At 41.2% G+C, this 143307-nt stretch overlaps 4 protein-coding genes and 1 long non-coding RNA gene across 9 annotated transcripts; 4 read left to right on the top strand and 1 right to left on the bottom strand.

The window, feature by feature from the left end:
• The first annotated feature begins 10738 nt into the window (after positions 1–10738).
• LOC125329598 (putative threonine dehydratase) lies at positions 10739–42958 on the top strand. 4 transcript variants are annotated; one of them, XM_048311770.1, is made up of 12 exons: positions 10739–10991; positions 15980–16006; positions 19224–19566; positions 22646–22762; positions 23654–23895; positions 28064–28229; positions 28679–28775; positions 29655–29730; positions 30424–30549; positions 31774–31941; positions 32254–32311; positions 40038–42958. In XM_048311770.1, exons 1-12 carry the CDS (start codon positions 10891–10893, stop codon positions 40134–40136), a joined length of 1620 nt encoding a protein of 539 aa, XP_048167727.1. In that variant the 5' UTR covers positions 10739–10890; the 3' UTR covers positions 40137–42958. The 4 variants fall into 4 exon arrangements, with proteins under 4 accessions (XP_048167727.1, XP_048167728.1, XP_048167725.1 ...); XM_048311768.1 differs by lacking the exon at positions 10739–10991 and adding an exon at positions 10998–11185; XM_048311771.1 differs by lacking the exon at positions 15980–16006.
• Positions 42959–44286: 1328 nt separating this feature from the next.
• LOC125329498 lies at positions 44287–65707 on the top strand. 2 transcript variants are annotated; one of them, XR_007205177.1, is made up of 4 exons: positions 44287–44388; positions 62436–62575; positions 63422–63533; positions 64288–65707. It is a non-coding gene; the product is annotated as an uncharacterized LOC125329498 (long non-coding RNA). The 2 variants fall into 2 exon arrangements; XR_007205176.1 differs by lacking the exon at positions 44287–44388 and having other exon boundaries at positions 60000–62575.
• Positions 46982–53834, bottom strand: TMEM254 (transmembrane protein 254). The gene is made up of 4 exons (XM_048311616.1): positions 53697–53834; positions 52045–52148; positions 50823–50882; positions 46982–48515 (listed from the first exon to the last, which is right to left on the bottom strand). The coding sequence occupies exons 1-4, from the start codon at positions 53796–53798 to the stop codon at positions 48395–48397; spliced, it is 387 nt and encodes a 128-aa protein (XP_048167573.1). The 5' UTR covers positions 53799–53834; the 3' UTR covers positions 46982–48394.
• Positions 65708–67473: 1766 nt separating the features above from the next.
• On the top strand, positions 67474–70263 carry LOC125329423 (paired box protein Pax-3-B-like). The gene is made up of 2 exons (XM_048311369.1): positions 67474–67890; positions 67980–70263. The coding sequence occupies exons 1-2, from the start codon at positions 67474–67476 to the stop codon at positions 68916–68918; spliced, it is 1356 nt and encodes a 451-aa protein (XP_048167326.1). The 3' UTR covers positions 68919–70263.
• Positions 70264–72738: 2475 nt separating this feature from the next.
• Positions 72739–96039, top strand: BMS1 (BMS1 ribosome biogenesis factor). The gene is made up of 23 exons (XM_048311546.1): positions 72739–72864; positions 73199–73441; positions 73839–74029; positions 74396–74475; positions 75906–76094; positions 76583–76725; positions 77983–78104; positions 78837–79033; positions 79755–79891; positions 80377–81209; positions 82019–82120; positions 83055–83212; positions 83736–83817; positions 84783–84859; positions 85918–86100; positions 87509–87697; positions 88959–89139; positions 89650–89708; positions 91795–91917; positions 92956–93103; positions 93984–94159; positions 94650–94811; positions 95513–96039. The coding sequence occupies exons 2-23, from the start codon at positions 73266–73268 to the stop codon at positions 95747–95749; spliced, it is 3945 nt and encodes a 1314-aa protein (XP_048167503.1). The 5' UTR covers positions 72739–72864; positions 73199–73265; the 3' UTR covers positions 95750–96039.
• Positions 96040–143307: the final 47268 nt, after the last annotated feature.

The raw sequence follows: 143307 nt of genomic DNA on the forward strand, positions 1-143307 counted from the left end.
GGAAGGGAGAAAGGAGGAAGGGGTGCTGGATGTTTCTTTCCCTGTGGAATTTCATCTGGTGCAGGCAAGGCAGGAGTGTTGGAAAACATGGTATCTTTACTTCTTGTGAGCTTATAGAGCTTTTACTATTATATGCTCTTTTTGAAGAGCGCAGAAACATCTTTCTTGGGCAGTTCAATGTGTGGCAGTGTTGTGGGAGGTGACAACTGTCTGTGGTGCTTTATGTTTGGACAGTATAATAGGATCACCTGAGGAGCCATCTGAGCTCTTCTCAGTTTGGCAGGCTTTTAAAATTGGTTGGGCTTGGTAACATCACATGCAAAAATAGTGCTACTCATGGTAGCCTGGCAACGTGTGGGATTTTTAGCAGGATCTTGGTTGAACATTGTTTGTCTAACAGGTTTCTGGGTGCTGACTGGATAAGCATCAGTCTTTGACCTCTCTAGGCTGGTGTTCAAAGACTTAAGGTATCTCCTTCCTGGTATCGTTCCTCACGTTCGTTTGAGTTATCTTTTTTCAAACTACTGCAAGAAAAATGTGAGAGGCCACGAAGGCATCCTGCTTAATCCTAAAGGCTGTTGTCAAGGATAGACAGTGTTTTAACCACTGAAAATAAACCCCTGCAAACTAGAACAGATTTCCTTGGTCTTTACCACCTCCCTAGCAGTCAAAAAATCAAGTTATTTGAATATCTGAAAATGATCCTGTAGAGATGCTATCTCAGAGTTCAAAGTAGAATCATCCTCAGTGACTTCCATAGCAGGTTAGGTTGTAAGCTCAGTTGAAAGGCAAAATAGCCTCAGTAACAGAGATTCTGTGACTGGAATTTAGCTCGTAATTTTGATGAGGCATAGAACAACCTCAGTGTTTATTAAGTCCTCAGGGCTGGTTTGAATAAGTTAACATTTTTATGAAATAAAAATTAAATGAACTATGAAAATTGGAGTGGCAGTGTTTTTCTGGGTGTTTTGGCTTGAATCACTATGTAGCATACTATAATTCTTACAAATTCTTGTTTTGACAATAAATTTGATTATGCCTGCTGAAAACGTACATAAATCTTAATTTTTTTATAAATGGGTCTTGAGAGAGGAACTGCAAAAGGTAACAGTGAGTTTACCTTCAGTTTTACCCTGTGTTTCAATATGAGATGCTGATGTGGTAGGCTGTGTTTTTTGAAGTGAGACATTATCTATGTGCTGTCTGTGCTTTGAAGAGAGGGAACTGGGGAGCAGAAGAAGAATATTTATGAATAGTTGGCTGCTGCTTTCTGAAAGTGTTTATCCTTTGCCTCTGTCCTTTTTTAAGCAGAATCACCCAATGCATTCTCTGTATTGCAAAGGGAGCCTGCATGGATGCCTTCTGCAAGCTCTCTCTTCCATCCTCTATGTCACACACTAAAAAGCAATGAACATCCATTGAAACAGTTTTCCCTTCAACACACTGGAAAAAAGATGGCAATTTCCATTCCAGACCACCTTTGCTGAGGCCATTCACCCCCTTTACAGCACATTTCCTTGAGCTTCCTTCTGAATTGCTCTCAGGCTCCTGGAACAATTCTGTCCCTCTAAGGCACTTGCTGCATATTTTTGCATACTGTGTTATGTTTGACTATAGTGAGGTGCTGGTCTGATAGCCATGGAGAACTAAACAAAATAGTGTGGGTTTTCTCTACTATTATCCTCCAGGGGTTGTTTCTGTAATCAGAGAGAAGTTTTTTCCACTGCAGGGAAATGCAGCCAGAAGGAATATTTCTGTCCAGTGGGATTCTACTTTTCAGTAGGACTACCTGTCCTGAGATTTTTGGTCATCCTGGTTAATTACCTCAGATTACATTTGTTATTTATAAATACTCAGAGGGAAGTTGCAAGAGAAGACAACTTAACTAGCAACAAAAGTACAAAAAATCTGGGGGTGTGACAATACCCATTAAATTGTAAAGTAGATTTTTCTGAAGATGGATGATTTGAGAGCAGAAGAAAGAATATGATGCAAACATATTTGTGTTCTGAAAAGTTAGTCAGTATCTGATTACCATCAGAGAAAGCATTCTTTAGCACATTCATCTTGGAAATGGCCATATATGAGAACACAATGAGATCATATGAATATAGGTTTGCACAAAATCCAGCTGTTGAGATGTTCCCAAGATACCGGTGGCCAAAAAAAGCATACCAGTGAACAGGGATGTGAATTTATGCCAGCAGGCAGTTTGGTGGAAGGGAGAGCAAACATAAGGATTAAGTCTATTTTGGGAGGTGCTTTTTTTTTGTTTGTTTTTGGTATGGTCTTTCTGTATCTCTTTCTTGGACTAGCTAAATGCTTGGCAAAAGCAATAAAAAACTGCAGAGTGCATAGGGAGAAGGAGCAGACTAAATAAAGGGTATGTGTCAGCAGAGGACATATGTGCCATGTGAAAAAAATCACATTGTTACTGGGCATGACATCCTGCAGCATGGGCTGACAAAGGATATAGCTGAGCAGACACTTGGAGAAAATAGGACTTTATGTGAGACACACAGAAAATTAAGTGGAGATTACTTCAGGAGACAAAAATATGGTAGAAAACCAATCCTTGTAGGGAGAGGATTACCCTGAAGAGAAGGAAATGAAAGAGTATAATATCCACCCTGGCTTTAACACTGGTGGATGACGAAATCTGTGCAAGATTTGTGTGGTCTGCCTACCTGCCCCTGGGAGAAGATTGGTCTCCATTAGAGATTGTGGAGTTACCTTAGGCTCTCATCACAGGCTTAACTTCTGTCAGCTGCTCATGACCAGAAGTTCTTGCTACTTGGAGGTTATTGAACACTTAATGTAAATTGAGACTTGTTTTGTGATCCATTTGGAAGAGGTCAATTATTTTCACTCTCGGAATTCATTCAGTTTCTGACTGCTGGCTTGGAACAGTTGTTGAACAGATACAGAAGCAGCATTTTATTACCTGGAGAGGCTGATTTGAGCAGAGCAAGTATGCAGCTTTTGGGCTGCTTCTCAGGGAAGGAGAATTTTGCTCTGCAACAGTACTTCTGTTTGGTGAACAGATGAAGGGCCTCTTGCAGTGATGATTTCATTAGAATGAAGTAGACATTGCCACTTAAAGCTTCTGATAGTAGTGATTTTTAGCACCACGTCCCTGGGAGTCTCCATGGAGCCTCCATGCCTCTGTTGGTCATGGGGCAGCTTCTGTCGGAGTTACAGGTTGTATGGCTGCAGCCTTCCATGAGTGAATACCTTCATGTTCTGTGCCAGTGCAGGCCCCTCTCTGGTCTGTTGTATATCAACTTGTAGTCGTGTTTATTATCTCGATTTGCAGGGGACATCAAAAAGCGTCAAGTTCTCCTGCTATTGTCATAAAAGCATACTCTTTGATGCAGTTAAAAACCCACGTCGCATGGTTCATAGTGTGAAGCACTGTGAGGATCAGCTCTGTCTCTGCCCTCCCTGGAGAAGTTAACAAGTGTATGTGTCATGGAGCAGACAGCTCTGATCCAGCCTTCTTCAAAACAATACATTTTGTGCTACGCCTAAAGCCAGCAGTGAGTCAGCTACAGGAATTGACTCTCTGGTGTCATCTTGGTGCCAGCACACTAGGCTGGATTCTGTTTGCCAGCATTAGGTAAGCATCTGATGGCTTCAGGCTGTTTTCAGTCTGTGGCTTCAGCTTCCTGAGCAATGATCTGCAAGGAAACTGAATCAGAAAGCTGAAGGAAAAGGTGGGTCATGTGGAATATTAGTGAATTATGTTGTTTGTTTTGTATTTTTAACTAGTTGTTACATCCTTTCATTTGACAGATTTCAGGCGTTCTATGAAGCCTGGCCTTGCCTCAGGAACCCTATGAAATATGATATGCAGTGTGCCCACCCATTTTAGTGAAAAGAAATCTTTGTCCTTAGAAAGAAGGATTAACTATATTCCCAGCTAAATTAGTAATTCAGGAATAGACTCTTGACTCCCAGTCTTGTGTTGCACATAGGGTGATCTGATATTTGCTATGTTTTCTATTGCAGAAGGTTGTGGCCCTTTGCTGTTGTAACTTTACGTCCACCCATTTGCGTCACATAAAAATGTGAAATAGATCTGTGAGTCTGTGGTGGATAATATTCAGGGAAAATAATACTCACGGGGGAAGCACTTGATTATTCCCAAATTAGAATTACTCAGCTAGTGTCTTTAGCAGATCGGTATTGCAAACCACACCAATTAAATGAGATAATTACTTGAAACTGAAGCCACAATTTAATTCCATGAAGGAGCTGCTAATAGCTGAGAAGCTATTAATGTGTTGAGCAGCACCTTGCTGAACACGAGTCATGACAAACAGCAGTACAGCAGAGGTCTGTTACTTAACACACAGCTGTGTACCTTTCTCCATTAGGGAATGCATCAGCCATGTATGTGAAGCCTGTGAATATAGGTAATATTTGCCATGTGCGTGGAGATACCTAACAAAACAGAGAAACAGCTGGAATTAAATCCCTTTTTTGTTTGCTAGTCAGCCTAGTCTCCTTTTCTCTTAATTACCACAAGGTCATGGAGACTTGCAAGGGGAAGAATGACTTGCCAAGAAGAGAGAGAAGCCAAGCTAATCACTCCACTGCCATTTCTCTGAAAATTTACAGTATGTGTATAATTTTAAAGCCAATGCAGTAAAAATCCCTGGTAAAATTCCTTTTAAAATACGTGTGTGAGTGAATATACAATACTGTAGCAGGATGATAGTAGTTCCTTTGTTATTACGGATCCCTTACATCTTTAGCTGCAATTTTTCTTCAAACATGCTTCCAATACATGTTTCCAGGCAGAGAGTGAACAAGAATGTGTATGAATTTTTTTCATCCTGCTGCCTTTGTAGTTAATCACATGATGGATCCTGTCCAACAAGATTCCCCCACAGTACAGCTAGTTATTACTGTATAGTACTGGCTTCTCACATCTTTAATTCCATCTGCAAAACTGCATTAAAAGACAACTTAAATACTTTCATAATGCCACTACTTAATAGGAGAATTTGTGGTAGTTGCCATAGGGAAATAGTGTAACCATAAGAAGGAAGAGAAGTGCCTAAGAAAAAATTTCTATTAAAAGTTGATCCAAGGCATGAAAACCTTGTGAGCATATGCACAAATGAACAGATTAGCACACTCTACAGACTCTGGAGGCAGGACATTTACTCCAATTGTTAGAAAACAGATGTGAACTCAACTATTGTCCTCCACCCCTTTTAAATTTTTTTTTTTTTTAATGAGTTCATTAAAGTGCAATCGGTTCCATATGTGTTTAGGAGGGAGGCTGATGGTGGCTACACTTGCTATTAGTTTGTTGTATCTGCATGCATAGTTTAGTTGGTGTTAAGGAGGAAAGAAGTAGGAGTGAGAATTATCACCTGAGGCAGCAATCATGTAGGAAATCACGATAGTATGGATGCTGTTTCCAATGTCAGATTTTAGGATATCCTTCCTTGCCTTAAGAGACCAATTGGCTCAGAGTAAGTTAAAAAATCTGTTATAATAGTTTGTCCAGATGCAGTAAAATGCTTTAGATTATCTGTCCCAACTGTTCTTTAATTCAGACCCACCACTGGAACTCTTTGTAAGAATAACAGAAATATTATGTCTTAATGCAGATATTAATCTATGTCATTCTGTATTTTTACTTCTGTAAGTGCTATCTGTTTTTATCCTCTTGAATACTACTTTTTGCCACCTACACAATAATGAAGGGATGACTTTCACATTGATGACTATCTAACATCTCTTTAACACTGAGCAAAGAGGAAATAGAATATCAGACGATAAAGAAGTCAAAGGGAAATGGAGAGCTCATTGCATGTGTTCGAGGAATAAGAAGCAGCAGAGGTGAGGACAGCAGTCAATTGATTCATCAGGATGCCACAAATATTTCTGAAGTAATCTCTTTGTCATTAAGAAAGTGAATTAGGAGAAGCTGATGGAGCAAAAGCCTATGGTTTGAATTTAGAAGAAATTATAGCAGTCCAGGGTGCACAGTATTCTGCTGGGATCACTGGGAGGGACTTAATTGCGCAGCTTTGATGGAATTTTTGGAAGAAGAGCGTGGGAGCAGGTGGAGACGAGGTGAGATGCGGGGAGCAGCCCAGCAGAAGGTCAGGGGAAGAGCTGTGGGGAGCGGGCAGCAAATACGTGTGAATGGCCCTGGCAGCTGGGGAGCTGCCTCACGGGTGTCACTGAGGTGACCTGTTTCTGGCCACCAGCTTACCCCAGGGGCCGCTTTGTCTCCTGCCCCATCTTTGGCTCAGGCGGCTTCTTCGTTTTCCTTCTCCTGCGATAGCGCTGGGCACAGCCCAGGTGAGCTGATCTCCAGCACAGCGTGAACTGCAACTGAGAGTTCAGTGTTTTAATTAGACACAGCGGGAGGGGAGGGAAGAGGATTTGGATCAGTGAGTGTCTCCAACGCAGTAACAGCCCCCGACTCTTACGTACTTGACCTTGAGCGTGCTTGGGCTGGTGGGGAAGCAGAGTTCAGTCCGTGCCGATGCTGAGGGGGCTGGCACCCCGGCAAAGCGTTGGTCTGCGTTCAGCAGACACCACCATCTGTTCTTCACTGCTGCTGGGTGTCTAAGCAGGGCCATGTCAAACATCTTCGAAGGCTATTAAAGTCTCTGAAGGCATCGTGAGTAGTTACCTATAGGCTGCGGCAAATCAGAATCCCTTTGAGAGTTAAGTCTGTTAAAAAACCCCAAAACTAATTGTGTTTCAGCTCACGTTCACGTGCAGTTTGAATGCCTGGTGTTCTCTGTTAGTGAGAAAAAATTATTGCAGTAGCACTTTGAAATTATATGGTGACACTGTGATATTCTAATGTGTCTGGAAGAGCAGAAGTGAAGCTGCTGATCACAGTTGCTGTTCTCTGCATAGACAGTCAAATGTGGCTTTTCAGTGATTCCCTGCACGGGCTTCAGCCGGTGCACTTCCACTCTGTGTGAACACACCCGCGTGACCAGTGCTTTAGACCCAGATGGACAAAACCCCTGGAGTCAGGGGTGATATAAGGGATCTCATGTTATTCAGAGATAACTGGATGCAGTTTTTGTTCATTAATATAATTTTGTGAGGTGGCTTAGAATAGACTGCTGGGAAAGCACTGGGTACTTTCATGCATCTGCAATGCTAATCCGCTGCCTCTGCATGTATTAGAAATATTATCCTACCACTTGCAACTGAGACAAGCAGGATGTTACAGCTAATATCCCAAATAGCAGCACAAAATATTTTGCTGGTTCTTATCAGTTATTTAGTGTCAGCAGAAGAGAATGTACTTTTTTTTTTTTTTTTTTTTTTTGTAACAGCAATGTACAAGCTTTGTGCTGGAGTTCCCAGTTTTTCCTCATCTGATGCTATTGGTTCAGCATCTTAGTATTAGACCTCTTATAGATACTATTTTGAGGAGATGATTTTTGGGCTCTAATGTAAACTTTTGCTCTTTGTCTTGAGAAATACCACATCCTTTCTGCAAAATGTTTACATTAAACATACAGTCTGTCCCACGTAAACAGATATAGTCTGTCCCATAACTTTAGACAAAGCACATCCAGGCTTCCCTGTTGCCTCTTGCTCCAGCAGACATGTTCTTTGAATTTATGCCTGCCCTTTCTTTCAGTCTCTGAAGTACAGCTTGAGGAAGCTAAATCTGTTTCCACTGATTTCAATCTACCTTCTCAGCCTTTTCTGAGCTCCCTAAAGATAACAAGTGGGAATGTAACATTTTACTGCCATGGGTCAGCTGCTCTCTGACAAATAGAAACAAAAATATAAACACATGTGAGCTGGAACTCTGATCTGCTCTATGAATATTGATTTATGAAGAATCTGAGATGGGAGTTAAATTAGTATCTTTAATAATAAGGAAACGGGAAGCTTTTTGGTGCCTATTCTTTTTTCTTTCTTTCTTTCTTTCTTTTTTTTTTTTTTTAGTTGCCAATTCCTTATGAGTTGTCTGTATTTCTTTATCCATACTGATTATCACAGTGGTTTACCACCATATTTGCATCAATATGTTGCATAATCCTCAATTATCATTTTGGTTTTCGGAGTTCCTATTCTCTGAGAAACTTATTGTTTTTCTTGGCTTAACTGCAGACTGTCTCCTCCCTCTTCTGCAAGTGATCAAATTCTGTAAAGAATTCTCTGCTTTGGACAGACTATCACTTCCCACCCATGCTGTTCTCACTGGGGTTGGAAATGTTATTCATTTTATTTAGTGTAGGGAAAAGCTTGGCTAACCCTTCAAAACAATCTTTCAAGTCCTGTAATTCAATAAAGTCCTTATTTACAATGGCCATAGCTATTTTTCTCAGTGCTGTCCAAACTGAGTTCTCTCTGGTTACAAGAGAATGAAGCATTGTTTTCCATTCTGACAGCAAAATGGTTCTATTTTATTTTTCAGTTCAGGAAAAGTGCAGCTTAACCTTGTTTAAAAGGTTTTCTAGAAAAAGGAGCAGTTGGTCCTCTCCACATTATGCTATTTTTAATGGGTTTTGCACCAGGGACTGAGAGAGGAAGGCTGGCAGTTGTATATGACCTGATGAGTATAAAACTGTTTTTCGGAGACTTGGATTTTCCAATTCTTTCCAGTCCTAATCACTGCTTTTTTTTTTTACACAAGTGAGTATTTAATTTCAGTTCTGCCTGTTGATTAAAGTGTGTGGTATATTTCTTTCTTTGGACTCAAAATTATCTAAGTACAAGATAATATTTTATTATGGTGTAGATAAAACCACTTCCCAAAAACTGCCGTTTCAGATGTACACAGTGCCTCTGACCAAGGCTGGTTTTACTGAGGTCTCAGTTAGCCTAAAGCTGTGCAGATATGAACGATGGTTTCCTTGCAGAAACACACAAAGAGTGAGTGGTGGCAGTATGGAAGTTGTAAATGAAACCTTTGGAAAGCTATGCAGCACTGAGGCATTGGCTTCCTTCCCTTAGGACCCACCAAAGAGCAGGAAGGAAGTCAGAAACTCTAGATTTGAAAAGAAATGTCATCTGGGGTGATCTGTAACTTACTGTCATCCTTGACAGTTTCATGGCAATTGTGTTAGATACAACTTGACACTACCAGCAATGCAATTTTATCTTACTTATCCCTTCCTTCCACCCATGTAAAAGAAAAAAATCAAAGCTGAAAGGTAGTTTTTCCTTCCTGTGGCAATTGTGGTGTTTCTTAAAGCACTGTGAACAGGTTTGGAAGTGGCAAGGGCTTTGAAAGAATGTTTGACAGGAGCCAAAATCTGCAGCAGAAATTTCCAAAGATCCTTCTTCTATTGTGGGCTGCTTGCTTGGGAGTGCTTTACAGGGATAGCAATTCAGTGCTTCATGTACTTTTGTCCTGCAACAGCTCAGCAAGTTTTTTTCCAGCTTCTTGACCAAATGGTCCCAGAAGTGCTTTTATTCATTCAGCATGGTCTGCAAGTGTCAATCACAGATCAGAGCCTTGTTTGTGAGGAACCAAATTCATGTCAAGACTTGAGCACATTGGTGTGGACTCTCAGACACCTGAAAGATTGATAAACTGCTGTTTTCATTGCTTCAAAGTTCCGTTTCCTGCCCACCCTTGCAGTTCAGATGTGTTGTGACCAAAGCAGTAACTCCACTTGCCTTCTCTCTGCGCTTCAAGCCACCAGTGAAGTTGGCCTGAATGTAACTCGGCAGCCGGTGCTGGCAGCAGCCAAGTGCATTTTGTCTCATCGCTCCTGGTAGCAGTGTGCTGCTGGGCTGTGGCCACTTGTAGCACATGGCACCACCACAGCCTGCACATCCACCACCTGGAAAGGGAAGAATAAAAGCGGTTTGTGCGTGAGAAACTGGAAAAAATGGCAAATCTGGAGCTTCATCAGTACTGATGAAGTCAAGAGAACATGGGCCTGCCTGCCACACCTGTGTAGGGAAGGCTCCACCAGCACAGCTCAGACTTTCCCAGAGGTCCCAGAAGACTATTTGATCATTTATTCTGACTCTCCCATATAAATCAGAATATAGTATTTCTCATTATATCCTTTGGGGAGAGTTAGGTCACAGCTTGGGTTAGATTTTATGATGTGTCTGTTCTCTGTCTTGGAGATTAGGATTTTGTATGCTTTCAGCAGAAAGCAGAGGGTACTGAGGGACCACTCATATGTGGAAATGGACACCTGGTCCATCTCAAAGCAGCCTGGAGACTGCACTCCATCAAGAATATATTATTTATATATATATATACCTACACACTTATATATTTATATATAGATATATAAACCCCTATATATAGAAAGATAAAACAGATATCTATCTATATAGATATAGCTCTCTGTTGTTACTGTCTTTCCTCTAGATGGTCTTTCTTTTTCTTTGTGATCTAGATACCTGTATTCTTCTGCTACAGGGACTTGTGCCAAGAGAAGATCTGAACGAATTGAGCTATCTCTTCTGTGCCTCAGTCATGAGGACCCATGTCCCTTGGTGCTGCCTTAAAGGACCCCTGCAGAGACTCAGCCACCCCAAACCTGGCGTCCCTTTCCTGCTGCTCTTCCTACCAGAGTCCTGCTGCTCAGTCATGGGCCCTGCAGCAGGTCAGGATCATGGTCCACAGCTAAGCAGTAAGTAACTAAAGCTTTCAGTGTCCTGCTAACAGGCGTCACCCAAGCATAATCCAGGCCCTGACTCAAATTGACAAGGACAGGTTGGGCTCTGAAATAATCTCTTTAAATAGCAGCAGCCATCTCTTTCAAAGGCACTTCCCCCCCAGCCAGTGCTGAGAGCTGCTTACAGCACACTGCCTGCTATTTCCCACCCAGGCAGTGCAGGGCTGACACTTCTCACAGGCAAGTGTGTCCCCTGCCAGCTGTCTCCCAGCTTTGCTTTGCACAAGGAATTACAATGAATTTTGCAGCACAGTTTATCTACTTCAAGGTGCTAAAAAACAGAAGTCCCCGGGACTGCTACAGGGAAGATGAAGACTACGACCCTTTCTGGCAAAGGTTGGAGAACATTGCTGTCTGACTTAGAGCTAGAGTGCTCCTTTGTCCCCCTCAGGGGTCATGGTCAGCCCTCGGGCTTCACCCAGGGCCAGGCCCACGGACATGATAATCCCTGGACCCCTTCTGCCTCCTTATGGTGTCGTAGTTGGAGTTTTGCTTCGCCTCGTTGTTTATTTAGTCGCTGTGCTGTATAGGTAATGCTTTCTTTTTCCTTTCCTTATTTTCTTAAAAAAATCAAACCAAACTAAGAAACCCCAGGAAATTGTTTGTAATTTTCCATAATCTCACAGGGTTCTGTGGATATGAGTTGCTCTTGGAGTTATCCACTAGAAGAAGTAGAGATTTGAATATTTTTAGCCTGTGGAGTTCAGCTTTTTTTATTTCTTCATGAATACAGTATCAGAAATAGCCCTAGACAGGCCAATGGACTGCTGAAAATTTATCTTGGTATAGTCCGTGTCAGATCCTGTTATTACAGTTCTGTGGTTGTCTTTGTTATGGTGCTTATGGTGATCTTAAATTCCTGTTTTCAGGCTTGGATCGTGCAGATGGAATTTAAGAGTCATCTAGTGCCCTTGTGTAGCATGAGCTGAGGCTGTGCACACACATGGAATGGTGGTGTTGTGCAACCCCATTCTTAACCTTTTCCATAGTTTGTTTCTCCCTCAGTTTTATTATCTGGACACCACTAACAAGATCATGCTCTGGTTTTGCCAGATGTGGTACAAACAAGGGCCAATTCTCATTTTCTGCTTCTTCTTGTTGCATATGTTGCTAACATTTAAAACATAAATTTTTTCAGTAGGCCTGATGCTGTTAATAAAGGGGAAGACAAGGTCCCAGCTCTGCACTGCAAAAAAGGGCTTGCCCAAAGTCACCCGTGATGTGACCTGTTATGCAGTGCACTGTGAATCTTTCAGCACAGGACCACTCTTTCCTCTAGTTTGAATTGTGCTATTTGTTCCTAATTACGAGTTAATCATGGAGATGTGTTAGCAGAAAACCTTTAGACTCAGAATACATTCAACTTAGGAAAAAGTTTAATTGCTTGAAGAGTTTTAGCTGCCAAACTGTGTGCAGTGTTGGATAGTGATCATTTGACATTCACAGCTGTGAATGTCTTGTAAGAACTTTTGAGAGGGATGTGTTTGCTTGAGGGACAGTTGGTTACCTCTTCTTCAACAGTTCCATGATGGGTGGCCTTGTGAATTCTTCTTGCTTACAGATTGCTTTTTTTCCAGTGTTACCTATTTAGCAGTTGCCACGCAGCTGCCACTGCCAGCAGTAAGCAATGACATGTGCATAGTGTGTAGAGAAGAATGGCAATAGATTATGACCACAGATGAAGGCAGATACAGTGCTAGGCTCAGGCACTGATAAATCTGACTTACTAAAAGTAAGGAGAGATTTTATCAGAGGTGATAAAACAGCTTGGTTGTTTCCTACATGAGCTTGAGCTTTCTTTGTGTGTGTTGCTGGTGCAGCATCACACAGGTTTGTCAGACCTGTATATGGTGAGCAGAGTTATAAAAGCCTGCTCAGTCTCAAGGCTTGGTTATTACGTACCTATCTGTGCTGGGTGGTCACAGTGCTTACACTTTTGTCATGCAGGCTGGTTACTAAGCCCTGATCTGTTTGTCCTTAAGACACTCTGATAAACAGTCCTGCGGAAGTCTTAGGCAAGTCACTGGATCTGTCTGCGTCCCAGTTTCTATCAGTAAAGTTGAGCTAATATTTGCTGAACACGTCTTTCTGTTTAGGGGAAGGTGGTGGTGATTCCTATGTGATTTAGGAACAATTACTTTGCATAGGGTTTAGGCATATAAATGCCAGACACGCATTTTATATTTCCATCCTGTGTGTGCCACTAGTTGGAGTGATACAGTCTCGAATGGGTGTTTCTAAGTACTAGTATTACACAAAATACTCATAATTCAAGACAGTCATATTTGAATGCAGTGTTGTCTTTGATGTGTTTTAAATGTATTGTCGAAGAGATCTAGTGTGTTCCTTCCCCGTGCCTGCAGGGGTTTACTTGTCACCCTGTAGTGGTGTGCAGGGCACTCAGACACTATACAGGGGAATTCCTGGCAGTGAAGATGACATCTGTTATGATGCTTCTTGACACTTTTATCTCAGCAAGCCTCTATTTTTCTACCATTTGTCTTTCATAAAGTCCCACTTGCACAAGTTGCTTAGATGCTTTAAAAAATTGCTACAATTGCAGTATTTGGGGATGGGTAAAAAGGTAGAAGAGGAGCTGAGATGGAACAGGAATGTTTAGGAGCTATTGGGAAAGGGGATTGCAACAAACGAGGAAAGTATCAGAGGGGTCTGGGAGGCTCAGGCATCGAGAAGGGTCAGAGGAGACAGCGCTGGGACATGGAATTAGAAGGATTAATGGAGCTGGAGAGGTTCTGGGTAAAAGGGATTTGGATGAGGGAAAGGGCCCTCTCTGTCATATCCTGAGACTGCCTCTTTCTCACTCCTGTAAGAGGAAATCCCAGCCTCAGTCACATTGCAGTCATAAGCCGAACACACTGCTACCTGCAGCAGGCTGCTCCCGCTGCTTTGCCCCCTGTGCATGATCCATCTCTGCTCAACACTTTGAGGAAAGAAGCAGAAGTGACTTTAAAGGGGTCACCTTTTGCTTTAATAAATATTCTGAACTTGCAGGCATCAGATCTGAACCCAGTTACCTGAAAGCAGATGACAAATGTGTCTAAAACTGTGTCTTAACAATGTCTCTTGGTCAGTGTATTCCAGGAAGGTCTTCAGGGAGCCTGAAGATCATGGCAGCATATAACGCAGGGTATAAGCTTAAGAAACATGAAAAAATGACAAAATTAAAAATCCACATGTAGAGAACATGTGCATATGAGTTTGAAGTGAAATTCAAGTTTAACATTTTGAGACTGCTTAGCCCAAGCTGGGCATTGGAGTTGGAACTTCTTGTCATGGCACAGTCTATAAGGATGCTAAAGTATTCTACAGAACTTGTATCATGCTACTGTTGTCCACAAAAATCAGATTCCTTACCTGGTGTGCAACAAGCCAATAATTACACAGTGAGAGAGCCATTCATTATACTTGAGACATGCACAAGTGTTCTGTGGATTCCACAAATCGAGCACACCAACTATCAATGCTTTTTACTATCTATATGTTTTAACAAACAAAGGAATCAGCTTTCATTTGCTATAAGTTCTCCTATTAATTAGTATTCTACCTTCTATTGGTTAATGATTCTCTTGTTTCTCATGCTAATTAGTCCTCAATGCTCAGTCTTTCTCTTCTTTTGGGTCAGTGGTTTCTTGTGTTGGTGGTCGGGATCTGCCCCTGCCAGAATCACCTTTTGCCCAGTCGGAGCTGATTTCAGCACAGCTGCTGAGTTGGCTTTGTTACTTTCTTCTTTATCTTGGGAATTCTGCAAAATATCCTTGGGGCCCATAAATTCTGCATTTTTTGTGTCCACTATCAGTGGAACATCCTTCTCCCCAGGCTTTGTTAACCACCTCCTCTGAGGTCTGAGTTCACTGAAGCATGTCACGCCCTAAACATTACCAAGGTAATTCTACTAACGAGTAATTTGCTTTTCTAGCACATGGACATCACTTAGAACTTGTTAGCTGCTATCTGTTCCATGGATTAAATCTCTGTTCTTGTTGATTGGTCTTGAAATATACAAAGATCAAGCATCAAAGAGCATCCTTTCTTAAGAAAATTTTTACATTTCCGCATTTTGCAACACTGTCAGTCCCTCTTAATAGTGAATGTGTATCACTGTGAATGCAGATAATAAAAGCTGCTGTAGAAATGACAAAGAAAGGCTGAGTTTTCAGTCTTATATTAAGATTAGTTTCCTTTTGTGATAATTGAATTTCCATCTGTGAAGCAGTACAGAGGAATGTATGTCCATAATTCCAACTTCATGTCTGCCTCAAAACATGTTGTTGTGACCCATTTTGAAAGTGTAAAAGCTGCCAAATGGGCCAACTGCTGACATTGGGTACATCTGAAATCAAAATGACAACACTGGCTCAGGCCAAAGAGCAATCCTCCACTGTTGTCCTCTCTCTAGTGGTGGCCAGTAACAGAGCCGAGAGAAAAATAAAAGCCACCTAAGATGCTTTCTCTCATATGCATTCATGGAGTTTGCCAAGTGCTCAGGGGCTTCCTGAACCACAGATTAATTCTTGAATGATATGGAAGTAGTGATCAACACACATTTAGTTGCACAATTTTTTTAGGAGCCCATTTACATAGTTGTTCTTCATAGAGTCCTCTGGCAATGAGTTCTGCAAGATAATTATTTTCTCTAAGAAGGGAAATTTAAAATTTTCTACCTGTTACTTTCATGTGATCTCCCCCTAACATTTATACTGGGCAGAGTGGTGACTAGTCTTTCACAATTTGCTATTCCCTGGACATCCGTGATTTTGCAGATTTTGCTCCTTCAGTTTTAGAAGCTGAGGCGATCCAGTGCTTCAGTTTAATCTGTTTAGTCTGTTTCATGGGTCCTGAGGGAGGCAGTCTGCACGTGCTTCACCTGATGGGGACGTGTAACTGTCCATCCTTGCAGGATAACTGCTTGGACACTCCTTTCTCTGTCTAATGAAGGCAGCAATTGTGGTCTTTAGGTATAGTTGCATTACTGCTTTTTATCTTCCCAAAATTATTTTTGCTGGTTTTATTATTTTCTTTGTTTGTTACTATTACTATTTTTGAAAATTTGTTTTACCTAGTGCTGTTTAACTTGATGAATATTATCAGTATGTTCAAAAAACCAAACTGGAAATAAAAAAAAATATTAATTCCAAGCTGGTGCTTTTTATTATTTTAGGAGTACATTTTGGTACACACTGTCTTTGCATTGACTTTGAGATTTTAAAGTATGTAAAGCTATCTACTTAAACAAATTATATTTTTTCCTGTGCCTTAATTATTTATGGAATGCCTGCATATGGATCTTCTCTCTTTTTTTCCAGTTATGCTGAGCAGCTGTTCTTGAAAAAGTAGGTTTATAAACTGTATTTTCATGTTTGCTTTTACTAATCACTTTAAAGGTAAAATGTTGTAATTTATAACCATGTAACAAAGCTTGCCAGCTGGGTATTTGTTTTATGTCTGGAAATAAACAGACCTTTCAATGAAAACTTTTGACAAACTCCAAAAAAGGAAAAGCTCCATTAGAAAGGAACACTGTTTTATAATGCTGGGGTTTGTATTTATATTGGCTCAGATCTTCATCTGGTGGACATGATTGCTGGAGTAGGGGCTATATTTTGTTACTGTGCTTGAGAAGTCACATGCTGTGTTTTTGTGAGTACTTGCATGCTTTGCTGCCTGTTTTGGCTGTTCCTGTAAAGGAAATCCATACAGGTCTCTGCCAAGCATGTGAAATGTTTTTGAGGCAAGAAGTACTTTTGACCCAACAGGGTCATTAGTTGCCCATTTGTGATATGTGATCAAACCTCAGCCCACTGTTTACCTTGGGAGTTCGAGAGCTCTGGGAGGGTCTGTGGCACACCCAGATAGGCTCAATATGGGAAAATGTCATTTTCTCTCATGTAAATGAAACACGTGGGTGTAGAAGGAGAATCAAAGTTATTCTGAAATAAATACATGAAATACATGTATACAGTAGAATGATGATACCCCCTTGTTAAAGAGGCTGATGACCTTTCAGATGCAAATGTATGATAGTGTTCATATTAAAAATTGAGACGGTAATATTTCAGATGTACTCTAAACCTAGCTCAAACCTGAGAAGCCTATACATATTTTACAGGTTTTGTTCCTCTCTTCCAATGGTCACAAGGTGTTGTCTCCATTGGAGTCTTGATCAGATACTCACTGTTCATGGGAGTGGTGCTGCACATCAAGGACTGAGAATCTGATTTACTTCCCTCCTTTTTTTTCCTGCCAAGAAAGGGAAACCTAAGACTAGGGCAAAAAATCAATATACCGTTTTGGTCTCTCTATTTGCAGATGCAAATATTTGATGACACTAGTGTGGTGAGGCATTACCATGCACTTCTAGTTTCTCACAGAATCCTGCTTCATCAATAAACTTCTTGTGGTCATCTTTGGCTGGGTTTTTTAATGGACTTTTTGATTGCAACAGATGCAATGAAAAATGACAATTGTTCTTCCATCTCAAATGCCACTTGGATAAAAAATTTGACCCATAAAATCACGAACTTTTGATCTGCCTCTTTTCACTGCATATGCCCCTTTAACCCATTTCCAGTGTAAGAAACATAATTCATTGCTAATGCTTGCTAAATATTTTAGATAGTGTGTTCAGAAATAAGACGTATCTGTTTTTCCTTTTGGAGTGGTTATGGGAGTCTGTGATATGGAAAATATTTTTTCAGAAGGAGGGAGGTATGGAATGAATTCTAACAGCGCTGTGGCCTCTTGGATGCTGCTGCTGTTGTTTCTGCTGGGGGCTGTGCTGTAACAAGTTCCTGGGGAGGCAGTCTGATCTGAGTCTCAGCTTTGCATTAAGCAGACTAATGTGCACCCAAATTAACACTGGAAGCTTAATATCTTTATAAGTGTTCCAGCTATCTAACCCAAATGGAGCAGAAGTGCAGAAAAGTATAGAATAGAGCTACTTGGTAAGTTATTTGATTTGAAAGCAGAATGCCTGCTGTTAGGCTGTATCAGCTTTAAGATACAGTATTGGGAGAATACTTTAAATCAACAAGTTTCAACATAAACAGGTTACAAATATGTATATACTTTATTTATTTATCTTAGAAAATTAGCATTCTCATTAATTTTGGAGAGAGACGATCTTGCTACAAAAATTGTCTTCTGTGAAGATATACAGAATGATTGATGCTATTGGTATAATACTTGATTCGAATAATAAAACATTTTGTATTGCCCCTATTGTTATGTGAATTCCTCAGTGGAAAAATTGGAAGTGTAATAGGAAGCAGAGGTACAGGCACAGATTATTAATACCATTAAGGAAATGGATGATACTGCCCAAAGTGGGGCAGTTGCTCAAAAAACAGATATTTCTAAATATTTAAAAATTCTTTTTGGAAGTTGTTGCAAAGCGTATTACAGTGCTGATCACTGCTGTATAACATGTGCTTTAGCCAGCCCTGCTGATGGATAACTGCAAAACTTAGACCCAAATTATTTTAGGAAAAAGGTAAATAATTTTTGTTGGAGATAATACTGGATTCTCTGACATAATTTAACATGTTTGTTTTAGAAAACCATTTCTACCAAATAGATTAATAGTAAGTCACGTAGAGGAGCTTATACCATATGTGTAATCATAGCCACAGACCAGGGGTGGTATCAGCTCCTTTCCAAATCACTGGTCTTCTGCTTAATGCTCCTTTCTCCCATAATAATCATCAAATTCCAAGAATTCCTAGAAGTTTTGCATTTATCTGTTAACAGGACTGCAAAATCCTGCACTACCATACATTGTTCCTTGTGAACTGAATGCTATGGACCAGAGAGTCAGGCAGCTGAAGGTAGCAAAACTGGCAAATTTTTGTAGCAATGTTGTCTCTCCTAAGTTTCTTGGGGAAGGAGATTTTTGTGCCACCACATTTCTGCCATATCTACATGTGTATTTACCTATGAAATGTTAACCCACAGATCAGGAGACCTAATTCTTTAGCTCTGTAGGAGGATATAATTGTTATCCCTTATCAAAGTAATTTCCTTCCTGTCACGAGGCAGCTGATGGCTGTCAAGAGTACTCTCTGCAAGTATGCAAGGGCAGAGAGCAGACCTCTCGTGTACAATGTAGTGGCATTTGTTACTGCTATTAATATTTTATGGGAATGGTCTGCAGCAGCTACTTGCCTTTTTTGAGAAAGATAGAATTGCATATAGAAAATAGAATTCCAGTTATTCTAAAATTTTTGGAAGCACTGAACCAGGATCATTGCCCCTTGTGTACTGAGTACTAAGGAAGGTCTGGCTGTCCAGACAACACAGATGATACATTTCTTATTTTCTTGGGTAGGACAGTTTCACAGTTTGCCCACAGACTGGGTTATTTGTGGCTTTTCTAACAGCTGGAAGGTTAGAGTATCTGTCAGTGCAGCTACGTCTAGGTAATATGACAGTAGTAACTCAGTCTGCCTGTTTGTTGCTTGCAAGGAGTAACTGAGACGTGCATCCTTCTTAAATGCTTAAATCCTTTGATGATCTAAGCTTTTCTAACAAGTTTCTTTTGTTTGTTTTCAGGGATGACAATAAAATAAAGAAACAAGATATCCCAGCACTTTGTGATCTTCGCTGCTGTAAGAATGTGCCCGTAAGAAATGGCCTTATTGGGCAAAAGCCACCCTCTATCAACCCCGAGAGACTGAAGGATTTTGGTGAGGAGGATTACCTGAACGGGGATGTGAAGACCTGGGAAATGAAGATAGTGAGCCGAAATGAGGAGTTACTTAGGGATGCCCTTTCCTCCATCCCTCAGGCGAGCAGTAGGACCAGCCTGGCAAGCTGTAACAAGCTGATTCGATTTGAAGACATTAGTGCAGCAGCCTTCAAAATCCAGTGTGGTGTTCAGAAAACCCCCTGCATGGTAGGGAATCTTTATGGTTTTGCATTCTCTCAAGGTTTTTCTTTTTCCTTATGAAAGCTGATCAGAAATGAAGGAAGACTATGAATTGCAGCAGACAGATCTGTGTAAGAAGACTCATGTTCATATTAGTTGTATTTAACTGTCAATAATAATTTTCTTCTTACCTGTTTACACTAACTTAGATCCTCAAAGATTTCAGTGACCTGTAAACAAAGGCTAAAACACATTAGGCATAGACTTAATGCACTGTGGTATCATGCTCCCAGTGAAAAACTCCTGCCACAAGGAACCTGAGTTGGAGGTGGCAGACTACCAGCATTTGGGTAAGCACTCTTGTGGGAGGGTCTGGTTCGGAACCAGCCCTTCTGTTTGGAGAGTTTGAAGGTACAGATTTCCCTTTTCAGTCAGGCCAACCAGGAAGGGCTGGATATGTTCTGTAACCAGGTGTTTCTGCCACAGGTGTCTTCAGCAAAATAAGGATGGTAAGACAGACACACACAAACATGTGCACCTGTCGATCAGCCTAAGTATAGAAATGACTGAGATACTCCCATCAATGTACAAGATCTGCTAAAGCATAAGAGAAGTACAGTGGCAAGCTGTACTGTATTTCTACACTTTTTCATAGTGTATTTCTACTGCTGGGAGCTCTTCAAGAAGGCTTCTCTGGGCACTCTGTGGCTAATCTCTTTTCCTTTTGGTGTGTCAAGCTAAACAGTCTCACTTTCTTTAGTCTTTTTTAATGAACTATGCTTTTAAAATTATCAGAATAGTGGAAAACCTATGTCCATATAAAAACCTGTATATTTTAATGTGAAAATAGCTTATGACTGCTGTTGTTCAAAGCAATGTTCCTGCAGAAGTCATTAGTGCATTTCATGCATTGACTCAAAACAGAGTGGTGTCAAGAAAAACACAGAAAACCTTTAACTTGTCATTGAGAGCCCGTTTCAAGGACATTTATTTAGATTAAAAGGAGAATGTGACTATACTCCAGTCAGTTAATTGAAGGGAGAAACACTTTGCAGGGTGATTCCTAATCTGCAAGTAAGACCATGGATGGAGTATCCTGTTTCCTTAGACAGGAGTTTGCCTTGGAGCTGAGATATGGCATCATGAGTGAATTGTAACATGTCAAAGAGGTAGTGAGCATAAGAGAGCAAGGAGCTGACATTAAATTGCACACCCGGTTGGGCTACTGATGGAGGAGATGTAAGGGCTGTTGTGCTAGCTTTGTGGAGGCCTGAGGGAGGCTGGGCTGTTTGTTGTATGTTAGACGTGGTATCTGTAGTCCTTAGATAAGATCACGGTGACTAAAGGGAAATCTTACAGGTTCAATGGGTCTTATGAGGTCACACATCAGGTCAGTTCAGCTGAAAATAGCACTGATGCCTGCTTTGTTAGAAGTAATTGCTATATTTAGGCTATATGAAAAAAGCCTCAGTTAAAGGGAGATGAAAAGGATAACTTAAAATACTGAATATCAAAATTAAAGAAAAATATCAATCTAAAGTACACCACCTTGGGGGGTAAAGAGTGACTTAATGACATAGTTTTAAATGTAGTAGACTTAGCAACTTTATTATTCACAGCATTCATCTCCTTAAATCCTTTTTCTGATTGTTCACTCCAGAATCCAAGATTCTCTACAAAAACAAGTATGGTATGTGAAGAACTAGTAGTGTTTCTTTTATAGTGTTCTTATTCTGTTTTGCATAGACCTTCTCCATAGATTAGGATGTTTAGGATATAAACTATTATCCTATTAGTGTACTAAGCACTTTCCATTGTTTCAATTCTGCAGCCAGATTTGCAAAGGAGCAGCAAGTGGTAGATCTTATGTCACGATTTTCAGAAGCAAAATAGAGAATCTGGCCCCACCTATGGGTGAGAAACTTAACATATGCTTGTAAATCCACTAAAAAGCCTTGAAACATTCACCTGAAACATGCAGTTTAACTGAATACTTCAAAGCAAGTATCTGTTTCAGATATATTTAGTTTACATAAATTCACTTGGAAATCCCACAGTCTGAAAAACATGTCAGTACATATTAGTGTATACACTATACATTTTATGTATGACACCGCCAGATATTGCTTGAGATAAATATTTTGTCATGCTGTTTTTGAATCTGTCTCACTTTGTGACTTATCTTAAATGAGGACTTGATCTCCTAAATCACCAGGGCCTCATTTGCTTTGGCAGCCAATAGAGGAGATGGAGCCAATTCTGAAATAGAGCTGCAGTAAGCCTGGGGAGCTGGCACCCACAGGCTTTCTGCAGCTCTATTTCATGAGTTGTCTAGTGTAAAACTCTTGGCTTAGTGAATATGATAATAGGAAATTAATATGTTGATACATGCTGGGAGTGTCTTATTGTAAAACTTAACAAATATTTTCCATTAAAAATTTTTAAAAATCATGCACTTGGGCACTGCATCAAATGTAATGTGCTTGCTAATTCCCCTCAGCTCAGGCATCCTTTCTGTTCCAAACACTAAGCTTTTCCAAACAGCTGCTGCTTACACTTGCAGTCCTGGGAAATAGTTTTTTTATTATTTCCATCTTTCTTTGAGTAAGTGATGTCTTCACTCATAGTCTACTGGCCTTAGGATGCAAAATAGATGACATTCAGTAGTGAATCTGTGGCAGAAACCACAGCAGAGCCATAATGGGGATCAAGGAGGAATTTTCTGATGGCTTTTGTATATATTAGATGATGACCTTATTTTTTGGATATTCAATATCCAGTTCTGGCTAGTGCTGGAAACATGGGTTTTGAGATAATTGAAAATATTTCTTTTAATGCCTGTATTTGAACAGTAAGGCCCAAACAAGTGCTATTTTCAGAGCTCTTAATGGCATGTGGTGCTGTGAGTTTGAAAATCACTTCTATAGACCCGAAGGACCTGGTAGGTAACAACACACTGTCATGTATTTCTAAAGAAACAGATGACAGGTTTTACTTCTTAGAGCTCATACACAGTAGAATTCACACCTCAACAGGCAGCTGATGGAGTGTGGGAGATTTTTCTTAATAGTAGATACATTGCCATAATATTATTTATCTACTCCAGTATTCTAGGCTATCCAAGCAGTATGGGATGGACATCTACCTGAAGAAGGAGTTCCTCCAGTACACGGGATCTGTGAAGGAACGGGGTGTACTTTACCTTCTGATGTCATTGCCTCAGGTATAGCAAAATGTCAGCATTCAAAAAGAACTAGATTAGTTCTGCTTCACAAAAATGGAGCAGAGCTGGAGATAAACTTACCTCTAATCTCCATGGAATCACAGTGTTTCTTGTCTTTAGAATCATTCTACTAAACACAGCATGTGAACACAGGTCTGAATGTAAAATACTGCTTCATTTACAATTGGCTGATCTGCTGGTGAAATTCTTAATGTTTGAAACACAAGCTTGCAAAATGGAAACACGAGCATTTTCCTGTGCCATTTAGATGCAAGTGTTTTCATGTGTACTGTGGTTCTGATATGTTGAAACCACCAAACTAATGGGTGATGATGAAATTGAATTACAATGAGTGATGACAAAGATCTAGATCGCCAATTGATTTTGTAATGAATTTCAGTATTCTTACATGAATAGCTTGTTTATCATTTGTCATAGGAGGTTATTGAGTCTCTGCAGCAATAATTGTTGTAATAGGCATGAGACAACAGCCCAGAGCAGTGGTTATTCCTGCCTTTCGTAACAATATAAATTAAATCTTCTATTAAAAGGAAGCTTGAAATGAAATAATTTCATACAGGCAGAGCAGAGATACTGGCTCTGAGGGACCAGATATCAGCTCTTCTGTGATCAGTTGGAGTTTTTCAGCTCTTTCCAATGGAACAAGAATTGAACCCAGAGGAGTGCAGGCACAGGGGTTGATCTTGTGCTGTTTTAGCTTTGTGTGTAAATCCTGAGATCATACCAGACGTGCATACACTGTACCCTAATATCCTGATTCAATCAGCTAGTAAAGGGCAAAAAGGAAAGCAGATCATCAGAATGATCCAGGATCATATGGGACAACTATGTGACACTATATCATGTGCAATAAGCAACCCTGTTTTTTAGGATCAGCAAAGAAAAGGGGTGATCGTGGCTTCGGACAGTAACTTTTCCATGGCTGTCGCTTACCATGCCTCAGAGCTCCGTATTCCCGTGTTTGTCATCGTGTCAACCAGCACAGCTCCGGCCAGGGTGAAAATGTGCCGCGACTACGGTGCCATGGTTATATCCTACGGCACTACAGCTAAGGATTCCCAGGTGCACGCAAGGAGGCTGGCGCAGGAGAATGGTTACCTCTACCTTGAAGAGTAAGTGAAAGCCAGGCTCAGTGGAAAGATCTGATTAGATGCTCGCACAGCTCTGCAAAAACAATTAGTTTCATTAAAATGTTATCACAGCTCATCAAAATGCTCCTCTTAACCTGGAATATGGACACTTACATGCTCCCAGGCACAAATCATGTCTCTTTGTAACAGCTGGGCATGGAGACCAAAATTAAACAGTCTTCTCTTCCCCTAAATTAGGCAAACTTTGTGATTAGCGATCTCTATGGGCTAATATGATAGTGGCTGTAGGTTAATTCTTCAGAACTCTGTCAGAAAGCATTAAGGCTAGTGTTCATTTCTGGTCTCTCTCTTTGAAGTTAGGTGCATAGAAATTAATCTTTAATGCAAAGAATTCAGTGAGAAAATGTGGAGCAAGAAAAGGTTAATGCTCTAAGGTTTGCACATATCTGGTGTGAGGAACAAAACTGATACTGCCTTTAAAAAAAGATTATTAAGAGGCTACTTTATACATATATTTAAAGTAGCTAAGGATGGGCATAAATCTAAATTTGAACTATTTGAGGTCACTGGACAAGGCAGATGTAACAAAAACATGAATGAGATAAGACAGGCAAAAATACTTAGAACAGATACGTTTTCCCTTTTCTCTTTAATCTCTGTAGACTCTCATGCATTTCTGCCCTCCCCCGCCCCCCTTTTTTTTTTCCCACCTCTCTTCAAGAAGGATTTCCAAAAGCACAGAGGGGTGAATCATTAACAGTGGTCCATCCCTCTGATGCACTGAGGTGGAATGTTATTTTCACCCTACCATTGCTGCTTCTGTGCGGGCTTCATCCCGCTCTTGGTGTTTGTATGGCATCTCCTGCAGTGAGTGCCCATTCCCCTCCAGCTCCCAGGCACTGCTGCCTTAAATACAGTAATAACGAGTGGTGTTGCTTGGGAAGAAGATCCCAGAATGAGCAGAACAGAGGAGTCCTCACTTCTTTTCCAGCTGGTGTATTGGGAAGGCAATACTGCAAACTGTACTGTTGAACTCCTCTGCCATCTCTGCCAGCAGCCAGTGACACACAGGGCTGGTTCTTGTGCCTGGTCTGTCACCATGGGCACAGTCTTCTCCCAGACTGGGATTTCTGGTGGGGAATGAGGTGCCCTAAATCCCAAAGAATTTTATACACTTTTAGGCTCCTTTGAAAACCACAGTTTTCCATAATTTTGTGATTTCCAAGTTTCTGTCAGCCATTTTTCTATTGATGTGTTAATTTCCAGCTAGCTTGCATCAGCTATCACATTCGCACACAAGAACTAAATTATTTTATTGTAATTTGATGTTTAATCTTCCCTCCTCCCCAGATAATGATTTAAGATACCTAAGGTAGATATTCTCATGTCTTGAAGCTCCAGGGACAATGCATGTGTAGGACTTCAGCATCCAACACTGAGGAACTCTAAATGTACACACTACCATTAACAATATTAAAGCACTCTGATTTGTTTCAGGTTACAAGAAGCAGAGTTATTCAATCTGTGACTATGTTTAATTAAAACCTCACAGATGCAATTTTTCACTGAAAAAAAAAAAGGAATAAACCCCCACTGCAATTGTGAGCCTTTTCATAGTAGGATATCTGAAAAATATTTTGTTAGGTGTAGACTGGTATTTCCCAGTGTAATATGGGCCTTTATGGATAGCCAGTCTTCTCCAGTGTGGATCTGACACACATTCTTTGTCACATGCCAAAGCTGCTCGTAAAATACCAGCTGATCTCTCAAGCATTAGACTGGAACTTCCGAAATGTTGTTTTATTTCAGTTTGATTCTAGCTTCTATAAAATCCCCAGCAATTTGGTCTCTGGGTCTCCTCACCCAGTCATTCATTCTGCCCTTCCTGAAGCAGATGTTACGTGACTGTCTTTGGCTGTCCCTGCATGGGCGATGCCCTGCAGCTGGGTGTGTCATTGTCAGCTCTTCCCATTTCTTCACTGCAGTTAAAATACTGTGTCATGAAAATGACCGTACAAGAATTCAAGTAGGTGAAGGACACTTTTTACCCAGCTGCAACTTCCTGGGAAATCCCAGGAAGGAAATGTGATTTTTCAAATTGGAATTCAATCATTTAGTCTGCCTAATTGCTGCCTAGGTGCCATGAAAATTTTACTAACTATAGGGGCTCAGGACCTCATTATAAATGCAATGTGACTATTGCCAATAACTAACTCAGTACTTCTGTGAGGATGTGAGAAAGATTCCTTTGTGAATCAGAGAGGAAAGAGTGCTGCAGGTTGAATTACACACCTTCCTTCCTTGAGAGCCCATTTTTCTCGTGTAACTCCCTATCTAAATGCTGATCAAACCTGGTCATTTGTGATCTGGTTAGTCTGTTACTCAATCCACAAGACTCTGAGCTGCTTACTTGGGACAGATGGGAACGGGGCCTTCTAGCTGCTACACCAAAACTTCATTGGAAAACTGAAGCCTGACAGCCAATCTTTGATTACTGATGTATCATACATTTCAGAAGACAAATATCCAAGTTTCTAGGTCTGGCTCAGAAATGCTTGTTTCAGTCTAAAGTCTTTAGATTTATCTGCCCTGTTCCCTCATTTTACCTCAAAGGCATATGATATTCAGAGATGTGTTTGCTTTCATAAAGCAAAAGTTATCAGTCACAATGCAAAGAAAATCACACATTTTATTATAAAAGCTGAAGTCTGTTCAGTGAACTGATGTTTCAACTGGATGTTAGCAAGGAAAAAGTGATGATCTGAATTATTGATTCAAATTGCTAACAGTTCTCCATGCCCAGAGAAGTCTCGTTGGGACAGTTTTCAGTTGTTAGAGAAGCTTTATTCCTACATTGAATATCCCAAGCCTTCATTCATTTTTGCAGCTTCCTGTGTAGCCCATGTAACCACGGCAGGGGTAGCTCCACAAACTTGGATCTGAATCTTCTTTGGAAATAAGGCTCCAGAATTGTTCAGGAGGATAGTGATATATTTTGTCACATATAAGAGGAATGTGAGAGCTCCTTCGGTATCTTGATAAAGACAATAAATACAAGGATTCAGTTACCCATCCCACTATGGTTTCTTGCTTTTGCCTTTGGATGTGCTACAGGAGTTGACGTTCATTAATCCCATCCTTTCTTATGTAGTTATACATAAGTTATAGTAGTATACATATAGTAGTAGTAGTATACATATAGTTATGTAGTTCCTTGCCCTGAGGAATTTTCTGTGTCTTGATATATATGCGAGGTAACTTCTCAAGGGCCTTGGTCTCCTTCTTGCAGGAATTTTGTACTCCTATGCTGAGCCTCTCTGTGCATGTCTAACAGTAATAAAAACAGTTTCCTAGTACCCAAACATCCTTGGGTCAAGTAAATTGAGTAAAGTCATTGGATCTATAATTCTGTTTGCCAGAAAAAGCAGAATGTACAGAGAGCTCATATTTCTTTTCTTATATATAGTTCTACATTTACGTCATTGCTAGCTTGTAAATAAAATGCAAACCAGCTTTTAGAAATAGATACAAGTCAGTCATGAGACTGTATAGCAGAGTTATCTTCCATTTTTTGGTACTGTTTGTCCCTATTCTTTATATTACATTTGCCTGAAAGTATTTTACCAGTGCATATTTTGGCATGACTAAATGCTTCGCTTACCCTTCCAGGGTAAGGCAAAGGTATCAGATATTGGCCCTGGACTATGGAAAGACAGCTCTAGCAATCTCTTTGGTATTTGTGAGGTTGAACACACTGCTTAAATCTCCTGAAAATTTCCATTCATCACAAACACTAAATCCACTGATAAGTAAAGAGGAGATTTCTTTTTGAGGCTTTGCTTGTAGTTTGGACTGCAACATTTAAATTTTAGGGAACTGAAGGAAGTGATGGCAATGGAAATATGACTTCTCTCTGTAAACACCTGATAACAATGGGAATTAAGTGCTCTTCAGTCTGAAGACTCTTTGAGGGGCTTGTCTACAGTGTGAGTTTTCTCCCAGCAGGTAGCAGCATGCGATGGTCCATCTGATGGCACTGTCCTGTTGCATCACCTCCTCCCCTCATATGCTGCAGATTTACCCTCATATTTATCTTTTTCTGCTGAACAATGTCTTGAAAGTAGTAGATTGAATTATTACTGCACTGACATATGTGACCCCTGCTGAACTGTGCCCTTCCTTCCCACAGGGAGGATAGTGCTGTCTACCTGTCAGGCCTGGGAACCGTGGGGCTGGAGATGTACGAGCAGGTGCCAAAGCTGGACGCAGTGATTTTCCCTGCAGGAGGCCACTGTGGCTTGCTGGCAGGGTCAGCTGCTGCACTCAAACACCTCAACCCACATATTTCTATAATTGTAAGTTGCCTTTCACCTATTAAGTGTTGCATTTGGGCAGCTTTCACCACAGCTGTTTACAAAAGAAACTGGTATCTACTGACACTTCCAGAGACTGCATATGCTGGGGACAGGAGCTATCTGATCCTGTGGACTTTTGCCTGTGAGAGGACCCTGTAAGAACCAGGAAAGCTCCTGTCCCTTGGCTGTTTGGGTGGATTTAAGAGAAAAGTGTGGGAAGACTTTTCCAAAGCAAATAAAATCCAGTTCTGTTTAGAAATAAGTTCTTACTGGAAAAATTTGGTCCTAAGTAAGCCACAGAATAAGTTTAGTGATAGCATGATTGTTTTGCAACTTGAAATTAATTGTTAATTTGAAGAAGAAACTTTCTGTAGGTTTTGCTGTCTGATTTGGTGGTAACTTCTGTTACAACTGGTTCTGTAAAATGTGACAACATCTCTCTTCCTCAGGGAGTTGAATCTGAAAGTTTCCCAGTATTGCAACAGTCCTTAAAAGCTGGCCACCCAACTGAAGATCAGGCCTGCAACAATCATCACTTCTATGGAGGTGAGAAAATGCAGTATTCTTTTGGAGGTAAAATAAAGGTTGTAACAGATTTCTCCAGCTATATTACTTTCTTATTTCAGTTCAAAGATATTTTAAGGGAATTCTCTGAAGACTCAGAATTTAGTTCAAGTTGTAAGAGCAACTTCTGCCACATTTCCCCCCACCACCCTGATGGGGTACAATACTATTTCCAGTGTGCATGGAAATATGAGAGTATTTATCTGAACATTGTGCTCACATGCAGCATCTAAACCTGTGAAGTCAATGGGAAAGCTCTTGTGTAAAAGACTAATTTGTGAAAAGGCAGGAAAATGATGCAGCGCTTGAATATTTAGTCACAAAGCTGTTCTCAGAACAACAGTGTTTATAAATGGTTGTTTCCATATCATTTGCTCAAAAAACCTCAACTGTTAAGCAATTTAAGAACATCCTGTTTGCCTGATGTTCAAATCTCTGGAAGTTTTGGATTAAATTGGAGTTTTGTAAGAAACTTCTAATTTCTCTTGATAAGCTCTGCCTGTGTCTGCACTCTTAGCCAACTGTCCTGCTGGAGCTAACAAGCCCAGTGTCATTCTGGGGTCTCCTCTCCTTCAAGCCTCAGTGAAAAGCACTGGGCTGCAGGGTCATTCTCACACTGCAAGAATGCCAGTGAAGTATCAGAATTTTCTTGAAGGTGTCCAAAATGGCAAAATCTTCTTGTGAGATTTTTTTCTTTTATTACCAAACACATTTCTGTTATATGAAAAAAATCAAGCAACTTAAGGTCATGTAACAGCAGTGTGCTGCACTCATTAAGGGTACAGACCAGCCAGGACTCTAAAAAATGTTGAATATGTCTAAAACAGCCGACTTCATATTTTTGTCTTTTGAAATCTGCAGATGTGAGCGGAGTTTGCTTTGGCAGCAATTCTTTGCAGCTGACTGGGAAGCTTGTGGATAAAGTTGTTGCTGTGAGGTAGGTGAAGAAAAACAGTGAAATCAATAATACTGGATGAACATTATTGTATATGAAAAATGTGCTGTACCACCAGGGTATGGTGGTTCTGCGTGTGCAGTGGAGAGCAGGTTGGCAGGAGTTGCCATCATGCAGAGACTGGGAGCATGGCAATGGGGTACCTTTCCTTTCAAGAGGGGCACTGGAGACATTGAACTCAGACCCCCATAGCATAGAATCGCAGCATAGCTCAAATTGGAAGAGACCCATGAAGGATCATCAAGTCTGACTCCCTGCTCCTCACACGACTACCTAAGACTAAGTGATATGACTAAAAGTGTCATCCAGACTGACCCCTTGGCCAAAACTTCACCTGCCACCACTACCCAGTCATGCTCTGGGTGTAAAACTTGTCCTTGTGTTCTACAACACTTGTCCTTGACAAACCTCTTCTGAATCTTCATAAAAAGACCAAATTTGTGGAATATACTTAGTACTAGGACTTAGGTAATATTTCTAAAAAAAAAAAGCCATCCTGTCTTTGGGTTAATAATGAGTCTGAGGTGTACATTCACCCCCAGTAGCACACTGTTCTGTAACCCTGTGGTCTTATGTATCTGGGAAGATGGCAAGAACCCAGTTACACATAAATGTATTATCTTCTGCTTTTGGGAGCCCATTTGATTTGTTTTGACCCAAGTCTCTCGCTTTCAGGGAGGAGGACATCCTCATTTCAATGCTGAGACTGCTGGAGTATGAACGAGCCACAGTTGATGCTGAAGGGGCCATAGGACTTGCAGCATTGGTGGCAGGGAAGCTGCCTGAGTTGAAGGGTAAAAGGTACAGCAGCTATTGCAAATAGGGAACTGTGGAAAAGCATGGGATTGAGCACCTTGGTCCCAGGTAAACGGTGAAAAGCTACTTCTTCTATGGGTGACAAAGCAGTTCCTGCCCCTGAACTGGCAAGGGCCTCATTGGTGGCAGAAACTTCAGACTGACTAGACCAGTCACAGGTGGTAAGATTGTGTTGAACCAGACAAATGCCAGCCTGCAGACCTGACAAATTTTGTCCCTTTCCTCGATTCTCAGATGTTTGGGGGAAAGGCAGTTACAACTCCACGAGGCATTGTCACACCTGCCAGGACAGTATCCTGCTCTTGTCATCCTGTTGTCTCCTCTCATTCCACTTGTGGAATCCAGCCCTGTCTGTGGTGGGACAGGAGCTAGGCTGTCTGCTGCAGTCACCCCGTGGCACCTCCCGGTCCTGAGAAGTGTCCGCATAGTCAGAGGGATTATCCTTGTGCTTAGTGTTGAATGTGTGGGTAAGTGCTGCCTTGCCTCTCAGCTTGAGGACTCAGCACTTAAGTGGATTGAGCCTTGGCTCAGATCATAGTCCAGAATGTATTTAAACTTACATGCCCTCAAGACAAAATAAAATTTCCAGTGCATAGCATTGTACACTAAAATACTGCTGAGGCAATTCTTCAGAAGAGGCTGACAGAGTACACACAGAACAGCAGCAATTTTCAGTATAAAATAAAAGGGAAAATGCAAGGGTTTGGTCTCAGGTTAGATTTGGCTCTGCAGAGAGAGATTTTCATAGACTAATCATATGGCTCTTCACTTGCCCTTCAAAAATTTCTGCACTCATTTTTTAGGGCTATGATGAATTTAATCAATGGTTACAGAAAGCCTTGAACATACATATTGATGTCTGATCAATAAGAGCCTGAAACTTAGAACTTCCAGGGGAGAATTATGTCAAATTTTTAAAACTTGAAACCTAGACCTTCAATTCTCCAGCTAACTATCTCTAACAAAACTCAAATGTCCAGGAAATTCAAAATGAAAACAACACTTCAGGCCAACAAATGCAGCCAGCTTCTAGGCCTTGCCTACCCGCTCAAAATGGCTACTGAGAGCCAGGAGCCCTCTGACATGTAATACTTAGTGAGGGGTGGTTCTAGCAGACCTTAAGCTGATTTGGATGCAGTGTTTATGATTTATGGTCCCTTTACATGGGCAAGTGCAAGTCAAAACTGCTATTTTTCTGTCTGTTTTCAGAGTGGCAGTTGTTATATGCAGTGGAAACCTGGAATTACATTTGCTGCAACAGTGCATAGCTCATGCCCTGACCCTTGATAACAGAGTGTGCAGATTTTCCCTTGTGATTTCCGACTGCCCAGGAGACATGTCAAAGCTACTGGAAATTTTGGCTCGGGAAGAAGCAAGGTAAATCAGATTAATAGTTGGAAAATATTATCACAGAGTAGCAGAAAGATTATTTAAAGATTGGCAAATGTTTCCGAATGTCTCTGAAGCCAAGTCTTTGAGTAGCTAATTAATCAAAAGTTTTTTCTTGTTATATAGCAAAAAAGTTTTTATTTCCTTCATTTTTGTTCTAATCTGAAAACACCTTTGTAGCATAGAATTGTGTGTAATTCAGAAAGAAGGAAAGATATTTACTCTCCAAACACTTGTGGAAACTGTTTTGCAGTGACAGGGGATTGTTGTGATCTCTAATTTGTCCCTTATTTGATCTAGAGTTTTGGATATCAAACAAGAACGCACATTTGTGACATCTGAGCTCTTCACTGTTGAGGTAAGATGAGATGCCATTTCAATTTCTCTAATAGTACTGGCCTCCCCTGGTTTATTCTGTTTTCCTGTGTCTCTTTATGCCATTGTTGAAGAAGTCCAACAGTGTGCAGTGTCAGAGATTGTTTCCTCTGTGTTGTACAGCTTCTTGCCAAGCACTTAGCAGGCATATAAATAACACAGGACCAGTTTTACCTGCTGTTGCAACATCCTGGTGAAATACTCCAGGTGTTGTATTGCACTATTGCTGTTCTGAACCCTCCTGATATGTGTGGCAGGGTGCTGGTGGAGGTGAGCAAGCTGCAGCATCCGTCCAGAACTTGAAGAGCCAGCTGTGTAGGCTGGCTGTAATTGTCTGACATTTGCCTTAAAGTAATGTAGAGAACACCCTTACTCTCAAGGAATGCTAGCTTTTAACTAGGGCCTCAGTTTTTTTTCTTATCCACCAGAGCACAAAGGCAAATCATTATTCCTTTGTTGAGTACTGGATGCTGTAACAGTGAAGAGGTGTTACCAGCTATTGGTGTCTCTTAAAAGGACCATTTGTCTCATGGCGTATCTCTTATTTCAACTGCTTTGGCAAAGGTGTGGTCCTACTGATTTCATGCTATCACTGTCCAGGTCCAACCTGGCTTAGTTTGTGAAACCTCAGGTGCAAGTCAAATTAGAGATCTTTGCTGAACAGACTTGTAACTGGGGTGCAGAAATGTTACTGGGTAAGCAAGTTCTTTGGTTTTGGCCTTTACATTTAATTTCCCACCTGGATGCAAAAGCCCGCTCAATATTTTCACTTGCAGATATAAAGAAGAGGTAAAGATCACTATAGTACATGATATCATCAGTTCTGTCAAGCATCAAGGACTTACCCCACATTGTTCTGCAGTGTGCCATAATGATAGGCCAGCTCACTGTTTTGGGTGACTTGGAGATAGCGTGACACCCGCTGCACGAGGTGGATAAATCCCACTGAGTGACTAACTTAGCTCTGGAAACCCTTTTCACTGAAGGCTAGATTCAACAAACCCTGTAACTCGTATAAAGTTTTCAACACTATTTATATGGAGTGAGGCTTGTAGTTTTTATTAATGCTATTAAGCAAATTAAACAAAATCTACAGTCTTAGGTGGTTTTTTTGTTTGTTTTGGTTTGGCTTTTTTTGTTGTTGTTTTTTTGGGGTGTTTTTTTTTAGATTTTAGTAAATACAGGCCCTGAGTGAAAACAGTGCCATGTGCTATTCTCTGCACTTTAAACACAATGTATTTTCACTGACTGTCCACTTGAAGAATCTGACAGTGTTGCACTACAAAAAGGTTGAGGGGAGGAATTTGCATCCCTGAATAATTTAATTGGATATTGGATTTGCATGATGGCTTTTAATCAGTCTGGGAGAGGCTATTGGATAATTAGATGTGAAGTACAAAGTAGTGACCCAGACGTAGAGACATCTGCAGGCAGCTCTGTCTGGTGACACCTAGTGAATTGTGAAGCTTTCTTTGAAAATTAAAACACATGTAATCAAAAAGGGAAAAATATAGAGTTTATATGTAAGCATCAAAATTAATTTGCTCTATCCAGATACAGGAAAAAGTACATATTTTCATAGTAAAGCTAATACATGTGAGGGATGTTTTGTTTTTGTTGTTTCCAAGAGCCAAAGACCTGTGTCATCAAAATACCTTAAGCATTTGCTATGTAAATCACAGCACTTAAAATTAAGCATGAATTTAAACGTGGATCAAGAACCAAAATTACCACCTTGTGTTGTACTGGTGGCAATAACAAGAAAGGTGTTGCAGCTATACCCATTTCATTCTGACTTTAATGTGTGCTTTTGACTGTGGATATAGACTGGGTGTTTGGCAGAACAGACCAGCGAGCATAGATGCTTATTTGAAACACTAAATCTGTCCTGTCAAGATTATTGCCTCAGTATTTAATCATCCTTTTAGATTTAGTCTTTTATTTCCAAAGAAGAGAAACTTGGCTTCTAGTCACTTATCAGGATGATAGAGCTGCTTTGGTTGGGGGCTTTTTTCATTCTAGTGAAATACCTTTCTGGGTTAGTGTTTGTTCTTCTAGTTCACATGTGGAATGTCCTGTGGGAAGATCCTTTCTGATAGTCTGATTTTATAAAATAGTAAGGACTTTCTAAAATGAATCTTATGTTCAAATTACGCTTCTGGAAAAAAAAACCTTTTGGGACATTTTAATGACAAAAATAAGAGATTTTTTTTTTTACAATAAAAAATAAGGAATATGTCTATATTAGATGAAGAAGTGCCTTGTGCAGAGGGATCAGCTGCTTGTGTTCCTTGGAGAACAATATGGGAGTTTCTTTAGGATTCTGCCTGCTTATCCGTCCAGTTTAGATTCTCTTCCCTTGTGACTCATTCTGGATTTCTTTCACGCAGAGGACTACACCCTAATTCATTCTTACCTGACTGGTTAGGAAGCTACTTCCAAAGTCCCTATATTGAAATAGATAACTCTTAGCAAATCAGACAAATAACTGGTTTGGTAGGCTTCACATTTTAAAGCTGTTGAAGGAGGTTAGATGGCTGGGAATATCTAGACAGAAAAAAATACCAGGGCTAATGAAAAAAATCATCTGATATCACAAATTAAATGGATACAGAGATCTAAAGGACAACCCAGTTCATGGGGGGAAGCTACAACTTGCTTCTGTGAACTTCTCTGTTCTCCATCAGTAATATTCCTGAGATTCAATTGGGACAATTTATCACTTAAATTGCTTCCATCTGTAAACCTCTTTAAAACCTTTTAAGTCCCTTTAATTTCATATTACTATTGACTCAGAAGTCAATGAGCAAAATCAGCAACTCAATAAGGTAAGGATGTTCTTTGCTATGAAGTAGATCAGCAGCTTGCCTGCTTAATGAGGTCTAATTTTTGGACTTGTGCAACGTAGTTGAAAAAAAATATCTTTCAGCTCATGAATTTTCTAGAAAAGTCTTCTCACCACTGAAGTTACAGCATAATCAAACTGGCAGGTCCAGGAGGATTCTGCAAGGTCCTGAATTGCCCCAGCAGCTTTTCAGTGGGTGGCTTTTGCACTGCAGTGGTGGCAGTGCTCCCTCTGACCTCACTCCTGTCTGACATTATGGGTTATCTGGTCTGTTCACTTCATACCTCTCAGGACCTTCACTATGCTGTGGTTTTGAAGAACTTGGAAGAGACCAGCTGTAAAAAGAACATCCACCACATTACTTGTCCCTCTTGCCTGTGCAAGAAAATGCTAAGTCATAAATCAAATATTTCCTTCTCCTTTCAGTAACATTACACATTCTCCCAGTGGTGCTGGAATTCCTGGCTTTGTGTGGTGTAATACCTTTTTTCTCATACAGTTCATTCGCCTCAGGCCAGAACTCAATAAATTATTTTAGTCTGCTCTGGTCAATTTAAATAAATTTGTTTGGGCCAACTTGCATTTTGTAAAGGCTGGAAAGGAATCTTTTGGATTGGAGTCCCCAGTTGCCAACATATTCCCTGTTACTGCCCTGTGGAGCAAATACAGAGGAGCAGGCAGTTGTACAGCTACAGTGTGCAGAAGGATGCTATCATTCCTAAAGCATTTCCTGCATGACCCTGGGCAAGGCTCTGCTTCCATGCTCTGTTCCCCAACTACAGAATGGAGACACTGGGAGGGGGAAGTTCAGCACTCCGTTTCTTCTGAGGCCCTCCAGAAGAATTCGGTCATGTTCTCCAATGGCGTTCCACAGCAGACTGTGGTACAGAGCAGGCTGCCCCAGCTGGGGAATTGGAGCCTGGCTCTGGGGAGGGCCCAAGCGTTCCTGGTGGATCGTTCCCTGCCTTACCTAGCATGGCTTGCTCGTGCTCCTGCTCGCCGACCTGAATGCACCAATTGCCAAAAGATAAGGGCTCAGGTTGCACAAGCAGCTGACAGCTGCTGCACTCTTTCTCAAGCATTCCATTGCTCTGACCTTGGGGATGATCTGACAGCTGATCCCCAAACCATCAACCGAGCTGCTGTTACCAAATAATCTGTAATGTGAAGTAACTTATGCTGGGTGTTTACTGAATAATTCAGAAAATTGCCCAGTTGTTGATTTTTAAAAAAGAAACCCCTTTTTCTAAATATAGAACTGAAACCAGTGTATATATAAATAAAGTTTTCACTCCTAACTCCAGTGACTTTCATGCAAACAAACCTATAATGTTGCTAAATGTGGTGTATCATGATTACTAAGTTATGCAAATCCTACAACAGCAGCTTAAGAAAATATAATGAATATGATTTCTAGAATTAAAGAAGGAGGATACAAATGTTCAATGGATGATTCCCAGACGTAAAGAACTGCACTAGTTACTTAGTATTAGCTTTACATTGAGCCTGGAAAAGCACAAAAGACTGAACTCTCTTGATTCAGCAGGACTACTCACATTTCCTCTGCTCTCTGACATTGGCTCAGCATGTCCACCCACTGTTTTTATTTGCACACACAACCTACAGATAGTAGGCATCAGGGAGCTGAGAGGCATGCCAAATTCATTTTTAAAATCTATGAAAATATGATCTAAAAGGCAAAGTGCCTCCATTATGAGAACTTGCATTTAAGAGGGAGTAGAGGTGCCCTCCCTATTCAGCATAGAACGTTGCAAATTTCTTTCTTTTGGGAAGTTATGAAATTTCCTCTCTTTGAAATCAGTGTAATTTCTATGAGTATTTGAATTTATGCATCTGGATTTTGGTGTTGCACAGTAATAACTTGTAATCAATTTTTTCCTTTATTTTTTTTTTAGCCTTTGTCCTGCTGCCTCAATTACTTCCAGTCATTAAATAAAACCCACAAGCCATCCATATTCAGTGAAATCTCTTCTGTCTTTAATTACTTGTAGGCCTTCTCTGACAAAAATTTACAGGCTGACTAAACCCTTTGGCTGGAACGTATCTTTAGATTACCTGCCACAGGGAATGGAACTTTAAATGCAGTAAAAGATCCATCTGGCTGGTTATTTTAATGGTCTTACTGGACCAGACATTTATTTATTTATTTATTTAATCCAGCAAAGACGTGCTATGTAGGAGAGAAACTCATAAAATGCACTCTTGTTGTTGGTGGGTTTGTGGGGTTTCTTGATACACAGAAAAGAAAGGTGTGCTGTGCATAGGCGGCCCGGCAGCCAGTAAGGGCTCTGCAGGTTCAAAAATCCCATGCATAGTTCTGAGGGCTCATCAGTATGAAATAAATTTAAAGTAAATTTTTCTCTAGTTGTCATAGGTTATCTTGTCTGGTGTACAAGAAAGATCAGGCAATAGGTTCTGCCATTTGTTCTTAAAAAAGACCATTTTGGGCCACTTACTCTTAGGTCATTGATAGCTATGCAGCCTCCTATAGTGAGTAGTACTGGGGTGCTTCTTCATTCCACATAAATATAACCTCATTAACCTCCCCCTGAATGTGAGGGGTGCCCTGTTGGACGCTCATGTAAATGATGCTTCCCAGGTGAAGCAAACAAGAGAGTGCAGTTTGTGAAAGTAAAACTGCAGTGTAAATTGTCTTAGTCTAAGCAAGAAAGTAAAATCTTGCCTTCCTTGCTGCTGAGATCTGTAGCTGCCCTGAGGTGTTGTGTGATTCTCTCTTCACTCCTGCTGGGAGCAAACGTTCTCTATTCCTCTCTTTGACAACTGTGAGATGTCAGATGAATTTCTGGAGTTGTTACCACTGCTCTTGCTGTTACTACTCTTACGATACACTACAGCATGGTATCTCCCATATCAGCTGCTGGATGTGGTGCATGCTCGGAACAAAAAGACAGTGTTTATCTAACCTGTTCACAAGCTCTCTGGCTCCAGTCTAGTGAGGTCTGCCTGGTTTCCATCATGAGCAGAAAGGAAAGGGCAGAGACGATAATTAACCATAAATCAAAATGCTTCCCCATGCTTGCTCCCAGGGCACAGCAAATGCTTGCTGCCAGACATTCAGGGCTGAATCTGTCAAGTCCAGACTGGTTCCAAGAGCAGTAATTGATCTACTCAGGACAAAACAGGCGTGATTGCTGTGGAAGGGGGAAAATGTTGCTTTTTTAAAATTCCAGACTCTGTGAGAGATGAGTGTGTCCTCTTGAAGATATGATTGCAAAGCTTCAGGGATTTAATATGAACCAGGGAATGGAAAATGGGTGTTTGGTACACTGGTGTTCTCAGATACTTTTCCCAATCATTGTGTTCTCTCCTCTTTCTGCATTATTACTTTTCCTCTATGACTGCCCTTCTCTTGAGACTAAATCCCACTTTTTTGAAGAAGAAAGAAATTAGCATCTAATTTGCATTCCAAAGAACCAATCAAATAGAACTATGTTCAGCACAAGAGGTGAAGAATTACAAGACCAGATCAGAAATGTGGCTTATTTCATGATGGATATTTGAAAAGGTGTAGCCAGTTTCCTAATTAAGTGAGCTATGGCTATTTAGAATAACTTGGGGTGTTTTATATTTTCATCAACAGTTTTGCTAAAGGTTTGTTGTTATTTTTAAGAAGTTCCAGAAAATGTGAATTTGAGGTTCTTATTTAGAATTGTCCTTGTAAACATATTTGAGTATTTTTTGCCTTGTTGCTTTCTAAAAAGGATGCAGCTCTGATAGGAACATTTTAACAGGGCATGTCTGGAGCAGCCCACCATCAGGTTACCATGCTCGTTCTTTCTCTGCTCTCTGGAGATTTGTCTGTTACAATGAATTCTCTGTAGTTGCACCGTGACTTATCTTGGCTCCTTTCCTTGCTAGATTTCCATGTTTCTGTGAGGTCTTTTTTCCGTGTGGCACTTTTGACACCCGTGATAATTCCAGCAGGGCCAGCAGTGATAGAAGTTAGGAGTCTAAAATTGTGAAGTATAATTTTCCTTCTGCACCTTCACATTGGTGCCTCATCTTTGCTAGTGCCCAGGCTTTCAAGTGATGGGGCAAAGATGTGAGTATGCAAAAAGGAGAGATTATAGAAAAATTGGAAAAATGCCACTGAAGTTATTATCTTCAGTGGCTACATGACAGGATTTCAACAGTACCTGTGGAGGAAAGTGAAGAATTAAAAAAAATTATCAAGATTAGTTTTGCCTGAGTTTAGTTTTATTTAGCAGCAGAACAACCATAAAAGAAAACTAGGAGTGATGCAATAAGCAAACAAAAACCAGAATGAAGCAAGAAGGTGTGTGAGAAGTGAAACCAGCCAGAATATTGCAGAGATGGTAAAGAACTGGGGGATAACTGCATGAGAGAGAAGAGAAGGAGAATATAAAATGCTTGAAGGATGGAGGTATTAGAACAAACACTTGCTAGGAATACAGAAATGTGGTGAGGTAAGAGTCAGAGGTGGGTGAGGTGGCAGCAATGTCACGTACATACCCCAGGGAACGGAAGAGAGAAGCTACCAACAGATGTCTTCAGGGAGGCCAAGAGCAGACAAGTACCTTGCCCAGGAGCCAGCAGAGGATCAGCCTGTCTTATTTAAACTTTGAAGGCAATGAAGTAGGGCTTTTGGAAGGTTTTATGATCATGCAGACAGGCTGGAAGAGCCCCAGATGTCTCCAGTGTCAGTTTTATTACCTGCATAGACAGTGAAAGTGAGGTCCAGAGTTTTTATTTTGAACTGATTTTACTGAACTGTTTTTTATGAGTGTGTTTTAGCATTAAGTTGGAAATTTGCCTGAGATTGCTGCCATGCCATCAGGAATGGTCTTAATTCTTTTTCCAGGTCATCTGCACTGTGGAGACCAGAGACAAGATCCACACAGCCCAGCTGAGGAATGTGCTCTTGGAACGCTACCCCAGAACTGTCTGGACCGAGCGGTGACGGGCACAGCGCGGGGGGGCATGAGGGCCTCTGGCAAGGATTCTACAGAGCCCCAATCTTGAGGCTTTCAGAACAAATATTGTCTTTCAAAGCTGGACAGTTAGCAAATAGTTTCAGGATATTTATTTCCTGCTCAAAATGTAGTAAAGTTAAACTCAAAACTTTAGTTTAGCTAAGGGAAACTCTTAGTCTCTGCTGGTGTTGGAATTCCATGATTCATTATCAGCTGGCTGCCTGGATTTTAGCTAGTTTGTAGAATCCAATGATATTCCATAAACAAGCAAGGAGAAGGCATTTCTTTTTACATCTGAATATGGACCTCCAAAAGGTCTTTTGATTTTAATGCCCCTTGTTAAAGTAATGCAGCTCCTTCTGCTGGACTTAGCCACACTACAAGTACAGAAATTTTCTGTTTCCAAGCCAGAAGCAGTTTTCTGTTTGCTAAATCTGCTTCAGGAATATATATGTATACATGTGTGTAGGGTTGAACACACTTATGTTCTGATCTTTGCTACCATGTGAGGAAAAATTATGCTAAAAGAAGGTGATTTAAACAGACAGAAAAACCCTTGGAAGATAAAAGCCAATATAATATTAACTTTTTTCCCCAAGGGAAAATGATCCTATTTGCAAAATAAAATTCTAAAATATTTTGCAGAAATTGAAAAAAAAAGTATTGAGTATGATTAGACCTCATGAACAGAACACAAATGTATTTCTTCCCTCTGCTTTTGGAGACTCAGTATAAAAAGTAACGTATAAACTGGCTTGTTTTTCTATATAAAAAGGGTCTCTGTACCCATGTGAATTTTGTAGTTAGCATTCCACTGATCATCTTAGTCTGTCTAAAACAGATTGTATCCCTCTCACCTGACAGATTAAGTACACTGTTAATAGTGACATATATTTAAATGTTAATTGCCATGTTAATAGCCGAAGGCAGTGCTGGGAGAAGAGGAAGCCTAAGTCTTAGGCACATGGCTAATGCAATTAACAAAGAACACATTGGCCTAAATACCATTTTTATCACTACAGGCAGAGACCAACTAAGTGATATAACAGAGTGGGATGGCAAGAAATGTAAGAGCAGTTCAGGCCCTCTTCTGAATGTGCACACAACACAGCTGTGCCTTTGCATTTGGGCAGAATTTAACTTAAGCTGTGGGAAGACCTTATAGCACCTTCCAGTACCTAAAGGGGGCCCACAGGAAAGCTGGATGGGGCATGGGACAAGGGGCAATGACTTTAAAGTGAAAGAAGCAGATTTAGATTAGATATTAGGAAGAAATACTTTACTGTGAGGATGGTGAGGCACTGACTCAGGTTGCCCAGAAAAGTTACGGATGGCCCATCCCTGCAAGGATTCAAGGCCATGTTGGTTGGGGCTTTGAGCAACCTGGTCTAGTGAACAGAACTCCATGGCAGGGAGGTTGGAACTAAATGATCTTTGAGGTCCCTCCCAACCCAAAGCATTCTGTGATTCTATGATCCATCTCTCTCTGTAGCTTAACTTACACAGGCAAGATGGGATGAGGAGGGCAGCACTATGGCTGTCTCTGCAGTATTATTTTTCTGGAAATACTCTGTTTGCTCCGTCTTGTTGTGGTTCACAAAGGAGCAGGAGTAGAGAGTCTCACAAATGGTGGACAAAAAAATAGAAGTTTACAGATTTAGTCTGGTTTTGGAAGGACCATATTGGTTTGCACATGGAACTAAAAATTATTGATGCCCCAATGGTTTGTTTTGTTCCCTTCTTGCCATCCAGAATGATGAGTATAGGCCTTGGTCCTGTAAATCACAGCCTGTCAGACGCAACTCCTTTCTCCACTGTCAGAAGAGTTTAAGAAATCTGTATAGAAATAGATGACAGACTCTATATTACATACTTGCTATTTCCATTGGAACAAGAAATGAACCACATCATCAAAGAGCAGACTTGGGGATGTAAACCCACTATAGATAAGGGTCTAATTACCCTCTCATGTCTTTTGGCAAAAGTCTCAGGAAATTTTGAGGGTGTCTCAGGTACCTACATGAGAAGAAAACGGAACTTTACAACCAAAGTTCTCAGTAGTGGCCAACAGGTTCTGCTGTCTGGATACTTGGTTTCTAGTTTCGTATTATCCTGGACTTTATTGTTTTAGAAGATCAGAGCATTAACAACTTATTTCCTAATCAATGGGAACTGCATTTAGCAAGTCTTCACAAACCTGGGGTGAGAAGATGTAGCACACAGAGTAACCAAAAATCAATGCACTTGAAATCACTATATGATTTTGGAAATGTGTTTGGGGTGGGGGGAAGGAATGTGATGTCCAGAAGGTACTTAAAATGTCAAACATGATATTTGCAGTTTGGTTTTATTTTTATTGTTTTAAGAATAAACATACTTTAAAGTGTAAATCACTCTTCAGTGATAAACACTGTATGTGAATATAATAATACCAGAGGTTTTTTTTACTCTCTATTGCCTTTATTCAAGTCTCATTGGCTTAAAAGATAAAATGAAGATCTTCCAAGGGAAAAAAACCCTCAAAACGAAACATTTAAATGAAGGTATGCAATTGGAAAGAATAATGAAATACCTGTGCTGCTAACCTTTTCCTTTTTGAATTATGAAACATAATAAGATCTATGGCACTTCAAAGATCTAATAATGTGGTTTTATTTCAAGAAGTATTTTTATATAGAGTGTTCTTATGTACCTTGAAAAATAACTTTAATGATTATGTAAAAATTTCACTAATGGTTAAATCAGCAAAATATAAATCTAAGCATTGTATGTACTTAAAAAATAATTAAAATTATGCTATGCCACCTCAGCAATGAAAGCTTTGTCATTCTCTTGTGTGATACTGATAGCAGCCTCACTTTAAAAAATCAGGGTTAATATTTTTCTTCTATCTGTCATTGATATTGACTCAAAATCCACATCACTCCTGCAAGGGGGGAGCTCTGAGCTGCCAGGGAGGAGAGCCCAGCTGGGCAGGATGGCTGCTCTGGCCCTGTGGAGTGGCAGGGGAGACTCCTGGCCTGCTCCCCAGCAGGGTGGAAGTCCAGCATGGACTCTCCTTACTGGCATAGAACAAGGTGCTGTTTCTTGCGCTGGGCCTTGGCTGTGCCTAGCTGTGTTCCTGGGCAGGGTGCAGGGTGCAGGGTGTCCTGGGCTGGGCTCAGGTGGGTGAGGGAAGTCCACGAGATCAGCTCTCAGAGATTCTCATTACAATCATCACAAACTTTGGGGAACCGGTCCTTCAGTTCCAGGGTGCAGCAAAGCGCTGGCGAAAGTGCACGGTCTTGTCTGCAGTGGCAGAGGATGCCTTGACCCAGGCAGTTCCACTGGGGCTAAGCCACTTAGCCTTGGGAGCTGTCCTAGGCACACACTGCTTGTCAGGGGCACAGCACAACTTCTTCCCAGGACTGATGCAAACAAGGTGTATCTTTAATTGAAACAAAATCTCTTCCCACACTGATTCCTTCATTTCTTCAGCCAGGTCCTGTTAGCTGGGGATTAACATCTAAATCTCTGCCAGTACATGTTTTTGCAGCATCAGGAGCAGTTCATCTCCCCATGCAGGTGGTGTGTCCTCCCAGGCAGCACCTTGCCTTCTGGCCTACTGCTCTTGGGAGATCCACAAACTCCCCATCCCACAATGCAGTAAGTGCATTTGACCTGTTACTGTTAAACTTTTGCTAGACCCAAACACAGGCATGTGGTTTATTGAAGGAAAAAGGAAACTGCAACACTCTGGGGTTGGGCTGTAATTCCTGCCAGTCATTTATTTGATGGCCTTGGTTCTCCTGTCACTTTCTCTGCTGTTTAACTGAAAGCAGTCTGCCATGCATAGGGTATTGGCTTTGTAGAGTTTCCTTCTATCACAAACCTTTGCTTTCACGTGCTCCCAACCTTTTGCTACATCTCAAAGGAGGGGAGGAATCCTTCTGTATGTTGTTCCCTCCTGAGCTGATGAATTTCCCATTGTTCAAAAGCATTTATTTATTTATTCATTTTTTTAAAAACTGCAGCAAAAACTAGTGGCAGTATTCGGAAAATATTCTAATAAAATATGAATGTTTTGAAGTATGTCAATAATGATCAACATCCCATACAGCTGAGCCCATACAGCCTGTCAGTCTGAAGAAAGGAAGAGTCCTTAAGGGGCAGAGCCAGATCAGTCACACCTGAGTGCACCCACACAAAGGATACGAGGGGCTTGTCCTGTGCAGTTGATGTCTGAAAGCTCCTCTAAAGGTACTCTGATTTACTTGCCTGGTGTGGGTGGGTGCAGGGGCAGATTGCAACTGTGAAAATACCCTATCCTTCACACTTTTGAAATTTTGGAGAAGGATGTGGTTTTCCTTTTCATAAGAGGTCTAGAGTGTCTTTAGAAGGACACTTTAAATTGTGTGATTTCTGAACTTGGTAAATTGGTCACCCTGTGTATTCCCTCAAGGGGCACCTGCGTGGTTTTCCTTTGTGAAAATGATCTCAAAGAATGCTGATAAGTGATACAATAATGTTCCTTATGCCTCTCTTTCCTCCTCTCCCCTCCTTCTTCCCCTCATGCATCTGCTGTAGGTGTGTTTGGAGTTGCAGGGGCTGTGTAAGGTCTAGTACAGTACGTGGATTGTGCCATATTATTACTGCTCTTCTGAGGAGCAGGAGTGAAGGAAATACTGAGGGATTTTGTTTCTTTTGCTTTCCGCAAGCTGGGGTAATTTCTTGAGCTGTTCATGTGACTCTTGCATACAGAGACTGTACCAGAATGCCCACAACCATCACACTGTGGGACCTCAAAGAGCTTGCTTATAGTGGTCAAAGTCACTGCAGACTCCATGGCAGTGACCAAATTTCCCCAGCTTCACCGGGGCCCTATTGCTCTTCAGGGGACCAGCTGCCCAGCCTCAAAGCAAATGAAATGCCCTTAATTAACCAACACTATTTCCAAAGGCTGGCTTAGTTGACTCCTGTTGTGTTTAGAAAAATCTAGGTCAGCATGAAAAAGAGGCAAAACAAGACAACATACTGAGATTCTGGGAGGAGTTTTTCATCGCTCCCTCACAAAAATTGGCTACAGCTCTGAAGGCTCTAGAAGTAGTTCTTGAAAATGGGTGGGAGACCTCTCACTGCCTCTGTTCAGGCTCAGCAGTGTTTCTGAGCTGATGCTGTATATCCTGATCTACATATCCAGATCTCCTTAACAGAGCTTGATTTGAGCAGTGATTTGCCAAACACGCTGATCTGGATTAATTACCTTTAAGGAGTAAATTACACTCATTTCCATGTATCATGATTTAATTTTCTTGGCATCTACTTTACATTGTTAATATAATGCATACCCAGTCTTGCACATAAGCTTTCATAGTAAGGGTTGGTTTTTTTCTTGTTTTCACTTTGAAATGGATGTCTAAACAACATTTATTTTTCAGTGCTTTCACCAGCCTAGTTGGCAGAAAAATCCATCCTGGAAAACCTTTATCAGTATCAGCTTAGCTTTCTTGGTGATTTACCTTCTTATTTAGTGGTGTTTTTCAAAAGTTAAAGCTCTTCTGTGTGTTTCATTGGGGTTTCCTTTCAATGGGAAGCAGTATTTTGAAATATTTTGTTACACTGAATTACTTCAACTTGCAAGTGTTTTCCTTTGGCAGGCAGGGTGGGTTGGGTGTTGATGGGGATGGTTTGACACCTGGCCCAGCCTGTGGGAACACAGGGTACACTTCTGTTGCTCTGCCCTTCTGCTGAGAAAAGGGCATTTTGATTGCATGGGAAGGAGGTGCTCTAAGTGATTAAGAGTAATCCTTTACTGTTGCTATTGGAATAGCCTGAAGAAATTGCTTATGCCTGGGGTAACCAGAAGCGTTTCCAAAGAGCCTGTAGCCGGTAACTTGTGTCTTTGTGAGCTGAGTGGATTCATGCTCCTGCTAGCTTTCTAAAATAATTTTGTAACGTATTAAGGGTATGTTTCTCTTACGTGATGTTAAGGATGCTATAAACACTGATTCAGAAATGGTATCTCAATATTATTTTCAGTCTTGTCATGCTATGGGTTTCTTCCTTTTCCTCAAGGTCAGTCAGCATTGCTTATCCCATGCTGCTCAGCTTTGCAGTTGGGATGGCGTTATGAAACTTTAGCAAACAGGCATCTGTGCTGTTTACAGCTCTGGGACAGAGCTGACAGCAAACACTGGCTGGTTTTTGTTTGGGTTTTTCTCTTTGGTTTGTTTGGAGTTTTTTTTTAACAAGTGTTAAAACTGAACTGCTGCTGGGGAGAGAAAGTGTCTGAAGGTAGATGAATACCTGGCAGTTGCATTTCTAAAATCTTTGGTATGTGATGCCCAACAAAAGCTCTATGGAGAAAGCTGCTGAAATCTGTCACGCTAAACAAAAAATGCTTCAAAAAATGCTGCTGATACCAGTGCCTGGCTAGAATTTGTTCTAGCTCGGTCATATTTTTAACTAAGGCAGTACATATTTTTTTCTACTATAGCTTCCTACTGTAGCTTCCTTGGGCTGCACGGAGGAAGCTTTGCCATTGCCTGTCTAAAAGGAAGCCTGCCTAATTAGGTGGAGTCTAACAGGATGTGGGTAACTTCAGAGAGCTGTGATTACCTGTAGCCTCTCCAGAACCCAGGGGAAGGGCTGAGGGTAAGCCTGACAAGTGCTTGGAGTGCAGACTGGCCATGGGAGAGGAAGGCAGAGTAGTATGAGTGATGGGACTTACTCTGGAAAGCTGATCCTGCATGTTCCAAGTGGGAACACTGATACTGATACCAAGAAGGGGTCTATGTACTTTGCATGGGCATTTTATTTCTATGATAAATTAAAAAAAAAAACAAACAACTTCTTCACTTTTTAGAAATCTTTATTCCAGGGTCACAGACTAAGACAAAGGTTACACAGTAAAATGTAGCTCAGGCTCTTGACATTCTAGTTGGATTTCTAGCCACTAAATGAGTTTCTACTTCTCTATAAAATGTTAAAGTTACCAGTTTACCATTCAACAACAACAGAATAAACAAACCACCATTTCAAACCCTTCAGTTCTCCATGCTTTTAGTACCCACTGAAAGCAAAAACTTTATGTACCTGTGCTCGAATAAGGCTTCTCACATGGAAGTGTTACAGTCTGTAGGTACTGCACAAGGTTATTTGTTACTGCCTTGTGGAGCTCTTAGAGGTTAGAGAAAGAACAACCTTTTCTTACCTTTCTTCCAGAACAGTAGCATGGCAAAACTACTCCCCACACCAGAGTTAGTATTTTAAATAGTTATTCCTTTTAAAAGTGCTAAAACTACACACGCTAAATTCTTGTTCAGATATTCAAAACTAAAAGACAATCTGATGGAAGACTCACTACACATACAGGAAATACTCTTGAGGGGTGCTTATGATGGTGTCTCAACCTTAGGTTTCAGAAGACCAGCATCTGGGAAACAGTGGTATATGTTTATTCACTACATCTAATTTCATTTCCAAATATCAACTTTTCAGCTAGATTCTTGAATGATAATTTTTTTTTCTTTAGACAATAAATTACTTCTCGAAAAAGCTGCCCTCAAAGCTACTCTATACTATAATAACTCATAACTTTAAATCTTCATTCAGAAGACGAGGTCATGCTGCATGAATTTTAAGGCACGTGTATTAAACCAAGTTAAAGTGCTTTATGTATCCAAGCTCACTGCACCTCAGCGTGAGCTGAGACGTGGTCTTTTCAACGTGCCTGCAGCAATACAGTGGTCTGTCCTTTGTGGAACAAAATAAGCAGACAAAACAAAGTACGAAGACCAGGCTTTAACAACAACACCAACAACAGTCCTGTAGAGAAAATATAGGTAAATTTAAATCCTATTGCAAAACAGGTGCAAGCTGCCTTGTGGCTCTCAATAACCTCCCTGTTGTAGAAGAACAGTTCTCCTCATTAAAAGGTAATTTATCAATCACTACTAGTAGCTGTCAGTGACAGCAAACACATGCCAAAATCTGCAGAGGAGCAACTTTTGGCTTCTTGCATAACAAATAGGATTGAAATTTGGCAGTGCCAAGACTGAAGGGCTGGTTTTCTACTGAACTACCCACAGGGCCCTGAGAATTATAATTGTGTTGCTTAGTAAGAGGAGAGTTGCTTGAGTAGAAGGCCACTGCATCATGCAGCAGGAATGTAATTTTGCTAATTACAGCACCTAGACATGTATGTGGGGGTCTTTTAAGAAAAATGAGGATGAAGTACGTGAGAAGTGACTTCTTTCATTATCTTCTAGTATTGCTTCTTGGCTGAAGGCTTGTAAGACACCAGGAGACCAAAGGAAGCGTATCCAAATAAAAGGGTCTGAACGAACCATTGAAACTGAACAGCCGGGTCAGTGATTCCTTTAGATCTGTAACGTTAACAAAAGCATAAAATGTGTCACAAAACTTATAGTCCTGCAGGCTATACTGGTACTTATAAAGTAAGGTTAGATATTCAGAATGGATTAAAACATTTCAGCTTAGCACATTAATTTCCATCTACTGAGACATTTCCTGTGCTACCTAAACAGACCGGTTCTTGTGGGTTTAGGATTTTAAGCTATCTACTGAACAACAGCTCTTTCAGAAATTCTATGCATACAAGTTCCTCAACAATATACAAATTGCAATCTCAGTTTATGCTATTTGAAATTACTTATCCCAGAAGTTTGTGTACAAAGAACAAAGAAACTGGTTAATCAGGTTAATACTGATCTTAACACACAAGTCTGAATACAATTTCTTGTTGACTGTGGTAGTTAAGGCAGACTGTAGGCTGGCAGGGCAGAGACCTGACAATGACTGTGTGATGAGGGATGGAGAAGCACTGGTACCTGAATTTGTGGCTAGACAAAAGACACATAATGGGGCTGAAGGCACTTCACTTTATTTATGAAGAAGAGACCTTCCTATATTAGTTAGTTTTAACTTAACATATGTGACTTTTTCTGTATGTTACAGACACTGTCATTTTTTCCTCCACTTCGTTGTTCTTGAGAAGTATTCCTACTGAAAGGAACAACTATAAACATGACAGCAAACCCAAGAGATTTCACATTTCCATCAGGCATAGCTGTGTTAAAACCCCTCAGTGTACAAGGAGGCCCCTCTATTGACCATGGCTAGGACACTTCAGCTTTCATTGCTCCACAGCCTAACACATACAAAATGATCATCCCCCAAGGGTTGATTAACACAACATTGCTAAATGTTCATTCTTAAACTGTCTTACCAGATATGAAAACCTTTTTTGTTTATAATCTCAGCTGCAGCATTTTCAAATTAGTGCAGAAACTAGAGAACAAGGGCTTAAGAAATTTACCTGTTGCTACAAAGCAAGCTTAATGAATAGACCATAGGCAGCAATACAGGCCAAGAGCCAATGACAATACTACTGCTGATTAGCGAATTTGTATCTGAGTCCTCACAGTTTTTCTTTGTGCCTCCTTTGTGATGCTGCCAAGTAGACATCACTTTTACATAAGTAAAAATAAATGGTGTTTGGTGCTCATAGAAGTATAGCTGTTAGGTAATCTAAAGCAGCACTCCTGATGAGATGATGGGCAGGCTATCTGTGCGGATTTTTTTGTGGGTTTTAACACTACTCTGTAAAACTTCATTGGTTAAACTAATTACAGTACACTCATTTGGTATGTTCATTGGTAGTCAAGCTTCCTCATACTTAAAAGAATCACCTTAAGCCTAAATACCCATCTATCTGCACAGTCAGACTTAAAGTTTTCACTTCAAAGCTACATAACTTAAAATGAGAGTCTGATAAACACAAATTATTACTAACTCTCATTCTGAAGGCAGAAATTATTCATCCATATTCTACTATCTTAAAAAAAACCCCAACCCTTATACAGCATTCCATGAAATAAAATCCCATTGCTTCCAAGAGCTGTCACCTGAGAAGCCTGGGACAGACAGCAGTGAATGACCCAAATGATGTGGAATCCCATCATTTTTATCATGGCAAACAGACTGGCCACCTACCCTGCAGAGCATGAGAACCAGTATCTACATTCTTCCGAATGACTGCAAGCACAAGTCAAATGAGCAGGACGATGGGTTTGGACAGCACTCCTTTCCAGGTAAATTGTTATCCTAACGTAAGACTTAGTTGGCCTTGCTTGTATAGTCTGATTAGTTTGAGCATTTTATCCCACTAACCTGCAGATACAAGTAGATCTTAAACAGTCCCCAAATGAAAGTGTCCAATTGTATCCTCACAATACAGACACAATGGTTTAAGCGTGTAATTAGCAGTATTGCAATCCTGATGAGGTAAGATCTGATAAAATTGTAACACCTGAAGTTATCTCACTATTTCTACACCATCTATCATTCCCCCTGCCTCCTGAGCAGCAGTGTTACCCAGTGAACAGGGAGGTCAGAGGCTGCCAGACAAGCTCTGGCAAACCTTGCTGCTGCCGGTTCTGCAAGTTGCCAGCCCCTGGTTTTGCTGCCCTGCAAGACAGTAACCACTGGAAGAATTGGCAGCAACCAATTGTGGAGGACAGCAAACTGTCACTGCAAGAAGAATTTTACCAGTATCCTCTGAATTCATACTGCTGCTGAGAGCCACCAAAACCAGTCTGTAGGTTATGTCACTTGATTCAGAAATCCTTTGCAGAGAACCTATGCTGGAGTGAGAGGAGGGAACAACTTACTGGCATAACTTAATACCGTAGAGGGCTTCCACTATGTGAATCAACCAGGATACCCAGAACCTGGTGGAAAGAAAACACGGTTTATTTTGTGGAAAATTAGGGAGAAGACTGTTGTATCCAAGATGCATTACGCAGAGAATATAAAACTGAAAGCACTGAAGCGACAAATTATTTTAACCTAGAAAGGTTGGGGTGCTTTTCATCTTAAAAAACCTCCATATGTGTACACTTAAAAGAAACTGAAGTCCACTGAGAAAATCAGAGCAACTGTAACTTGTGCAATAAGCCTTGACCCACTATGCTTCCAAAACGTTCAGCACAGATTAAGCCAAAAAGCCAAATGCTTAGAGAAAGCAGTACAAGTTAATCTTAGTTAAGCATGCAAAATCTATCCTTTTACTTACACAAGTATTTTTAGTGGTCCTAAGGAGCTCCTTAAGTTTTTACAGATTTAGTTCTATGAAAATAACTCTATGTATAGATTCAGAATATATAATGTGACTTGATAAGCCACACTTGGCCCACAAATTTTCATATAGAAGCTTCTGAAGAAAAAAAAGTTACACAGGATATTCAGTTAGGATTAATTCAATACCTTGCTAAAGCAAAGATGCTCTGAGAAAAGATGACGGTTCTACATGGCACAATAAACAAGAAAGCCCTACTGATTTGTGTCTTTACAGGAAGTCAGTGAGCTCAGGGAAATATTTTCCAGCCCTTTTGTTAATTAAAGTAGCAAAAACTCAGCTTTGTAACTCAGCAAAACTTAGCACTATGCAGTTTGTTCGGCAGGTTATTTCTCATGTGGATCAGGATAAATGAGTATCAGGGTAGAAAATGTTCTTTAATTGAAACTGGAAAAAGAAGATTCCTAAAGAAAGAACTGGACTGCTCAAGCAACAGCTTGAGAAAAAACCACTTTCAGTAGGTGGTACAAGGATAACTTTGGACTAATAACTGTCATCAAAAGTAGTATCTTAACATTTTTCCCTTTCTTGCTAAAACCGCATTGATGGCAAATTCCAAGTTCAATTTTTAAACTACCAAACTGGTCTTAGCCTGTCTAGTCTCCTACATACTTATTACCCCACACCCTTAATTATAATGAGCATGAAAGGAGATCTCTTTAAATCTAATTAACAACTGGGTTACAGGAAAGCTTGCTAACACAGACTAAGTACAAGAGAGAGGCAAAATAATTACACAGTCAAATAGAACTTACCCGTAGCATACCCATTTGTGGTGGTGTTCCACTAAATAATTAAGGAAGGTACCAAATATTCCCAAATAGCTATAAGGTATAGTTGAAGGCCAAAGTGTTACCCACTAAAAAAAAAACAAAACAAACCAACAATGTAGTTAGCTTACTTTAAGGTAGAAGTACTACCAATTTAACCTTCAAAATAGCTTTATTTTTGCTCCCTCATCCCCCATGTCCATGGTGTAGGGCTCATTTATTCATAGTACTTAAATTCTTTCATTCCATTAACCTTCTCCAAGACCCATATTCTTTCAGTAGCCTTTGAAAGATTCCAACTATGAAATTTCTATTCCTTGACACACCGGATGCTGAGGGGATAAGTTTAAGGTTGCAGTCTGGGTACCAAGAGTGCATCTGCACATTAAGTGGCATTTAAGTAAGCTCATTATCTATTAGACATGGAAGCTGCAAAAAAGACTTTGTCCTGAAGAAGTTAATCTGAGGTAAGTGACCTGAAGAAGCCAAACAACGAATACACTGTTTAGGAGGAATAACTATTTATCTAAAACTAGAAGATTAGTCATTCTTCTTTTGTCCCTTGAAAAAGAAAATGTCAGATTTTTGTTTCTTTTTAACAGGGCACAGAAGATAACTAAACACAATCCCAAAACCAGAGATGTAGCGTTTCTTTCCAGGTTTCTTTCCTGTCACGGAGCTGTCCGCAGTGTTTGCCACTGTGCACCCTGACTTCCACAAGCCGGGGAGGATGAGCTGTGCACTTCAGAGTCCATTGGGGACGTAAAGTGAGCGCTAGGCCAGGCCAAAGTTCACACTGCCTTATCTCGCTTCTGGTATCAATGCTGCAGTTTCTCACTACACATAAATTTAGCTATGCCAAGGATGTGGCAAGATGATGGGTTTAAACAGGGAATCTGCTTAAAGCTCATTCTGTTTCTTTAAACAGTCCAAACACTGTTTTGTGAGTGGCTTGACCTGCCCTGACCATCATTTTTACAGTGGTAGTTCTTAAGTTTAGAAAATCCATACACAAACAGAAGGAAAATCGCAACATGTGAAAGTCAATGGATGACTTTCATAAACTTTTTAAGATACATCAAAACTGCCATTAATATCCCTACTCCAGTAATCCAACCTAACTTAGCTGAAGTCTGTTTTTAGAAATTAAGACAACGTGGTGACAGAACTCGTGTGTTTTTCCAGCACCAGTTCGTACAACCTGTGCCTAAAGCCCTCACCTGTAAATGCACCTTATGGATTGATGCCCCACAGCTGTCCCGGAGTGAGCTGTGCTGACGCTCGGTGCCTCAATTCCCAGTTCTGGGAATGCTGCAGCCCCTTTCCCAGGGCACCTGCCCCGCAAACCCTCGCTTGGTGCCGCGCCCAGGATGCTCTGACCGCGCCCGGGACGCGCCTCCAGCGCCACGGCCTCGCTTCCCTTCGCAGGCCAAGCGGTTTCTCACTCACTCTGGCCCTCCTGCACGGCTCTGTCCAGCCTCCCCCTGCCTGGCCAAAGCAGCACCTCTAGTTTCCTTTCCCCCGCAGTTTATCTTAGGGAGCGGCGTTTCCGCGCACACCGGGACGGTACAGGGAGCCTGTTCCACACACCCCGCGGCTTCTGAACGACCTCCCTCCCTCCCCCCGCCGCGCCTTACACCGAGGACGACCATGCCGAAGATGATGGCGACCATCCAGAGGAGCCGGGAGCGCTGGAAGTGGCAGCTGCCATCGCGGCCGCGCTCCGCTGCCGCCGCCATCCCGCCGGGCCGCGCTGTGCGGCCGGGCCGCGCCGCCGCCGCTAAGGCCGGGCTGGGGGGGGCGGGGCCGGGGCGGGGCCGGGCTGGGGCCGGGCTGTGCCGCCGCCGCTAAGGCCGGGCTGGGGAGGCGGGGCCGGGGCGGGGCCGGGCTGGGGCCGGGCTGGGCCGGGCTGTGCTGCCGCCGCTATGGCCGGGCTGAGGGAGGCGGGGCCGGGGCGGGGCCGGGCTGGGGCCGGGCTGTGCCGCCGCCGCTAAGGCCGGGCTGGGGAGGCGGGGCCGGGGCGGGGCCGGGCTGGGGCCGGGCTGGGCCGGGCTGTGCCGCCGCCGCTATGGCCGGGCTGAGGGAGGCGGGGCCGGGGCGGGGCCGGGCTGGGGCCAGGCTGTGCCGCCGCCGCTAAGGCCGGGCTGGGACCGGGCTGGGGCCGGGCCTCGCCGCCGCCGCTAAGGCCGGGCCGGGGCAGGAGGGACCGGGGCGGGACCGGGCTGGGGTCGGGCTGGGGTCGGGCTGCGCCGCCGCCGCTAAAGCCGGGCTGGGGGAGGCGGGGCCGGGGCGGGGCCGGGCTGGGGTCGGGCTGCGCCGTCACGGACCAGGGGAGGCGGCCTCGCCCAGCCCTGGGCGGGCGCTGCCATCGGGCCCCTGGCGAGGGGTGGGGGCGCGGCCCGGCACCGCCTGCCCGGGGCTGGCCGCGGCGTTAGCTGGTGCTGGCTCTTGCACTTTGGCCTCTACAAGCTCAGGCCGGGGCAGAGTGCCTGGGAAGTGGCCCAGGGGAGAAAGACCGGTGGTGCTGGTCGACACTGGCTGAACATGAGCCAGCAGTGTGCCCAGGTGGCCAAGAAGGCAAATGGCATCCTGGCCTGGATCGGCAATAGTGTGGCCAGCACGACCAGGCGAGGGGTCATGCACCTGTACTTGACATTGGTGAGGCCACACCTCGAGTGCTGTGTCCAGTTCAGGGCCCCTGTGTTTAGGAAGGATGTTGAGCTGCTGGAATGTGTCCAGAGAAGGGCAGCAGAGCTGGGGAAGGATCTAGACCACAAGTCCTGTGAGGAGCAGCTGAGGGAGCTGGGGTTGTTTAGCCTGCAGAAAAGGAGGCTCAGGAGTGACCTTATCGCTCTGTAAAACTACCTGAAAGGAGGCTGTAGCCAGCTGGGAATTGGTCTCTTGTCCCAGGCAGCCAGTGGCAGGACAAGAGGACATAGTCCAGAACAGCACTAGGGGAGGTTTTGGGTGATCAGACATTGGAACGGGCTGCCCAGGGAGGTGGTGGGGTCACTGTCCCTGGAGGTGTTTCAGGAAAGACTGGATATGGCACTCAGTGCCATAGTCTGGTTGACAAGGTGGTGTTCGGTCATAGAGTGGGCTTGATGATCTCAGAGGTCTATTCCAACTTAATCGTTTCTGTGATTCTGTACCGAACGCAGTGTGGGACAGCACAGAAATTGGAGTGAGTTTTTCAGCTTGACTCCTTGCCCTTTTACTGCAGCGGTCTGCTTAGGGGTGGAGAAAATGTAGGAAATGTAGGAAATGGGACAATCGCAGCAGGTGTGGCCCGAGATGCAGCCCCGGCTCCAGGGCAGCTCCTGCTCCCGGGCAGCCCCGGCTCCAGGGCAGCTCCTGCTCCCGGGCAGCCCCGGCTCCAGGGCAGCTCCTGCTCCCGGGCAGCCCCGGCTCCAGGGCAGCCCCGGCTCCAGGGCAGCTCCTGCTCCAGGGCAGCTCCTGCTCCCGGGCAGCCCCGGCTCCAGGGCAGCTCCTGCTCCAGGGCAGCCCCGGCTCCCGGGCAGCCCCGGCTCCAGGGCAGCTCCTGCTCCCGGGCAGCCCCGGCTCCAGGGCAGCTCCTGCTCCAGGGCAGCCCCGGCTCCCGGGCAGCCCCGGCTCCAGGGCAGCCCCGGCTCCAGGGCAGCTCCTGCTCCAGGGCAGCTCCTGCTCCCGGGCAGCCCCGGCTCCAGGGCAGCTCCTGCTCCAGGGCAGCTCCTGCTCCCGGGCAGCCCCGGCTCCAGGGCAGCCCCTGCTCTGGCCCCAGCCCGTGCCGGAGTGCCGGAGCGCCCTCTCGTGGCAGCGGGCGGGGCCGCGGGCGGTGGCGGCTCCCGGGGCGCTCCCCGGTGCCGGCGGGGCGGGGGACTGTCCCTGCCGCAGCACACCCGGGGTCGCAGCAGTAGCGCTCGCTGCTGGGGTAAAATAAACAGCTATTGACCTTCCTACCACTGAGCAGTTCAGCTGTTATCTAGAATAGTACAGAGTACCTTCCCTTTTGAAAACTAGCGATTCAAAGCGTATTAAATCCAGCATTTCCTATTCTGTGCCTTTTTGGGACCGTGGTCTCGGTGATGAGTCACCAGTGCCTTGGGAAGGATGCTCAGGGGTAGAAATGTTGGGAGGGGGTTGGGTGGGTTCATGCTTTCCTTTGAGCTTTGCTATCTGTTTCTTGACATGACTTTGACGGTGTAGACATAGCGAGAAATGTTGACCGTGCTGTTCTCTCTCCTTGCCTGAAGCCTTAACACGCTGCTCTGTTAATTACGTGTTAATGACGTGCCTGTAGAGCTGTTGTTCTCTGCAACAACTAATGCAGCAAGTCGTGACATTTCCCCAGCATGAGCCCTGTGTTGCAGAAAATGGTCACTATAGAGGGGACAGACTTTGCGTGTCTTTGGGTTACCTTTGTTCTGTCCTGGGACTGGTTTGTTTCCCAGTCTCTATTTCATTCCCGTCTAATCCTGCCCAAAGCACTGTGCTTGCTTGCGCTTTTTTCCCCCCTTTCCCTCATTTTTCTGGGGTGTTCTTTGGAGATTACAGGAGACTTTGGTAAAAAATTCCTTCAGTGGTAAAACTGTTGCTGGGATCCCATCTGCAAAACCTAGTGAGGTTGGCTATGTGGATTTACACCTGATTAATAAATTTCCCTGGGTTGTTTTGCTGATGCTGGAGAGAAGAATGTGTGACCCCACTTACGTCTTAGTGTCTGAGAGAAATTTCTAAAATTAAACTTTTTGTGGTTTTTGTCTCCGGGTTTTTTGTAGCCCATCAGTTAATTTCTTCCTCTTTAGAACATTCTACACAATTGCTTCTGCCTGTAATGCCATGTCCAGAGGTGGTGCTGAGATCCTGAGACGGGCCGAGCTTTGTGGTAGAAGTGCCTGGGACTGCCCCGCCCAAGGAGAGCCCACCTTGCCCACGCACCAGGAGCATCACCGAAGGTCGCAGCAAGGCCAGTGTTTAGGACGTAGTCAGAGGGCAGCCCGCGGGCTGAAGGGATGGCCGTGCTGCTGCGCCGCGGTGGCTGCAGAGGGCAGTGGATGCACAGCAAAGGCGCGGCTGTCAGCGCCGGGCGCTGCTGCAGCGCTTGCCTTGTTACACCGGCTTTGGTGGCCAGGTGGGGTCAGAGACGGTGTCGTGTCACCCGTACTGCCACGCTCCAGTGAGGACCGCCCGCACTGTGACATCGTGGGCAGAGGACAGCGAGCTGGCTTACTTTTCTTCCTCTGTTGCAAAAAATAATTGATTTATCTTTTTATTGTGATATTCTTCTAGCTTCATGTGAGGCAGCAGCCCCCACTCCCTGCCAGCCCTGTTGACTGACGTGAGTAGCTCTACCAGCCCTGGACATCTCAACAGCCTTGCCACCTGAACGTGAACTAGTTCATGAAGACAACTCCCTGCTCTGACCTGTTGTGGGGCCTGGACTTTCAGAGGTTCCATTTCTAATCCAGGACAGTGTCTTTGACCTGACGACTTTTTAAAACAGGATATTTCTCTTGACAAAGAGAGGAGTATTTAGAGTATTTAAGAAGCTGAATAGAGTTCCATTTCTAATAATTTAAAGCCAGGAGACCTGTAGCATCATCTAGTCTGGCCAGCACAGGCCATTAAATATTATCTTGTTTCTCTGAATAGAGGTCAGTGATTTGCGCTTACTTAAAGGATACTTTTCAAGGGGCATTTTGTCTTACTTTGAAGGTGTCATAAAACAGAACATCCACTGCTTTCAGTGGTTAATCTTTCTTGTGTTTGTTAGGTGTTGTTAGGTACACCTAACAACTAATTTTGAGGGAGTCATTTTCCAGAGTAGCTGAAAAGCTTGCTCTATCATATTTTGCAAAGGTTTGCAATTTTGCCCTCATATATTTGACATATTAGCTATCTTTGTGGCTTCAGCATTGGAAATGTTATCTGTCAGTAAATGGCATTTATTGACAAGTATAATCTAAACTGGAAACTACAAATCCCCAAACACTGTTATATGAATTATTGAAAAAAAATGCAGAACAAATTCACTTTGCCAAGTTTACAGGAAATAAAACTATTTCACCATAACTTCTGAGATTTCTACTTTGATTTCCTTTCCTTTTATCCTAATCAGTGCCAAAAAGTGAGTGAATGGCATGCTGCTATGAGCTGGCAGCTCTCAACAGCACACCACCAAGGCTGAGTGCAGACAGAGGGCAGCTCTGGCCATGCTTACCAAAGCCAGATTTAGATTTGCAGTTTGGAACACATGTCAGTTGTGACAGGATTGCCACAGCTCCCTGTCCTTTCTCAGGCATTTCCTGTGCTAGAGAACATGCAGATATTGATAGGGAGCAATCAACACAACTGCCAGCCCCATGACAGGGCTCTGTAAGCCCTGGAGCAGATGAGCTAACCTAGCTTTACCCTGCTGCAGGCTGCACACATTGCTAAATTCAGTGTGTAGTAGTCGAGGCCATAGAAAAGAGGGAAAGCATAATCTTAAAAAAAAGTTGGAAAGGAAAAAAAGCATTAAAAAAGCATATTCCCTCATAATTGCATACAAACTTTTTTTCTTGTACTTGCACTACTTGGTTTAGATTTCAAATTAGGTTGGTATTAAACACTCAAGTACTTATTAAGAATCTAAAACTGAAAGAGGTTTTTTATGAGATCTACAGGTAGGGTAACCACATAGTACCATGAGGATGGGACATACAATGCTCTTTGAGGTTTCAAAGACAGCTAAATTCATTTTTAAAAATTGCTTTTTTCACTGAAGCTGTGTCCAGGGGGTCTCAAGGTCTCCATTGTGACGGGGTGTGCACACTGAGGTGGGTTAGTTCTACTGAAACAACCAGATGGACCTGTGCATTCTTTCTACTTAATCTTTCTACTTAATTTCACATGCTATTCATATCAATAGATCACTCTCTTCAGTTTTCAAATACTGAAGTTTCTCTTGCACCTACTAGTGGAGAAAATTGTTCCCTCTTCTGTTTAGAAACATTTGCTATCTCTAACTTAGAGATATTGACTATCTCACTTCCATCGGGAAGTACAAAGGGTATTTGCCAGGTAGTCGGCCTCTTTTGTTTGGTGTTCTCGGTGGATGCCAGAGAATAGATAGAGACACGTTAGCTCTTCTCTGTCTTTCAAAATTCCTTTAAAAAAAGGAGGAGGGGGAGGGAGGATTAGTCAAATTCAGAACAAATTTTATGGCATGAGTCATCATGCTAGAGTTGGTGATGTGACTTGTTTAAACAGCAACTTTCTGTATAAGTAAGGATTTAGGAACTGGGCTTTTCTTAGGAAGTTACTTGGAAATAAACTGAAGCCAATTTTAAACTGGATTTGAAGCTGGTATAAAAGAGATGGGATGCATTCAGGGAAAGTTACCTAAGGAAACAGAATTATCAACAGGACTTTTATTTTAATCAGAGCTAAATGGCACAATGCTATCATGAAACCACTGCAAGCAATGTCTGGTTCCTAATGTAGCTAGTTAACTTGACTATTCTGTCACTTTTAATTTTTAATGGGGACTCAGACTTGTATCACCTTAATCTTTTAGTTCTAAGACTAGAGAAGCTAAGGAAAAGTATGGTCTTTTAAAATATTTCATGTTGCAGTTTGACAAGCATTACATTGTTGAGGTTAATGGTCAAGATTTTCAGCAGATTCCCAGACTTACAGGAAATGTTAAGTGTAATGAGACGTGCATAAGAAGAAACAATTTGGTATAGTAATTCTCTTTGTTGCTGTAGTGAATAGCCTTTGCAACTTGAAGTGAGTAAACCTTTGCATATATCTGCTCTATCCTTCTCATTAGTCATTGGATTCCCTGGATGTTTGATTAAACTACTTCTGTCACATTTTAAACACAATTATGAGCATAATTCAAGTCTTGGAAATTGTCAGCTATAAGGGTCCCCAGCCATACACTTTATTCTCTGTAAAGATTAAGAACTGGGTAACATCTGTAAGTTATAAACATATTAAATTCTCATTGATTTTACTACAAATTCAGTTTGTGCATTTTAGAGGTGAATTTATGTCAGAATCCCATATGCTCACCCACAATATCACTGTGGGTTTTTTTTCTCTTATTAAAAAGGAAAAGGAAGGTGAAACAGCTGCCTTTATCATGATGTGCTTCAGCCAACATTGCCTTAATAAGCCTTTGTAAAGAGACAGCCAAGGCTCACCAGTTTGAAGTCTAGGTTGCACAGGGAACTTCAGTTTTGATCGCAGTTGTGCACTTTACAGTTCTCTATTTGTTTTTACCCATGTCTTCTGGAAATCAGTAACTTGAGTCCTACTAAAAATATTTTGTGGATATCTCTGATGTCTTTTATTATGTGAGGTAGCTTTAAAAAATGAAATATTAACAATTACATCCATTTGAAACCTTAGTTTATAGATGTTGGATTTCTGCTACAATGATTTGGTGGAATTTTAAAATTTGGATACAAACTATAAGTATTTGACAAGATTTTTTTTGAAGGTATGGGAGCAAAAAAAGATTTTATGTCATTTGGGGAAGCTATTTAATTAAACTGAATGTACTTTGCAAGGATCAGTTGTGACCAGACAGCCTCATTCATATTGGTCATGTTGGAAAAACCTGAGTAGCTCAGACTATTCAAAAGTGTATTTCATACAGATACAGGGCCATGGCTCTGCACACCAGTGTCCTACTGCACATACAGTGGTTATAACAGGATGAAGGAGTAAATCTCCAGAAACCCTCAGCATTCTGACACCTTGTTCTGTCCTTTAACCACTTCAAGACAGTGCATGTGTATTTTAATACATAGTGTTTGGTATCTGACACTATTTCTTCTTTCTCTCTGAAGGAATTCCTATTACTGCTTCCTATTTTGAAAGACCTTATGTTGCCAAGTGGTATGGTAGTAAACACAGAGTACAGTGCTGAGAAAAAGGAAACTGTTCTTGAGGGTCCATTGGGACCAACGAATCGATCCTTTTTGTTCTTCTCAGTTAATGAACAAGTCATGCCAATTGACACAGTTTTCTAGTCCTGAGTATTTTTTTCCTATGTGTCTGGAATAGGAATATTGTGATGGAAAAACTAAGTGCCATAGAAAAAAGTCAGCACAGATCTAGCAAAAAAGTGGGGTCACTCACTAGCAGATGGGTGAGATGGGTGGGAAGCATGTGTCACTACAGCCACATGGGTGGGGATGTTATTTGGGAGATGAGAAGGAATAGGATTGACAAGGGAGGTTAGAGCAATAGCTCTTTAAACAGGGAGGAGAAGACTCCAGACAACTTGTCTCCAGTCCCAGCAGACTAGCCTTAAGGCCAAATTCACTCGTCTTTAGGTGACTGGTTATCATAATCAAGTTCAGCAGACTGTGAAGTTGAGATCTGTTGTAGTTCTATAGTATCATGTGAGTGTGCTTGTATTCTGTCAGCACAAGAAGAAGATAGTCGTTTTCCTAAAACATCTGCAGTTCAGAGGTCTGATCCTCTCAGGTGCTAAGAGTCCAGTAGTGCTTCTGGAGCTGATCTGTCACAGGATATATCTGCAAACAGCATGGGTGAGGATGATGATAAACACTTTCTTACAAAGGAAAGGAGACAGGGAAGGAGATGGCATGGAGTACAAGGAAAAGGTTTACCATAAAGTAATGTAGCCTGTGAACCTGACTGTACTGGGCATGAAATACCATTACATTTAAAGGAAATCATATTTATCTCAGTGCTCTGCTGATTTGTCCTCCCGTGTGGTCATCCTAACCCTTTACAGGCTCACCCTGTCCAAACTGCAGATCACTGTCCACACTGTTCTGTGTGGCTGTGGGCGGCAGGTCTGTGCCACAGAACACAGATTCTCCTCCACCAGAGCAGGCGACATTGTACTGCATGACATTGGGGGCACTAATCACCACTTTCCCAGCTATCCTACATCCGTCTTTTAAGACTTTCTTTCTACTGGCCAGGAAAAAAAAATGAACAGTGTTGGGCATTGTTGGGCTACTGCTTAATAAAAGACACAATTTTTACAAATACTTTGGCTTCAGATTCACCTGGGGTCTTACTTCCTTTAAAATTTAAGGCAGCCTTCTCTTTAACAGGGATGACAATTTCTTTCAAGATTGCCACAGGACTCAAAAACTCACCAGTAGGCAGCATAGTGGCAGTACAAGTAAGGAATTGTTTTCAGGTTTCACAGCAGATTACCACTACAACTCAGAAATGAGATCTCGGAGTTTGATAGATAATTCTATGAGAATGCAAGCTCAGTGAGGGTCAAGAAGACAAAGCAAATGTTAGCTGCTAGGAAAGCACTGGAAAAAAACCTACACGTTACTTTCATAATAGCTAAAATACCACGACTCCTCTACATCTTAAATTTTGAGAGTCACTCTATCTTCTTTTTTCAGGAAGGATACAGCATAACTGGAAAAAGCCCTGGAAGGGACAACGTGAATGATGAAGGCATGGAGCAGTTACCATAGGGGACATAATCATGGACCAGCTAGCATGAATAAGATTCTTCAGTCTGGAAAGGAGGTGGCTGAAGGTAGAAAGTGATGGGGTTTGATGAAAAAATGGTCGGTGTGAACTGCTGGAATCAGTGACAGTCACCCCACATTCTTGTGTGGGAGGCAGCAAGCACCAAATGATTTTAGCAAGTTACATGTTCAGAACACAGAAAAGTAAGTGTTTCATGCAACATGTCCTAGTCAGAGGATGCTCTGGAAGCTAAAATTTTACATACATTCAGAGAAAGACTGAATAAATTCACAAAACAGAAACTCTCACCCATGTCAGGAAGTGTCTGGGCTGAAAATGACTGAGGTCTTCATCATAAATTCTAAGTAAAAGTACCAATATGTCATTTACTGAGCTGGTTATAGACTCCTACCTTCCCGTGGCAGGGATCCATTTTTGGTCATTGGTGAAGAGTTAAATATCAGGTGAGACAGAAATTCAGTCTTGCAGGTAGGACCTTTTTTATCATTATCCTGGATTTCAGAGCATTACAACCAGTTCCATATATTAAAGAGTTAAATATGAGAAATACCGAAGTGTGAGATTATTCCCAGTTACCTAAAACTGACCTAATGCCTTTTTCACCTTGAAACAAATCTATAGATTTTAGTGGGAACTAAGAGCAAGACTGGTATGTCCCAAAAGTGCATGGTGTTTTCAACCATATTGTTTGCCTCCAGCTTCAAGACTTAGAAGCAACATTTATTTCTGGTAGGAGAAAAGGCTAGAGCAATGCTTTGGCATAACAAAAGTGTTAACTGTAAGGGAAAGCTCAGTGCAGATGAGAGCTCTTTCAAGAGCCAGTTCTGGACTGGGGAATAAATGCTCTTGAAAAGCAAGAATTATCATAAATTTTGGCTTCTTTTTGCTCAAGGTGCAAAATGTGCCTCCATCCTGCTTGGTCTGACGACACACCATGGAATTGGACATGTCTGGACACTGAACTAAGAGGGGCTGCTGTAAATGCTCCTTTCCATGAGGAGCAGGTGATAGCACAACCATCACTTGCCTGCTCATGTTCTCTGGAGGGTTCCTGGGTGCCCCTGGCCATGAAAGTACTGCTCATGGGATGAAATCTTTGTGGATGAGAATCCGTATTGCTTTCCTGAATTCCACCGTTTTCCATTTGAACATGAAATCTCTTTGCAATTCTCCAGGGTTGCTTTGTAGCATTTTTATTTCAATGATGTAAGACCTGCCTGTTACTGCCAAGCCCATAATTAAAGCAGTGTTGACTGGTAAGTAATGGGCTGCAAAAGGTGTACCAAAAGATAATTAAAGACACATTCCAGATAAGCAGGGCATGAGCAGCCTTTTTATGAGGTGTTAATGTCTGAAGACCAACTAGTGAAATTGATCTTGCCTCCTTCAGGATGAAAGTTCTGCTCAAACATCAATAGCACTGTACTGCCCTAGAAAATGTTTGATGTAGGGATTTCTGATGGATGTTTGTCCTAAGACTCCCCAGGCAGGCGCCTGGTGACAGAGCCCTGCTGCACTGGGTAGTTCAGCATACCATTCATGCTAGCATGATTTCGGAGTCACCTTTGCAACTCCTGACATGAGGACTGCTCTGGAGGGAGAGAGCAGAGATGCTTCCAATGCCCTGAATAGGATAGGTACAAACCTTTTTTCAAGAGTTATTTTAAAGAGCACTGTGGCTAGTCCTTGTCTAATAATTATGTTGTCGCTCCTAAATGCACTTTACTTACGTATCCTTCATTTCTGTTCTATTTTCAGCATATCCCACCTGTGATTTGGATTCCTCTGTAGATGTACCACAACTGGCATAAAGGAACCTTGGCAGAATGGGTTTCTACATTTGGACTCTACTCAAATCTATAGCAAAATTCCATGGATTTTTGGGGAAGTCTGAAGACAATCTATGAACTAAAGAGATGGTTTTGTTAAGCATCCTGCTTTGGCTATTCCTGCTTCTTTTCCCACACTCTTCCCATTTCCCTATTTGTGAAATGAATCAAAAGGAAGGGTCAGAATACTATTTTCCTGATAGGATTTAGAGAGGAGATGCGGGAGCTCACAAACAATTGTTTCGATTATCACTGACATGCAACAGCATGACGATGCCAAGGGAACATGGGCAGTAAGGGCTGGTAAGTGTTCTTGATGGATTAGTGTATGGTCAAACTGCAGCAGTGGCAGAAATTAGCTCTTATGTTAGGCCAAGTCCATATGTCTCAGCAGAAAAGGAGAAAAAGTAGGGGGAGGCAATGATTGTCATCTTCTTTCCTGGAATCTGACTTAAAAACAAAACTCGCAATCTCTATCAATTAGCATTGCAAAGAAAATCTCTGGAAATGAAGGGTGTAAAGAGGCTGCCTGGCAGAGTGCCTCAAACAATAACTCCGGGAAGTGTGAACTGCTCTCTCTATAGCTAGGAGACGTTAACAAAAGCCTGTTCTATTTGACCCGAGCTAGCAATGATGGACAGTCACTATTTGCAAGCAGTGCAAGTCTGTACAAGCGTCTGCTGACTCCTTCTTATCTCTTCTGCACTGGCTGTGTCTATAAGGTGTGTATTTGTGTGTTGGAGGAGGTGGTTTCCCTGTTCTTTTGAGCTCGGTATTGCAGACTGCCTACAGGGGCAGCTTTGTGTTGTAGTTAGTCCCATGAGATGATGTTTTCTGCCATGAAAGCTGGAAATCCAGAGAGAAAAATTTAAGCATTTGTTCTAGCCTTCCCTCTGTCCAGACTGAACGAGTAATCTCTCATTGTATCTTGCAAACACCCTTGGTATCCTTGATCCAGAGTAGCATATACCCTGTGAACAGTTGTATTGGAATTGCAGAGAGATGGAAAGGTCAATTCCATACTTTATAGTGCCACTTCAAATTGAGGCTCCCCAATTCTCTCTTACCCTTTGCCCCTGCGCATCCCTATCCCATGCTGATGCCTGAATTAAGCTTGCCAAAAACTAAACTGGCCAAAAAAAAGTGATCAGCTTTTTTTGAAGGAGCAGCTGCATGAGCTTTGCTAACCAAGTGTGCACTGGAGATGGCTTGTGCACAACTGTGTGCAAAGCCCTGTGGGGACTTCAAGGCAGCTAGAGGTGAACCCTGCATGCTTAGAACAAGAATCAGTAGCTGAAACTGAATTTGCTGTTGTGGACACTGTCAATAAACTATGCCCCTGAGCTTTATAAGTCTGCTTATTGTATCTGAGCCTTAGTCCACCCCTACCTTCATATATATCTGAATAATAGAAGTTAAATAAGCCCGAAGGACTAGAAACACCTCTTGACTCTACATAGAACTGCTGAACCACTTGCCACCTGACACCTTTTTTCCTTTCTCCCACATAATGATTCTTGCTTAAATAAAAATTTTACGGTTTATATGGACAGGAAAAACTCCAAACTGTCCTGGAGCTGTGGAGGAGAAAAGAAATTGTGTGGGATGGTTTTGTGCTATGACAATTCAGGCTTATGGGGATGCTAAGGCAGAAGAAAGGAGGGAAGTACTGAGAAATTGCTTCAAGCTGTTGTTTCCAGATGTTTTGGACTACTTCCTGCTGTCATCCCTCTGAAATTCTGTCTTCATATGTGCTCCTGCTCGAAAATATTATTTTGGTGAGGTGGTTTTTGAGGGCATTTACCTTGCCTTATGGACCAAGCTGCTAAAGGAATCCAGTCTCTGGAGTACTAGACTCACAGGAGCTGACTGTCATCCCTGTGTGGAAGGACATTAATTTTTTGCTGTGAAGCACTGTGATGGTGTGTGTAATGTTAAAACCCTTGTGCAGCTCAACCCAAAAGTGGCTGCATGGATGATGGGTGCATTGGTCCCTACAGAGTGCAAACAGAGTGTAACAGCTCACACACACTTTGTCCCTGTACCCTTCAGCTTCACAGCAAGCTGGAGTGGGTCCCAAATTTGAAAAATGAATGGGGACATTTTGAGATGAAAAACACATGATGTCATGATGTTGCTGTTCTTGAACACTTTCAGCGATAGCTATTAATGGCCTCATTTGACAAATTATTACACTGACTAATTAATTTGCTTCTCTTCTAACATCTAGTCCTTTTCAGTGCTGCAACTGTTGCTCCCTGTAAGTCCCTTATGTCACTCTTGGCTCTCTTAAATGATATTTCTGGCCTCTCTTTTGGATTAATATGTTGTTCATTATTTCACCTTGGGCTGATAGCACAGACCTTGCTTGTTCTGTACCTGACTTGGATGGGCAGAACTGTCTGGAGGGAAAAAAAAGCTGCCCTAGGAAAGGAAGACTTTGTGCTGAGCTCTTCAGCATGCACTTGGGAAGGAGACTGCTCCGACTCACCTGGGTGACCTCAGAGTGTGCTGGGGGAGGCTTTGTCCTTTACTGTGAACAGTGGGTGTTGATGCAATGTCTAGTGAAGCCACCAGCATTTTATTTACTGCAGCAAAGCTGATGAGAAATGTCCCACGGATGGGAATAGGAGCAGGGTAACCAAATGGGGAAGACAAGGACTTGTCACCTGGGTGCAGTAAGAGCTGGGATAGTTTGCGTTCGGAGAAGGGTGGTATAGAAGCCTCCTTGCATTGGGGGAGCACCGGGTTTCCCGCAGAGGTCCAGGCCTGCAGTGGAGAGAGAAGGGGAGCCCCCTCAGAGGGCTGAACCAAAGGTGGAACATTTCTTCATTAAATTATTCTCTCTCCATTTGAATTAAAGAAAGGTGGATGGGTTGGTGGCAGCAGCGGAGGCTTCGCTGGGAGACACTTTGGCTCTTTGGATGGGCCGAGCCCTCATTATGTGTATTTTGGTGATGGGATGACAATGGAGGTGTGGGAGACGGCTCTGAGTCACCCTCGGAGCTCCGGCGGGGCCGGGCCAGGTGGGTGGGGGTCGCTAAGGGCCGGGGTGGAGGGCTCTTAAGGCACGGAGCGGCCAGTGCCACTCCACCGCCCGCAGACCTCGGCCCGCATGGAGCTCGCCAGTCTGCCCCCCGCAAGCCTCCCCTCCGCCAGCCTGGCCCCCAGCCCCGGGCCCGCCGGTGAGCCGCGCCGGGCGGGCTGGCGGCGGGGGTCTTGGTGGTGGTGGCGGCTGCGTTGGCGGCTGTGTTGGTGGTGTTGGTGGCGGTGTTGGCGTTGGCGGCGTTGGGGCAGGAGGAGCCGCCCGGCCTCGCTGACCGCCGCTCCCCGTTCTCTCCCCGCAGGCGAGCCCTGGGCGCGCCCCGCCGGCCCCGGCTCGGGACGGGAGGGCGGCCGGCGCAAGCGAACCACCTTCAGCAAGGCGCAGCTGGAGCTGCTGGTCCGCGCCTTCGAGAGGGAGCCGTACCCCGGCATCGCCCTGCGGGAGCAGCTCTCCGGCCTCACCGACATCCCCGAGTCCCGGATCCAGGTGAGAGGGGCGGTCCGGGAGGGAGGACGGGCGGGTGGCGGAGCGACTTTCCCGGCGGCCCGGGTTCTCAGTCTCTGCCGGTCCCGCAGGTGTGGTTCCAGAACAGGAGAGCCCGGCAGCTGAACCACAAGAAGAGCGAAGCCGCCGCCTACGCCAGGCCGGGCAAGCCGAAGCCACCCCGGTGCGTTGGCCAGGAGCGGCCCCGGGCGCAGCAGCGCCCGGGGACAGAGCGGAGCCTCCTCTGCCCGCAGCCAGGCCTGCCAGGAGGGACCCAGAGTTTCTGTGGTCAGCCGCCCTCCTACTCGGGGCAGCTGTACCCAAGGCTCGACATGCATTTCAGGAGCTTGGATAACACATTTGGAGCCCTGGGACAGACCCCAGCTGACTTTGGTTCGGACTGTTCGGGGAGAGGGGTCCCCCTGGGTGCGGGAAGCATGGGGAGTGCCCCTCAGTTCTCGCTCCCTGCGCAGCAGGCACAGGAGTATCCGCACCTGAAGAAATCTTTCCCTGAAAGCTTCTACTCAGATGCAGATGTTTTCCAGCCTTGTACAGATCACCAGTACCCAGCAGCTAAAGAGAACATGTACCGGAAGCCTGTCTTCAACTACTTCAATGCTAACCAGGGCCTGGGTGTTGAGAACTGTTTGTATGGCAAGTCAAACACTTCTCCCTTTGGGAAGGGCTCCACTTTCAGTTATGATGGGGGGGAACCTGAGCTTGAGCCCGAGCAGATGAGGCACAGTTCACCTCTGCTTGCAGCTAGTAATGCTAGTCCTCCTTTGGTACTTCTAAAGCATGAAGGGGGGTATCAAGGCACACTTGCCACTCCAGTCCCATCTTATGAGCAGCAGTTGCTGGAGACAGTAAATGACTATGACCCTTATTGGCTGGGCATGAAAAATGAAATTTTGGGAACAGGGTTAGATTTGCTGTTTGAGAATCAGCAAAATGCAGAGCAAGGTCAGACAAAAAATTACCTTTCTGCTTTTGGTGGCCAGAATTCAGTCTGTCATTTGGGTCACACATGAAACTGGCAGTGGGTGTACTTGCCTGATGAAAAATGAATGTGATTTTTTTGCTCAATTGGCAGTGTTGTCTGAAGTAGCTAGAGGTTTTACAGGCCTAAGTGCAGAGTCCTTGCTCCGAATTTTGTGCTCTGTCTGGAAGGGAAAGAAAGATAAGCCATGTTAGCAAGGGCCACCTGCTGAATCTGAGCTGCCTCCCCACCCCAAGGGACCCTTCACCAGCTGCTTGCAGTATTCCTGCACTTTGGTTAGGGGCAGCCTCACGTTAACCTGCACACACAGACTGATCTTCACAAGTATGTCAGTACTGAAGAGCTTTCTGTGTTCAGACTCTGCTGGATTAATTCTGCCAGGAGGCTTAGGACTATGGTGTTGCTTTTGTGGCCTTACTGCACTGAGTTTTGTTTCTATCCTGGTCATAATTCACTAATTTTAACTTAAAAAATCCTAGATAACAGACTTATTTATAGCTTTTAGTTGAGAAAGCATTAACACAAGAGGGGTACAAGCATGGGAAAAGCAGCCTTGGTGGTGGCAGGGGACATCTCACTGGGTGTGTTTGCATTTTAGGTGTGTTCCTGGTAAAGAACACTAATGGTTTTTTCCTGGGTACTTAATTTATAGTGTTTTCATTTAAAAATGACCACAGCCTTTTAAAAGGCAATATTTTTGTTCCGTATAATTTCAGATTTTCTTTTGTATAATTTTTTTGCAAATTGTCTTTTCAAAAAAAATATGTAATTTTCTATTTGCCAAATTAAAGTTTTCTACCTTCATGAAGTTGTAGAATTGCACTCAGAGGAGAGAAAAATGTGTTTCATCTTTGCATTTGCACATTGAGCCTATTTTTAGAATTCTCAAGATCCATGGCTGTCCAGAAGACCACAGTAATCATGGAAGGGTTCTTCATGTGTATCTCTGGAGAACTGCCATGGCTGTGTGTTAAAGCAGTATTAGGCCTAGGATGCTGAAAACTCTACATGCAAATCCTTTTTTGTGTTTAAAATGTGGCTCTGGAATATTTTTAAGTATGCTTAGATTGTAAAACATTTGTTATTAACTTAATTATTTTGTTTATAGAACAGGAGAAACAATGAGAATAAAAATCACACACCATTTTTTTTATTAATAAAGTTGATATCCCTGAAGAAACTGTCTATGGAGATGTGTACACAAGAAATCCAGAAAATTAGTCCTGACTTTTGTCAGTAATTTTTAGCTGTGGCTGTAATTTTTCTGCCTTGACCTAAAGGATTGGAACAAGCTCATGTATGACAGAAGAGCTACATGGTGTCAGACAATAGCTGCAAGGCACTTTGACCACAAGAAGTTGTATTTGAGACTGAAGGACGAGGAGATGATTGTATTTATGATTGTAAATATGACTCCTTCAGTAAATTTTTGAAAAAAAAATGCATTAAGACGTATTTCATTATTTACATATACCTTCTCCCTCATAATACCTGCTTAATGAGGAGACTTGTTACTAGGCACAGAGAGAACAAGTATCATTTTATCCATGAAAAAGACAAAGAAATGGTGCTCAAGCGTGTAGCAAAACAGCCTTGCTTCATAGTGAGTTAAAGAGGAAGAGAAAAAAAAAAATGCACATGAAAGAATAGCACACACCTCTAACCAAAATACTGGGCTTTGGTTCCTCCCTGGAGTCCGTAGGCACCTGGCAGTAGCAGGAGGCCTTCCTGTGCCATCCTCCCTGCTGCTCTCACTCTGGTAACCAGCACCTCTTGTCTCGGAGTGGTCTGAGGCAAACAAGGGGAAGGTCTCTGTTACAGGTCTCAAGGGAGGCCGGTCCCTGCTGTGCATCCAGCCATTTCCCCCATCACCCTGTAGGCATCCTATTCTGTCAGAGCTGCACCGAGGCAGCTGTTTTTGGTGTTTGGCATTGAGCTGTCAGTCCTGGCTGCTCTGTTAATACTGGGTGTTCCATTACAACCCCTTCATTCGGTCTTGAGAACACAGTTCCCTTCTTAGCAAACCAACTGTATGCTGTTTTCAACACTGAAGTCAAATACACGCTGAATATTTCTTGTGAGCAACTACAAGAAAAAAAATCATTTTCCCATTACTGAGCTACCTACTGCTCAGAGCAGAGCTCTTCTGTAAGTGACTGCTTTTCTTTGTTACAAGGTGCTTTTAACACACATACCCGGCATATATTTCACGAAGAAGAAAAATCTGTGCAGAACACTCAGATGCAACACTCCTGTGACATTCCTGTATACTTTCTGTCCTTGCTATGAGGTGAATGACAGAACACAAACTGAATGCTTATTCAGCATGTAGGAGGTACTTCCACAACGGTGATATTGTAGCCTCCCTTGGACTTGCATGCTAGCAGCATCTCTGCTGCCATATGAGTAGGTGATGCTGAGGAAGAGCTGGGGCAGGAACCAAATGTGTTCGGTACTTGGACTACTCTTCTACTGCCTGTAAAATGCTTCTGTTTATAGAAGAAGGGAGGATTTTGCATGCTAAATATTGAAAAATGTATTTTCTTCTACATAACTTGTCAAAGAGATAGTGAGGACCCAAATCCACCAGTGCCACTTATGGTCAGCCTGGGCCTACTCCGATGCGGGGTGTCCGGAGCTCCTCATTCTGTTGGAACCTGCAAATCACATTTTTTTCTTCACAGCCACCTCCTCTAGCAGCAGAACAGTGTGAAAGCCATGACCCCTGCAGCTACAAGTCCAGCTGGAAGCCACCTGCCTGGGGGCAGGATGGAGCCAGCATCACAGAGGGAGCGGTTCACGACCTGGACACCTCTTTAGCAGCCTTGCCCCTCGCTGGCTCATGCCATAAGGCAAATCACCCCAGACAAGAGGGCTCCTCGCTTCATTAAGCAGGGCCTGCACCTATAATGCGCTTCAGGGTGACTGACCTTCAGGCGTGGGCACAGACCTGAGATAAAACAATGACTCACTTCTCACCTAGGGTACCGTGCCCTCTGCATGCCTGGTCATGTCCCTGTGGGTGCGGGGCTTGGTACCTGCAAAATGCCCCCACCTAAGTTGTATTAACCACAGAAGGCGAGGACATGGTGTTAAGCTGCACCAGGGGAGGTTTAGGGTGGAAATTAGGAGGAATTTCTTCACAGAAAAGGTGTTTAGACACTGGAGTGGGCTGCCCGGGGAGGTGGTGGAGTCACCGTCCCCGGAGGCTTAAGGGGCCGTGGCACTCAGCGCCAAGGCCTGGCTGTCACGGTGGTCTGCGGTCACAGGCTGGACTCGATGGCCCCGGGGGGCTCACGGGGCTGAAATTCCAATTGTTTCTGTGGTTCTGTGATTCCGCCCGAGTTCACTGCACTGAAAAGCCCTTCATAGGCTTTTACCCTATGGCTTGTTCGTCCTCCCATAGTCCTTGGCAAGGATTCGTGTTTTTATCTTTTCACATTGATTGCTGGGGCCACATCTGACAGCTCGTACGGGAACTGCCCCGAACTGGGGCAGCTGGAGGTCCCCACGCCCCCTCCGCCCCGGTGCCGTGGGGCCGGCCCCGCCGGGCAGCTACCGCGGGCTTTCACAGAGCTTGCGGGAAAGTAATTTATTCCTAAACACGCTGATAGGGGCTGACTCCCGGTTCCTGTTCCCGGTTCCCGGTACAGGCGGCGCAGGGCCGCCACCACTCTCCCGCTGTGGTACACCATGTACGCCGGCAATAGCGCTCCGCCGCGCCCGCCGCGCCCGGAACTCCGCGCGCAGCCGGTGTTTCCGAGGGGGTGGCTCCGCAACGGAGCGGTCGGTGCGAGCCCACGTGGACCGGGCGGCTGGACCGGGCTGGGGGGACAGCGCAGGGCCGGGAGGACAGCGCCGGGCCGGAGAGACAGCGCAGGGCCGGGCCGGGAGGACAGCGCCGGGCCAGGGGGACAGCGCCGGGCCGGGGAGACAGCGCAGGGCCGGGCAGGACCGGGGCCCACGGCACGGCACAGGTATGTGGTGGTTGCTCGTGGAGAGCGGTCCGTCGGGAGGACCCCTTCCCGAGCTGAGGGCCCGCGGTGTGCCCGGCAGCTCCCCGCGGTTGCCCGCGGTAGAGTATCGGCCGTGCCCCAGCGCCCGCCGCCCCGCCGGGGCACTGCCGGCCTGCCCGGAGCTCGCGGCCCTGGGCCGGGAGCGCAGGGCCCGGGGGCTGCCGTGAGCCCGTGTGCGGCCGGGAAGGGCGTGAATGAGTTCCGTGAGTTGGTCTGGTAGTGCTTGCACGGTGTTCTCCAGCTGGTGTGCTGTGTACATGTGCCCTGTGCTAACTGTGCTCTCGTCCTGTGCCAGCTGCACCCGCTGTCCCGCGGAGGAACTCTGAATCTTACTGATTGTGAGCAACTGTTGAAAGAGTAAGATGGAGGAAAAAGAGAAGAAGAAGCATCGTGCAAAGCATAGCGGACCAAAGGCAGAGAAGAAAAGGAAACGTTATCTCAATGACCTGGGAATAGGAGATGAGGAGAATGCACGGAAGAGAAACCCCAAAGCCTTTACAGTCCAGTCTGCTGTGCGGATGGCCAGGACTTTCCATCGGTGAGAAGTGGGAACTGGCTGTAGAGTGTGCAGAGGCGGCTGGAGGGATGAGTGTTGCCTGGGCTTTCTTTGTTACTTTGTGCAGAAATACACAGAGTGTAATTTTCACTGGTGTGTCTGCATGGCTTTCATCATTCACCCAGTCCCGGTGTAGTTTCTGTGTGTGTCGGAAGTGGGATGCTTTGTTCGTCTCTGTTACATTGTACTCTGTGTTAATCACTGGAAAGAAACTGTAGCTCCTTCGACTCTGTGCGGTTTCCACATACCTGCTGGTGTCGGTGCTTGTGCTCAGCCTTGGTGTTGAAGCTTTTGCAAATACCGAAGACTTTCAAATAGTAAATGTCCATGTAAGAATCCATGACATTCCTGTATTTATTTATTACAAATTTCTTTTTAGAACTCAGGATCTGAAGACTAAAAAGCATCATATTCTTGTGGTTGACCGGACTCCTTTGGAGCCACCTCCCGTGGTGGTGGTTGTGGTTGGCCCTCCCAAGGTTGGGAAGAGCACTGTGATAAAGTGTCTCATTAAGAACTTCACAAGGCAAAAGCTGGTTGAAATCCGGGGTCCTGTTACAATTGTTTCAGGTGAGAACAAAGATAGGACAAATGGAAATTCTTACTTTGAGCTCCTTACTTGTCTTGCTTTGAGAGCTGGGATGTGTTCATGTTCTCATAATTTTTGGTCATTTTGAAGAAATCATTTGGATGTGTGATCTGGCATACTTACGGTGAAAGAAGATCTGATAATTTTAAATTAAAAAATTATATTTTAGCAGAATTATAAACGGGTAAAAACAGACACTTCTACTGTGGTGCATGTTGGATGATCTACATGCAGAATTTGAGTGCCAGATATCCTGGAGGAACTTCAGGAATGTGACCTGGAAAGAAAACTGTCCTAATTGGTTTGCTCCGTCCGTTTCAGTTTTTGATGCTTAATTCTGTTTTCAGGTAAAAAACGCCGGCTGACCATTATTGAATGTGGATGTGACATTAACACAATGATCGACCTGGCTAAAGTTGCTGATTTGGTAAGTTAACAATGGAACGTGATTTTTACTATAATTTATATTGAAAATACTACTTTTGATTGGACTGCATCAGTGTCTGATTTCTCTACACAGTTTTTGATATCAAAGACAAAACTGTCTTTGGTTTCAAAGAGAACAGGACCTAAGATCTTTGATACACCTAATGTTCTGGAGCAACCCAGGGACTTTCCTCGTCATGGGGGGTGGAGGAAAGTAAAATGTGTGTGTGTGGTGCTGGGGAGGATGTGAAAGAAGGGAAATGCTACTAAACTTCCTTGCTAATGCAACTGGTAAACTTTTAGTGGAAGATGTTTTAAGAAGCCAAGGTGACACAGTGACTTCTCATTAAGGGATTTGGTTAAACCATATAAAATCTGAAAATGATTTCTAGTCAAGAATTTTTCAACTAATGCTCAAAGTAGAAATATGTATTAGTTTGTTAGCTGGATTTTTTTATGCACTCTGAGGTCTCCATCTGTGAAGAATGTTGTGTAGTAAAATAATTGATTTCAGTGGAATGTGGTGACTGTTGTAATTTACTTGCAGCTTTTGGATCAGGGGATTACATCAACTGATCCTGGGGTCCAATGCACGATCCATTTGTTTAGAATTGTACTTTACATGTGGATTTGGAATATGTTATTTACAGCTGATTAGGGTTTGGGATCCATGTCTAAGTATTAACTATATAAATATCTAAAAAATGTGTACACTGATCTAGGTGTTCTACTTGCATGTTTTCTACTGAGTAAGGGAGATGTACCAAATGATACATACACTTCTCTGGTAGTAGATGTGGTGGATGTTGCTGATTCTGTGTGCCCATGGTGGTGCTGAGAATCTGTTTGGGTTTATTGTTAGGGGGCTGAGATTACATCAGCTCTTGAAGATCTGTCATCAGTTCCTGTGTGCTTGAAGTTCTTTATTGTTAAGACCCTAAACCAACTTTGCTTCCATTTTCATGTGACTGTTGGCTGCTGTTTTCCTGTGTCAGGGCATTTTAGTGATGTGTAACAGCAATTGCAACAAGTGAAGTAAGTTTGTTTCATTTTACCTGAAGACTTGACCTTAGCGCTATTAGCGCATTCAAGACACAGATACGAGAGTTTTATTAATTTTCTAAGATGTTCCTGAAAATATTGGAAGAAAATAAATTTTGCTTATTTTAAATTCAGCAGGTAAACACTTGTTCAGATCTTAAACCGAATGTTATGCATTCCTAGAGCATCTAGAACATCTTTAGCAGCCAACTTCCATACTTCAAATAAAAAGCCAAAGTTGGTTTTCAGGGTATATGCAAATAAAGTACAGAACCTTTTGCAAAATTTTGATTCCTGAGAAGCTTAAGAGTTTAAAGATGTGGTCTTTGAAATTGGCTCCTGTGGGCACTGTGGTATTGCTGTAGTGAAATGTGGATATTGTGTTTTCAGGTTCTAATGCTCATTGATGCCAGCTTTGGATTTGAGATGGAGACATTTGAATTCCTGAACATTTGCCAGGTACATGGCTTTCCCAAAATTATGGGAGTTCTTACCCACTTGGACACATTCAAGAACAACAAACAATTAAAGAAGACTAAAAAGAAGCTAAAGCACAGATTCTGGACTGAAGTGTATCCGGTATGACATTTAACATTACTTTTTTCATATATTTTGCTTTATGGAAACTAAATTAAAAGTGGGTCAATACTGAAGTATTTACAACATTCTTACATCTTTTAAATAGATAAGTGAACAATGTTTATACTATATCAGATTGTTTCATCTTTCTTCTATTTGCTAAAATACTTGTGTGGTTATTCTCTATCCCAGTGTGATAACCTGCTGAAACGTGCTACTAGGTCTGTTATGCAGGTTCTGTGCAAGGAGGATCTGCTTGTAGATCTGTATGAGGTCTTCAGGATGTGAATGGTCTTCCATTAAGATTTAGGGGGCAATTTTCATGTTGAAGTAAAGTGATTAATTTGATCTTTCAGAACCAATTGTAATGTGCAGTTTTCAATTAAGATTTACAAACTAGAATTGCATTACTATATTTTTTTTTTTTTTTTAGTTTTACAGGTATTAAATTGATGTTTTATGTTTTTATGTCTTTTTAATGTGTTTAGGGTGCTAAGTTGTTTTATTTGTCTGGGATGGTTCACGGAGAATATCAAAAGCAGGAAATTCACAATTTGGGGCGTTTTATCTCGGTTATGAAATTCCGGCCTCTTACTTGGCAAACGTCTCACCCCTATGTTCTTGCAGACAGGTGTGTTGTTTTTCTCTCTGTTCTTCAATCTCAGCCTAGATAGCACCTTGTTTGTTGAAAAAGCTATAATAATAGCCTCAACTCTGTGTGTGAATGGGTGCTTGGTGTTCCCTGGGTGGCTTTGGGAAGGGAAAGTGCCTCTGCAGGTTTGTGCTGTTCAGCCATGAGGTTTTCACCTGTGCCAGATCATGTGCATACCTCTGGTATATTGTAAACACTATGGAAACACAGAATAATTAAAATAATTCTGCTTGTTGATGATTATACTGATTTTCTGTGGGAAAGAAACAGCATTCCAGTGATTAAACAACAGCTGGTGAATTAGTCCTCTTGAGTTCCCTGGAATATCCCTTCTGCTCCGTCTGCCTGTTTGATTCACAGTCTCTTTGGAACACAAAAGTAATCTTGGTGGCAGCTGTGCCTCCTTGAGAAATTACCTCACCTTGCATATTTTATTGCCAGAATGCTTACAGTTATGACTAAACTCCCACAATAATCCAAGGTGACTTGAATGAGCCTCTTCTTAAGCTCTAGTTCTTCAGGAAAAATTGTCAGAAAAGTAGGTAAGCATCGTGCAAAGCCCTGCAAAATACACAAAGCAAAGAGAGGGAAAACGCAAAACCCACATTCTGTAGTTTTTCAGTACCATTGTTTTAGGTTGCTGTAACTGTTGAAGTTTCATGATTGCTGGGCCAGCTTTGTGCTGATCTGCAGCCAGGGTGTGTGTCCCGTTCTCTTCCTGGGCTCTGTGTTTGTGCTGCCTCCCATGTGCAGTGTAGAAAGGAATTTCCCCCTCCTCTGCCCCCAAACAGCCAGTCTTTTTTCTGTGGTAGCTTTTGTGTTGCTCACCACCATTCTTAGGGAAGAGAAGGTATTGTGTGGCTTCGGGTAATGTGACATTCAGCTGTTTGCCCTCTAATGGTAAAATTGATTTGAGGAGGGCTGTGTGTGCCAAGCCTATAAACAGTAGTTAAAATGTGCTAAAAAAGCAGTACATGTTCAGTGAAATGTCGGTAAACCTTCTGGAAATACACTGTTGAATGTTATTGTACAACTTTAAAAATACAATTTAAAAATGTTTTTAGAAGACCTTTTTTTTTTCCATGTTTGTTTTTCTTATGATAATTCAGTTTTGATTATTAGAATCTGCAGATCATGCAGTGGCAACAGTGATGTTCTCTTTTGTTAAGTTACCTTTTTCAAAATTTATCCTTGGGACTGCTGGGTATTTTAACTGTCATTTTAAATATTGGGTAGAATGGAAGAGCTGACCAACCCTGAGGATGTTCGAATCAATCCCAAATGTGACAGGAAGATATCACTGTATGGATACTTGAGAGGAGCACACCTAAAAAACAAAAGTCAAATTCATATGCCAGGTAATCTATCAGATTCTTAGAACTCTTTCTGTACTGATCTGTGAAAAACAACGTAGCTGAAATGATTTGTATCTTTAAAGTGTATGTTATACAACAGATTTTTCGCCTTTCTAAATACCTGTTCTGTTTTTGAAAATTATTTTCATAATGCATGTTTTTGTGAAAATAAATCTTGTAATTAGTTTTGCTTTTAATTGAGCATTTCTGTTGCACTGATAAACACAATATTCACAGTATTTAAAGTTTTTCAAAGTTGTATCACTTTAAAAGGTGCTTAAAGTGCAAAACATACCAGCCCTAACAATGAAAAGTACATTTGGCTTATGTAATGTATTTCTCATGTTCATTGAATAATTTAATATTTTAAGTGAATGATTAAAATGTTTAAATTAAATACTTTATTAATAAATTTACAGACCTACTCCGAAAAGTGAGTTGTTGTTTTTCCTCTGTTAAAAACAAGCAAAGAAACAAACCCAAATCTTTGCAGGATTCTGGTGAATTTATGTATACTTCTCTAAGTTCAGTGGTAAGGCAGAGGAATTGGATGTTTGGTACAGAGCTTCCTGTTGATGAATCACTGAATGCCACAATGTTTGGGTTTGGTTTGTTTGTTTGTTTGTTTTTCCTTTGTTTTTTGGTTTTTTGTTTCATCTCTTCATGGTGAATTGCACAAATTTCAGAATCTAAACTTTGTGCAAACTGTGTTGCTTCCTTTGTCTGTCCCCTCAGGTGTAGGAGACTTCACTGTAAGTGATGTGAGTTTCCTGCCAGACCCCTGTGCTCTCCCTGAGCAGCAGAAGAAACGTTCCTTAAATGAGAAAGAGAAGCTCGTCTATGCCCCTCTTTCAGGAGTTGGGGGCATTGTGTATGATAAAGATGCTGTTTACATTGACCTTGGTGGAAGCCATGCTCATGAAAAAGAAGAGGTAAGAGAATGCTGTTGGTGATTTGAATTCTCTTGGAAAATGTAATTTTTATCCTTAGAGCCAAAATAAGTGTTTAAAAATAAGCTTCTTTAAAATGATCAATCCTTATCTATCCATAGTGGGTAAACTTCTTTTCTCCTTCAGGTATTTCAGAGAAGGGATATTTCTCTTGTCTGTTATTGTACAAAACATTGGAAGATCAGTTATTAATAATAACAGTATTAAGTACCTAAAGTTTGTGTAATAACTTCCCAAATATTGACCTAAGATATATGAAAACTCCTGGTGCTGGACTTATTATCACTCTTATTTTGCAAGGCATGGTGATTGTTGGGAGAACACTTTAAGGATTTGACTGGTCAAAGGGAAAAAGAAAAAAGATTTGCCTACAAACAAACTGAATTTTTTTTCCCTGTATTGTGCTAAATGTTAAGTATCTTTGGGTCTCTGATGATGTGTGCTTGCTGATATTTACTGTAGTGGTTGTATACTGTGAAGGAGTCCCTCTAATTTTTCTTGGGTTGATATTATAGATATTCTTTAAATGTGAAGAGGGGAAGGGAGAGTTTGCTGTTCTGTTCTGAGAAAATGTTTCTTTAAAGTGCTCTGCAGTTTTTTCTTCCATATGCGTATTTCTGCTGGTTTAGACTGATAGCTATCATTAGACATTTGTTTCTTCATTTTAATTGAGAAGTAAAAAAAAAAAATCTTGTCTTTCCAGGAGGAAGTGAGACCCAATCATGAACTTGTTCAGAGCCTCATCTCCACACACTCAGCCATTGATGTTAAGATGGCATCAAGCAAGGTCTCTCTCTTCATGGACTCTACACCCTTGGGTTCAGAAGATGTAGGACAAGAGTAAGTTTTGAATTCTGAGCAGTGTTTGAGCATGAATGAATCTCTCATTTCAGGCTCTAATTTAGGAAAAAATCTCAATAGAGCACAGCTAGTAAAATGACATAATGTCTAATTCTTCCTCTTCTGAGGTTACTCATATGCCACACTGTATTTTGGGATAGAAATAATTGGTACTAGAAAGTTTTGCAAGCAGTGTAATCCTGCCTTCCAGGAATTTCTTGCTGATACAAGTAACATTTCTGTTTTAGTTCATTCCATGGAAAATGAAGACATTTCTTGGAATGATTTTTGGCTATAACATTCAATATTCTTGAATAAAGAGACATTAAGGAACACCAGTGCCTTTCTAATGTCCTCCATAACCTCGCTTTGTTAGAAAAAGAATTGTAAAATTGTTTAAAAATATTAACATGAAGTTTCATTGTTTCATTAAAATTTTCTTGTACTTAACCATCTTACCCCAAATGTGGTCTTTGGGAAAACAGGTTTGTGATGCCAAAAGAAGAGAGACAGGTGGATTTGAAGACTGGAAGAGTTCGTCGGAAGGCCATATTTGAAGATGAGGAGAAGGAAAATGATGATGTAGCAAGTGATGAGGAAGATGACCAAGAAGAAGAGGAAGAAGAAGAAGCAGTGTCTGAAGATGGCAGTGATGGTGATGATGAAAATGATGCTGAGGAAGAAAGCGAGAGAGAGCTCTTGAGGGAAGGGACGAGTGTTAGGAGAGCCAAGCGTCTGAAAACAGAGGTGGCTGAGGAAGAAGCTGTGAATGAACTGCCAGCATTTGCAGACAGCGATGATGATCTGGAGATGAGCTCTGAAGAAGAAGGAGAAACTGTCCCTGAAGACAGTGAGATGGAGGAGGATGACGAGGAGGAAGAGGAGGAGGGGGATGAAAAAAGGCCTTGCGAAGATGAAAGCTCAGAGAGTGAATTTGAGGCTGCAAACAAAAGAGCTGCATATAAGCAGTGTGATATGAACAGTGAACGTACAGAAACGAAATCAGAAATCTCAGATCACAGTCCCAAAAGAAAAGCAGTGCTCACTACAGATTCAGGAAACTGCACCGCAGAAGAGGCATCAGAATCTGAGGAGGAGGACTCTTTGCTTGAAGAGGGTGATGATGGAGGGTCACATGAGGAATTAGACACTGAAGAGTCAAATAGGAATGGGTTTCAGCACAGTCAAGGAAAGAAGGCTGATAGTGTTAGACAGACTAAACTTAAAACTGTAGATACTGAGGATGATGATGTGGAGAATCTACTCAGAGAGGAAGAGGAGTATGAAGAAAAAATAGATCTTTCTGCTGACACAACAGGTATACTATAAATATTTAATTTTTACTGTCCATTTTTAATTGGATTAATTGTTAAAGGATATAATTAGTCAATACTCTGTAATGTTGCCTGTCATGTGTATATATATATGTATGTATTTATATATAGTTCTTAAGTAGTAAAGTTCAAGTTAGGAAAGCTAGAAATACCTGCTGTTAAGCCTGTCATTTGCATTGTAGTATGCAGTGTCAGGTTTCCTTCCTCTAAAACAGAGGTGATTCATTTTATAAACTTCATTGATTTTGTGTATACTTCTCTTTAATCTTTATAGCTATGTGTGTAAAACAAATTATGATGCTCTACTACATCTAGAATGACTAAAATATGCTTGGGGGAGTGTTACTAAAATGCATTAACTACTCACTGAGCACTGGAACAGGAATCTTCATCTTTGGAGATGTTCAAAAACCATCCTGACATGGTGCTGAGCAACCTGTCTTAGGTGAGACTGTTTAAGCAGTGGGGCTGGACAAGGGGACCTCTAGAAGTCCCTCCCAACCTTGAACATTCTGTAAGTCTGTGAAGAAGTCACTTAGCATTGTGAGCATGGTCAAATCTGTTACTGTTGTTAGTAAGTTCTTAAAATTTTGTCAAAACAAAAAACAATCAGTGGTATAATTTGTTATCCACAGTTTATGTTTCTGTGTGTATATGGAGTATGAGCAAAAGAAACTGTGGGTTGTGTCTACACTTCCTAAGCCTCTTGTCATGTCCTTACTGAAATTATTTTTGTAGCTCCTAATTCTTGTTCTTTTCTGGAGGTAGAATGTAGACTTTTTTCCCTTTTCAGGTGCACTCAAGTGGAAAGAGGATCTCACACAGAAGGCAGCTGAGGCCTTTCTAAGACAGCAGCGATCAACCCCCAATCTTCGTAAACTTGTATATGGAACAGGTACAAATCTGTTTGGAAACTTGTCTCCAATATATGGTGGCTTTTCAGCTGCTATCAAGTGTTCAAGTCTGAATATTTGAGCACTTTCTTTTGGTGGGAGGCTTGAGGAAAGTTAATTGACTTTTTAATTGCTGATGCTCGTTTTCACTAATGATTGTAATAGGAAGACAGTTTTTACTTCTTCCATAAAAAGCATTTTGAGTTCATTTTCCAAACTACTCTGTTGTTACTCATGTTTTCTGGTACATCTATTTCTTCCAAACATTTAAGGTTTGGTCATTTATATAATCATCTGACAGATATTATGCAAATTGTGGTAATTGTGTTTCATAAAGGGATGTTGTCTGTTGGCTGGTTTCAGGAATTTCTGTCTCAGAGTGACTGTGGAATAGTCTCTTAGACATGATTTAGTATCAGGTGTTTGTCAAAGGAAAAATAGCTGGTTTAAAAGGAAGAGAAAATTGCTATTTACATAATTTATTCTGTTTAATTAACACTTTTCCTGTGGTTGTCTGAGTGTACAAATCTCATTGTGCAGAACCTTTGTAGAATACTATGAGAATTTGGCTTTTGTAAACCTTTCACAAGGTTTTCTTTCTGACAGATTCTCCAGTCTGCTGTTCTTGATTTACAGAGAAGCCACACGTCCTTCCTGTTCGTAGATCATTTTGGAATTGTTCCAATGTATAACATTGAACAAGAGTCCTGTGTTTACTTATTGGGCAATATTTTTTTTAGATTATTCCAGTTATAAAAACAACTGGATCAGTGTACCTTTTTCTTCAGGCTTTTACATTTAAAACCATTCCAGTTTGGTTCTTTTATATCCTCAATAAACTGCTGCAGCTGTTGTGAAACATAAGAAGAGAGGTGGGTAATGAATTTCATGCACGTGCTGTGGGGGACATCATCACAGCCTGTGTGTTTGGTTTAGCTGTCGAGGATGAGGACCAGGAGAGCGAGGATGCAGATGATGAACTTGGAGGTTTGTTCCGTGTCAGCCGTCCAGACAAAGCATCCAAACAGAAGGCTAATGCTCTTGACTGCTCCAAGTTTCTGATAGAAAAGCTGCAAGATTGGGATTTAGAAGAGGTAATGCCATTGGATAATTGCTTCTGCATGTTCTTCCTGATTCTGTCCTGGCTGTGTCTCATAAAGTACAATTGAGTTGTCATTGAAACAGACCTGTGGGAGCTATGGCCACAGTGTCTTATTTTCTGCCACTTGCTGTCACTGTAAGTAACAGATTCCAAGATCTGTTCCTACAAGAGTGGCAAGTTACAGTAAATCAATTTAATGCTTGGCTCACTTGAATATTTGGTGGATAATAGTTTGCTCTTTATTTACCAAAAAGCAGGGGAGACCCAAGTGAAAATACAGTGTGAAAATACAATGTAGGGTAGAGATCTTGCTAAAGACCTTTGGGCAAGATTCAGATAGGGTTCAAATTCCTGCTTTCAGGGAGGCATTGTGTGGTTTTGGTAATGGTATCTTGATGTGGAGTTGGACGTGTCTCTGAAGTGGTCTCTCTGATGGGGAGTGGGAATGTCTTGGGGAACGTTTCTGTTGATGATAAGCTGTAGCTGTGCAAGGCAATGACACTATCATTTTGCAGGTTGTGAGCAGTATTCGAGACTGCTTTGTTACTGGGAAGTGGGAAGATGATAAAGATGCAGCAAAGCTGTTGGAGGAAGATGGTATGTCTAAGACTTCTAAAACTAATTCATATATACAGGATTTTTAAGAAAAGTATGACTTTTTAGTTATGTATATAGAATATTTTGCCTTAGTGCTATACTTACAGGTTTTTTCAAGCTATTATATAAATTATTATGTAGATACTAATATAATTACGCATTGCTGTAAATCTCTGTAGAAATAGTAGGCAAGTACCACAATTTCTGGAAATTTACTTTCTGAAAAATAGAGTATGTAATTTAAATTATGAAATGGAGTCCTTAGTCTCCACACTTGGACATGCTGGCTTTGAGTTATGTGTCTGAGTTCAGCTATTCATCATGTGTGGTTTATTCGTTTGGGTAGTCATGGTAGAAATAAACAGAAACTGTTCTTTAATGAGAAGACAAACTTGCCATTACATTTGACTGAAAAGTGAGATCTGTCTTCAGATGTTTTGGAGGTGTTGGTTTTGTTTTGTTTGGTTTTTTTTTAAATTAGGAAATACTTTAGAAATTTTAATTATATGGCTGTATCTTACATGCATCATGATTGTGGTTTGACAGGCTTCTATAAGCATTTGTCTTTAACCTAAAAATTATCAGCTATATTTAATTTTATTCTTTTTTAAAGTTAAACATGGGAGCTCAATTGCTCTGCTGGTGTCTTGTGTCATTAGAGTGCAAACTAATATACTGGTGGTCCTTTGGGATGACCTAAACTTTATTTCCATTTTTTAAATCATGAAGGTATTGAAAGGCTAAAGGAGGAGCCACTGGAGTTCAGCTGGGAATTTTCAGCTGAAGTTGTAGAGAGGGCAGAACAAATATATAAAACCTGATGGAAATCAAAAATATTAGGTCTGAAACTAATCTGCACAGCAATACTGAGAAATGCACAGTACTGAGCACATGAGAGATGGTGTGGGGCAGTACAGCAGAATGGTTAACTGATGGTCACATGTCTTGGGTGCTTGTTGTTGCAGAAGAGCTGTATGGAGATTTTGAAGATCTCGAAACCGGGGTTGTGCACAAAGGAAAGGCTGCTGCTGGAGGAGAGGAGGTCTGATCTGCATTTTTATGTTCTTTAGCAACATACATGTGTATGAGTTTCTGATCAAGTGTCCTATGTAATACATTCAGTGTTCGTAGAATCAATAGGAAGGGAATCAATGGTAGCAATGAAGAAAAGATATGTGTATTACTGACTTTGGAACTTATGGGTATCTAGAATGGCATGTTTTTAGTCTGAGCCTGAATTTTTGTTTTAAGATAATTATGTAGAAGTCACCTCACTTACTTAACAGTAGGTGTCAGGCTTAATCAAGAGCTGGAGGATCAGGAGGCATGACAGAAGTATTTTAAAACCAAATGTAATCATAACTGTTTGTACTGTGTCATCTCATCTGATGCAGAAGATTATAGTACTCTGTTTAAACACAACAAATTGTGGAAACTTGACACAGTTTCCTAGTTCATTCCTCTTATCTGCATAAAGGAGGCTGGTGGAAGCAATTTTATGCTGTGGCTTGGATGTCTTCCAAGAACAGAGCTGTAGTTGTCTGTGACAATACAAACTGAAAAAATCAATTTTTTTTTGGACTGAGCAACTTGATGGCTTTGCATTTTGTTGTAAAATTGAGGATAATGGCATAATCTTGTCAGTTTTCAAATGGTCTGTAAACAAATGTCCTTCTCTCTGGTCTCTAGAGTGCTGCCTTCCAGCACAGTATTGCTCAATGCTATCAACAGTTACTTTGTTTTCCCTCCTGTATTATATATGCTTATATTAGCTGTAGAATAACAGGTAGGTCAGTTCTAGGGTCTGTTCCCTTATGTTAAAATGATGTTTAGTCAAAAAAGCTTTGTCAGTGAAAAGGGATATGATTACATCATGAGATCTTTTGGTCCTTGCTGAAGTTACGTCTCCTTGTATGAATAGCTTACTAATATCTGTCTAAAATTGAAATTTTTTCAGGTGTCTAGTAATGGCACAATAAAAAAGTATTGTTAAATAATATCTATAAAAGTGTTGTTTAAATAATATCTATGAAAGTGTTGATCAGAATGGGTTGTTTTCAGTGAACGATTTTACATGTTTGACAACTTACTGTTGATTAGTCTGGAAGTGAAGAAGAGGAGGAAGATGAAAAAATGTCCAAACCAGAACCTGAGGAGGAGGAAAAGAAAAAGGAGCGCATGGACAAGAAAAGAAAACTTAAAGAAATGTTTGATGCAGAATATGATGAAGGGGACACCACATACTTTGATGATCTCAAAGAAGAGATGCATAAACAAGCACAGGTAAAATCTGCTAATTTGAAAATTTATCTGGCTATATGTCTTCAAAAATACTCCACAGAGTTTGCCCCCCAAAGGTATTTTCCTGGAGACACAGGTGATGCTCAGGAGCTATTTCAGAAGGTACACACAAAGAAATACATGCTTGTGATTTTTTTGTGCTTGAACTTTTTGATTCTGTTAGCTGGAAAGGAAAATAAGCAAAGAAGCCAAACAAATTAAAGCTTAATTTAAACTGAGTGCACTAGTTAACCATACTTTAAGTCTCTGAATAAGCCAAAATGTATCATCTAAACTTCAACTACTTAAAAAGTTTTAAAATAAAAAAAGGCATCCTTTTATGTGTAGGAAGGTGAAAATCTTTCTCATATAAATTTGTGCCATATATTTTCCCAGTACTATTTTTAGTGTGATATTTTGCAGTGTTATTAATGGATAATTAAATTCTGTGTGACAGTGTTTTTCATCCAACTGTGAAGTTATTTTGAGGAAAAAATATTGATGACCATTGCTCTGGACATGTGGTAGAAGTCTTCAGCATAACTGTATCCAGAATGTGAGGTGTTGATTTTGTTCCAGGCCTTTGGTTTTTTACATAAGCACTTGTAAGCTTAAAAGTAGCTTCTTTCTTTGGCTGACTTGGGAGAACACTGCCTTGCATTGCTAATAGCTTCACTGTCTTGTCTTCTGACAAAATTTTGCCCTAAATAGTTGTTAAATTAATCCTTACCTCCTTGTATTAGCCTCTGCCACAAAGGATAGTACGAGCTCTGGTATGCTGATGTATGGAGAGCACTTAAAGGGCAAAGAAGGACATTCCAGTAAAAGAATCAGTGTCTTATGGGTGGCTAAACATCAGAAGCTGAAGCAGGAGGGTGAGGCTTCTGTTATTCACCAGGATGTCTTCTTAAATATTTGCACAGTATCTATGTTCTTATCACATGGTACAGAGGAGCTTTTGATGATGTACAGTGTGAAGATGCACAAAAATATTGTTAAACTGCTGGGTAAGATAGGAGTGCAGCATCCTCATAAAGCGACACCTTAAAGATCAGGGCATTAACTTTAAAAGGTGCTTGGGCTCCTGAATCAAAAAATGTACTTTTGGCAGTTGTATCTTTAAAATCCAAAGTCACCATTGTGAAAGGCGTATCAGAAGTCACTCAGTCATTCTCTTCTCTTGGGTACTGTCTTTCAAGTAGACTAAAAGGCCTGCTTGGGATGTCAAATTGGAGGGGTTTTGTGGTGGTAGAGATATTGCTCCGAATAAAAAGCCACAAAACCTATTAGATCTTTCCCAAAAAGATTCATATAAATGTTAGCATGTTTTAAATAGAACCGGCCCTTCATGGACAAGTTGTTAATATTTGAATTTTGTGAAACGCACGGTGGCTTTCTCTTTGTCACACAGCTCAATCGAGCGGAATTTGAAGATCAAGATGATGAGACCAGAGTGCAGTACGAGGGATTCAGGCCTGGGATGTACGTTCGAATAGAGATTGAGAATGTGCCGTGTGAATTTGTCCTGAATTTTGATCCTCATTATCCTATCATCCTGGGTGGTCTAGGCAACAGCGAAGGAAATGTGGGCTATGTACAGGTATGTAGCCAAAGGGGTGAGTGCATTTTGTGTCGGTACAGGTGTGCTTCAGAGTGTCTGGAGTTACTGCTTTCTGTTTACTGAAAACACAGTAAACACCAAGAGAAACTTCATCCTTGTCTCTTGAATAGGGGATTTGCTTTTGACACAAACTGTAATTCTACAGTAGCAGATTCTGGATCTTTACAGGCTTAATTGGATACCAGAAAAGGTTACTGTTGTTTAATGTTGAGCTGCAGAGGTGTCTCAGGACTAAGGTCTGATACTGTGATTGCTGAATTGCAAACCTTAATTGTACTCTGACCTTCATGGTCTATATACAAGTGACTACAGAAAACTTACTAGCACGTATATAGATGTATGTTTAATATAATACTTGCTTATATGCATACAAACATGGCTTCAGAGTGAGTGAAATACTGATTGATTTTTCCAGTCAACCTAATGTTGGTGAGAATGTTTGAAGATAAACAAAGATAAAGCTTAGTCTATAAAAGATTCTAGCTTAGATAGTGACACTTTACCGTGCCATGAATCGAGTCTCTCCTGGTGGGAAAGAATTTGCTGAAAGTCCTTGCAAGGAGTTTAAAGGATAAAGTGAGACATCTTCTGTAGTTTCAATGCTTCCAGATAGTTGTTTATTAAGTCTTATCAGAGGAACTGAGCCACTAGCGTGACCCAGGTACAGCATGGAAGGAGGAAAAGTAGGAGTGAGGGCAATTATCAAGATTTACACAGCCTTTTAAAGATATTTTAACCAATAGTTACTAAAAACATACATTATTTTCATTTTCTTGCCAATTATTCAGTAACACGACTAGGAACTGCGGAATTTTCCATCCAATCATTCCAAACTACTTTTACTGCAGAATATGGAGTAGTAGAAGAAGGAGAAGAAGGTTTAGAGAACAACAACAATCCTCCATTTTGATATTTTTTACTCTGTTTACTACAAAGAGAAGCCTAAAGCCTCTAAATTTTTCACCCTGTGACAATCTTACATAGTAGTCTATCACCTAATTCACACCACTGTATTTTCTAGTTGTTGTCTGACTGTTGGTAATTTTTTCCAAGGTTTGAAGCCAAAACAGTGTTGTTCAGGGGGGTAAGAACCCTTAAAAACAGGCAGAGAAATATTCTCGGCACTCTGGGTTCCTACAGATAGAAATTGCTTTCAATCATTCCTGAAAAGTTAAGGCTTGAATTTCAGAATCACCGTTGCTATCCTGTAGTAGCATGGTCCACCTTCTCTTCTGATTAGCTGCGCCTGAAGAAGCACCGGTGGTACAAGAAGATCCTTAAGACCCGCGATCCCTTAATCCTCTCGCTGGGGTGGAGGCGCTTCCAGACCATCCCCATGTTCTACATGGAGGACCACAACGGGCGGCACCGGCTGCTGAAGTACACCCCGCAGCACATGCACTGCGGGGCAGCTTTCTGGGGTGAGGCCGTGCTGGAGCTGCTGTCCTGCGTCACTTAATCGGTGTGAAAGTCTCGAGCTTTGCAGGATGTATCAGGAAATACAGCTCTTGGAATGAGAAGTCTTTTAAACTTCCCCATGGAACATAAAATAACACCAAATAGTATGGGAAAATAGGCAGTTGTCTAATATTTGGGAATTATTTAACTGATTTGTGAATTGCTTGGCTTTTAATCAAATTCTGAGCATTCTGGTAAGTTGTAGCATATCAAAGAGGAGCCTGATTTGTTGGCTGTGTGCAGAGAGACTTTGCACGCATTGTGGGCCCAGACCCTGCATGAGTAACTTCTTGTTAGCTGTTCCTTTGACTTTCATGGGGCTTTATATGTGAGCAATAGTTCGAGTGCTTTAAACTTTGGTTTTCTTCATTGAGTATATTTGTTGTGTATTTCTAAGCTTTTGGAATTTAAATAGGGGCTAGATATTGTGTAGTAGAATTTTCCAGAAGTTTCTAAATTTCATTTTCTTTTAGGGCCCATCACTCCTCAGGGGACAGGATTTTTGGCAGTTCAGTCTGTCAGTGGCACAACGGTGGGTTTTTTTACTGCAGAATGTTGATTAATGCTTTCCATGGATATTTGGGCAAAATAGATATGTTTTGGGAAGAAGGTTTACATATGATAAAGCACTGTAGTAGTAGGAACTGAGAAAGTAGCCGGACTCAAGCTTTTGAAAGATGTATTGTGTTGAGGTGGAAAACTGTATGGAGATTTTTATTTTAAATTTTTTATACCAATTTCAGAAAGGGAGTGTTTACTGTGAGGGTGGTGAAGTGGGTGGCACAAGTTTCCCAGAGAAGTTATGGATGCCCCATCCTTGGAAGGATTCAGGGCCAGGTTGCGTGGGGCCCTGAACAGCCTGGTCTAGTGGAAGGTGCCCATGGTATTGGAACTAGATGATCTTTGAGGTCCCTTCAAAACCAAACCATTCCATAATTCCAATTTAAATAGTGTTAAAGCAGTATTTATCAGATATGATCTTTGTTAGATATATATTAATCAAAGGTAGATTCATGTTTGCAGACAATTGGTCACAAAAGCTTTGCATGGTATTGTAATGAGCTTGATAGTAATTAGAGTGGTGATTATCTCCTTCCTAAAATATGCCTTCAAGTCCTACTGCACAGTTGTCTTTTTACATGTTTTAAAAGGCTATTTTCATCATGTGTCCCTAGCATAATATAGTGACTTAGAGCAGTGCACAAAGCTCTTCTCCTTTGAGACTTTCTGTCTGAGTAAGATTCTGCTCCATCAAGAGAACACAGTGAGGTAGATCACAAGGGCTTTTAGATAGTTTCCAAGGTAATTAGAATGGCAGTTCTGGAAATCTCATTAGTGAACGGTAGGAATGTTATGTCAGCAGCACCTCAACTAGTCTGTACTAGTCAATCTGCATTTTTCATGCTGTGGTACTTCTGTTAAGGTTAGAATTTCTGAACTCTTAAAAGTGAAATGTGGAGTGCAGGTGCCCCACAACATCCTTCTCTCTAAGCTGGAAGGATACTCATTCAATGGGTGGACTGTTTAGTGGATGGGGAGTTGTTTGAATGGCCTGATCTGCAGGGTAGTGGTCAACAGCTCAGTGTCCTGATGTGCAGTGGTGACAAGTAGTGTCCCTCTGTACTGGGACCAGCACTGTTTGATGTCTCCATTGGCGACACAGGCAGTGTTTTCAGGCACCGCCAAGCTGAGTGCTGTGTCTGACGTGCCTGAGGAATGGAATGCTATCCAGGGGAACCTTGAGAAGTGGTCCTATGGGAACCCCATAAGGTTCAAGAAGGCCTCGTGCAAGGTCCCGCACCAGAGTTGGGGTAACCCCCAGTGTCAGAACAGATTATGCAATGAAGGGATTGAGAGCAGCCCCTGCTGAGAAGGACTTGGGGATTCTGGTGGACGAGAGGCTGGACATGCTATGGCCATGTTAACTTGCAGCCCAGAGAGCAAATCACATCCTGGGCTGCAGCACGAGCAGCAGCAGGGCGAGGGAGGGGATTCTGCCCGTCTGCTCTGCTCTGATGAGCCCCCTGCTGGGGTAGCACATACAGCCTTGGGGCCCTCAGCACAGGAAAGACAGGGACCTGTTGGAGCAGGTCCAGAGGATGGCCACAAAGGTGATTGAAGGGATGGAGCACCTCTCCTAGGAGGAAAGGCTGAGAGAGTTGGGGTTGTTCATGACAGAGAACAGAGAGCTCTGGGGAGACCTCATTGCAGCCTTTCAGTACATAAAGGGGACTTATAAGAAGTATGGTGATAAACTTATCAGGGCCTGCTGTGATAGGACAAGGGGGAATGGTTTTAAATTAAGAGGGTTGATTTAGACTAGATATGAGGAAGTTGCTTTTTACAACAAGAGTGGTAAAACACGAATAGGTTGATGAGAGAGGTTGTGGATGCCCTGTCCCTGGAAGTATTCAGGAACAGATTGGACAGGGCTCTGGGCAACCTGATTTAGTGGAAGATGTCCCTGCTCACTTTGGGGCCATGGGACTAGATGACCTTTAGAGGTCATCTAGATGACCTTCCAATCCAAACTATTTTATGATTCTGTGATTCGAAATGGTGTCTTCACTGTTTGAGAAATACACATTCAGCACTGTCTTTCATCTCTGATGTTTCAGCCTGACTTCCGGATTGCTGCGACAGGAGTTGTGCTGGATTTAGACAAATCCATAACTATTGTAAAGAAATTAAAGCTAACTGGTTTTCCGTTCAAAATTTTTAAGAACACTTGTTTTATTAAGGTAAGTGTGTAGGTATGTATACTGTAAAACCAGATGTACTGATGTTAGGAAGGAATGCAACCTGGGATTGTCTTTCCTGAAGCAGAAATTCTCAGTTCTTGTTGAATGCTGTTCTGGATCTCAGGAGCTGCTTGTGGTTTTTTGAGCTCCCTTCCATGTGATCTCTAAAGGTACTGACTATTAGCCAAGGAATATGAATTATTGTTAACCAGACAAAAATTCTGGAATAGTCTCCTGGTTCACATTCAGTATGATTTTTTTTCTTCCCACCCCCTGCTTCCTTCCTAAAACCCACTGATGAGCAGTGGCAGACACCTTTGGAGAATGTAAATCTTTCCCTGGTGTAATTCATCAGTTTGATCCCACTAAATTTCTGCTCTGGAGTCAAAGGAGACTTCTGGCAGTGCTTAGGAGTTCTCAGTTACAGTTACAGAAGTGTTTGGAGTAGGAAGTGCTGCAGAAGGGAGTGTTCACTGACCTTCCCTCTGTGCTTAGCTGGGCTTTCAGGCTCAGGGAGAGGTTGGGTTATTCTGCATTTGGGGCAACAAGCAGCTAAGCAGTGATCGCAGCAGTGAAGCACTCAAGTATTTGCAGTGGGCATAGGGAGATTTTTTTCTTCCTTTCTTGTGATACATGAAAGAAGCACAAACCTTGAAGAACTGTGTTGTATTAGAATCTCATAGCTAGCAACTTAAGGCAGCTTGCTTGTTTTTAAGGTATCCTGTGTTCCCACAAATTGCTCTAAAGGAGAACTGTAAGGCTTCTGTAGATACATTCCGTTTTGGAATTCTAAATATATCTGTTTAATGCTTAGAAACCTTGCCTGTGATATATGACTAAGTAGATTGCTTTCAGTAGCTCACCTAAAGTCAGCTCAGTGGGTTTTTGATATGATCAGCACTCTTAGTCTAAAGACAGTGCTATGCTCCTCCTGTTTCTTTATAAGATATGCTTGTGGGAATTAAGTTTTTGTGGCCTACGTGGGTCACAGAGGGAGACTTAGCATCTTGAATGATGGTGGGTAATTCACATTTTCAGGGAATGTTTAACTCTCAGTTGGAAGTGGCTAAGTTCGAAGGTGCAGCGATCCGTAGTGTGAGTGGTATCCGAGGACAGATCAAAAAGGCCCTCCGAACTCCCGTGGGTGCTTTCAGAGCAACATTTGAAGACAAGTTGCTGATGAGTGGTAAGTTGCACTTTCCACGTAAGTTATCACACAACTTTCATCCTTCTTCACAGATTGCAAAGCTGTGTCTCAGAATTCTGGGATCTGATAATTGAGATGTGAATTCATAAGAGTAAGAAATACCTTGTGAGACACAGAGTGAAATTAAAAAGAAGTATATTTTATGTTGGATTTCTTTCAGTTATACTCAAGCCATATAGTATGCAGATGAAAAGGCTTGAGTTGAAGACATGTATCTTCAAGTGTTTTAATGCTTTTCACAGCATGGTTTTAGTGTTTTACACAGCCTTTCTCCTTGAACATGATGAATTGAATCTAGTGGTACAAGTGCTAGGAGGACACTTTCTGAGAAATCCAAGGACTGGCATTTTAACTCCAGTTAACGTTTTTCTGTAGCCTTTTGGGGAAATTATGCAGAGGATAGTTACCTCCTCTGTTTGCTGAGTGTCACTGTGATGTTGAGAATATGAGTTTATACTTATTTAGATTTATATGACCTGTTTTCCTAAACACACCAAAATCATGGATAGTGCCAAATAGAAGCAAGTTTGTTCTTCTATAAAAATTGGCAAAGGAAAATGAAATTGGTTTTGTCAGTAATTATACAGGCACATATACATATATGAATTCTCTTGCTTGCTCTTGAATATGAATGATGAACGGGATGGTATTCAGCTGCCTGCTTTTCAGGAATGTGTGCTGTTCATGCCTTTAGGGGGCTTTGCATTGCTTTTACCAAAAGTTGAAGACATTTGGTCTATATACCAAACACAATGCTAGCATGTGGTGTAGTATCTGTTCTGTTCAGGCAGTCTTCACTTAGAATGTGGATGTGATGAACTCCTGTTTTAGAGCCAAGTAACGTTCTCTTTTCTTTCAGATATTGTTTTCGTGAGGACTTGGTATCCTGTTTCTATCCCAACGTTTTATAACCCCGTAACATCCTTGCTGAAACCAGCAGGTGAGAAAGATACTTGGAGTGGGATGAAGACAACAGGCCAGCTGAGGTATGAGCAAGGCATCAAACTGAAACAAAACAAGGATTCTCTCTATAAGGTATATTTCTCTTTCGTTTTGTTTTTAAAAATCAGTCAAATTTGCAGTGTGTCTCAGACCTGTGCAAACTGAGAGCAGTATAAATACATGTTCATACACATGCATGTGTGGCTTCAAATTTTTATCCACAAGGCACAGTCCTGGCATGAGATGGGAATAAAACAGTTGAGAGCAGATTGTTGTGGGTCAGTTAAAGTTTATAAAGTAATCTGCAGGGTAGAAATCTTCTCCAGAAGCTCACTGAGACTCCTGCTGTGGTAATTGGGGTGAACGCACCATTCACAGTTCAGTCCGAGGACTTCAGAGAATGTTGGTTTTTTGACTTTTGGTTTTATTGTGGTTTGTTTGGTTTGGGGTTTATTTTGAGGGGTGTGTCTTTCTTTTTTGGTTTGTGGTGTTTTGTGGGTTTTTTCCCACTGAAAGATGAAAAATTAAATAAAAGCTTTTTAAGATCATGAGTCTTATGTATGTTTTATATTCATTCTTTTAGCCTATTGTGAGGGAGAAGAGGCATTTCAATAAGCTCCACATTCCTAAAGCATTGCAGAAGGCTCTGCCTTTTAAGAACAAGCCTAAGAATCTTGAGAAGAAAGGCAAGACTCCAAAAGACCAGTGGAGACCAGCTGTTATCAGGGAGCCTCATGAAAAGAAGGTAATTATCACTTACTCTGAAACAAGGACTCCTGAAGGGTAAATTGTGTTGTTTAAAGCTTTGCTAACTATTGGTTTGGCACTTGAATCTACTGCTAATGCAAAGATATATATGTTCCTAGTGAAAAATGATCACTTGCAATTTATTTTGTTCCTGTTTGGCACACAGTATGTATATGGAACTGTCACTGAGTGGATGGTGTCTGTTTTTTAGACTAGTAGGTCACCTAATTATGACTTTTGTCCTTGTCACAGCACTCGCAAGGTATTTCACTTGGATTTAGTGCTCTCATATTATGGGTGACTTAAATTGTCAGCTGCAGTTTTTTATTTGACTTGTCATTGCCATGCATTATTAACAGAGGATTTGAAGCAAATACTCTTCTTCCAAAACTGAGAATTAGCATGCTTGCAGAGCCAAGAATTTCCAAACTGCAGTTTAAGTGTTCTGTAGTAGCAATTCGGCATAACCTTTTAAAAGCTATCTAACCAAAATCAGAGTTCACAAAAATTAAAGCTTTGATTAACTTCCTAACAGGATAAATAATTAAACTGTTTTAGAAATTGGGTAACAAGTGCAGAGATAATTAGAAACTTGCCTTGAATCTCTGATTCATTATGTGTGTCTCTGCTGAGGTTAAACTGTTTCTTGCTCACCAAAACTGAGCTGCACGTATATTGATTATCTATTTTCTGTTTTAGATATCAGCCCTGCTCAGTGCTTTGAGTACAGTGAATAATTACAAGATAAAGAAAGCCAAATTAAAACATCGGGAACAGCTCAAAGAATATCTCAAAGTTAAGCAGAAGGAGGATGAACAGAAATTCAAGAGGCAAAAGGAGGCTAAGAAAAAAGTCTATCGCATACTGGGACAGAGGGAGAAAAAGAGACAGAAGTCAAGCTTGAAAGGATCTAGTAAGGGAGAGAAGAGTATGTAAAATTTCATCAGATTTCAGGCCAAATGAGGAAATAGGGTAGCTGTGCAATTTTCTCTTGAAGAAACAAAAAGGCCTTGGACTGCACCAGATGTGCTTTCAAGAGAAGAAAGAGATGCAAATATGACCTTATTCACACTCTTGAATACATTTGGTAATGTATATAAATAAGATGTAGAAGTATGAATTTTGGTTTTTATATAGGAGTATTCTGGAGGACTTTGTATTTCAGTATATTTCTATGCATATCGCACATTCTGTCTAGCCAATAAAGTATTTTAATGTCAATTACAGAATATTGTTTGTGTTTTAATGGACTTCAGTGGAAGAAAACTCCTCTGAATGTCTCTAAATATGTTCCTTAATTTGAGCTATTACCTAAATTTTGCCCTTGGCAAATCTTTTATTAAAAGGTGTGAAGATCAACTGTTACTGGGTGGGAGTTTTGGAAATTCTTTATCTTTGATCAGAGTAGCTCACTCCTGTGCTTAGATCATCTGTCCTAGCATGAAAGTATCTCAGTTTTTTCCACTTCTCACTAGGTTATTTAGCAGATCTTCAGAATAGTGTTGCATCCAGATCTTGTGTTACTTGGCCAGTTTTGGTACCCTAAGACTGTCAGTAGATCCCTCGCTGACTGCAGCTTTCTGGGCAAACGGTATCAGACCTTTCCCAAATGTATGTAGCTACTCTGTGGTTTTCTGTGGGGTACCAACAGGGTAACTTGCTTCCTTTGGGAACATCTTCCTGTGTCCAACCAGCTTGGTTTCATAGTACATTGTTAAGCTTAAGATGAATGGAGAGAAGAGGTGGTAAATGGTTTTAATCCTGTTAAGTTAACTGAGATTTGAAGTCTTTCTCTGCATGACAGAAGGCCTTGAACAATCATTCTGTTGGAAGAGCAGAAGAGTTATTTTTTATGCCATATATGGCACCAAGTAGTTACTATGATACACCTATTTTTAATACTTCATCCTCAAACAGGCAGTGGGGCAGATAATATCAGTAATTTCTTGGTCTCCTTCCTGAATAAGTTTACTCTTTGTCATCAATCTGAAATTCATTATTATTACACTGTAGTAATACTTGCTATCTCAGATGTGAGATCCCATGTGGGATCAGGCTACCTCACACAAAAGCTTTTGGTTGAATGGGTCTGTAGAGTTTTTTTTAAACATTTAGTATTTTGGGATTTTCTTAATTAATCTCATAATGTTCTGTTTACTGATACTGAAATTCTAATGCTTCCATCTTTGTCTATATGATACTAGGCTGACGCCTGACTCAAATTAATTTGTCATTAATTTTTTTTTTCCCCTGTGAGATTCAGAGGAGGTCACATGAATATGAAAACATGATTTATATTTGAATAATTGAAGAGTCTCTGCTGAATAGACAACTGCTGCCTTCAGAGATTTACAACAGAATTGTTGGCATTTTGCCCCACAGAGTAGTACAGGATGGTTCACCATGACTGTGTCTGCAGGGTTGTTTCTGCTTCTGTCCAGCTGTGCTAGGCTAGGTCTAACCTAACCATCAAGGAAATGTTTCCTATTAACCCTATTTTTATGCTGTTTTGAGCAAACTTCCACCTTAGGTGCTGTTGTTTGCATCTTCCATGCGTTCACCTCTGACAAGCAGCTGGTTTTTTGAGTGCCTGGGAAGTTACCACTGCAACAATTGACTTCAGGTTTTCACATTTGCTATTGGATGTAATGAAAAATAACTTAGATCTGGTTTATCCATAATAGCTCTCCCAGAGACAAAAATGGAGGACTTCAGTCTTCTTTTCATTGTGGAGAGAAGCACTCGGAGAGCCAACTGAGCGTGAAAATGTTTCACCTGGGAAGACAGGGTACAAGATACTTGTTTTGGATTATACTTTTTGGTCTTGTGTTTTTGGGGTTTTTTTTCTGTTTAGGTAGCCTTCTTCAATGGAACAGAAAATGTTGTAAATTTAACAGACTTTTTTAAAATGAAGAAAAGTTTAATAAGCAGTGGGTTGTAGATGGGGGCTGGTGTGTGTTGTGAGCCCTGCTGAGAGAAAGGCGGTGGCACAGGGAGCTGGGTCAGGGCCTGCATCTGCCAGCTGCTCCTGCTTCCCGATTTACAGCACTGCGGAGAAGGCTCCAGTGCCCGGGAGCCCTGCACGATGAGGAGGCTGGAATTTCTGTCAGCCTGAAAATAGCTACAACCCCTGCATGGCTGGCAGAGATGTTAGTGATGTTTTTGAGGAGAACTTCCACAGGCCTACTAACAAAGGTACTTGGGTTTTGTCCCCAAACACTAAATAAATCTTGGTTTTAGTAGTAACAGCAATCTCTCACAGTGCTTTTAGCCTGTTTTAGCATGGAGTGTTTCAGCTGTGCCCCCCACCCCAGGCCCCGCATCCCTCACCACAGCCTCCAAGTAAAACTGCCCTAGGAAAACAAACAATATTTACTGCTCCTCCTCAGCTGCTAAAACAGCCTGGGTTATCAGAGGGAATTGCTGGCAGCAGTCCTGGGCTGGCAGGTGGTGGAACGAGGGGCTGAATTGTTCTTATCTTGGATAAGCCCAGTCAGCGCTGTGGGAGGTGCAAATAATTAGCAGTTGTGTTCATGATCAAGCCTGAGGCAAATATGAAAAACTGTAACAAAAGCAAAGTCGTTTGTACAATGATTTCCATGCTAAAAAAAGTAATGTGCTGGTAGAAGGTGCCATACAGGTAGTCCACGCAGGGTAATACAAAATGAACTGTATGCCAAAGTATTTCACATGGAAGTGTAACCTGACTAGTTGCCTGTGAGCAGGGGGATTTCAACAGCAACGGTTCACTCTGTGAGGCTGCAGCAATGTGTAACTTGGAAGAGAAACTGAAATTGCAAGGAAACAGGCATTGGAATTAAAAATAGATAGAGATGTGAGGGGTTGATTGGCAGCCAGGAAGGCAGTTGTGTTGCTGATGTTACCCATGAAGCTATTTGTGGAAGTAGTAAAGGCTAATGCCAGGTGAAGGCCAGCTGGGAGCTCACTTTTAAATGAAACGTTTCCCAGGAAGCATAAACTCAGATGAAGAGAGTCTTCCATTTTGGGCTGTCTACCGAGATTTGCTTTACCAGGCCTCATTCCCCCTAACTCTTGGTGTTGTTTCAGTCTGATTTCAGGCTGGAGCAGATGTGATCTCCTGCCCTGTCCTAGAGGCTGGGTTGTGGAACGGGTATCTGGCAAATACCCACTCCAGCGGTTTGCAATGTGTGTGTCAGGCATCCCCCTCCCCTGGCTCCAGTTGTTTCAGGTGTTCACCCTGCACATTGTCAGGTGACCTTGTTCTTCAGCTGTGGCAGAAAACCCCTCTGACTGACTGAAGAACTGATATAAAATGCCTGTGAAGGTAACTGTATAGCTATTGGTGGAGGTAGAAATCATACCGGGGCTAACCAGCTTTGAATTATTTTATACCGCTTGCTATTTTAAAATGGAATTGCATCTTTGTAATGGTTTGCAAATAAAAACTCTATTCACATTGTATTTCAAACTAAGTTCATGTGATATTGTGGCATAGCTATTGGATCCAATTGATATAATTAAATATGTTAGACTATCAAAATACTTATGCGCTGCATGTAGTGCTCAACATTGCTTGCATGTACAAACCTAGGACCTAGACTCCATCACTCAAACTAGGCTGTGTCTGTGCTGGGTGATGCAGCTAACTACAGAGGTCCTGTTTTTTCCACAACCACTGTGGACACACAGCAGCTCTAAGTGAATTCATTGACGTCTGCACATGTGTGCATTGCTACTTCACATCAGAACTGTAATTTGTTCCTGGCCACCAAGAGTCTCAGGGTGTTTAGCATTGGCACAAACTAATGCAATTACACGTATCAGATACTGGTTTCTCTGCAACCAATTCTAAACAGTGTCCTTGCAGTAACTTTAAAGGTCACTGTTGATGGGGTCTTATATTTGCAAACACCAAGCTTAATTTGTTGTCTATTTTAATGTATTGTCCTGAAGTTATTGGGTTTTGAGAACATAGAATCTATTAAGAAGCTTAATAGAGCAGCTCATTCCAATTATAAGAAATGTATTGGTGGAGAAAATGGAAATGCATGGAAGATCAATGTATTAAGTAGTTGCCTGAATGGAGGAAATAGAGGAAATAGATGAAAATTAACTCTCTTTAGTACAAAAAAGATACATGCTTCTATACAGTACTAAAAATGTTGGGTTGCTTATATTGTCGGCGATGATAAAGCATTTCCATGCTGACTGTATAAAATCAGATAAAGAGCTATCCACAACTTTTTCCTTCATTCATTTCTTTTTCCCAAGATGTTGCTGGGTATAGTTGAATTTGTTTTGTCTTCACCTTTTTTTTTTCCTTCTGGGTTTTATTTTCCTCTTTTGGAGGTTCTTAAATTCCTACACTTGGAAGACTGTTGTATTAAAAAGTTATTTGGCACCAAGATAATCTAGCAGTGAAACTGGGATGGGTCATCTGTGACGATGCAGTCTGTAGTGACTGGCTCTTTGGCTTTGAATTTCTGTTGCTAAATGCCAGGTTTCCTGAGTGAAAGATCAGGGTTTCAGAGTATGGCCTAAGGATGTGGGCATTTGGATAGTGATCCCAAGTGAATGCTGCCAGTTTCCTTTATCAGTGGTGTCTGAAGAAAGAAAGCAGGGGAGATGATTTTGACTCGAATCAATTCTCTGCTCCAGTTTGCCAGGTAGCAGTTTGCTGTGTCATCTGCTTTGGCAAAAACTCAGGGGGAGGCAGAGGAGGGGGAAAGGTCTTGAGCCAGTTTTTGCTTTTCCTACCTTTTCTGCTGTAGCTCCTCCTGCTCAGTGCAGTCACCATTGAAACATGCTTGAAACATGTTTGAAAAATGTTATTGTAATTATTTTTCATTTATTCTTAAGGGTGGGTTTCATAGGAGCTGTGAAACAAACCTATGATCCATAGAAATTCAATGTTAAAAGTTAGTTGAATTATTTACAGTATGATCCATTTACTAATTTCACCTTTTGTGGTATAAACAGGTCACCATTTAAGCCTCATTTTAAACTATTTGTGGATAATATCTGTGAAGGAGTTCCCAAGTTTTTTTAAGTAATAGAAGACTGTAGCCTGAATCTAAGCAAAAATAGGTAAAGACCGGCTTACTCAAAAGTTAACTCAAACACAAATTTTATATTTACAGTAGGTTTTTATTTTGAATTGCCTGAACAAATATTTGTCTCTTTTTCCCATGAGAGGAAAAGTTAGTTGGAACAAGAGACAGAAGTCCCACCACCATGTAGAAAGAGATGAGTGATCACAAATCCTTTATTCTGCATTGCTCCTTCCATAGGAATGGGGAAAGGAGTAAAACCACTGTGCTGGAGATGAAGTGGGCTAGGAAGTAGATGTATCTTAGTTGGGACTGAACTGAAATGTGCTCATATTTTCCCTGTGGGATTTGCACCAAACCTGGCATTTTAGTGCCTGAGTAAGAACAAGAGTTTTGGACTACAACAGGTTTAAATGATACAAGCAAAGATAGGTTAAAATAACATTAGCTGAAAATCAGTTCAGTCTCATGAGGCCTGCTAACACTGTCTCAGATCTTCTCTTTCTCTGTTTTGGCTTAAGATCATAAGTTCCTTATTTTGGTTCTGCTTTTTTGTGTTTGTTGGGTTTTTTGAGTAACATATATCTGATGCCAAAGAAAAACACCACTATGTTATAGGAATTCCCTTTTATGCTCAAATTTTCAGCATGTGTTTGTAGTGTTGTATGCCATTTCAAAAATTATCAGGAGAGGCTGCAAATCTTACAAGACTGCATCCTGTTAAAGATTCAGAGGTCTTCGGATCGTGTGATACTTTCTAGGGCACATTGTTCATTACAGACAGTAACAACACAGGGAACAAGATGGGTTATTGAGGACCTTGACAGATCATTCTGTGATCTGAGACTGGTCATAGCTTGAAAAGAATGATAGAAATCTTTATTCCTGAAAATAATAAACCCCTGACTTTTGATGGGATTGCTCATATGATTTAAATGAGAGGCTCTTTTTTGGAAGAGGATTAATTTCCAGCCTACTGACAGGTGTGCATTTTAAAATTATCTTATCCAATTTTCCTGCTTGTTCTTCTGTTTCCAAGATTCATTACTTAAGCAATTAAAAAAAAAATCTAATTGTCAATAAGTTGTTTATCCCAGTGCCATATAAAGGAATTTCATTCACTTAGATTTACAAACAGTCTTTTTACAAAGTTCATTACAAAAGTCTTTCCAGGAAACAAACAGATCGTGAGTTCAGTCCTCCTCCCCCCATAATGCTCCATCTGTCTGGACTGTATCTATTCTAGACACATAATAACCTTTGCTCATATCCAGGAAGGAACAGACTTTCAAAAATTATTCCCAGAGTTGAACTGGATATGTTTTTGGCAGGTTTTCTATTCTTTAAGGTGTCTTTTCTGGCAAAAGTGTGGTGAAAACATATGTAAATGTGTCAGGAACGTTCCAATAAAAATTTTGCTTTGCAGAATTCCATTTACAAATGCTGGACATGGTGTTACTATTGACCTTACTTGTGTTGTAGCTTTTGGTTAATGGGGGCTGGTCCCTCAGGACAGGGAACCTGCTCTGTTTTGAGACCAGCAACATCTGCTAGGTCTGTTCTGCCTCTCGAGAGACGGTCTCTGCAAACCCCACAAAACTCAGAGCTTGGCTTAAAAGGCATCTTTCCAGAATGCAAAACTGTTTTCTACAGCTTCAGCACCAGTGTTAACAAAGGAACAGCAAACACCTGGGAATTTCACCACTGAGTTTTGCCTTGCCCTGAGTGGGAGAGTGTTCCCACCTGTGGCTGTTTGCTTGGCTGCCCAGTAGATGAGAGCCCTCCTCCCAGCTGTGCTGCAGAGGTGGTGGCTGGGAGGAACAAGGTCTGGTGAGGCCATAACTGCCCCGTCACCTCACACAGCCTCATCCCTGCTCTGACTGTGCCATTTTGTCCTGTGCTTGGACAGTTTTGACTCAGTTGTAACCTGAGGTTGTAAAGCAGAAGCTGCAGTAGCCCTGAGTGTGCCAGAGGCTTCACCACACACAGCCAGCATTCAGGCTGTTAGTCTGATAGAGCTGGGACTCAGACATGAAAAAGTACAGGATAGACTCCTGGAGGTGGGTTGAATTTTTTTTTTTTTTTAAATCTTTCTGGTGCAGAACTTGCTGTTTATACTCCCACTGTAACTTCTTTTCAATTCTAGCTGTCCCCAAAATATGGGAAAACACTCTGTGAAGAGTTCAGCAGCAAATTAATTTCTTCCCTACCCATAGAAGCAGAAGTCTGCAGGTGCCTGTCTCAGCTGCAGCTGACCATCATTCCTGATTCTTGTTATTAGCTCTGCCTGAGATACTAATGAGTCCTGTAGGGTTTTTATACTGCAAAAGGGAATGCCCATGTTTTGGGGGGAAAAAAAGAGAGGAGGGCTGATGGCCAGACCTCAGAGAATCATTGCTGCTTTGGAAGAGAAAATCAAAGTACCTACTTTTCTCTCAGGAATTGGGTTTTAATTCTGTCATTGGCACCTTTGCTGGTGGTTGAGTGTTCCTCTCTGTAAGCCTGACCTGGGTGTGTATCTGCAGGCACAAACCTGCATTGTCACGACTCTGCTTTGCCTCACTTGCCCTCACAACACGGGGCTGTGAGGTGCGAGGGGCTGCTCAGCTCTGGCACTGCAGGCAGAAGGTAATGAGGACAAGGCACAGAGGTGCACTGTGCTACGTGCCTGCCTCCACATCTGTTGTGAAGCTTTATGCATTTTTGCAAAATGCTTTAGGAGCTGAGGCTGAGAGCTGGTCACTGTTGGAGGGACAGCATGAAGGCCATCCATGACCTACAAGTGGCATTGCCAAATTGTAACAGCAGGTGTAGAAAAGCATAAATCTTTGGGTAGCGTGGGCAAGCCTCGTCCTTAGCTGAAGCAATTCTAAATTCAGATATTTGGAAGGTCCCATGGTACTTTATAAATCCTGTAGAGCACTCTCCAAAATCTGGAAGCTCTGTCTCCTCTTGCTTTGAAGCCAAGACCACTTAGAGCTAATTCTCTCTTCTTTGCCCTTGCCATTGACCTAATTTATAGAGATGAAAGAAGGAAAAACAATTAGCTCACTGGGAAATTCTATTATGTGGAAGGGAGGTGGACGTTTGATCAATACTCTTGGGTTATGGTCTCAGCTGGAAGGGCAGATTTTTGTCTCCCAGATGGAGTGATGCCTGTTCGTCCCTGAGGCTTGCAAGTGGGAAAGATAGCGATCCAGCCTTTCACTTCTGGAAAACTAAAAGATACTACTTTCATCTTCTCAAGAAATGATCTGTAATATATATTGGACATAATTCATCCTGTTGTTGTTGGGGTAAAAGAGCTCAGTAGGGAAACGTGCCTTTCATTCCACTGTGCCTAATGGTGTAAAGCAGAACCCACCCCAGCCTCTTGCTCTCCCAGCCCAGAAGTGATTTCTCTTTGACTTTCACAGTATCAGTGGCTTACTCCATTCCAACCTGTAAGACATTCTCTGAGCTCCTCCCTTGCTCTCTCACCTTGCTAACACAACTGGGGCCCTGGGCATCACCCGTGCTGTGGGCTGGGGTGTGCACACAGCGTGTCCTGCTGAGGGCAGCCTGTGCCCCTGGGCTTCTGGCTGTCACTCCAAAGCAGCCTCTCTGCTACACTGGGGCAGGTGAAGTAGACCTGGCTGCTCTTAAATGTTAACACTCTCACTGAAACAAATTAGCATATATTAGGAGATGAAAGGCTAAGTGGGATTTTGCCTTTGAAGCTACTCTTGAATGATCTGAATCAGTGTTTTTTTCCTAACCACTGCAGAAAAGTATTAATTTATCTCATTTAAGGTTTGTTATTATGAAAAGACAGAGATGTCAATAGTTGTGAGCTCAAGGTTTAATTTCCAGCAAGAGAGTTGTTGAGAAGCTTTAGTAATGTATGGCTAATTTGTTGTAAAGTTAAAACCATAAACTAGCACTGTTAATGGGAATTCTTACACCTCCGCTAATGTCCTCCAACACACACATATTATTTTCATGCCACTAGTTGCCTTTTGGAATGGACAATTTGCCATAATGAGTAAAGCAATTAATCTGCTGAGCCTCCTACTTTCCTTCCAGCTATAGCTAATACAGAGAGTTGATATATTTAGCATTTTTATTGTACATCCGCTCTAACAGTCTCAACGGTTTTTACTCATGTAAGTGTAAGAAGCCTCTAAGCTACTCTGATAGCAGAGAGATCATAAATTATCTGCTTTTGCCAAGGTGGGAAACAAAGAAATTGCATGGCAAATGTCCTTTAGTGCTCCTGGTGCTGGATTTAGAACATTGTGAGTCACAAAGAAGTGATTCCATATATCTTTATCCTGTAAGTGAAAATGTGGGATATTTTTAAAAAATAATAATTATTAACTTCTTTTTGGCACATTTTATTCCAGTTCATGTATCTCTTTTCTCCCTCAATATGCAACCAGGCCTTCCACCAATCTTTTTTTGGCTCAGTTGGTCAGAGCATGGTGCTAACAGTGCCAAGGTCATGGGTTCAATCCCTGTATGGGCCATTCACTTAAGAGAGTTTGACTTGGTGATCCTTGAGGGTCCTTTCCAACTCAGAATATTCTGTGAAGTCACTCTAGCTCTCCCACGCTTGTTTTGTCCCGGGAGCTCAGCAGTAACACCAGCACTGCATCACCCCCAGGCAGGCTCTGTGTGTCCCTAGCAGTCCCTTGGCTCCCCTCCCTACTGGCTAGCTAGCTAGATCCCAGAAAATTTGCTAGGGTTCTGTGATCTAGCAGAGGAGACACAGGCTTTTCTGGTTAAGGTGAGTGATAATTGATCTGCTACACCTTGTTTTGCAGGTGTTTCAGCATCAGATCTTCAGTGCCAGGTGGCTGGAGTTGGTCCATATAAAAGTTGAACACAGTGACAAAAGCTCCTGCACTTGGAAGAAGGTGGTGGAACTGGGTAAGAAGGAAGGATCTGTTGCACTACTGATTCCTTGGCATGGCTGGAAATCTCCTTAGAAGCCATGTAAGAAAATTATTTTCTAAGCTAAGTATGCTGTTGTTTTTATGAATTTTATATCAGTCCTGTTACTTGCTACGTGCAATACAAGGGGCTGGCTAGGCTGATGTTTTTTAGATTGTTCTGCTTTCTGAACATTGTGTTCTGGTATGAGGTCCCACTGCTTGTGTGTCCCTGGGGGTGGCAGGGGCTGGAGCACCAGGTACTGTGTGCTGTGTCCTTGTGAGCACTCCTAGAGAGACCCTGGCCAAGGCTTGCAGTCTCTGCCAATTTTTCTTCAGCCCTCACTCCTGGAGTTTTTGCTGTTAGTTTTAAAGAAGATGGATAGCACTACAGAGCTGCCTGTGTGCAGCAACAGTGGTGAATTACTCCTGCCAGAAGGGAGGTTTCAGTGGGAAATCTGGTCTGGACCCCAATATGACTTCTCTCTGCTCATCAGTGTAGATTAGGCATGTGACCTCTCCTGCCCCACAGTTGATTATTTCATTATTGTTTGGACTTACAAAATTATCTGTTGCTAAATATAGCAACAGCTCCTTCCCCGGGTAGTTTCTGGACTCGGGGATTTGTCTGCTTACAGTTAAGAAGTTCTGCTTCCTGCTCAGATGATACAAGATGCCCCTCACCCAGAAATAGCAGGGCTTTCTGAGGGGTGCTCTGGGCACATCTGGGAAAGCTTCACTTCATGGTCTGGCCCCAGCTGTGACCAGGAAATGGGCATGATCTGTTACCAAACTAGATCAACAGGGGAAAAAAAGAGCTGGCAGTGAGGAGAAGCTGATTTGGGCAGAAGCATGCCCACCCTTTTGGAGCAGGGGTGCTCACTGCGATCATGTCAAAGAGGAGTACAGCTGTCTTCAGTGAGTGAAATGGGCACGAGAAAGTAGTGCTGGTCATGAGGAGGAGTGCAGTGATAGGATCACTGGTCAGTCAGCAGGCTAAAGTGGTGTACAGTTCTTACAATGCTGAGACTCAAATAAAGGCCTGGTGGAGCCAAGCAGCCTTTCTGCAAGGCTGTTTCTCAGAAGTGTGGGTGACCTTGGAAACAGAAGGGCCCTCCCTCCAAGAGGGCTGCTCAGAAAGCCTTGCAGTACTGCAGAAGAGGCATTTTGCAATGCACCAGGTGGTGGGGACCAGCACAGGCTGGGATCAATGCAATCTGGAATACCAGGTGGCATGCTGAAGCCTGGTGCCAGCACAGGCTTGCTATCATTCTTGTCATATAATTCATTGGTGATCTTGCTAATTTGAAATCCGATCTGTGTTTTGTATTGACTTAAATATCTTCTGCCAAATGAGTGGTAGTGTGAAAATCTAGCATTAATTGTTTGTCAAGACACAGCTGAAGAAACAGTCAAAGTGAGTATGACTCACTTGAAAGAAGTGTTTTTCACCTCTGTTTCCCCTCTTCTTTCCACCGTGTTCACCTCACCTCCCTTATCTTTGCAGAGTGATGCTTTCTTTAGAGAAAAACACTGGGGCTTTGGCATAGAGAACTCTGCAAAGGTACTGCTCAGGCTGCTGGAGCTACTGAAATACTCTGAGTAGCAGATGACAGGTTTTCTGTCACTGCTGCATTTCTGGTGCTCTGGATCTTTTTCTGGATATCTACAGTGGCATTTCACAGTGGAGTGAGATTCAGTGACCTTTTGCTGGGTCATCAGCATGGGGTTTATTCTCGCTTTTCTCTCAGTTGTGAAGCAAATGCTGCTGGCACAGTTGGCAGGTAAGACTGCACTGCAGATGAATCTGATGTGATGGGACTGCTGCAGTCTGGAGGGATGAATGTGTGGCAATCTCTAAAGCCAGGTAACTTCTCAAGTCTTGCTTGCGATATGGCGAAACGAGGTGAAATATTTTTGAGTGTGTAACTTAAATCGGTGGAATATTGTGCCTTCTCCTTGCTACTGCATCTTGTATCTACTTCAAGGGAAAATAAATAGCTTTAAAAATGTGGGTTTGTCTATGGCAGAAGTAGCACTGAATAGAAACAGTGTGAAGAAAACAGTCGTGTTTGCAAGCTGTCGGAGAAACTTGCCTCTAATTGATCTTCCAGGTTAGCAGAATGTGACAACCTATAGCAACAAAAGTGAACAAGCATGGGATAAAATACAAGGTCTGCTTAAAAATTTATTAAGATGAACTCCAAAACCTCAGAAGGGTATTTGTGTTGGGATTTTTCTTTTTTCTTAGCAGTGTTTCTAAACAATCTGGAGTGAATTAGACCCCTACAATTGGAAATTTAATTTGGGGTTGTCTTTAAATGAACTCTAAAAGCATTAGACTCTGCTTGGCCAGGATCTCTGCTTTGGGCCTAAGCCCAGCATGTCATCTCCAAATCAATTCCAAGGTCCTTTTCCAGCCCAAGCTACTATTGATTATTTCTCTTTCCCTTTAACAAAAAGTCATCTCTGCGGTGATCACATTATATATCTTCGTCAGTAAAGGCAATTTCAGAATGAAGGAAGCTGCTGCCTGAGGAAGCACTGTAGCTTATCTCTGGCAGCAGTGCAGCAGCTGCTCTGTGTGCCTGGGCTGGCCACTGCTCCCCCAGCACGGCCACCTCCTGGGCTCACAAGGCTGCAGCTGCTCAGCAGTCGTGCAAAAAGGAGTGTGTATACAGATTTTAGGCACCTGCCCTTCCCATCCCGAGTCTTGGAGGACAGTTTCACCTTTTGATTCATTTTGGAAGTGGAGTATAATCCTGGAGAGAGGGAGGTGCAATTTGGTGAGGTTTGCTTCTGATGAGCTGGTGCTTATCAGAGGTGTTGGGATGTGTTGTGTCACCTCTGTAGTGACAGGCTGCAACACGTGGCAGGAGGTCTCACTCTTGACCCAGCTGTGTTGTATTTTGACAGAAGATAGGGAATACAGAATGGTGCTATGATGAGGTTGTAAGAGTGTTTGTGTAGTATGACTTTTTATAGGCTTAATTCAGACATTTTAAGTGACAGTTTTGAGTTGGTTTTTTTTCAGGTGAAAATACTCATTTTTTAGTAGAAGTTGCCATGGGAGTCCCATGGAAAATAACTGTAAATAAGGGACTGATGTGTATGTAGTTTGTGTCAAGGCATATGGAATTAGAATAAATCTCTTAAAGTAAAGGCCAGGTGGCAATACGAGCCAGAGCAATGGTGCCCTGTGTGCTACTAACCTTGTTAGCGCAGTTACCAATAATTACCACATCCCTAAATGACTATATTGTATTCAGTAGTGTCAGTAAGGTCAATTCACAGTCATAGGATGAAAGGGGACACTCCAATAGCTCTTAATGTGCATCAAAATGAGAAGATTGATATTGACAAGGTGACCTCAGCTCCGAAGGGGCAGTTTATTTTGAATGGCTGTAGTTTTCTTTTGCTTATGATTGACAGCCTCAGTGGTATGACTATTTTCTTTCTTTCTGTGGGTTTTTTCTTTGTCTTGAAAGAGCACCCCAGTTCATGTTAGTTATTTCATGTAACACAGCTACAGTACAAGTAAGTGAAGACCAGTAAGATTTTCTGCAAGTTGCTGCACCCCAGTGCCCAATGTCCCCCAAGTGCCCTTTGATGGTTCTCTGGATGACCCCGGCTCTGTGTTAATGTCTGGCATTCAGTTCCGCAATTAAAATGCATGGCCTGACATCAGTTCCGAATTTGTCTTTCCTTCAATTTTTCATGTCCACCCAATTCATTCTTTTGTCCTCTTAACCTTCTCTGTGCCAGATAACTGTGTGTTTTATCCACCAGTTGCTATCAGTGGAAAGTTTGCTGTAATTTATTTACAATTTCTCATCTTTTTCTCTTTCTACATTGAGTTCTGTACTGAAAAGGAATTTAATTGGTATTCTGTAAAATTTGGAGCCATCAACACTCCTATTTAATCCACAACTTTTTTTTTCCCCAAATAAAGTGATTAAAAAGTTATGCTGTAGACTTTTTGTAGGAAGAACTGCATATTCTTCCTCTTTGTCTGCAGAACACCTGGGTACATGCAAATTTGTAAACTTACTTAGCTAAATGTAGTCCTTGAAGACTGTTTTCTGATTATATTGGGCAATTAAAAGCTTAGGCTTAGTGAGCACTGTTGCTATCAGCAGAATGAGAATGCATTTTTAATAAACACGTTGAGTATCTCCAGGATTTGACTGTTTGACAGTATTGGCTATGGAGAGAGGTTATGCTGTTATTGCTTGAGTGATCAATGCAACTGTTCTGAGACATGTGGAGGAGAAAAAAGAAATTATGAAGTGTAGCAAAAAAACTTTTGAGAAAACTTGTGAGAAAACATGACTTTCAGTAGAGGGCTCTTTAACCTCAGCTTCCTTGAAGGTTAAGAATACTTATATTGCATTTCTTCCTACAGAATATGGTGCTGCCACTGTAGAAAATGCTATTCACTGAATAAAATAAATTGTACAAACAGAAGGGTACACCCCCACACCTCCCCAAGCCTCTTAGTTTGGTATAACACAGTGTAAGATATTTGTAAAACAGACAAAAAGGAAATACTCATCCTTGATATTTACAATATATGATGCAACTTGGAAGCAATTTCTGGTGCAGAATTTGCTGCATTTGCCTTAGATAAATGGATGGCAAAAGGATGCTTGTTAGGAGAAAAATCTAGAATAATGGGGCCAGGAGCAGTAACTGTTCTCAGATGTGAAATATGAGGAGGTGACTTGGCAGTCCTGGAGATGTGAGAGCAGGCAGACAGACCTTGAGTGTCTGGGGTTTTCTGCTCTCTTTATCTGGTTGAGGTCCCCTTTCCCCCACCAATACTCTGGTGATCCCTGAGCAGCAGCATGGGGTGGCTGTTGCTTCTTGCCTGAGTGTTGAGGCAGGAATGATGACTGATGTGATACGTAAAGTATGTGAAAGCTATGGTTTATTTTTGTTCTTCCATCAGTACACATGTTGCATGTCAGCTGTGTGTCAATGTCCCTGAATATTTGGAGTGAATATTGTTACTAATAAATAGCAGGCAAATGTAACTTTTTTGTTTTGGTATAAAGTAATACTGTTAATTTTTTTTCAATATCCAGGGAATACTTGCTTTTAAGACAGGACGAAGGAGGTACTTTGAAAACTAACTTTTGCTGTCTTCTCTGACTTCCTGTTAGTCAAATAATGAGGGCAAAAAAAGGAAGCAAAACTTAAGGAAGAAAAAACCATGATACTTTGACTAACTTTTAAAAATAAGTTCATAAACAGTGTATTTGTAATAAGTTTACATTGATTGTTTTTCCTTAGATATTAAGATTTATTCTCCCTAGAGTGCAATAAATCTGAGGTGGAAACAGGCCAGGGAACACTCATTTGTTGCCTCTTGGGAAATGGTGTTTGCAGAGCGATCGCTGGCCTGGAGACTCCACTCCTGAATGGGTTAAGAAGTGTGAGAGCAGAGCCAAGTCAGGGACTCCAGAGTGAGCCCAGGAGAGTGGAAGAGAGGTGTTTTTGTCAAATACTTGGAGAAATAGCTCTGACTTCAGTGATTAGTTTTGGCTGAGCAGCTTGACATTGCTGAGCCCAGTCATGCTATGTGCTATCTCTCTTTAAGGAGCTGTTTGTATTTAGATGGGCAGTAAAAGTTTGCTAAAATATTTTTTTAAACAGATGACTGTTATAAACCATTTTTTTTTACCTCAACACCCTTCATTGTCTCTGTTGCAGCTTTTTTCCCCCATGCAGCTGCATGGAAGCAGTTTGCTTCCATGTGTTCCTGTCTTCAGCGGCCTCCTGTTCTGTTCTCTGGCTTTTGAGCAAAGCTCTGGTTAAGCATCTGGACTTGCCTGGGGAGTCTTTCCATGTAATAGACGGAAAGCCTCAACTGGTTTTACACATTGCCTAGAAAAATCTTGAGAGATGGATTACAGCTGGTTTATTACTGATTGTTACTTTGCTAGATATTTGTTCAAACTGTTTTAAATCCTCTCCCTCTCTTCCTAAATTATCTCCATTACACGTTAGCACAAATACATGTGATAGAGCTAAAATCCACGGCTTGCTACAGGACACAATATTAGGCTTTTTAAGAATGATACTCAGTCATGCTGGTGATAACAGATAGTTTCTGTTAAGAGGTGTTTACCCTTAGCAGTATTTCATTAATGGAAAGAAGTGAAGATATCAGACCACCTCTTCTGTTAGGAAGTCTTCTGTTGGAAGCACAAGAACAGGGCCCCTAGAGGTAAAGGGCCTGTATTTTTAAGAGCAGTAGTTCAGTAGTTGCTACAGTCTTACTGTAATCCCAGACTGCTTTCTTGGTCTGAGGACAGAGAGGAGGAATGCTATGGCAAGGCAAGTGTGTCTTCTTTCCCTTCTGTGTTAAGAAGGGGGAGAAATTTTGTTGATATGTTTCAATTATTTTTTTTCTTGAATTGGCAGCTGATGATCCAAGTTTTTCCCCTGCTACCCTGCAACTGGGAGCAGTAACTGTCTGGTTACTAGATATATATACAGTAAGTAAGCAGCATTGGTTTGCTTATTCCAAACTGAACTGCATGGAACCTCTAACTTCCTGCCAGGATGCTGTAGACAGCAACAAGGACCCTTTAGAGGTCACCTACAAATACTGGTTTAAGCTCCTACACAGAAAAATTTGAACTAATTATCCTTGTGTTGGACAAACTGCTCTTTGCCAAGTAACATAATAAAGTGGTGCCTTATTGAAGGGAGGAAAGGACAGGACATCAGGAAGGAAATTGGGTTTGTACACACTTAAGCAGACTATTTCTTCCCCCAGATACTGCTGTTATGGGAGCTTCCCTTCTCTGATGCCCAAGGAGGCATTGTCCAGTTGCTGCCCATCCTGCAGCAGGAGATACTGACAGCCCAGGATGCCCAGAGGCTCCTTGACTGCTGCTGCATGTGGGGTACTGCCCAGAGAGGTTAACTTCTGCTGCTCACTTCTCAGCAGGAGTGCAGATCTTGCCTGCAACAGACAGGCTTTTAATGTGTCTTTCTGTGGCTGCTCTTTCCTTGCCTTGTGATCCAGCCTTCCTCAAAGCAACAAGAGAAGTTAAGCTGGCTTCTTTCTGTGGAAAGTGTTTTGTTACTTGCTGGGCTCTGGGAAGTAGATCTAGAAATACTCTTTGCAGAGGTTCTATACTAGTAATTTGTGTTTTGACTGATATTTGAGCAGGCACTTGAGCCAGGTGTTTTTATTCTATGATGTATAACTGAACACTGGTTTCATGCTTCCCAAGTAAGCAAAACAAAGAGAGCAATAATAACCTCAGAGTATCTACCTGCCCAAGTGTGTCCCTGGTCAGTGGGATTAAAGTGCAAAAGGGTCCAACAGAAGTAATTTTTTTTATTCTGTGCTCTGGGAAGGCATCTCATGGTATGAAATGACATATGGTAGAGGTGAAGAATGGTCAGAGGCAGGAAAGGCAGCTGAGCCTGGCTTATGCAACAGGCAGACCCTTTGGTGTGGGGCTCTCCTGGCTGTGCCTGGCTTCCCCCAGTGATGTTTGCTCTCATTGCCTTTGGTCACTGCACCAGGATGCTGTATTTTACTGATTATGGTTTGTTTTTCCTTGTTACTGGAGAAGTGGTAGAGTTTTACGTAATTCTTGCAAATACTGCTGGAGTAATATGGGATTGGAGAATTTCCATTGTCTAAAACCTGGTGTTACACTGAAGGTAGAAGAAAGCACATGTGATCTGTCAGTTCTAGCATTTTCTCAATGTGTTTATTTTCTTATTGGGACAGGGGTTTAACCTTTCTGGTTTGTTAGAAAAGACTGGTTTCTTTCAACAAAGTTCATGCAAATATAGGCAAGAAATATGGGAAAGGTACAAAACACTTTACATTCATTCCCACAAAATAATAATTGAAAAATTTCAGTCTTTTGAAACTCCATGATAACGCTACTTGATTGCAGAAATAAAATTTATCTCTTTTAAACATATTCTTTGTTCTCACAGTTTTTCAACAATTTTATATGGAGTATGGTTGTGTGTTGGTGATAAATACTACAAAAGTAATGGAAAAAAGATCTGTTTTTACTGGCAACCAAATATGAGATTTCTACCAATTCATAGTTTGAGTACATTATAAGTGTAATTGTTCCTGAATGGTATAAAAATCCAGTTTTTAATTTAGCTGAGCGATCTGATTTTACTGGGCTGGAGCTGAAAAGCCTTTCACAAAGGTGTTCTCCTCGTGCTGCTAGATTTAAACTAATGTTTTGTAGGTGTTGAAGCTGATGATGTGTTTCTAGAGAAGAGGGCTTTGGACCATGAGGGTTTTGCCTTTGATCCTGGGTTGCGCAGAGCCAGTCTGTTCTGAGTGTGTGTGCTGTCACAGTGCTGAGCCACCCAGCTTTGAGCTGTGCTTGCCAGGTCATAGCCCATCGTGTCTGAGGCCATTCCTATCCACTGAGGATGACCTGTATGGCTCTGTTACCCCACAGCAGGACATTTCACCTTTTTTTGGATAGCAAAGAGAGTTGAAAAATGCTGTGTGGGCTTTCTGTTTTACATTTTTATTTTCACTATGGCAAATTTGGACACTGGACATGAGCACTGCAATAAAATGCTGCTGGAGGTTAGCTACACCAGGGGATGCTGCCCTTGGGTAGTTCTTTTAATGAAGAACTTATGCTGTAACAATCTTTTGGGTTATTGAGTTCTATAGCCACACAAATTTATGTAGAAAGGGGAAAGAAAGATCAAACATATGTAATTTACAGCAAAATAGATTAATGTATCCTAATATTTAGGGGTGGCTTTCTGAAGAATGTTAGATGCAATAATTTTTTTATTTGTAAGTATAGGTATATAACAAAAACTAGAGTCATTATCTAAAGTTCATAGCTGGGGTATTTTCCTTCCATTTTCAAAAGACACCTGAGGTTTCCTTTTTGAGCTTATGTTTCAAAACTGATAAAACTCAGAGGGCTTTTTCTTGCTGCAGTATTAATTTCATTTATGAAGAAAGCCAAGAGATCAAATATTGACCTGACCCAGGGAAAATATTGACAGTATAACTAGAAACTTTACTGGTTAAGGTACAGATTGAGAACAGAAATCCCATACCCAGGGTGCAATCAAAGTTTAGAGGCAGCTTGAAGGTAATGTGAAGAGACAGGTTGTCTGAGTTAATACCAGATGGGGGAAGACTGCAAAACCAGAAAGGAAGAGGTTGCATAATGCCTTTCTGAATTGTATTAGTCTTTGGGATATAGTCTTTGTTTTATAGTACATAGCAAAGTGATTTATAGTCTTGTAATAAAGGAGTGTTTAGAGGATTAATAATCCTCCCACCCTTCCAAACTTTAAGCCATCCATGTTGTTTTCAGAAGCCAAGATATGACCTGTTGTACAGTTTGTTATATTTCACTGGTTTCCTTAAATATGCTTGACGCTGTGACCAGCAAAGTCCTAGACAATCCTGTAACTTTATCAGGCTTGTCTGTTAAAATGCTTGATGAATTGTAGTTTGGTTTTTTTGTGTGTGTTTGTTTTTGTTTTGGGATTTGTTTTCTCGTTATTTTGTTTTATTTTTTTATTTTTAAGATATGTAACTCTTCCATTTTTTTCTGCAGTTCTGATGACTTTTTTCAAAAAGACCAAGTTGGAGGGGATGGTAGTTGCTGCCTGGATGTTACTCCTTGCTGGGCCAGTAGGTCTAGGGCAATCATACTTCTTGGATGTCCTTCTCACTTGTTGCCTACCTGTTCAGTGTTTGCTCCACACTGTACATGTATGTGGTACTCTGCAAACCAGGTCCTGGGTTTGGTCTTCTCTTTCCACTTAATGTCTTCAGAAGGGCTGAAACATCTCCTGTCTCATTTGCTACTAAACTGAAAGCAACATAAAACGGCTAACAGTACTGTATGAGTATTGCATTACATGATTTTTGGCTACCAATTACTTGTAGTGCAGTAATTATTAAGTAAAACCAATCTGCCTGAGGTCACGAAGCCAGGAATAGAGCACGTATCTCCTGACTCCCGATCCAGTGATGCAGCTGTTAATTCACACAATTTCTACTCGAGTTCATTAAAAACCTTCTCCCACAGCTCTGCCTCCCTCAGCAGCCAAAATTTCTCCTTTTAATAGAAGAAAGGAGCTTCCTTTGGGACTGTAATTCCCCCCACAGTGAAAAACTTATCCAGCTAAGAGTATGCGCTATCTTTTGAAGTACTGTTAGCCCTTTCTGACCTGAGAAACAAGGGGGGGACTAAACTCTTATATCTAAGCTTGGAAAGCACATCTAATACAGTCAGGGCGTGTGTGCTAGACAGTTTTCATGTCTGAATGCTGTAGATAATGCGCTTTAAAAGTTCTCCAAGATGAAAACTCAATTTATTATAAAAAAGACGATGTTCACTCTCCCTCCTAAGCCAACTAAACTCTTACACAGAACTACAGAATGGGAAAATGAGTCAGGTGTGGGGAGTGTGTGTGGGTTTTTATTGTGATATTTATTTTTTATTGTGATATTTTTATTTGTGTGTATCTTTTTTTTTCTGGGTTGGTTGTTTTGTTGCGGGTCTTTTATTTTCAATTTTGAGGCATAGATTTTGAGGACAGCAGGGACCATTATGGTCTAGTCTGCTGTAGAAGTCAGTGATACGGAATTTCATCCTGTGATTTCTTCATTGAGCATATAATATGTGGCTGAAGGGGTTTTTTTTAGGTAGATAGCCATTCTTTCTTGATCTACTTAAATTACTGCCCTTACGAGGACTAACCTTTTCACGGGCCAAGTTGTTCCAAATCTTAAATACTATTTTAGTCCTAGTGGCTAAGAAATGGAGGTGTATATACTGTCAGAAAACAGCAAACACAGCTCACTACAATAAGGATGCTCAGAGCATGAGCTAGATGCCATTTGGTAACAAGCTAGATTACACTTATATCTCACTTCAGATAATGCACTAATTTGGAACTATTTAAATTAGTTTCATTATATTAATTTACTTCCATGCTTCCAATGCTTCAAGAAATAATTCTGGAGAGAGTTGAGAAGTTGTTTCAGTATACATTGTTATTCACAAAAGATGAATCCTGTATGTTTCTGGATGAAGTCCTACCTATGTTTTTGAAACAGTATCTTTAAAGCTTAAAACCAAATCTTTTTCCTGTGTAATGTATTATTTATGCAAATATAGAAAAGACTCTGTCTTGGTGTTCTCAATTACATATAACAAAACTTTCAATGAAAATTGGTGTTAGATATACTCAGCTTGACTCTGGATCATCTTAAACCCCTTGGGACTTTGATTTTATATTCTGTAGCCTTCTCCAAAGCTTTAATTTCAACACTGAAGACTAGTCACATGTAATAAAATATTATGTGGATGCTTTTCCTTACTCCTTGGGATCAAAAAAATGGTTTATTTTTTTTTCCTAATAGTTCACAGTATAATGCTTTGAAAAGCTGCTACAGAAGCTTAGTGTTATGAGCTAAATAAAATCGAAGTGGGACTCTGTGCTGTGAGATTGAAGTCAGTATTGTGGTACGGAGTACACAAGGCATTGGAAGAGTTTGTAGCTGTAAGTGTCCGAGAAGATGGGAGAAAGGAGAGGGGACGGAAGAGTAAATCCCCTAATTTCTGCAGATGTTTGAGATATGGGATACAATAGTACTTCAGCAGTCTGTTCTTCCCCTCAGTTCCAGGAGCAATGCCCGTGCTTGCAGGAACAGGAAACTTGGCAGTCCCAGATATCTGTCTCTTTATTAGCGCTTTGTGCCTCTTAACCTTTGCTCTCCTACCTCAGAGGGCACCAGAATGGGGAAGTTCATCAGAAATTCAGGAGTCTGGGTGCTCTAGAAACTGGATTGAGTCAGGGCAATGTGCACACCTGCGTTTTGCTGCTGCCTCTTCTTAAGGCATTCCATGTTATATGATGTAAAGTGTATGGTGATGTGGTTAGCGATGTATAAGACTAAAGGTAACTATCAAAAACCTAATCCCTCTCTTTTTCAGGTGCCTTTAACTTGGAGACTGTGACATGCATAGAAAATGGCATACAATTGCCAGTGACACTCAAGTCTTTTATGTGTATGCATGTCCCCTTGTGCTCTTGCTAGTGACATGTGTAGGGTTTTCAATATTTTTTAAAATTTTTAAAAATTCTATCTTCCCATCTCAAACCAAATTTTTAAGGAGGTGAAAGAGTTCACAGTATGTGTGATGGGCTGTGCACAGAACCTGTAGAAGCCAAACCAGGATGAAGCAAAATTCTCATTTCCCTGTGATATTTAAAATGATTTTTAAACTGAAGGACACAAACCCACACTGAACTTCAACCACAGAATTTAAATTAAGCACATGCTATGGTGCACATGCTGAACAGGAATCACACAAGAAGGGTGCCAGAGTAATTTCTATGGAACACATGTATGTATAGATGCATGTACACTACAAAACCATCAGTGAATTGAGGATTGCAATATAGCATGAAGATTTTATGCCATCTTCCAGGAACAGTGTTACTCAAAGGAATCACTAAGGGAAAGGATATGCATGTAGAACAGTTATAATATTGTTGTACTGACTATAACATCTGATGATGGACAGATTTTCTTGTTCATCTTACTGGTACTTTTACCAACTTCTTTTAAGACAGCAATGATTAACATTGGTATTTCCTAGTGAATAATAAATCCTGCTCTGGACTTCTAAACAGACATTTTTCTCTCTATATGCCTATACATTCTCTGTGTGGGAGTGTGTGTGTATATATATATATATCAAAACACATATATATATGTTTTTATTTCTGTATTAGCTCAATACTGCTTCACTACTTTTCTTTTACGATTTGTTGTATGAAGCAGAATGGTATTTGATTTTACAAAATTCATCTTCAAGTAGTCTGCCAAGCATCTTTTTGCTGGAGTGTGGTTTTTATGCACCTATATAGATACCTATAGCTATATAAAATCAAAAAACACCTACATAATTGCTCACAGAGACAGAATGAGGTTTATATAGCAATTTATCACAGATTTTGTCAGTGAAAAGGAGAAAGAGACGATCCTACTTCCAGCTATGGCTCTAATCTTTACATGAAGGGAGCTGTCAGATGGGCTTTGATTCTTCCTATCTAATTGTGTCAAAGAGTTTGTATCCCATTTCTGGCAAAGAAAGAATGAAAACTGTTAGTTTTTCTATAAATATATATGCATGAAAAAAGAAACAGCCTGACTTATGAGGATTATTTTCTGTTTTTCTTCTTATTTATCCTTGAAATGTTCAGAGGTCCCTATCAGTGTTCTGAGATGTTAAATATTGAACATCAGCAAGTACAAAACAGTAAGCCTCAAAATTTCTCAAAAATAAAAAGACATATGGACAATGTAACTATTCTCATTTTACAGATCAGAAAGGTCTGTCTTAAGGATTATGGATTTTACCTAAAGCTGTAGGGAATCCTGGCTGAGCCTGCAATTAAATGCAGTGTGTCTTGTTCTAGTATCTTATCTATGAAATGATGCTCACTTTTAACTCACAGTTCACCTAGGGGTACAGTACATTGCAGTTCAAATAAGATGATTGTTATGTGTGGATATGGTTTTTAACACTCTGGTAGTAGGTTGGAAAGGCACATCAGAAAATGTGTGTGTAGGGGGAGGAAGAGAGACACATCCGTCTGTTGATACAGCATCTACGATGATGTGCATTATTTGGAAAAAGAACCCATTGAGAACAGCAAGCTTGAAAGCCAAAACAAATGACAGGATATGTGAAGGATTAGTTGGATAGAGCATCTGTTATTAATACTGAACAGTACTTTTTGAAAACAAATGTGAAGTTTTAGCACAGTGGTGAAAATTAATTTTAATGCCCTTCCATGAAACAAAGTGTGAATTAGAGTCATGCTCTTCTTTATTTAGAAGTAATATTTTCAGTTCTTGCTTTATGTGAAGCCTGAATGCAAATTCAATCCTAAGTGGTGAAATGATGCCTGGAACGCTGGCTCTTTCTGATCCTCTAGGGGACAGCGTGTCTGGTATGGCACAGCAGATGCCTTCTTTTAGGGGCAGTTAATGACATGCTTGATCAGGGAAAGGCAGGCTGGCTAATGCTCCTCTATTGATAGTAAGAAAAGGAAAATTAGCAAGAAACTGTGTACGTTTGGAGAGATTTATTGATCCGATTTCCCTGCAGAACTGATTTCTCCATGAAAGCAATCTACCTGTTCTCAGGACCCAAAGCATACACACTTGAAGTATAATTGAGTCTGGCAATGGTGATAAATACAGATTGTTCTCAGGTGGCTCCAAAGCACAAGCACACCATATTGTGATTACTGCATGTCTGTAGCAGACTGGGATTTGAAGGGTGCCTAGAGTACTTTTCTTCAAAATTTGCCATAATGATCCATTCCTTCTTAGAATTTATTTGTCAGTTGACAGCGACAGTTGTGAATGTCACTGTTTATAACTGTCGTGAACATTAAAGGTTTGAGTACATTTCATACTGAGGTCTGTGCAGTTTTCCCTTGACTACAAACACAAGTTTACCAACTTGTAATCATGGAACTTCATCAACTTGAGATCACGCACAGAAAGGTTCAAGCTCAGCTGTACAACAGAGAAGTTCATTGCTACAGCCTGTACTCAGAAGACTCTTTATTCAACTTTGTAGGAGCAGCAGCATTCATGGAAGGATTGTAGACCACAATGAATAAGCATATTTTATAGATACACTTGAGTATATTCATTATTTATAAATACAAGCTATACCATATATTGAATATACTGCAATACCCTTTTATCTGCTTTGGACACACAGTGAGGGTAGAAGGATACGTCTCAGCAGGAGCAGCAGAGATTGGCTTTCACTTTTTAGTGTGTCAAGAAGCTTGGTCACCTCCCTTCCTCAGCTCTGTTTAGACTGAAAACTGGCACTAAGGTGGAAAGGTTCCCTTCTGTGAGCTAATACTGAGGAAAGAGAGACAGGGATTGTTGTCATTTACACCATAAGACTTCTCTGGAAAAAAAAAAAGGCTAAACCCCCCATCTTTCTGCTTGACTTTATGCCTTGTGTCATTGAAATGCATTTGTAGATCGCCTATTTGCTCAAGTCTGGCTGTCCTTCTGTGAAGTGAGCAGCAATTCTAACTCGTTAACTTGCAAGTGGAAAGGTCACTTCTCTGTTTCTGATTAGATGGCAGGTAAATGGGAAAGATGGATTGTTGGTGTGTGACAGGAAAGACCAAGCAGCATTTCTTAGCTGCTTGTAGGCAGGCAGATGGCAGGCAGAGCCACTGATTATTGCCTGGGTTTAGGGCATGGCGCTTGTGATTCTTACAACACAGCAAACTCCTAGTCACATTGACATCCCTGGCTAGATGAACCCAAATGAATTTGGGATTTTACTTGACAAAATTGATTCAAATAGTTTTAAGTCATATTAGTATGAACAACTACACAGGCAATATAATGCTCTTTTCCTCATGATCCAAAAATTCTCATCTGAAGACAGAAAATGCCTTAAGGACTAAAATGTCCTAAACACCTTCTGAGGTTTTGTCTTTCCAGCTAGTGCCTTGCAATGGTTCTGCCAGTTGAAACTCCAGTGGACAAATTATTTTGAAAAATTCTATCATCATTCATACGGATATTTTCACTTTCTGAAACAGCAAGAATGGAAGAACTGTGGGCTTTGTACTTTTGAATTGGTTAATTTGTATGGCTTGATATAGGATGAAAACTTGCTTACTTGTGCTGTTATTTTCTGTTGATACCAAACTACTATCAGAGTATGTGACACAGCACCAGTTGGCCAGAGTACAGGAACAAGCAACATTTTCTAGTAAACTTAAGCTGAAATGGGATGAGCTGCAGATTCTTCTCTTCTGTTAATTGCTGAGCTTTAATAGCAGCCATGTAAGAAAGTACTACACCTCCTCACCCCTCAAAGAAATGTGTCTTAGCTTCAAATATAAAATAGCAGATGAATATCTGCAATGATTTTTGACCTTAAAGCTACAGAATCCTCATGTATGAGATGAGAGGGGCTGGGCTTTCCTCTCCGGGGTATGGAGGGTGAAGAGCTGAGTGGCAGGACTGTGTCATAGTTACCGGCTGTGTTGTGAGGAGGTGCAGTGCTTGGGTTATCCTGGTGCCCAAGATCCTGAGTTAGGCTTTCAATGAAGAATAAAAATGTTTTATGTGGCCTTGTAGTCTTTGCAAGTCCTAACATGGCTAAATTAATTGGAAGGTGAGGAAAGTTTGTCTGTTGTTTGTTTCTTACACGAGTAATCTGGGTGTGCCATTTGCTAGACTCCAGGTAAAGGTGTGTCTGAGTGCTCTGTTAGTTAACACCTATCAGCTTAAGCCTAGAAATGCATACTGCACCTATGAATAGATTTTCTTAAGCAAAAGCATTGTGTTCTGCTGTTCTCTAGACCAGAGGAACAGGCACTAGAGAAAAATGAGTGTGTTTTCTAGCACAATTTTGTTACACTTGGGGCTTTTTGAAGGTAAGACTGTAGAACTAATTTTTTCAAGTGAAAAGTCATCACTGATATTTCCCATTTGTGTGTGTGTCCTTCCACTTGGGTTTTTTGGGTTTTTTTACCCTGTTTATGGGGCTTGTTCCTGTAAATCTTTGTGTTTTCACTAATTTCACTGGGGTGCTTTGTATGGGAACTTTGCAGAATTGTACCATTGTATCTTTTGAATTATAAATGAAGCAAATTGAAAATAGCATGCTTGCTTTCAAGCATTTCTCATGCACTATTTTTTCCCTTTGGCTACTTCTTGTGGTTAATTCTGCCACCAATTAAGAAATAAATGCAGGCAGCTACTGTCACTTATACAAAGGAGGATGTAAAAGATGATTATTTCAGGATACATTTAAAAAAATCAGCTAGTGTACTGGTGTTGTTTTATACTGTAATGACTAGAACAAGGTTATTATAAAGTTATGTAAAGGAAAGACTAATTTCCTGCCTCAAAGAACTCTGTGTAAGAGGGGTACGTGTTACTTTCCTAACTTCTCCATGTTGTTCTGTTGTGCACTGTTTATCTCTTGAAACCCTAAGACATGTTTCCCTGTGACTTTTCCTCTTTGTGAATATGTTTGAATAAACTTGATTTATCTGCACCTCAGTTTTTGATATGTGGACTTTACATCCTACATAGCCCTGACAAGATATTTTTTTCACTGTGTCAGTTGTGACTGAATGTTGAAGGAGTGAGGGTTTTTTACTTGCTAGGTAAGTATATTGAATCAGCAGGACAAAGTAAACTTTTAATTAATTTTTAATTAATTTCCTATTCCCTAACATAATCTTTCAAGCAAAATCCTAAAAGCTGCTTTTTAAGTAACACATGGAGAGAGCAGTTAAGTGTGCTTATGAAAGATTTTTGTGAGGCAAAACCACTACTTTCCCAGCTGGGATCTGCTTTCAAAATATAAATATATCAGAGGCACACAAAAAAAGCATTTCTTGTATGACAGCAGTAGCAAGCAGGGGGTCTCAGACCATTTGCTGGTGAACAAGATTACATATCATAAAGCTGTCATGAGTTGGCACTAATTTGACAGTTTGTTGGCTCAAGAGACTCCAGCACTGCGAATGCAGGGGATAGAAATGTCTCTGTGATGCCATGAGGTTCACGTGGAGGGCATTGATGAATGGCAGACAAATTGGATTCTTAAGTAAAGTTGTCTTGTGCTGGGGGTGGAGGGAGCATGTTAAACCTGACAAATTTTATTTGCAAGATGTGTAATGGAGGACAATGGGAGAATGAAGATTCCTTAGAAGTTGAAATATCTGGATTTTTGTTATTCTGTATCTCTTTGGTGGGGCAGTTTTGAATATTTTAACCTTGAATTAGTCTGCATACTCTCCCACTTTACAGAACTTGAAGTCTTTTACACAAGTCAAAACTTGTTAGCTATAACTGATAAGTTTGGGTAATATGCAGGCTATTCTTTGTGTCTCAGGACAAATGGAGGGAGACAGTGTGTGTGAGTGTGTCTGGGAAAGAAAGTATGTGAATAGACACCAATGGGTCTCTTCTGGGGAAAAAGTGATGGGTAGACAACAAGGGCGATAAACGAGGGGAAGAAAGACATGTTCATGGACAAACCTTTGAAAAACAAAATTTCTTTTGTCAGGACTGTGTTTTCAAGGAATATCAGTAGAATATTTCAAAAGCCATTTTACCATGCTTTCCTGACCATTAGCAAAATAAGCACTAAAATATTTGCTAATGTATTTGTTGCGCTTTCCCGCAAAGTGCCTCATTCATGTTACTCTTGGGCTTATTCTCAGCCTTGTTTGCTAATCCATGTGGAATACTGGGAACATTCAATGTGAATTTCTCAATTTTTTTTTTTTATGTGCATACAGAACTGCAGTTTACTTTTGAAAACAAAAAACCCAAACAAGATCAAAAAATATTCTGTAGCTTTTGCACACTTTAGCTAAAGTAATTCAGATGATATTTTCACAGATAATATTTTCTTTGAGATTCACACACTTAAAGTTGTATGTGATGTAAGCTTAGCATGGCTGCAGACATTTTTAGCAAGTACTGGGGATAGTGCTTGTTCGCAATTTGGTAATTTTTCTTGTATTGATTTTTTTTTTGTTGTTTTTTTTTTTTTGTTAGTTGTTCAGTCAGACAAGCAAGAAATGAAACCCTCTGTTTTTAAAGAGATATTTGTATTTTTTTTTCCCACTGTTTTCATGCTGTGCTATTTTGTACATAATTTGCCTACAACCACTGGGCGAATAATCAGTCTGTTCTGTATTGTTGTCTGCTCTGAATTAAATATTGACCGGATGTGCTGGTTTAACAGCATAAACTTGCTCTGAGAACAAGACAATCTAATTTGCACATTAAAACTCACTCTCACATAGTTTAAGGCACCTGCATAGAGTGTAATAACATATATGGACTCATTTTAGGCACAAATATTCCATGTACACCCTAAACAGGTTTGTCAGGCAACGTAATTCTAAACCAAGATATAGGCTTGGTTTAGATATGTGGGTTGTTACAGTGACCATATCTTGGTAGAATATTTATTTTCACCTCTTAGAGAATGAACTAGAATTATTGCTGAGTTATTTCAAGGTCAATGATTGCGATCGCTTTCAAACACAGTCTGTGTGAGCAACTGAATTTCTATAGTAAATCCATGTGTTATTCCAAGAGTGGTTACATAACTGAAGCAAAAGGAAAAATTGCTGTGTGACTGGATAGGTCAAATGCAGATGCAAGGAAAGTTCATCTCCACTGCATCTGTTGAATCTTCTTTCTTAGCAGCCTGAAATTGCATAAAAATCCAGACTGGGGTTTGTACCCCAGAAAGATGAAGGAAACCTAATAAAATCTATTTAATCAGGTTTAGGAGAAAAGTATTTTGCCCAGTTTTATCTGTCCATATCTACACATAATAAAACAGAGACTACCTAGACTAGTCTCAGAAAACCAAGCCTGGGGCATAGTCATTGCAACCTCTCCATTGTTAGCCTCTGGTAGGAAGATTGCATTTCAAAGTGTTGGGGAGTTACAGATCTCTGCATAGGTGAAGGTCTCAGCCTGACGCTTGGATCAGAAGGAAATCTCCAGCCCAGGCACTTGTGTGTGTTGCCTGTGTTCAGCAGGAAAGCTAGATGCAGTTGTTATTGATTCTCTATTGCTTTCAGTGTCTGGCGTGCTGAGGTGAGGAACACAAAGGGCAATTGTTTGTGCCTATTCAGTGCCTAAGAAAATCTGTGTCTAAGGTGCATTGAGTTGCTACCAAGACTAAGAAATAATGGAAGGTAAAAATCAATATTTTGCTTAATTTAAATTCCCCCAGCTTCATCTGAATCACTGAAGTGAATGAAGGGACTTTGCTCCCATCAGGAGTGGTTGCTCACTTTAACTTTTCCTCTCAGTCTGTACTGGCTGTTTGGTTTTGATAACCATGAGGTGAAGTTAGCAGTTACAATACAACTATTTAGTAATGTCATAGGCTTTAATTTATGACTTGGCATATGTAGATAATTGTTAGAAAAAGGCTAAAATGTAATTTGTATTTTGAGGCACTCAGACTCCTTCCAGAGTAAAGGAACAATGAAGGATAAAAACTGACTCTGTATCTCTTCTTACAGAACAGGTTTCAGAGACAGAGGTACCTAATCTTAAACACAATCTTGGCTCAAGTGTCTCTACTTTTAAACTTGAACAACAAAACCTCAATTCTGCAATAATAAAACAGTTCAGGACTATGGGTTCCAAGAGAAAAGACAAAAGAAGTTATATATTGTTTTCCAAGAGAGTCCTGAAAAAATAGATGGATTTTTAGTCACACTACATGATGTCTTGGGCCAAAATTATTTCACTAACAAAAATCACTGCTTATGGGAAGTGAAACAATAGGTGTAAACAACTGAAGGCAAACTGCTGCTTATTTGCCCACATGGTTACATCTCATTGTTTGTCTGTGTTGCAATAAAGTCGAGCTTCAAATGGAAAAGCACAGTAGTTTCTAGGCAACGGCTTAAGTAAACAAGGCTACATGCTGACAATTGGTCACTTGGTTGTAATAGGATATGAATGACACCCTGTGGAAAATGCCCTGTTATTAGTTAGCTAGATGTTGTGAGCCATAAAAAAGAAAAGGCAGAACAATCTATTGCAGACAATCCATTGGAAGCAATGTTCCCTTGAAAACAATTAGAGATAAAAATCCTTTTTGTTCCTCAAATGTACAGAGCTGGGATCAGGGGTGTTTGCCACCTTCGCAAGCCTGTGTTTGCACTCTACCTTCTGCAATATTACAGGTCTGCAACCAGACACTGAAACTGCTTCCAGGTGGAGCAGTTGCTTTTAAAACCATTTCTTTGCTCAAGTATCTGGATGAGGAGCTGAAGTAAAACTGTGACAGCTGGGTACAGTGAACAGATTCTCAATCTGGTAAGAGATTCTTGCTTGGGATATGATAAGATGGATACATTTACCTGGGACAAAATGTGTAAGAAGCCACCAGGGAAGGAGCAGAACAATAGTACTCTGAGGAAATGCCTGAAAATCAGTATACCAGCTTTTGAATCCAGTTTTGAAAGATGTCTCTCTCTTGGATGTGGGCAAACAGGTCACAGTCTGTGAGAGGAGATAAACAAGTTGCTGAGAACAAATAAGAGACAAGAATGAAACAACACATTGTTTCGGCCCTTCTTTTCCTACCAGGAAAATTGAGAGTCCAAACCTCTCCACACGAAATTCCAGAAGAGACCTTGGTTTCTCAGCAAGACACAAAATTCAACAGATGGAGATGGTTGCCTACTGAGCTAATCTATGAAAGCAGTTAGTAAGCCAAATGAGATGCACACATACACACTAAAACTTATTTCTATCCCAGAAGATGCCCCAAATGTGGATTTTTTTAAACTGGGAATCTTGCAGTGATTTAAATAATAATAATAATAAAAAAACCAACCAACAAAAAAAAACCCCAAGCAAAACACATGCTCCCCCAAAAATACAACCAACCACCCACCCAATAAACCCTAACAAAACTCCCACACCACTATAGAAAAATACTAAGTTATTTAACAGTTTTCTTTTGTGAAACAGGATTGAGTAGTGATGTGCACAGTATGCAGGTTGCTACTGTTGTCCTCCTTGCCTCTGTCTGGCAAGGGCTCTGCCCCCATCCTCACTGGAGCTGTGCTGTGTGTGACTGGAAGCTGTTTTGTGTGGAGGTATTATCCACCTCTCCTGCTGAAGTTGGTCCGTTCTCAGAGGATTTGAAAGGAACTCTCAGGATTCAAACAGAGTAAATGGAAAAGGAAGGGGGGGCATTTAATGAGCTGTAGGTGGAATCCATTCTTGTAGTGATGAGTCTTATAAAGTCACTACTAAATATATTCAGAACAAGAGCTTTTTTCTTTTTTGGATGAGTGTTCTCATTACTAGTATATCCTAAAAATGAATGAATGGGCCAATGTCACTGGGGTTGATGCTGATCAATAAACCTTACTTATATTATGAAGTTAAACTTATTCAGTGCACTGTGGGAATGTCTTCTAGGCCAGGCCCTCGGTTAAAATATCTGGAAGTACTTTGCCTTATGTGTTTTAACAAGATAGAAATGCAAAGTTCTGGATCCTTTGGTCTTCCTCACCTACCTGACGTGCACGTGCAGAAGCCAAGCTCCAGGCAGATGGGCAATTTGAAGTGTTGAAAACCAACTTATTGGAGGAGTTTAGACAATAAGTGAACATGAGCCTATGATTATAATTTTGGCTTAGGTTCCTACATTGCAGTAACTCCAACTTTCAAAACAAAAATCCTTCTTGGATGTCAGACTTGGTTTCCTTCACCTTCCTTGGTGCTTCAGTTTTTTGTGCTTGAAGGGGACATGGATGATGCAGGTTTCATGGTGGTCAAAGCTGTGCAAGAAGGAAGCTGTGATAAGTATGAACATTTTGGCTGATGAATTTTAAATGATGGAAAGGAATGGATTTTAAATGTTATTTATCATGATAAATCTTTGCAAGGCCTTGGATACAATAGGGAAATGTTGATTCTGTTGCTCTCACCTACCCCAAACCAAAAATGAAGTCATAGGAGAGCAGCAGTAGCAACACATCATTAAAATAAACTTTGGGCCAACTTTTGACTTGCACCACAGCTTTAAATGATATTTGTTATCTGGTTCCTTTGTGAATGAGTAAAATCTTCACTGGCTCTGAGATGCAGTTAGTGCTTAGAAGGAGCAGAAAATTATGCCATTATTAGAAAAAAGGCACGGGTGGGGTATTGGGAAGGAGCAATTTTGCTTAATTTACTGATTATATTCTCATGCTCTTCTCAGTGAGTAACCATGCAGATCACCACTCCTCCTCCCTCCCCCCCCACCCTGCTCTTAGTCAGCTCTGCTTACATTTGTGCTTGGTGTTAAGCATCTATTCTGGCTGTTATCTCCTCTTAGGCTGCACAGGATCAGACCTTGAAAGTTCAAGGCATTCCATCTTCCTTCTGTTAATTACTACTTTTATTCCTTATGATTCTGCTTCTTTCTAGGGGAGGTTTTTTAATATTGCTTGTAAAGGACAATTTTCTCTAGTAAGATATGTAAGCACAAGGCATGTATTGATCTTTTCATGACCTTTTCTAGTAATAACATGTGAGATATACTGCTACCTTCAAAGAACAGAGTGCATTTTCTCAATATCATGGAAGATTAAATATTGCAGTGTGAAATGTATAGTTTATTTAAAGGCATGTAAATACTTTTTATGGCACTTAAGAACTTTAGACAAGGATGTGGGGGTAGAAAGCAAAGGAATATCATAAATTTGAAAAAAACCCCAGCCATGACAAGCCAACAAAACAATCCAACCAAAAATTCAACCCCCCTTATTTATAGCACAATTTTGAGTGTGTTTGCGCATAGAATCCAACAGTAATGCTAATAAGTTTAGTAGGATTCCAAACACTCTACTATCAAAAAATACACGCATATCTTTACTTATTATCCACCTATTTCTTGTAAGAAAACCAGGCACTGGCAAGGGAAGTGTCTGGCTAATATCACCCATGAAATCTGCTAGTGGTACTCTGTAAAAGGGCAGCACAAGCCTCTCTCCACATCTATTTGCTTTATTTCCATTACTGCTGACCTCCTTGTGCTGATGACTAGCATCGAATGCTAGATCACAAGGCAACTACAGAATGGGCTTACTACAGAATTGGAAGCTCTCTGTGGGAAGCTGAGGGACATGCCTGCACTTAGGCTTTGTTGGTGTGTTTTGTCATGTATTGTTGATGCTCCAGAACTAGATTAAAACTGCTGGGCTGTTGCAGGAGCACTGCATTCATTCTGGAAACCTGGTCTGAATAGCTGAGCACTTTGCCCAGCGACTATCATCTGAATTTCCTTGCTTTAGCAGTGATGCAGCTTGTCTTTCTGCTTGGATTTGTTAGCACCAGTCTCACAAGGGTTGTAGATGCAGCTAGGCAGAGGTGAAGCGTAGACTTAAGTATTGTAATTCTCCTACATGTCTCTTTTTCCTTGCTTTTTCTCTTTGCTCCTGATTTTTGTCTTTCCATCCACCAACCAAATGGATGAATTCAAAACTTGGAGCAAAGAGCCAGCAGGAAGGTATAGTTCCTTAGAGACAGGTCTGGAAAACTTTATCTGAGAGTTTTCTGTGAAAACTCATCTCCTCCATGTGTGCAGGAAAGGAGGACAGTGCTTTCAGAGAAGAAATCTTTAGAAACAACTTGTATTCTACTGCACTACTTCTAATCACACCCTACAATGTGCTAAGATATCAGAAAGCCAAGTATCATTTTACCCTGATTTGCATCTTGTTTCTCTTCAGTCAATTGACCAGAAAAACACTGAAAAATATTCAGCTGATGAAATACTCATTTCTTAGACTCAGCACTTAGAGCTTCCTCTGAAAACAAACTAGGGAGAGCTGTCTTGGTGAGCAGACCCACTGCACAATAGTCACTGCTAAAGATATAGATCTAATTAGGATGTCCTCCTAATTAGAATGCATCGAAAAAGTTGACCATATGGTGATAAAGATGGATAAATTATGAAACCTTCTTGCCTAGTGAAGAAAAATACATTTTTTTTTTTTAAATAACAATCTTTAGGGATTCGTGGCTGCCAAAGACCTTTTTTGGTTAGAAACACAAGAAATTACCACTTTTAAAAGCTGAGGACATCTAGTACTTGGGAACACGGTGACTCATGCCTGACCTGCAGTAGATGTGCTCTGCTACAAAGCAAAGTTGAACAAATTGTGGAAACCTTTGTTTTTGTTTTGTTTCTAAGAGTTGCTGTAACTGTCTGCACTTAACAGAGAACCTGGTACCAGTTCAGGCAGAATCATCATAAAGCCACTCCCACCTTTCCCATGTACATGTAAGTATTTTAAATAAAAATATTTTAAAGGTACCACCATTTTGGAATTCTTATTTTCAATTAGTTTGCATCTGCCACTCCCCTTCATCTTCAAATATGAATTGTCTGCTTTGGAAAGTCCCAGCTTGTGCATGAGTATATTCATGTTTGCAGTGTTTTGCTTTTCACAAAGCAGAAGTAGCAGTGCAGTATGAAATCTTGAGTAATGTCAAGATTAATGCCCCAGGTTTCCTAGAGATTATTATTTCTTTTACCTAGTTTCTGTTACCTGATGAGCCCTATTTTTCTTGGGACATTGCTATAACTAGTCCAATAAAAAAATAATAGCCAGAAATATACAGGGAGGAATTACAGTGTTTCACATTTGCCACTAGAGAGCTGGAAGGAGCTTCAGACAGACCAATTTTGTCCTTGCAGCTGCCTGCTGACTGTTAGCTTTGAAAATGCCCTTGTTACAGAAAATGTGGGTAACTGTCCTGAGACGAAATTCATTTACTGCATCCTGAAAGTGCAGTAGAGAATGCAAGGTAGAGGGTATTAGAGGGAAAACCATCACACAGAAGGGCTGTGTAAGACCTTCTGGTTGGTTGTCCTGATCTCAAAGGATGGAAAGGAGCAATGAAGTGAAACCCAGTGCTTGGGGTTTGTACCATTCTTACTATCTTTGAGATGGAAACATAATTTTTCTGATTGTAAGGATGTTGCTACATCAGATCAAGCTTTAGATAGTTAAGTTGGTCTCATAGCCTGTGTGTGAAATAATGGTGTTTTAACCAGAATAATTTTCTTGACAAGTAAAACAAAGGGCTGAAGTTAGTTGGTGTGCCCCATAGAAACAAAATTGATTGCTGAAGGATAACAAGTAAGAACCCAGGCACTTGCAGGTGTCTGGTATTATTTGTTTGTCTTCTCCCTGCCACCCTCCCTTCTTTCAGTACATTAACTTTTATTAGGTATTTGATGCAACTACAAAAAGCAATCATTTCCAATAATTCATAATGGGTTTGGGGATATTTTGTACAAATATCCAGTATTTTTGAAGATAAATATACCAATAAATTTTATAAAATTGTTTTAGCTGTCCTTCTGCATTACTAATAACATTAAAATAATATGAAATGCTAATTAACTACTTTGCTCTACCTCTGGACTTGCTGGACAAGTGGGTAGAATTGTCCTTTTCCTTCACTTTGATTCTCCTGGACTAGTACATTAATCTTGCTTTTCATTCCCCTTAATGACACACTTAACGAAAATGAAAATACAGCCTAAGAATTTGTATTTTGAAAAATCATTCTCCCTGTTTATTTTCTTCTAAAACAATCATAAACATGACTGCACTACATGAGTTTCCTTCCGTAATAAATGAGGAAAAATAAATATATGGCAAAGACTGACCCCAATTCATCTTTTCATAGCTCACTCACTTCATCAACATTATTTCAGGGATGACAGTGATGTCTCTAGAAATCTCAGTGATGGCTAGGTTATGGAATTTTTGCTACTATATTCTCTATGGGCTTGTGTTAGTTTTGTTTCAGATACAAGTATTAATGAAATTGTATTATTAAGTATTGACTAGCATTTTAACTATGTATTTAACCACTTGATTATTCAGCTTAATACCAGACAAGTTTCTAAAAATTCTTTCTAATGTCATTGCATAAACTCTAGCCAAGAACAGACAGTATCAATCTTTTGACTAATGTCTAAGTCCTTCAAATGTTTCTTTTCTCTTGCCAAAAAGAGTGAGGAAAATATATGATGACAATAATTCAGAAATTCCTGTGGTCTAGCTAGCTTAGGCAAACACTTAATTTGTAATGCAGACGGGATAGCTGATGCACAGTTAATCTTGTTTGTGGACATGAGCTGCTGCTTGAGTTTTTGCTTTCTCTAGGTACTTATGCTTACTTCCCCTTCTGTACTCTGGATTATGTTCTCACCTTCCAGCAGTCTTCACCTCATACTCAAGGACCCTTTTCTTAATTAATATATCTACGAATAAATGGAGGATATGAGTAAGAGAATGTAAGTTTCTGGAGCAGAGATGTGTCCTATGAATGTGTATGTACACACTGTGAGAGTAGGGTGTCTATAACACGTGGGTATGGATAACTTCCAGACACATCTAGCTGAGTGCAGACTCGGGGCCTGACACTAGCAGTCTGCTTTGAAAACTGGAGTTAGTAGATACTTGATGCAACTGTGTTGTACATTAGATTGCTTTGAAGGCTTTCCATTTTCCTGCACGTTCTCGGTTAAGTTTAAAGGACTTCTAGTAAGGGGTAAATTCAGTTGCATGATTCACATTCGTTTTGCATTTGAAAACTTCACATATTTCTATCTCAGAAAGCAAGCAGGTACATAAGGATTAGGGGACCTGTTATTACTCCCTTTGCCAGGTACAAAACCCAGAGGTAAATTCTGCCAAGGAAATAATTTTTATAGGAATATAGGTCCTATGTTCAGGAATTTTACTTAGATTAATTTAAAATTTATTGTAAGTCACTTCTGGCTTGACAGGTTCAAGTGTTTTATGCCATTCTTTTTTCCTTGCACCCTTCTCAGCTCTTTTCCAGGTCACCCCTGTGAAAACACGAACACAAAAAAAAAAGCAAAGGAACTCCTTTTGTCCCAACTCACTTCTTCTACTTTACTGAAGATGCAAGAAAGTTTGCTTTCTGTGGGTTTTTTTAATGTGCTGCAGAAACTGTTTTTAATATGAGGAAACTGAGCTTTAAAAGGTTTGGAGGCTGCTGCTTCATAATGGAGTTATAGGCTTTGGAGAGGAGTTGGTTAATGGAAATTATCTGTCTCAGCTCACTCAACCTTTCCATTATGAAACTTTTCATTAAATGCTTCTAACGTTGATTGATAGTAAATATTGGGTTTCTGCTTGCTGATTCGATGCGTGGCACAGCACAGGACTTCTCCTGCAGCAGGCAATTAACACAAAAACTTGAGCTCCTTTTCGATTATTTTAACCTGTCAGTCTCTGATTCACCACACCACACTGTAAATTATCTTGCCTCTGAAATTTCAGTGAAGATAAACAAGCTCCTGTCTGAAAAATTTCAATACAGCTCTTAAATATTATACTCCCTTTTGGTATCACTGATTTTCCTTTTACCCCTGAGGACAAAACCGAGTGATGGTGCCATGATTTCAGCAAGAGAGGTTCCCGGTACCACTTGAAATTCAAAGGTCCTATAAATGCCTTCAGGAAGATGACAGGGCTGATATCACATACCAAACAACCCTGCAGTTGAAGAAAGAGCGGGTGCTAAGGAAGTCAAGGTGGAGAACACTGAACTTTAAAAGAGCCCTCGACTATTTTAGCCTTTTCCTTGAGAACTTGAGAAATCTGAGAAAGATCCGTGCTTCTCAATCACGGTTGGTGCACTGGTTGTGCAGAACATACAGTGGGATTGAGAGTTTTTTCATGGGTTTTGGAGATGTTAACATGCTAATCAACGCATTCTGTAATTTTCCTATGTACATTAAAACCAAGGAGAATTGTGTGTAATTCATATTGAAATCCTAGTTATTCTATTTTCTATGTACCTGTATGTAGAGGAGTAATGACTGCCAAGTCTAGTCTGATTGCAGATTTGCCAGAGGATTGTTAGATACTCATTTGCTGACTGAAAATAAAAGAATGAAGCCTTTTTGGGGGAGGAATGGGAGCAGTTAGACCTGAAACTTCTCAGAAGAAAAGGATTGTTTTGAACATCACATTTTTCAAAACACTTGTCATAGATGAAATGTTATTCCTGTATTAATTTAATTTTAAATGTGTCTAGTTTCATATACATAAAATATATTCATATACTTAGTGGTCCATCTTGAATTATTTAAAAAACATAAGACAGATATGTTAAAATTGATTGAGTCAAAATTATCCAGAACAATTTTAAGTTTGTTTTTACATTTTTGTTACAATTTCTCAAAATTTAACTCTACTGTTTTGACCATGGGCACATTTGCTCCCCCTCCCATTCCTTGCTCAGTTTTCTTGAGACAGGAATAATAACTTTCAGCCAATGCAATTCATAATTTAGTTCTTTGACAAGGTCAGTATCTGAAGCCATTACAGTTAGCTGATCCACAAAAAAAAAATATCATAACTATGCATATATTGTAAATATGCTTATAGGTATGTACACATGTGCATAAATTACCAGAGAGCTCGAGCTCATCATGCAATGAAAGAGGTTAATTCCAATACCTAAATTTATGGAAACTATTCACAAGTAGTTTAGTGTGTTATCCAATAACCCTCAGAGGTGGTTGAAAAATGAAACTTCCTCTCAAAGTAACTTGTTTGACAACAACACATGTGTATAGATCAACCCTCTTATTGGTGGATATTAAGAATTAGAGCTGAATTAATATGTTAAAGAGTTCAAGGCAACCCCTTTCTTTCCAAAGGTCCTCTTTATTGACTATTGCCCTACTGACCTGTTCCATGGCAGGAAAAATGAGTGATCATTTGCAATAAAATACGGTGAAAATACCTTCAATCCTCCTGTTCAATTTCACTTGGCCTTCTCAGTAAGACTGTGCTTTCATGCTACATTAATTCTGAACTTAATTGAGTGCTGTCATCTGTGTGCCATTTCACTGCAGGGATTGAGCCTGGAAAAAAAGAGAAGCTTTATTGATAGAATAGGGGAATGCTCTGGCAATTACTTCTTGAAATGAAGGAGTGTGCTTCTCTAACAAGTGTGCCCACATGCTACCTGATCAGACTAATTGTGAAAGTTGAAGTAAAAGCAACTAAAATTATCTTATATTGTTAATGGCATGGCAGAATTAAGTTTTCAAAGTATTAACATAAATCTAATGTAGAAAGTGTTTGTAAGGCACATTTCTCTGGAATTTCCAGATACCATTCTCTCTCTCTTCTCATATACTGATTGTAGGAATCAAGTTGTCAGGTACAGAGTAACACATGTAAAACATGGGCATTTTGGGGCCTGAGTTGTGGATTTTGCTTAAGTTTTGGTTTTATTTCTTCTGGTTTGTAATCTTCTTTCTTCATCCTGAGAATGTTTAGACTGGATGTGTGTGTGTGTGTCTATATAATCTTTCTGAGTGTTGAGAAGGTTGCAGGGTAACTTTAGGCAGTGGTTCCTGACAATGTTTTGTTTCAGAGCTGCTGTGGAGCTTGTTGCAGAAACGGTTCCTGTCATACCTGGTATGCTCAGTCACCCAGGGGAGCTCTCTGTTCATTCACATGATGCGATTTGTGAACTCCTGTTTGGGTAGTAGGAAGCATTTTATTACCTTAGCTAGCAGGTGCAAATATATGTAAGTCTGTAAAATGTGGCAAGCTTGCTTCTGTGCTACTGCAAATTGTAAAGGTTTTATTTAAGTCACATATAAGTCATGATGAAACGTGTCTTGTATAGTGCAGGTATCACCTTGCCCTCCTAGGAAAATTGTTACGGGGATAAACATTTCGATAAACAAGGCTTTTTTGCTCTTGTCTGATTGAAAAAAAGAAAAAAAGGGGGTCTTGTGGCAATGACCTCACCCTTGCTAGGGCCTAGATTGTTATCTGTGTTAAAAGGGCATACAAAGCGCTGTACCAACTACTGGGAAGAAAATTAAACCTATCCCACCCAAAACCAGGACAAACTTTTGAGTGGTAATTGTGGTTTTGCTTATACTAGTGAGAAAAGTGATCAACCAAGCACAGCATTGTAGGTCAGAATACTCAGTTTGGTTTCTCTCTATCTATTTAGTTATTTCTAAGCTCCTTCCCTTTACTTGGAATAAAACTGCCCCTGATGTTACTTCTCATCTGCCTTCTATGAAGACAGACCATAAGTCCAAAGACTTGCAAAGTTCCACCTTTGCTAAAGCAGAGTCCAGCCTGAAATCAATCTCAATGGCAAAAGCAGAGCTGCTGCTGGTGAGTTTCATTTTCTAGTGAGCAAAAAATACACAGAGAGTGGCTGAAAATTCATCATTGTAGAGGGGAGTTTGGTTCCAGAAAGAACAATTATTTCTCCATTTCAATTCCAGCTGGAATTTTCAGCAGAGAAGTAGCTGTCCCCCTTGGTTACATGAACACTATCTCCCAGAATAGATTCTGCCAACCTTTTTTAGGGATTGTGAGTCTTATAGGCTTGGAATAGGTAATTTTTCCTTTCATTTGTACCCAACAGAGCAGAAAATGCTGTAAAGCTGTCAAATTAATAGGTTATATAACAGCCTCTGTATGCTTCTTAAACTCTCTTCTCATACCATGGTCATTGAGCATTGCCCACTTTCTGATTTCTATACACCCGTGGGACATACACTTCAATCCAAGAGCTTGCAACAGAGAATCCTTTACCAGTAAAATTCATTATATTCTTCAAGAAAACAAAATAGCTCCCCCCATCGTTTTTTTTGATGAGGAGTGCCACTAAAGATAAGTCTAGTTTTGAAGGCATTCTTTCTGCATGGTAGGAGAGCCCAGGGAGGCAATTTTGTGTTTTATAGATTATAAGGCAAAACCCCCCCACAAACCTGGAAACTTTTAACTTTTTGATGCAGAAATGCACCAGGAAACAGAGGTTAGAAAAAACCCCATTTTAATATGTTTTTGTTAAGTTTGGGGGTTTTTTTACTGGGAAGAGAGACAGACAGGAGGTTTTGCAAATTCTGGTGCCTGGTTCTAAAACCTGTGTGCTCATCTCCCTTGCTATGAAGAGTGCAAACTGATATGGACTGTGTGTATTTCTTGGTTTCCTTGACTTCTCTTCAGTTTCCAGATTCTCATCTTTTGTCACTATGGCTGTTGTGGGATTACAAGTAGTGAGATGAGAATGGGAGGGGAATACAAGTGCACAGAACAACATTTCTGGTTAAAAACACAGGCTGAAGTCTCTTTTATGCTGCCTTGAGACAATACCCACTGGTTGCCCAGTTAACAAGCCAAAAATATCCACCAGAGCCTGGGGCAATCGGTGTGTTGCATGGATTATCTAAAGAACAAATGGGTAGATGGGTGACAGAGCACATTCAGAAAAATGTGCCACAGGAGATTATTTTCAGAGCAGTATCAGTCTAAACAATACTTTTCCAATAAGAGAATGGACTTCCACGATACATTCAAATGAGACTGACTTTTGGAATTAGCACATGTAAAATAATTGAGATTCTCTTCAGATTCTCATGCTTAAATCAGCTTTACTGTTCAAATGTCTTATTCCTACACAGCATATGGAATTGTAACACTTGTACACCTGTGCTGACTTGAAATATCTCACAGAGGTTGTCCATGTGCCAGCATCTCCTTTGAGGAATTAAATGGTGATAATCCCCACCCTGTGTTTTAGAGATTAAATTTTAGATAGGTTTCTGCTTGACTACTGGTACAATACAGCAATGGAAAATGTTCTTTCTTAAGACCTGGTTATTTTAAAAGCCCTCTGTGACATGAATGGCACAGTTACAGTACACACTTATTTTTCACAGGGTGTTACATACATGCTGAAAGTAGTTATATTCCTAGAAACGACTGTCTCACACTGATGCCTTCTTGCTCCTTTCCCTTAGTCTTTGCTCCTTCTGAATGATAGGAATTAGTTACATTCTTTAGGTATTTGTTGCTAGAAAACCTTTGTTTCTGATAGCTCAACTTGCCATGTGCCTGCCCAGTGCAGAAAAAAAGCGCTACCATTTATATATCTGGACTTAATCTCGTCACTTAAACAGAAGAATTAGTCACAGAAAAGAAATATAAGTAATATATATAAATGCAAAATATGAGTTTAATGTTGAAATAATACCTATTCCCTTTGTGTGTGTATTTCCTGTAGAAAGATATGGGTATTGTATAAGGGTGTTTATAACGTTGCCTTTATAACACAGCCTAATGACTAATACTGTCATTGGGGTTGTTCTGGGTTATTGAATTCTGCACAAGTGTCACTTTAAGACATGCAGAGCTTCCTTAGAGAGGTATTAGGTCTCAGTGTTAAATTGTTCTCAGTGTTAAAATTTCACTTATCAGTTCTCCCCACACAGGTCATTAAACAATCCTGGGGGAGGAGAAGGAAAAAAAGTCAATAAAATGTTGAAAAAGCGAACTCCAAATCGTGTCTCTTGCAGAGCCTTTTGTGCATGGAATTGCTAGTAACTGCTGAAATCTACTGGAAGATTAATCATTTCTACTTTCTGTAGCAAAGGGGATCAGATACTGTGGGATGAACACCATTGCCAGGTTCTTGTGAATAACATAAAAAAGGGACAATCTAGTGCTGTAGGGGTTACTGCCTCTAAAGTATTTGTGTTACAGGTCTTTTGTTCCATTTTCTCTAACTTTATACAGGACTGCGAAATAAAAAGCATCCAACTACTTTCCTTCTTGTAAACACCTTCGATTGAGTCTTCCCATAGAAAAATGAGGTAAAAAGAGACGCAACTTATTTGGTAGGGGGGAAAGGCTGCAGAATCATGCTTGACTAGGCATCCCTGATAAAGCAGCTTTTGGGAACTGTGGGTGAGAGAAGGACTTAGTCACTACTTGGATAATTTTATCCTAATGGCCTGAAAGTCAGATGTTATATATGGCAGTAATTAAAATATTATGTTACAATTCTGAGAATGGCAATCTGTTTTTCTAATCAATAAACGGTGTCAAACAGCTGAAGAGCTGCAAGTTACAATTCCCCAATCACATGTACGGGGTTATTACGTTGCAACTGCGCAGTTAATCAATTGACTAACATCTGTGAAATGTCTCTTCTGTTAGATGCTGGGAGTTTTTCTTTTGGATAAATTCCTGACTAAGACTGAATGCTGGTAAGCGTCAGCAAGGCTCTGAAAAATGCTAACAGAGTTTCTGATTTTTACCAGTTGGAAACTAAAGTCAAAGAAGTGTGTGATTTTATTGAGGCCAGCGTTGCATGGGATGGGATGTGGACTTTTCTAGAGGTGACACGCACCAATCTAGGGAAAGAGGAGAGGAAAATGACAATATTCAATTGCTTCATAGTTTTTTTTCATCAAGGGTATGACCAAGCAAGCGTATCATTTGCATCACTGCATATTGCTTGGGAAGACAGCATTGTGACTTAGTAACCAGACTTTTTAAAACACATTGCCAAAGAGATTCACCTTCTAATGCAGCCCTTAAAGTGAAGGAAAATCCTCCATTGATTCACTAATTAAGATATTTACATGGTAACTGCTGAATTGTTCAAAGAGGCATTTATATTGTCTGGTTGATTTACCTAAAGTCAATTGAGATACTTCATGGTAAAAAGTCTGTTCTTGTGGTATGGCTGCTGGCTGGTAGAAAGCCAGTTAGAGTCAAAGAGTGTGAAAATTGGAAAGAGAGATATGTTAAGGATGTTAGTAGCTCTGCTTCCTATAAAAAGCAGAATACACAATGGATCTAAAATAGATGCAGGAAAAGATCACGATCAAAGTGTGGGAAATCAGCAAGCAAATGTGTTAGGCGTTTAAAAATAATAAAATTGGTATTTACAGAAAGGTAAGTTGTACCTTATTGCCCTTGAATATGATAAGGGCAGATGAACTAAAATGCCTTAAGGGGGGTGGGTGCCTTGATAAAGTAGGAATCTTAGGAGCATGAGGAATGCTGGAAAACAAATGGCATCCTGTGACAGCTGGATCACAAACTGCCTTAAGTGAAAGGTGCTTTCCACAAGGCCATTAAGATGCTGTTTAGAAATGGAAATCGCTGTTCACTTGGCTACATTCTAGGCCGCAAGAAAGTGTGTTTATTTGCAGAGTAGTCGTGCCAATTTTCAGACTGGGAGAAGGTGGTGGAGGAGGCTGCATGATAGAGAATGGTGGGTATTAGGTAGGCAGGAAAACCTCACTGGCTCCTTACAGTGGGGCACCTCCTGTGTGCTTATCCCACAACCCAGGCAACCGGAGCTGCGAGCGGTGGGAAACGCCATGGCCCGTTGCAGTGATCGCCTCCTTGAGCGTTTCCCGCCACAGCCCACGTGAGGAGAGGCTGCTCCCGCCTCCAATCTGGGCAGGGGTCTGGGCCTCTGCCGACGCTTTTCCAGCCAAACCACGGTGCCTGGTGTTGGGAGATTGGTATGAAAGCCCTGGAAGAGAGGTGGCAAGGTAGAGCATGGGAGGGGCCCTGTCCTGGCAGGCTCAGTGTTGGGCTTCTGGTCCTGGGGAACTGCTGGCCCTCATGGCACACCAGGGCGCTGTCAAGGAGAGTGGCTGGGAAGGATGGATGTGTCAGCACAGCTGTGCCATGAGGGCAGGAGGGTGCAGGTGTGGGAGCTCTCTGAGGAGCGATGCACCAGTGGAGCCATGGAAAATACTGCAGGGGGGATGCAGGGCCTGTGCTGCCAAATCCATTGTTTCGTGCCATTCAGTCTTACATCTTAATCTGCTGTTTAAGTATTGGAATCAGCAGTTTTCTTAAATGTTTCTGGTAGACAGCTGCTCTCTGCTGATGGAGGCAAAATATGCACTGGGCTTTAGCCCATTGGCAGCAGTGGGGCATAACCCCCTCCAGAGCAAACACCCAGTGCCAAGACACAGACAGAGCCTGGGCAGGCTCTCCCACTGCTCCTCAATACTTGTTCTGGCAACACCAGTAATTGCTTTTAGTGAATATTGGCTTTACACAGAGGACATAGCAGATAACACCACCTGACTGAAAAAGCTTGGGAAATAGATTTTATCACTTAATTAGGATAAAGGGCTTTTTAGATCTATTTTAAATTAGCTCAGCAGCATATTGTCCTTGCACTCTATTGTTCATGATTTCACACAGTCTCCTGAGAACATTATTTTGAAATGGACTTAACAGCTGCAAGGTATCTGTGAACATTTTGGGCAGAAAGGTAAGCATTGTACAGTATCACTATGACTGCAGAGGGGATTGTCTCATGGTTGGCATAAAAGCCCTTTCTTATAATCTGGCTACACCAGATGGGCTTACAATACATAACCTAATTCAGATAACTAACTGTGACATGCATAAACTTGAAAAGCCAAACCATGAAGACAGCATGGTAACTAACTGAGGTCACATTTGTGTTTAAAAAGTGGATGCCTCTTCAAAGTTGGTGGCTCTTTTTCTTAAACTGCTTTTTATAAATCATCTGAACAGTATTTATTCTGCCCTCTATGCTAGGACAGAGTCAAGTGAATTTTGTAGTTGACAGCTCCACCAAAGCTGTCTTCACAATTTTTTGTTGGGAAGAAGTGCACGTGGCCTCATCTTCTGGCAGCTGCAGCACTTCAAAACATGAAGGCAAAATCAACCAAGAAACTAAGGGGTGATTGTGCAGGCTGGCACAGAAGATAGAGGTGGAAGTTCGTTCCCTCAAACTTTCTAATAATCATTTAGGGCTGATTCTCAAAAGAACAAAAATCTTGAACCCCCATGACTTCAGTAATCAATAATCCTTATGCTCCTAGATACTTTCAGGTTTGGACTTTAGTCTCTCCTTGTGTTTGTTCCTCACCTTATCTTACTGGGTTGTTAAATGCCCAAAGGACCCTGAGGCACTATGACAGTGAGGGAAAAGATACTAATGCTACAGAAAAGCTAACCTCACCATCTGCTGTCCCATATCTCACACAGAAAGGCTATTTGTTCATTCTCTGGGAATCTTCTGTCTATATAGCATGTGCTGTATACACATGTGCTTCTCAGAATTCTTTTGTATTTTTGGGGAGTGGTGCACTGTATACCTTCAAACTGGCTCTTAGAATAACTGCGCTTCCCTCAAACTATGTTTATATTATAAATAACATATAAATACTTGAAACTTGGTCCAATATATTTTTGCAGCCGTTCACAAAGGAAAAAATCCTGATACTGGTACTTTTAAGATTCAATTAGATGCTCCTCAGAATGAATGAAATCTTACCTTCAGTGCATCTCCCGTACTCCTTAGGTGATTACAGTAAAGGATATTACTAAGATGGCATGATTGCTGGAAATTTCTTTAATGTACTTAAATCTTGTTTTAATTTTTTTAATGTGAACTTTTTTTTTTCTTTTTCCCCTGAAATAACGTATATTGAGTCAGAGAAATGTTGCAAGTTCTCAATTCTTTTTCTTTGGCATATGGAGTGTGTATTGGTTAATCAAGGTCAGCTTCAAGAAGCAAAGTGAAGTCTGTCAGAGGCAATATTTATGAATGGACTTCCACTCTGCTGTAATTGAAATTAATGTTGAGTCATTCTTTCCAGTAACTTCATGAGCAGACAAATGTGAGTTGACAGAGGGATAAGAGGCTCTCCAAGAGATAGCTCAAAAAGTGGCCAGGGTTATATATCACTTCCTGAAATGATAATACAAATGCTAATTGCTCAGAGACTCTCCTGGAAGTCATGTAGCAAAAGCATGTTTTCATTTTTATCAGGAACTGCTATTTGCAGAGAGTGAGTCAAACAGAGCAGGTGGACAAGTTTAAGGTACTTACTTCAAAGTTAAAGTGTACTTCCCATTAAAGTACACAGTAGCTGTATAATCTTCATGTAAAAGGTTAAAGCTGGGCTTGGATATTATCTGCAGTGGGTCTTATAATGTGTTATCTGAATTTTCTTTTACGTTGAGTTACTTATTAGGGTATATAGTTGTGTTTTGTGAGATCTGTTTGCAGTAAATCTCAGTAAAACATCTACACTGC

This window comes from Corvus hawaiiensis, chromosome 8 (genome assembly GCF_020740725.1).
Source record: "Corvus hawaiiensis isolate bCorHaw1 chromosome 8, bCorHaw1.pri.cur, whole genome shotgun sequence".
Taxonomy (NCBI): Eukaryota; Metazoa; Chordata; class Aves; order Passeriformes; family Corvidae; genus Corvus; species Corvus hawaiiensis.

Excerpts from the sequence above, each read along its gene's own strand:
- LOC125329423 (XM_048311369.1), top strand. The coding sequence starts at position 67,474 with ATGGAGCTCGCCAGTCTGCCCCCCGCAAGCCTCCCCTCCGCCAGCCTG. Across the intron at positions 67,891-67,979 it reads TCCCCGAGTCCCGGATCCAG|GTGTGGTTCCAGAACAGGAG; the intron begins GTGAGAGGGGCG and ends CCGGTCCCGCAG.
- BMS1 (XM_048311546.1), top strand. The coding sequence starts at position 73,266 with ATGGAGGAAAAAGAGAAGAAGAAGCATCGTGCAAAGCATAGCGGACCA. Across the intron at positions 74,476-75,905 it reads TGGCTAAAGTTGCTGATTTG|GTTCTAATGCTCATTGATGC; the intron begins GTAAGTTAACAA and ends TTGTGTTTTCAG. Across the intron at positions 86,101-87,508 it reads AGATGCATAAACAAGCACAG|CTCAATCGAGCGGAATTTGA; the intron begins GTAAAATCTGCT and ends TTTGTCACACAG.
- LOC125329598 (XM_048311768.1), top strand. The coding sequence starts at position 11,052 with ATGGTCAGCCCTCGGGCTTCACCCAGGGCCAGGCCCACGGACATGATA. Across the intron at positions 16,007-19,223 it reads GAGCAGCTGTTCTTGAAAAA|GGATGACAATAAAATAAAGA; the intron begins GTAGGTTTATAA and ends GTTTGTTTTCAG. Across the intron at positions 29,731-30,423 it reads GATAAAGTTGTTGCTGTGAG|GGAGGAGGACATCCTCATTT; the intron begins GTAGGTGAAGAA and ends TCTCGCTTTCAG.
- TMEM254 (XM_048311616.1), bottom strand. The coding sequence starts at position 53,798 with ATGGCGGCGGCAGCGGAGCGCGGCCGCGATGGCAGCTGCCACTTCCAG. Across the intron at positions 50,883-52,044 it reads CACAAATGGGTATGCTACGG|GTTCTGGGTATCCTGGTTGA; the intron begins GTAAGTTCTATT and ends TCTTTCCACCAG. Across the intron at positions 48,516-50,822 it reads TACGGTATTAAGTTATGCCA|ATCTAAAGGAATCACTGACC; the intron begins GTAAGTTGTTCC and ends TTAACGTTACAG.